The sequence below is a fragment of the Lemur catta genome, chromosome X (assembly GCF_020740605.2).
Source record: "Lemur catta isolate mLemCat1 chromosome X, mLemCat1.pri, whole genome shotgun sequence".
In the NCBI taxonomy this organism is placed as follows: domain Eukaryota; kingdom Metazoa; phylum Chordata; class Mammalia; order Primates; family Lemuridae; genus Lemur; species Lemur catta.
The window spans coordinates 72,330,792-72,452,687 of record NC_059155.1 but is presented as its reverse complement, the minus strand read 5'-3'; the positions used below and the strand labels follow the sequence as shown (position 1 = coordinate 72,452,687).

Below are 121,896 nucleotides of genomic sequence, written 5' to 3'. Positions count from 1 at the left end.
GTTGTAGAGACCGTGCGAATCTGCCCCCAACACCCGCACCTCCTCCCGCCTTCCTGTGAACATTGTGGTACGTCCCCCCGAAGTCCAGTCGTGACAATCAGGGAACCTACATCGGTGTCTTAGGACACGGTCAGCACTTCCCAGACTGGGCTGGAACTTCACCGCTTCCCCAACTCCTGCAGCACCCAGGGGATAATTGTCTCATTTCCACGAGAAGTTTCCGCTTCCTTCTGTCCTCGGAATTGCTGAGGAGCTGGGGAACGCATGGGTCGGCTGGAGTTTTAATCTCATTTTTCCTTACACTCTATCTGGGAAGATCTTTATGACAGTAAAATGACTCAGAAAGGTGAATCACAAAAGCAGGAAATGGGCTGGGTGGGTCCGGATAACCCTCAAGTTAGCAATTCATCCTCTGACTTTTGGTTCTTTGGGTAAGAATTGACTATACAGCCGCACCGCGTTCCTGCAGGCATTGGGACTGGGTTCTAGGACCGGCCTGGTTATCCTACTGCCTGGCTCCGGGACCCTGGATAAATTGCGTGACCTCTCTTTGAGAGGCCTCAGTTTCTTGCTCTGTAAAATGGGCCCAATACCTACAGCACTGGGTTGGGATAAACAAGCTCATTCTTGGGAGAGGCTGGGATTTGTCCCACATAGAGCAGGACTGCAAGAGTTCCAGAGACTTCTACTTAAACACAACCTCCTATGGACAACTATTATGTATGCAAAATAATTAAAAAGAAAAACATTTACAAAATAAAAATAAAAACAGCCTCACTGTCTTCATTCAACATCTGCTCCTCTTTAGAGACCTCCCTCCACACCACTTATCTTACATCCATGCCTCCCCGAGAGGTATTTTAAACAGCACTAAAGAATCCGTTTGGCCTTGCGGAACAGCGTGGATTTCCAAACACAGAGCAGACGTCACCAAGCCGAGCACAGAAGGGGAAGAGTTTTCACAGCAATCCCGACCCGGGTGGCATCTGTGTTTGGTTGAGTAACAGCAAAATTCTCAAGTCGTCTTGGTGGATCTTTGAAGGGCTTTCCCTGAGTCATCCTCTCCGGAAAAAGAAGACGGGTGTTCACGGCCCCATGCGACCCAAATGCAGACTATTTCAGCCCGTTTTGGGGATCATTTGACCAAAATCTGGCTTCCTATGGGGTAATTTTAATCCTGTCTATAGTTTTTTTTTTTTTTTTTTTTTTTTTTCACGTAAAACCAGCAGAATGATTATAGGATTAAGAGTCACAGGTGAGTGTTTGACAGAAGATGGTCACTGCCAGGTTGCAAATCCGCCCGGCGGTGACAAGGCTCAGAACCCGATGGACGCTCCCACACGGATCCCACAAAGGCACCACCTGCACCGCACCCTTGAAATGGGCACATGTTACAATATGGAGATGACACTTCAGTGCAGCTGTTAAAAAAGAATAAATGAGGCCGGGCGCGGTGGCTCACGCCTATAATCCCAGCACTCTGGAGGCCGAGGCAGGTGGATCGCTCGAGGTCAGGAGTTCGAGACCAGCCTGAGCAAGAGCGAGACCCCGTCTCTAATAAAAATAGAAAGAAATGATCTGGCCAACTAAAAATATATAGAGAAAAAATTAGCCGGGCATGGTGGCGCATGCCTGTAGTCCCAGCTACTCGGGAGGCTGAGGCAGGAGGATCACTTAAGCCCAGGAGTCTGAGGTTGCTATGAGCTAGGCTGATGCCACGGCACTCACTCTAGACCAGGCAACAGAGCGAGACTCTGTCTCAAAAAAAAAAAAAAAAGAAAAGAATAAATGAGCAACAGCGTGATTGGGAACCTGTGCTCCCTCCCTACTCAACAATTCTGAGGCAACAGGGTTTGCAGCATCCAGGAACTCATCTTGCACAGAGCAATGTCTTCCCGGGGCATTTGCCAATAGAACACATTTTTCCCCCTTATATTTGCAGATATGGCAAAAGTGTTATAAACAGACTGATGTGCTGAAACCTTGTGTTCTCCTCATCTAGCTTCTACCATCCTCTGTAATCAATATTCTGCAACTTTTTTCATCCAGTGCCCCGAAGTATGCATGTCTGTATGTATATGTGCAAGCACACATGTACATATGTGTGTGCATGCATGATTTTGGTGAGTACTTTAAAGCAAGCATCAGACATAGTAACATTTCGCCTGCGAAGACTTGCATATATATATATATATTTCACAGATAAAGATTTCTTGTTAACAAAAAACCTACAGCATCTCTTCCCACCCAACAAAATTAACAACAAGTCTTTAATTTCACCCACCCGTGGTCTGTGGCCCCCACACCTAGAAGCAAACTAGTTCTGCTAAGGATTGAAAGTTTTGTCATCTAAGTTCTAGGGGTGCTGTGGTCTGAATGTGTCATCCTCAAATTCCTATGTTGCAACCCTCACCCCCCCAAGGTGATGGTGGTAGGAGGTGGGGTCTTGGGGAGGGGATGAGGTCGTGAGGGTGGAGCCTCATGGGTGGGACCAGTGTCCTTATAAAAGGGACCCCAGAGAGCTCCCTCGCCCCTTCCACCATGTGAGGACACAGCGAGAAGGCGCCATCTATGAACCAGGAAGTGAGTCCCCACCAGACACAGCCTCTGCCACGCCGGGATCCTGGACTTCCAGCCTCCAGAGCTGGGAGCAATGCATGTCTGTTGTTTATCAGCTGCCTGTCTGGAGTGACTTTTATTGCAGCCTGGATGGATTAAGACAAGAGGCCAGTGAGGAGGATGAGGTGTCAGATCCACCATGAAATGGGCTGCGTCTGTGGAAAGCAGGTATCTCAGAAATCAGAGAGAGAGAGACAGAGAGAGAGACAGAGAGAGAGAGACATCTTTGCCCTCCTCCCTGGGAAAATCAGAGGTGGCATCAAGGCTCTTGCTTTGCTGGGCTCCTCCCTCTCTCCACACTCTGCCAAGACCAGAACTATAGTTTCCCATCGTTTTTTTTTTTAAAAAAAACAAATTTGTGTGAGTAAATAGAAATGTGTTCTCCTTTTACTCGAAGCCGGACAGGGGAAGAGCCCGGAGGAGCGTCTGGGAACTTGCTAACACATACACAGAACGGACAGGGCTGCGGGCAGCTCTCAACGGCCGGGAGGCTGCGCAGGGCAATAATCACCCTAATGTTGGCAAAAACGGGGCGCTCTGCCCGCTCCGGCTGCAGGGCTGCGGGGCTGCCGCGTGCCTTCGGGGAAGGATATCACCAAGACAGGCTTCCTCTGATTTGGGACACCAGGCGGTTACGGTGTTTCGTGCGTTGCCGGGAGACGGTGCTTTGAGGTTTTTCACAGCTTTTTTTTTTTTTGCCTCAGACACCCCCAGGCCCACGCAGAGAACTCACAGTGAGCTCGGTGGGGCCCCTTCTGGCTCGGGCTTTTTCAGCCTGGATGTTGCTGCATCAGCAGGGCTTTCTAGGCTTCCCCGTGGGGACAGCCAGGGCAAGGCGACAGTGGCGTCACCCTTTCCTTTCATGGAAATTCCGGGTGTCGTATATCAGCTGTGTTTGGGAATCATCCCTGCCCGCCGGAGGAGAGCTTTCTCCGGGGAGTCTGCAGTGCAGCTTGGAAGGCTGCAAAGGCGGCTCCTGGTTCCCCGGAGACACATAGACATTTGGGATGGACTGGGTGACACGCCAGCCCTGCGGTGCCCGCTGTCCTCCTGCAACTGTCACCATCCACAGAGGCCATGCGCTGCCAGAGGCAAAGGTGGGAACATCAGTTTGATTTTCAGGACCACACGGGGGAAGGCAGGGAGCCTTTTAAAGACGGGTGTGGGGTGCGCAGTCTATAAGCCGACCGGTGCCGTCCACTGTAGGGTAACCTCCGTCCTCCCGTGAAGGAACAAGGAGCATCAGAAACGTTGGGGTCTCTTGCATCGGGGCACCGGACACCTTCACGACACACTCACCTGTGCATCTTCAGGCAGATGGTGGACAGAACAGGCCACCAGGCTTTGGGGCATTGAAGGAAAGACAGCCCGGGACATCCAGATGGGGGAAGAACATGACAGAGACATCGTCTGAAATCCAGCAGCTCACCGTGGACGTCTGAGCCTGCGTTTAAGGACGACGATGTTCCTTCTGCCACCGTCCATGGAGTTGGTTCCGAGGGGTGGGAGCTCTAGATGGGACACCGGTCACCTCCGTGCACATGGCCCCGAGGGACCTCAGGGTTCTGATGCGTAGAGTGAAGACAAGGACAGCACTTGTCATGTGTGCTCGACGGGGTGGTCGCACAATTAAAACCCACGTGATGGCGTGTCTGAAGCCATCGGCTTTGGGACTCTTTGGTGTTGGCAGATGGGACGTGATCGGGGATTGTCCCGAGTTCGGCATTTACTCTGTGAATGACCGATGGCTGACCCCATGGACATCTGTGTTTCTCGTTGTCACCTGACTCACGTGGCCACATTGGAGAGACTGGGTTCCGGGCAGCAGCTCCCTGGGACCCAGCGTGGGGCATGTTCAGCCTTCCGGACCCACCCACGGAGCCACCAGCACGTGGTACCCGAAGCCGTGTCAGAACCACAGTATCTCAGAGCAGCTGAAATGTCCACATGCATTTTTCTGGGGCTGCTGAAATGAAGTTTCACAAACTGGGGGACCTAACACAATAGGAATGTGTCCCCTTCCAGCCCCGCAGCCCAGGAGTGTGAGACGCAGGGGTCTCGGGGCCGCGCTCCCTCCGCAGGCTCCAGGGGAGGCTCCTTCCTGCCTCTCCCAGCTCCTGGGGGCTCCAGGCGTCCCTGGGCTTGTGGCCGCGTCACTCCAGCCTCTGCCTCCGTCTCCACGTGGCTTCTCCTCTGCGTCTGTGTCTCCTCTTGAGGACAGCAGGCTTTGCATTACGGCCCACCCTAAATTCACAACGACTGCACCTTAATTAATTACATCTGCAAAGACCCTGTTTCCAAATAAGGTCCCATTCCGAGGTCTTTGGAGGACACCAAAGCAAACACATCTCTGTTTTTTTCCCCAGAGTACGCAGGGCAGGGGACAGGGCTCTCTTACAGTCAGCAACTTACAGCCCACATCCGCATCCCAGACCCAGGGCAGGGGGAGGCAGACTTCCCAAGCCGCCCCATCCTGGAGGTCCCAGATCCCCCGGCCGAGGGTCGGCCCTCCCCGTGCAGCCTCCAGAGTGGCCTCCAAGTCCCCACGTGATGTGCAAAATGCCGCAAACCTTGCGCCCTTCCAGCCAAATCCCAGCTCCTCAGAACCTGCCGTCTTGGCCTCACAGAGGCCTGGGGGGTGCGGGGGATGGGGGTCTCCTCTCGTCACCAAACCAGTACAGGCACATCCCAGGCACACAAACAGAGACCCCCACATGGCCCCCGTGGCACAGCGGGGCTGGGAGGCAGGCACTCCTGCAGGTTTGGGGGGTCCGCACCTTCACTGGGTGCCGGCCTGAAACGGTCTCCAGGGACAGGCCGTGTGCGGCTCCTGGTGAAGCAACCCCAGACCCTGGAAAGCCCCTGGGGGGACCTGCAGTGAGTTGGGGCCCTCGGTGCAGAAGACAAGCTGGAGAGGGGGCCGGAGGGACCCCCAGGCAGGTGCACCCCGACACATCTCATGCAGCGTCCTGTACACGGCTGGGCCTCCGGTTCTCCGTCAGGGGACGGGGGCGCTGGGCAGGTTCTGGGGTCCTTACCGGACATCCTTTCCAGCCGGGAGTCGCCGAGAGTGGCACTGAAGTAGAATAGGAATCCGCCACTAAGCGAGACCACAACAGCTGTGCTGCCAGAGGGCGCCAGGTGACTGTGCGGAGACCCCTTATGTCCCAGAGTCACTGACGACGAAATAGCTTGTCCTTGTTCCTCTGGGACAGTCGCAGCCACAGCGCGCAGAGTGACCCTGAGGAAAACACGGGCAAATTCCAGTATGCGCCCGGCCACGCGGCGGGGGGCGGAGCTGCTGGCACCCCCAGAGCTGGCTCCCTGGTGGCAACTCTGCATACGGAGAATGTCACCAGCGCGGAACTGGAAGGAAACAGGCGGCCGCCCACGGGGTGTATCCAGGAACCGAGTGGCGACAACCTGAGCCCTGGTGGAGCTGGGGTGGTGCGGGCCACACGGCAGGGCACCCCCACGCGAGGCTGCCACCATATCCGGGGAGACGAAGCGGTCTGTGCCGGCTCCTTGGCTTCCCTTCTTTCTCCGCCCAGGTGGAAGCCCCGGGCGCCCTCCCCAGCGCGCCCTCTCCAAAGGCGCGCGCGCTCCCGGGACTGCGCCCCGCAAACCTCCCGCGTGCGGCTGCCCGTCCGCGCGCTCGCGCGCGTGCCCGCGGCTCTCGAGGGACCTGCCCGCGCTCGGGCTCAGAACTCGCTCTCGCGCCGCCCCGGGCCGGGCCTGCCCGCCGCGTCCGGCCGGTCATCCGGGGCGCAGGACGCGGAGCGCGCCGACACGGTGCGCGCGGAGAAGAGGCTGTCACGGCGCGCGTCCTGGCTGTCGGTGGGCAGCCGGCCGTAGCCCAGGTAGTCCCGCAGGCGCAGCTGGAACTCGCGCGACGCGAAGTAGTACACGAAGGGGTCCAGGCAGTTGTTGACGCAGCTGAGGCACAGGGTGAGCTTGTACACGTGGTAGTAGCTGCCGCCGTAGAAGAGCCGGCTGACCATGTGCGCCAGCAGCACGAAGTTGTTGGGGGCGAAGCAGGTGACGAAGGCTAGCAGCACCACGGCGGCCAGGCACACGGAGCGCCGCCGCTGCCCGCGGGTGTGGCCCTCGGCGCTGCGCAGCAGTTTGAGGATGGTGGCCGTGTAGCAGGCCACGGTGACCACGAAGGGGATGAGGAAGAGGAGCACGAAGATGGTGAACAGGAACACGGCCCACATGGCCACGCTGGGCAGCATGGTCCGCTTGAGCACGTCGAAGCAGGTGACGATGCCCAGGTCGTCCACGGCGTAGGTGAGGTCGGTGCGCGCCAGCGGGGACAGCGCGGCCAGCAGCAGCAGCCAGGCGCCCGCGCACGCGGCCAGCGCGTACCGGCGGCGGCGCCAGCGCGCGGCGCTCAGCGGGTACACGACGCCCAGGAAGCGCTCCACGCTGATGCACGTCATGGTCAGGATGCTGGAGTACATGTTGGCGTAGAAAGCCACGGTGACCACGTTGCACAGCAGGACGCCGAACACCCAGTGGTTGCGGTTGAAGTGGTAGTAGATCTGGAACGGCAGCACGCTGGCCAGCATGAGGTCCGTGACGCTCAGGTTGATCATGAAGATGACGGACGGCGACTTGGGCCCGATGTGGCGGCACAGCACCCACAGCGAGAACAGGTTGCCCGGGATGCTGACGAGCGCCACCAGCGAGTACACCACGGGCAGCGCCACGGCGATCGCCGGGTTCCGCAGCATCTGCAGCGTCGCGTTGTCCGGGCCCGTCATGTTCATGTCCATGGTCGCGGCCGGCGGGGGGCCCCCGGGGGACCTGCAACGGAGGGGCGGTGAGGGGCCGGCAGGGGAGGGGGCGCCTCTGCTCGCCTCCCTCCTCCTCCTCCCCTCCTCTGTCCCTCGGTCTCTCTTCCTTCCTTCCCTCCTTCCTTCCCTCCCTCCTTCTTTTCTTCCTTCCTTCCCTCCTTCCCTCCTTCCTTCCCTCCTTCCCTCCTTCCTTCTTTCCTTCCTTCCTTCCCTCCTTCCTTCCCTCCTTCCTTCCTCCCTCCTTCCCTCCTTCCTTCCTCCCTCCTTCCCTCCTTCCTTCCCTCCTTCCTTCCCTCCTTCCCTCCTTCCTTCCCTCCTTCCTTCCCTCCTTCCTTCCCTCCTTCCTTCCCTCCTTCCTTCCCTCCTTCTTTCCCTCCTTCCCTCCTTCCTTCCTCCCTCCTTCCTTTTTTCCTTCCTTCCTTCCCTCCTTCCCTCCTTCCTTCTTTCCTTCCTTCCTTCCTTCCCTCCTTCCCCCCTTCCCTCCTTCCTTCCCTCCTTCCTCCCTCCTTCCCTCCTTCCTTCCCTCCTTCTTCCCTCCTTCCTTCCTTCCCTCCTTCCTTCCCTCCTTCCCTCCTTCCTTCTTTCCTTCCTTCCTTCCCTCCTTCCTTCCCTCCTTCCCTCCTTCCTTCCCTCCTTCCTCCCTCCTTCCCTCCTTCCTTCCCTCCTTCTTTCCCTCCTTCCTTCCTTCCCTCCTTCCTTCCCTCCTTCTTCCCTCCTTCCCTCCTTCCTTCCTCCCTCCTTCCCTCCTTCCCTCCTCCTTCCCTCCTTCCCTTCTTTCCTTCCTTCCCTCCTTCCTCCCTTCCCTCCCTCCTTCCCCTTCCTATGTCCCTTTTTCCCGCCTGTTATTCTCCCACCAGATCGCCACATTTCAATAAATGCTAAACCTCTGGCGCACACAGAAAAGCACACACAACACATAAGAACCACCCACAACTCAACCACCCAGAAACACGGCTGCACAGAGACAGAGGCTGCCCTGGGCCACAGGAGACGGCACAGCCATGGCTGGGCTGTCAGGAGCTCAGTGACATGGTCCCCTCCTGTGTGCCAGGACCGGGACCAGGGCCAGCAGACCCCTGGCCCTTCCTTTTCTCCTTCCTCATTTCCACGTGGAAGTGCAGGATGTGTGCTGCAAGGCCGGCGCAGGGGCTTCCCCGCGGGCCCATGAGGACGTCTGCAGCACAGCAGTTACAAAGTTGCACAGTGAGTAACCCTGAAAGCAGCCTTGTTTACAGCTGCACGATCATTGCTTTTGGTCGCCCTGCACCTGGGCAGAATCTTCCAGAGGTTGTTTTTGGCCGCTTTGAGCTGGTTCCTCATTTGCACTTGGCGAGGAAGTCAGGGGGCCCTGCTAAATCCTCTGGCCACAGCGGGGCGCTGTGCCTGCAGCATCAGGGACCCAGGTGACCATGGCCCCCCTAACTTTGGACTCCTGCCTTCTCCCTTGTACGCCAGGCTACCCGACCTCCAGGGGGCTGTGGAGACCACCGACCGCCACACTCCCTGCCCGGATGGGGTGGGAGGTCTGGGGCTGGGGTCCACCCAGACCATAGGGAAAACGCTCTGTCTTCTTCCACCAAGGGTTCACACAGGTGCCTCCCCTTGGCTTGTCGCAAGGCATTTGACAGACAGGACACTTCGTGTCATGTTATTTTAGCAAACTTATTTAAAAGGCGTTTACACGGATGCCCGTGGCTGCAGGGGCTGGTGTCTGTCTCCAGGCAGGACAGATCGGTACTTCCGCATGACTAAAACTCAAGGCACGTTTCCAAAATCCTAACAGCATGCCCACCCCCCAGGAGGGGCAAAGTGAGATAGGACCAGAGCGCCCAGCAGAAGGCTCGGGATGGGCCACGTTTCCTGCTAAACACCGGCTTGAGGCAGGACAGTGGCCGACACCTGAGCCCTGGCTGTTTTGTTTGCCGCAAACTGAGGCCATGCACAGCCAACTGCGTTAATCAAAGCGCCGTGTTTGCAGATGAAGCCGCGTTGCAGAAAAGCCAGGTCTGGGAGACGCGGGGTGCGGGTCTGGGGTGGGTGGAGAACTGGCTGTGACCCCTCCTTGCCCGAGAGCCCTCCTTGGAGACCCCTCTTCTGGCAAAGGCATCAGAAACAGGGGCTGGGAAGGGCCTGTCCGCAGACCGGGGCGACCCTACCTGGGAGAGGGACCGGGGCCGTCAGCGTCCTGTGTCCGCAGGGCTTGGCCGCGGCTCCAGGCGTGCGTGCAGTCGGACACAGGTGTGCTGCGCAGGCGTGGCAGAGGGGCGGTCAGAGCCCGCGGTCCGTCGAATGGTGGAGATCAGCCTCGTAATCTGGGTGGGCCTCACCCGGTCCAGTCGAAGACCTGAAGGACGGAAGCAGAGGTTTTCCTGAGAGGGAGGACGTGTTGGCTTCAAAACTGCAGAAGGAGCTTCTGCCTCAGTTTCCAGCCTTGTGGTCTCCACTGCAGGTCCGGGAGGTGCCAGCCCCACACGCTGTGTGGCTATGTGCATCCATCATCCACCCGTCATCGATCTACTTATCTATCAGTTAATCCATCCATCCATCTATTCTACCATTGTCTCTGACCATCTACCAATCTATCAATCAATCAATCTATCCATCGATTCTATCTATACACCCTTCCACCTATTCTACCATTGTATCTGACCATGCACCAATCTATCAATCAATCTACCCATTGATTCTATCTATACACCCATCCATCTATTCTACCATTGTATCTGACCATCTACCAATCAATCAATCAATCTATCCATCGATTCTATCAATCCATCCATCCATCTATTCTATCACTGTATCTGACCACCTACCAATCAATCAATCAATCTATCCATTGATTCTATCTATCCATCCATCCATCTATTCTACCATTGTATCTGACCGCAAGGACTAAAGCCCACGGACTGAGTTTCCTGGAGAAGGAGGAGGCTTCTGCGTCCAGCCCACAGCGTCAGCCCCTGCCTGAGTCTCCAGCCTACTCACATGCCCTGCAGATTTCAGACTCGATGGCCCGGACAATGACCTGAACTAATTTCCTAAAATAAATGTCCTTATGCACACACATGTATGTATATGGTTCCAGGACCCCCTGAGGATGCCACGGTGCACAGACGCTCAGAGCCCCGCTGTAAAGCAGGGCAGCGTGTGCGTATAACCCACTCGCGCCCTCCCACGTGCCTGCAATCCACTCTGCATGCCTGCAGCACCGGGTGCAGCCCATAGGCTGTGAACGTACGTGGCTGTGACACGGAATCTTTTCGTACTGTCTTTTACCGTGTTGACAGTTTACAAATTACTTTCAATTCTCGGTGGGTTGAATCCACAGACGCAGAGACTGAGGATGCAGAGGGCTGTGTGCGCATACATCATATTGCATGTGTGTGTGTCTGTGTGTGCACACACATGTCCTACTGCATGTATATCCCAGTGCACGTGTGTATATACACAGACATGCACATTCTACTGTATGTACATCTTGTTACACATGTGTGCGCATATGCACATATATAATCTATTGAATGTACACCCTGCTGCATTTGTGTATGTGCATATATTAACATACACACACAGACATATACATATTCTATTGTATGTATATCCTATTTCACATATGTGTGTATATATGCACATATATGTTCTAGTGAATGTATTCAATATATCCTAGTGCACATATATGTGTGTATAGCTATTCTATTGAATAGTGCACATGTATGTCTATATTTACTAGCTTAGTGCACATGTATGCATATGTTTACACATACACATATTCTATTGTATGTATATCCTATTACACATGTTTCTGTGTATATATGTGCACATATATATTGTATTGAATGTATCTTGCAGTGCACAATGTGTGTGTATATACACACATATTCTATTGCATGTCCATCTTCATGCACATGTGTGTTATATGCACATATATGCTCTTTTGAATGTACATGTTAGTGCACGTGTATGTGTGTATATATGCACACACACATTCTATTGAACGTTTATCCTACTGCACGTGTGTTTATCTTATTGTTTGTGTCAGCCCTTTCGTTTCTGTCCTCTGCGGGCTGGACCGGGGCTGTGACGACATCCTGCAAAGGGTCCCCCCGGGCTCTGGGGTCACCAAGACATGCACTGTGTTTAGACCGCAGCTCATCTTAGGAGCGCGGGTGGCGGCCGTGAGCGCCCCCCAGACTCCCGCGGTGCTTCCCGTCACCCGGACATTTTCTCTAATAAAATCCTCGCACAGTAACCCCGTTTCAACCCCTGCGCCTTGGAAGACCAAGGGACACGCAGATGGGAAAGAGAGAGACGCAGGGAGGACCTCTGTGGGGACAGCACCCCCCTCCCCAGGGGGAAAGTCGCCACCCGGGGGCAGATGTGTCTCTGAACGAGCCCACAGTGTCTGCCCGCGTCTCAGTGCCGTCGGCATTTGCAGGAGGGACCCGGCATGGCACGCTGGGGCGTGGCCACGTGGCCGCAGGGGAGGAGCCCCGACAGGGGTCTGCACACGTCACAGAGTGGCGCCCGCGCTGCTCCTTAGCGCTGAGGCACAGCATCTCGCTCTTTGCAAGCTCCAAGCGGGAAACAAGCATCCCCCTCCGCGATTGCAGCCTCGAGACCGGCGGGGCCTTGGACTTTCAGCTTGCACAAGTATGAGAAATAAATGCTGTCTCTGAGCCACTCGGTCTAAGGTGTCCCCACCCCCTGCAGCATCATCGAGGTGTCGCTGCCAGATGCAGGTTGCATATACTTCAGGTGCGCCAGGTGCTGATTGACACAGGACGTGGTATCTCTCGTGATATGAGCGCCACAGTTATGGGGTTAACACATCCATCACCTCACGTACCTCCCAGGCTGTGGCATTTGGTTAAGGCCCCCCCCACAACCGAGGTGACTTAGACAAGCATTACACTGACGGCCCAGGCTGCCCACTGTGCCACCTGCTGGTGCTGTGACAGGGACGCTGGCACCTTTTGCATGCCCTGCCCACGGTCCCGGAGCCACCTGCACCGCCCTGTGAGTTTTGCCGAGATGCGCGAGGTGGTGGGGCAGCTCTCACGCCGAGCGCATGTTTCGCACACCCGGCTTGCGAGCTTCCACGATGCGCAGTGACTCGTCCGGGCTCGTGCATTCGAATGTAGCCCCCAAGTCTGGGTCACCTCGCCCTAGCCACTGTCCCGGCAGCCATCCTAACGGCAATTCTACTCCATGCAGCAGTGGCTACCCGCGGAGCTGGCACTTCCGTCCCGGGCACGTGTCTCCCGGTGAACTTATCAGCAGGAAACATGTGGTCCCCGTGCCGGGAGCGCCGCCCGCTGCCTTCAAAGCGTTTCTGGATTTCAACTCCCGCTTCAGTCCCCGACTCTGACCTGCTGTTTTCCTCCTCCAGAGAGGAGCTGCCATCTGTCGCAAGCCGCTGCACACACAGCTTCCCCAAACTAATTTTAACGAGGCCCGGAGTTTCGGTTTGAGACTGGAACTTTCTGCCCCGCGCCGGCACGCGCAGGTGTGAATCCTACGGTTTTCGTGTGGGCCGGCCCTGCCCCACCCCCACCCCCAGCCACCGCCTGCCCCCCGTGGCTTTGGGAGGAAAAGCGGTCACCTGTTTCTCGGGGAGGGTGTCCCCAGAGGGGCACACCCGGAGGGAGAGACGCACTGGCTGTGAACGGGCGTAAAAAGCGTGTCCGTCCTGGGGAGGCTTGCAGTGCACAGAGCTGAAACAGTTGTTTTGCAGCGGACGGGGCTGTGGGTTTCCGAGGTCGGTGTTGTTGGGGGGACGCTCGCCCCACCTCTGCTGGGAGCAAGCTGGCATGTGTCGCTGTGACTCCCTAGGTGGGTCCCCTGTGCCATCCTGCACATTTAGATGCCGTGCGCCCTTGAAAGTCTGGCTACGTCTGCATCTCTGTTATTTTGGGGTCCACACCCCGGTCTCCTGCAAAGCCCGGTCTGCACACAGCTGTCCCCAGCGCCGGCGCGCGGCCTCCCGCTGTCGGCCCGCCAGAGAGCCGCCGCCTGAGAGCCACAGGTGATTAATCAAGAAATCACCTCTAACCGCCGCAGGCTTCCCTGAAATACCAGGCGCTTGTGGTTTGGGCCCCGCCGAGGCCCCCAGGGTGGCAGGATGGAAATTGTACCAAACCAGCACAACGGTTGTTCGCGCTGGCGTGTGGTGAGCAGAGGTGGCTTTCGGGAAGCGCCCGGGCACCGAGCTGCCCGGAGCAAGGGACCGAGCACAGGCGGGCACTTGGGGCTGCAGACGGTCTCTGCACGGGAAAGCTCACGCAGGCCTGGGGGCCACCCGTTCAGGGACGTTTCTCACCTGTTGACGGCTGCTGGTGTCTCCCCCACCTCCTCATTTAAAAAAAACCCAGCTTTATTGAGATATTATTTACATACCATAAAGTTTCACCCATTGCTACGATTCATTGCTTTTTCTTATATTCACAGATGTGCAACCATCAGCATAATGCAATTTTGGAGCATTGTCCTTGCCCCTGGCGGGACCCTGACCCTAGAACCATCCCTCCACACTCCCTCCTCTCCCAGCCCCAGCAACCACGGGTCCACGCCCTGTCCCTGTGGATTTACCGGTTCTGCACACTTCCTATAAATGGAATCACACGCCACATGGCCTGTTGGGTCTGGCTTCTGTCCCTGGGCACCAGCTTTCAAGGCTCATGCACGTCGTAGCAGGTGTGAGAGCTTTGTTCCTTTTTACGGCTGAGTAATATTCCGATGTGCGCACAGACCGTGTTGTGTTTATCCGACCACCTGTTGCTGGGCACGTGGGCTGTTCCTGGTTGGGGACTGTTATTGATAAAGCTGCTTCTCTTAACACGCAGCCCTGGGAACCCCGCTCCGAAGGCTTGAGATAGGGGACATAGTGACCCTTCTGGCTAGGGTGGGGTGGACCTTGCTGGGTGGGGCGAGCAGAAGGTGACAGCCAGCCCTTTCCCACCAGCAGCAGGGTGTGCACACTGGCGCCTGCACCTTTTGTGCCCTTGTCTTCTCCTAACGGCAATCTGTGCTTCCGGAGTGTGGGGGGCTGAGCACACAGGGGACCAAGGGGGTCCCTGAACCAGAAAGCCACGCACCAACCTCCTGCTTGTGGTCTGGTGTCTTTCCTGGGTTTCGTGGATGTTTGGACCATGCAGTTTGGGGCGCTTGGATAGGGCAGACGGAGAGCCTCCTGCAACCACAGAGCCGGAACACACGCTGCTCTGGAGAGGTGGGGGGGAGGGGAGCCAGACAGATGGCAGCTGTGATTACTACGTAGGACGTTATCGGTGGACACACACCGGTGAGCCCGGAGGCTCTGCAGAGGGGAGCCGGGCACAGGGGCAGCTCCGTTCCTCTTGCACCCGGGAGGGCTCATGTCCCACGGAAGCTGCTCAGTGGACCCTCAGTGGTGGAGCTCACGGCTACCGCTGGGGGGAAAGGCTGGTGACTCGGAGCCCTGGGAAACCACGGATGCAGGGCCAGGTGCCAGCGCTGCCCCTGGCCAGTGGTGAGGCCCTCCTCTATGTCTTGGTCCCTCAGTTTCCCTGTCTTTCAAATCTGGATTATCCTTGGAGGGTTGCCGTGAGTGCAGAGTGACCTGTGAAGGTGACATGCTTTGTAAGCTCTGTGTGCTCTACAAATAGTAATGAGATCAGCAACTGGATGAGTTTTCTGTAGTTGTCATAACAAAAGGCCACACACTGGCAGCCTTAGACAACAGGACTCTGTCCTCTCCCAGGCCCGGAGCCCAGGAGTGTGAGACGCAGGGGTCTCGGGGCCGCGCTCCCTCCGCAGGCTCCAGGGGAGGCTCCTTCCTGCCTCTCCCAGCTCCTGGGGGCTCCAGGCATCCCTGGGCTTGTGGCCGCGTCACTCCAGCCTCTGCCTCCGTCTCCACGTGGCTTCTCCTCTGCGTCTGTGTCTCCTCTGCTGTCTCTTACGAGGACACTGTCATTGGGTTTAGGGCCCTCCCTACTCTAGGATGGTCTCATCTTGTGATCATTCACTTGTTACATCTGCAAAGACCCCATTTCCAAACAAGGTCCCATTCTCAGATTCTGGGAGTTGGGACATGGATGTATCTTTTGAGTAACAGTGTTCAGCCCACTAGAGTTGTCAAAGGAGGGAAAAGAGTTGTTTAGAGAGTTTTGCAGCCCACTAAACTTCAATCTGCAGATGGAAGAGCTGTGTTCAGTGCAAGCACCCTCAGGGGTGACTTCTCCTTGGACCACCCACCATCACCCACCAGCACAATAGCGACTGCCCCGAGACCCTCCCTCCAGCCAGGCGATGCCAACTTTCCACACCTCTCAGGTGAGGCTCCCAGCCTCGGCCCCCACCCCAGCAGTGCCAAGGGGCACTCGTGCATAGAAGACTGCCCAGGGCCCAGCCTGTGCAGGTGGAGTGTGCTGACCGCACCTCAGAATCTGAGAACCACATCCTGAAATTCTGGCCATAGGTGTTTGAATCTCGGCTCTGGGGAAGCTGTGAGCCCTGAGCGCCAGCCACGCCTGGGAGACCCCCGTCTGCCCGTGGCTCAAGGAGGCAGGGAGGTGACCGATGCTGTCCAGGTGAGGAAGCTGTGTTGGGTTTGCTGGGAAACTGTAGGCAACTCACAAAAGCACAGGAGACTCTCTGGTTGTGATGAGCTGGATTGTGTGTTTCCCCCAAACCCACATGTGGAGGTCTTAACTCCCAGTACCTCAGATGAGACTTTATTTGGAAATAGGGTCTTTGAAGATGTAATTAGCTAAAATGAGATCATCATGGAATGTGGTGGGCCCCTCATCCAATAGGACTGTAGTGCTTATAAGAAAGGAATATTTGGGCACAGACACACAGAGGAGAAGGCCATGTGGGGATGAAGGCAGAGATGGGAGTGGGTGGATGGATAGGTGAGTGGATGGATGGATGGATAGGTAGGTGGATGGGTGAGTGTGTGTGTGGGTGGGTGGATGGATGGATGGGTGGGTGGGTAGATGGGTGGATGGGTGGGTGGGTGAATGGATGGATGGATGGATGGATAGGTGGATGGATGGATGAGAAGGTGGATGGATGGGTGGAAGGACTGATAGGTGGATGGGTGGATGGGTGGATGGATGCGTGGATGGGTGGATGGATGGGTGGGTGGGTGGATGGATGGGTGGATGGGTGGATGGGTGGGTGGATGGGTGGGTAGATGAGTGGATGGGTGGATGGATGGATGGGTGGATAAATGGGTGGATGGGTGGATGGATGGGTGGGTGGGTGGATAAATGGGTGGATGGGTGGGTGGGTACATGGGTGAATGGGTGGGTGGATGGGTGGGTGGGTAGATGAGTGGATGGGTGGGTGGATGGCTGGATGGGTGGATGGGTGGGTGGGTGGATGAGTGGATGGGTGGGTGGATGGGTGGATGAGTGGATGGGTGAGTGGATGGGTGGATGGGTGGATGGGTGGGTGGGTGGATGAGTGGATGGGTGAGTGGATGGGTGGGTGGATGGGTGGATGAGTGGATGGGTGGGTGGGTAGATGGGTGGATGGGTGGGTGGGTGGATATGTGTATAGGTAGGTGAGTGAATGGTTGGGTGGGTGGCTGGCAGGATGGGTGATTAGATGGCAGGATGGGTGGATGGATGGTGGGTTGGTGAATGTATGGATGAGTGGATGTGTGGGTAAATGGATGAATGTGTGGGTGGATGGGAAAGTGGGTGAGTGTACGGGTGGGTGGATGCTTCTATCAGCCACAGAAAGCCAATAGTTGCCGAAAGGCCGTCAAAGGCTGGAGAGAGGCATGGAAGACATCCTCCCTCGGAGCCCTCAGTAGGAACACCCCCCCCCCCCCCGCTGACACCTTGATCTCAGACTTCTGGCCTCCAGTACTGTGAGAAGGCGCCTCTCTTTTATTCAAGCTGCCACGTTGGTGGTGATTAGCTATGGCAGCCCCAGCGAACTAATACACCAAGGAAAGGGAGGAAGCATTTTAGCCAATGGACGCTAAAGAAATTTAGAGACAGCCTGATCGTGCTACATAAAAGAGAGGAAGAACCTCACAGAAAAGGCAAAGCGTGCACAGACTGAGGTTGTGGGATAGGGCTGAGGACTGAGCCAGTGTGCTCAGGAGCTCAGTGGAAGAGGAGGGGAGCAATACCTAAAGGCATAAAAACGCCATTGCAAGCAACAGCTACAGTGAGTACTCATGCAACCTCCCTTTTCTGTGACTTACTGATGCCACATGCCCAGTGCTAGGAGGGGTGGAGTGTGTAGATGATGACGCCCCTTGCAGAAGCCGAGGAGACATGGCTGCCCGAGACCCTGTCCTCGTCCGCAGGCCGGGGCTGAGCCACTGCAGTGGGGACCCAAGACAGGCTCGGAGCTCCCTGCTCACACCCCTTGTTGCAGGGGGCAAAGCTTCCCATTGCCCTTGTCATGCAGATCCACAGCTCGGGGGCCTCCCAGAGCCCCCCACTACCCAGACATCGGACCCCATCCAGCCCCAGCTGGACACCTCGAGGCTGACCCACATGGGCAGTGGGGAGAGTCCAGCTTTGGCGATCGCATTGGGCAGGATTTTGCAACACGGTCCCATAGTCTCCATTTGTGCACTCAGGCTTGTTGGAGCAAGAGTCCTGGTTACTGATTCAGAAACTGGACAGGTCACGTAGATGTTTGAGAGGTCCCCGAGGGTGACAGATGCCAGGTCTAGCTCAGGGGTCACCCAGAAAACTCTCCCCCAGCCCCAAGGATATTTGGCAATGTGTGGAGACATCTCTGGTTGTCACAACTGAGTGGGTGAGAGGGTGCTGCTGGCATCTCGTGGGCGGGGCCCAGAGACGCTGCTCAATACTCTACAATGCACAGGACGCCCCCACCACGGAGTCACCCAGCCCCAAACGTCGGCAGTGCTGAGGTTGACAGCCCTGCCTGTGCGTGAGAGATTGTCTATGTCTATCCCTCCATCTACCTGTCAATCATCCATCAAGCAGTTATTAATCAATTACCTATCTACGGATCATCTATCCACATTAACCCTCTGGCAATGGCTGTTAAAGGTATCGATTATTCTTGTGTGGCTCTACCTCTGGGCTCTCTGCTCTGTTCCCTTGATCGAGGAGTCTGCTCTTCAGCCAGAACCGCACCGTCTTGGTTTCTGAAGCTTCATAGAAGATCCGGAAGTCAGGCAGCGTCAGGTCTCTGACTTTGTCCTTCTCCTTCCGTATTGTGCTGGTGACCAGGGTGACATAACCCTGTCTGCCACCGAGAAGTTGTGAACTTCTCGCTCAGCCTGCCGTTCAGCTTTTGGTTTATTGCTGATGTTTCCTATTTCATTGCAATTTTATGTTCTTATCTTTTACGCTGCCTTCTGTCTCTCATGCCTTGCTTAGGAGTAGCTTTCCCACACCGTAACTACGCAATGTCCCCCACCCTCTTCGTGGAGGGCTTTCCTGGTTGTTATCCTCTGATTTTCATTCTCAAGCTGTTGCCCTTGCTGGGTCGTGCTGGTTTCTCATCAAACACTGGGGCTCAGTGTTTGCTCAGTGATTGCATGATTGGATCCCAGAAAACACAATGCAAAGTCACAAGCTCACAAACTGGTGGCACCGGAGAGACTCGTGAGCTTGTCTGTGCACCTGAGCCTGACTGTTTGTTCCTCCACCAGGGCTGGGAGCCCTCGCCCTAATGCGCTCTGGGGTGTGTGGGGTGCAGGAGAGACACCTCCATTCTCAAGACCTCCTTGCAAGGTGTGGATGTCGACAACCTGGTTCTGAGCTTTGTAGAGAGCACTCAGAATCACAGACTACCCTGCCTGAGAAGAATAGAGTTGAAGCACTGATGTTACCGGACTTCAAGACTTACTACAAAGCCTCAGTAATCCAGACAGTGTGGTATCGGTGAAAGAATAGAGAAACAGATCAATGGAACGGAACAGAGATCCTAGAAATAGATCCTTGTGAATACAGTTAACTGATCTTTGACATAGGAGCCCAGGCAATGCAGTGGGGCAAAGACAGTCTTTCTGACAAACAGGGCTGGCACAACTGGACATCCTCATGCAAAAAAAAAAAAAAAAAATGCACCTAGACACAAACCTTACATCTTTCACAAAAATTAACTCCCAGTGGATCACGGACCTAAATATAAAATGCAAAAGTATAAACCTTCCAGAAGATAACACAGAATAAAATCTAGACGACTTTTTGGCAATGGCTTTTTAGATATGACATCCAAGGCACAGTCCATAAAAGAAATAACTGATACGTTGGACTTTGTTCAGATTCAAAACTTCTGCTCTGCAAAGGACGTAGGTAGGAGAATGAGCATGTGAGCCAAGGACTGGGGGAAGATATTTGCAAAACACACACCGGATAAGGGACAGGTCTCCAAAAGGCACAAAGAACAATGGGAAAACAAACAACCCCACTTAGAAATGGGCCAGTGAGAATGGCTTTTATCAAAAAGTCCCAAAACAATAAATGGTGGTGAGAATGTGCAGAGATAGGAACACTCGTACACTGCTGGTATGACTGCAAACTAGTGCAACCTCTGTGGAAAGCAATATGGAGATACCTTAAACAGATACAAGTAGACTACCATTTGATCCAGCAATCCCACTACTGGGCATTTACCCAAAAGAACAAAAGACATTCTATAGAAAAGACACCTGCACTCGAATGTTTATAGCAGCACAATTCACAACTGCAAAGATGTGGAAACAACCCAAGTGCCCATCCATGCATGAGTGGATTAATAAAATGTGGTCTATGTACACCATGGAGTTCTACTCAGTCACAAAAAACAGTGGTGATCTGGCACCTCTTGTATTATCCTGGATGGAGCTGGAGCCCATTCTACTAAGTGAAGTATCGCAAGAATGGAAAAACAAGCACCACATGGACTCACCATCAAACTGGTATTAACTGATCAACACTTAAGTGCACATATAATAATAACATTCGTCGGGTGTCAGGCAGGTGGGGAAGGGTATATTCACACCTAATGGGTGCAGTGCGCATCGTCTGGGGATGGACACACTTTTAGCTCTGAATCAGGTGGGGCAAATGCAATATATGTAACCTAAACATTTGTACCCCCCATAATATGTTGAAATAAAAAACAGAAAGAGAAACAATGGGCCAAAGACCCTCACGGTCACCCCAGCAGAACAGATACCCAGGTAGGAAGCGAGTAGGTGAAGATAAGCCCCACATCGCGCGCCATCAGGGAACTGCAAATTAATACCACGACCAGACGCGACCAGACACCTATGGGGATGACTAAGACGTGACAACACTGACGGCAGCTCATGCCGCTGAGGACGTGAAACCGCGGGGACGCTGCGTCAGGGCTGGCCACTGCGTCCTGGGGCCTCCTGGTCACGTTGGAGGCTGTCACCACACTGTGCTCCAGCGCACTGGTGCATCCGACCCTCCATCGCTCCGGCCCTCCGTGTTCCCCCGCTTCGCAGGCGCTGCGACTCCGGTCGCCGTGGCAACGCCGCTGAGCGCTCTGTTCCGCTGACTTCAAAGGGAAGGAACAGCGCGCAGCTGGGCAGCAGCGGCCCGGGGCTTAGGCTTGGGGACGGGGGACCGTCTGCCCGCCTCGGATCAGAGGGCAAGAATTCTCCTTGCTAAGCGCAAATGCAGACGAAACCCTCTCACCTCTCCCCCTCTGTTTATTCTCTCTCTGTTGCGTAACCCAGCGCACGGGACACTCGGGGACATTTGCGCGCACCGCCTGCAGATTTTGATCTCTGGCTCCTGAGACAAAGGAGCCGGGTGCAGTTTGCTCCGATTTCTTTATCTTATTCTCAGAGCGCGGCACCCTCAGTATGGGCTTCGTAACTGGCCAGAGAGCAGATTCTGCAAAGACCAAGACACGTTTTTTTTTTTTTTTTGTAAAAAAAAAAAACTAAACAACAACAAAAAAATTTTTTTTTTCTTTTTTGCATTATGGTTGTTTTTCGCTTTCCAAGCTACACCTCGCTGTGCATGTCTCTCTCGCTGTTGTCTCAACAGCAGCTGCAAAATCAGCCTCGGTCTGTCAGGCAGGAAGCCGCTCTGACTGCGCGTGGACACGCTGATTAACATGAGATGCCGTTTTGTGGAAAAAAAAAAAAAAAAAAAAAAAAAAAAAAAATCCCCTAGCCGGCGGGGGTCACCAGCCTCCCCTGCCGGGAAATAGGAGCCCACAAGTTGCAAGTGTTGTGAAATCCAAGCACGTCTGGCCACAGCGAAGCAGCCAGCGCTCCAACGCTTTGGGGAGGTGATGCTGGAGAGGTTTGTTTAGCAGATGAATGGGGAGGAGGGGAGACGTCTCTGGGGCAGGTTCACAGCCTTAATTTGCTAATAGCTGTTCTCCGTTTAAAGATAAGCGCTCAAACTTTTCCTCTAGGTGAATAGATCGTATAATTGACTTGCCTAGTCATAATTAGGTTGATTTTACTCATGCAATTTCCAATAACATCCCCTGCAAACTGCCAGAGAGAAAAGCAACTCAAAGAACCCTGTGAAGGAGCCCGGACGGTCTCAGCAGTCTTGCTCCTGCCTAAACCCCAAGTTGGGCTGCCTTAAACCCAGGGTGGTCTTCCTCCTTCAACCCAGAGGGGCCCTCCTCCCTTGCTCCCACCCAAACCCCGGTGACTAAAGCCCCTCAGCTATGACAACCACTCGGAATCTGCCTTTTCCCGCTGAGGAGAAAGTTTAAACCTCTCTCCTGTTTAAAGTGAAAACCTCCCCAGTATAATATTCTCCTTGTGATATGCTAGGCAGTTCCGAGGCAGACAGAGAAGGGTAGTTTGAAAGGAGGTGCAATTGCTAACAGCATTGCTAACCCTCAGCGTGAGATGTCAGCTTTGCAAATGTACGCGTGTCACTGCCCCTGTCCATCTCCTGTCTGCAGACACAGATGGAACAGGTCAGAGATGGGGCTGTGCTGTGCTGGGCAGGCCACATGCCGAGACACGGGAGGGTCCCTGGCTAATCAGAGGTGGTCTAGAACAAGGGTCTCTGACATGAGACCCTGTCTCCATGCTGAGTGCAAGGCAACTCCCAGACACATGGGAGAAAAACTTTACAACTTGCATATATATATATATAGATATATATAGATATATATTTTTTTCCCCATCAAAACCATAGGCAAGCCTGGCCACAGTGGCTCATACCTGTAATCTTTTGGGAAACCAAGACAGGACAATCCCTTGGGGCCAGGCGTTCAAGACTAGCTTGGACAATATAGTGAGACCCCATCTCTCTTAAAAATAGAAAACTTAGCCAGGCGTGGTGGTGCACCTGTAGTCCCAGCTCCTTGGGAGGCTGAGGCAGGAGGATCATTTGAGCCCAGGAGTTGGAGGCTGCAGTGAGCTGTGATTGTGCCACTGCACTCTAGCCTGGGTGACAGAGAGAGAACTTGCCTCAAAAAACAAAAACGGAAACAAAAACAACCTCCCCAAGTAGGAACAATATCCAGCTTACTAACATAGTACCAGGATTGACTGACAAGCTTGTGTATGGTTTATGGACCAACAAAACACATGCACTTTGGGGTGTGAGCTCAGACATTTACCCCCAATGGGGGGGCCAGATCTGCAGGTGAGGGACTCAAAAGGCAGAGAGTTAAAAACCTTTATGTGAGAAGACATGAGGTGCGTGCAGGAAGGCACAAATCAAGGAAACTGAGATAAAACTTCTCCAAATCCGCGAGAGTCTGTTTTTGCTGCACCATTGGGCAGCTTCTGCATCCTTCAAGCAGGTGAAAGTCCTGCAGGAGGGCGGCCCCGTGGTTTCGGCGCTGAAAGCAGAACTAGCTTCCTCACTAACAGGCAAGGTCTGGGTCTCCAGAAGTCCCCGGGCAGGAGCTGGGGTGCTACACCATCACCCTGGTGTCAGACACCCCAAGCAGGTGGATGACTGGACATCGCATCCCCTGACATCCTTCACAAACGGAGCTTTCTGAGCTCTCGGTCCCCTGCATCCTGTGAGCCCAGAGGCCTGTGGAGGGATGTGCATGTGCTTGCTGCTCAGAGTCTGGGGCCAGCCGTGTCGTGCCTGGGGCCGCGGCTGCAAGCGGGCTGCCTTCTGCTGTCTCAGATGCTCAAGGGAACCTTGTCCATCTCCTCCCTTCTCTGCACCCTCAGCCCCGCTCCCCAGCAGCTGCCTCTGTCCAGGGCAGATTCCCCACTCCCTGCTGGAAATGGGGATTTGGGAACACAGGGAAACAACTGAAGGTAGGGTCAGAGAAGTGGCCGATGTCGGGGCCGGGATGAAGGGAGTTACGTGAGCCCGGGGGCTCTTGCTGGCCCGGAATGTCAGGATGGAATGTGCACATCCCAGCGACGCCAGGGCCAGTGGAAGGGGCTCCCACGGGCCAAATCTGGGCAATACGAGCTCCAGGGTAATTAGAAAACAGCCATGCACGATAAACCATTGGAAAAAATCGGGATTCGTGAGTGCATACGGATAAGCAACAGAGAAAGCAGTTCGTGCAAAGGCTCAGGCTCAAAGCAGAAGGGAAAGTGTCAGCTGGGGACTGAGGGACTAGCACTGTCAGGATGGGACCTTGTCAGTGTGCATAACAGTCTCCAGGGGCTGCTACAACCACTCACCCCAAACTGAAGGGCTTAAAACAACAGAGATTCACCCTCCCCCAGTCCTGGAGCCCAGGAGTGTGAGACGCAGGGGTCTCGGGGCCGCGCTCCCTCCGCAGGCTCCAGGGGAGGCTCCTTCCTGCCTCTCCCAGCCCCTGGGGGCTCCAGGCGTCCCTGGGCTTGTGGCCGCGTCACTCCAGCCTCTGCCTCCGTCTCCACGTGGCTTCTCCTCTGCGTCTGTGTCTCCTCTGCTGTCTCTTAGGGGGACACCTGTCACTGGATTTAGGACACATCCACTATGACCTCGTCTCAAGACCCTTCTCTTAATTGTATCTGGAAAGACCCTGTTGCCAAATAAGACCCCATTCTGAGGTTCCAGGTGGACGTGGATTTTTGGAGGATGTTATTCAACCCAAGATGGGGGTGGTGACATCTCAAAGGACTGTTCTGAGTCTGGAAGGATCGTCCTCACGGGTCACCTCGTGTGCTCCCTGCAGGAGAAAGTGCTTTGCAATTGTCACGTCCTGATAGAACCTTGAGATCTGGGGCCGAGAGCCAGGCTGGACCTGGGTTGGTTCCACCACTGCACGCTTGAGGCGGTAGGTCCACAGGAACGTGTGGAAATTCGCTGGTTCTCAAAATGACCTGGACGTGGAAGCCAGGGGTAGTTTCAGAGCATGGACCAGGGGCCTCCCTGTTCCCTTCAGCTTCTCACCAGTCACAGATTGCCCACTGAAAACCGAGTGGTGCCTCTTCGAGAACTTTAACATGTGACCCAACAATCCTACTTGAGGCACAAGCCCAAGAGAAATGAAGACGGGTGAAGAATTCGTTAAGCCAACGTCTGATCCCTTCAGATTGCCTTAATGGGGTTTACAGCCACGTGCGCACATATCAAATTCAATATTACTTTATTAACATTCATTGACTTTTGTTTCTGTTTCATATTGTAATTAGGCCTACATAGATACAGAAATTTAATTATATTTAAATTATATATGTAATGTATTATGTGTATATCATAATATATGTATAACATCATACATATATTATGTATATGTAATTGTATGTATAGCATGTTATCTCTGCATCTCATTTCAGAGGGGAGCGTTACAAAATATTTGATATAAAAGCTGGTGAGAATCTAACAGCTGGACAGAACAAGCATGCAGGGGTACTTCACACCCACTGAGGCAGCTATACCCAGAAAGCCAGATAATAACAAGGGGAGAAGCCGGATCCCCGACATTGCTGGGGGGAATGTGCAATGGTGCAGCCACTTTGGAGAGCCGTCTGGCCACCCCTCAAAATGTTAAGCACGGTGTCACCATATGACCCCGCAATTCCACTCCTAGGTGTGCACCCAGGAGAACAAGTCTTGAAATAAAAACTTGTATGTGAATGTTCACAGCAGCATTATTTGCAAGAGCTGAAAGGTGGAACAAGCCCAGTGTCCATTCACAGATGAGCAGAGAAACAGAACCTGGTCCATCTACACAGTGGAATATTACTCAGCCATGAAAAGGAATGACGCACTGAAACAGGCTACAACGTGGATGACCTTGAGAACATTGTAAGCTAAAAATAAGATTCTAAGCCCCCGGTCGACTAGTCAGATCCCCTCTTGGCCAGGGGGACCCCAGAGAAACCTGAAAAAGTGAGTTCCAGGACATGATGGGACAGGAGGCTGGACACACCCCTTAACATCCCCTCACTTTTGGGGTCTAGACACAACAACTGACCAGCAGTAACGTCAAAACAGAGATCACGAGACTGACTCAACAGACTCTTTGTAGCAATAAGGAGACAAATTACAAACAGGACCTAAGGCCACTCCAGACGAGGGGTAAGTCGTGCACCCCTACGCTTAAAGAATAAGCTATTTTCCAACTGCCACGAGATTTTTCTTTTTCTCTGAAAGTTCAACAAGCGGTGGCTTTGAGATAAACAATATTGAAACAATTGCAGCTCATCCACCAGGTGCTAAGCGGCCCCCTTGTTTCCACAGCTGTGACTGGACAAGAGACTGATTTCTCCTGATAAGAGACCACTGACCACGGGCTGGTTCTGGCCAGTTTTACAAAGGCTGTGCAACTGAGTACCTCTGTGTCCTGAAAAGACCTTTTGACATATAAGGACTAATTTTGATACATTTCGACGTTTCGTCTCCACCCCAAGGAGAACATGGGGCCATATGCTGCATACATGTTTATTCGATACGCATGCGTTAGGACCCCCTTCATGAATATTCATAGCTCCCCCTGATAACCTGTTGAACATGTACCCAACCTGCTCGGCTTCAATTCCTGTCTTACTCCTGCTGCCTGGAAGTGCCTGTCTCTGGTGTGTGGCCCGAGGCCGCACCCCATAGGTAGTAGTACCCATTTATGAGGAATAAAACTCCCTTTTTCTAAATGCATAGATTGAAGTCAAGCTTGGGAAGAAGCCAGTCGCAAAAGACCACGCCGTGCATGACTCTATTTACATGAAATGTCTAGAAGAGACAAATCCAGAGAGACAGAAAACGGATCAGTGGCTGCCGGGAGTGAGGGAGGGGGTTGGGGCGTGACTGCTGATGGGGATGGGGGGGGTTTCCTTTTAGGGGGCTGAGAATGTTCTGGAACTAGACAGAGGTGGGGGTTGCATGACATTCTGAACCTATTCAATGCCCCTGAATTGTTCTCTTTGAAATGGTGAATCTGATGGTTTGCAAATTAGACCTCAATAAAAACAGTTGTCTCCCGGAGGCTGGGGGAGCCGCTGCCTTTCTGTTTCACTTCCTGTGTCTCTGCTGACCTTCCTGTGCCCTCCAGGTCCTGCTCACCTGACATCCTGAATCCTCCGTCCTTCCCCCCCTTGTCTCCTGCTCTTTCTGCACACTCACCCCCGCCAGGAGCTCCGGCCAGGACGGGGACCCTGCTCCCTGGGGCCGGGCTGCACCCCAGCCGGGCTCTTGCATTTTGGGGGACACAGGTGGTTTCCCTCCAGCCTTGGACCAGGCAGCTGCCCTTGGGCTGTGGTCCACCTGGCGTCCTCCCTGGCCTCTGGGGTCACTGCGGGGTGTCACCTGGCCCATGCCACACCTTCCTGCCTGTGGTCACCACGGCTGATTGAACCTGGCTGGGCCTGAGCAGAGGGGGAGGGGCGGCCCCGGCCATGTGAAGTGATTATGTCACACTGTCGGCCAGGAAGCCACAGTGGACGGGCTCCGGGTCCCCAAAGGGGCTACCACTGTCCTGGTGTCCTTGTCACCTTCCTAGCGTCCTGGAGACGGCCTGGGGGGTGGGGCTGAGTGTCCTGGAGTCCTCAGACAGCATGTCACATTCCTTACGTTTGTTCAATGTCCACAGCCCCGTTGCCAGGGGCCCCTCCAGGGACGGCGATGCTCTTACCACCTTCCCTGTATATATGGGGAAACCGAGGCACAGAAGCCATAAGGAACCCGCACACTGAGCAAGAGGCACACCCGGGACCCAATCCCAAGGATTTCTGACCAGAGATGGAAGATGTCACGTTGCCTTTTGCAATAATCTCTCTGAGCATGAAGCACGCCTGCCTCTCTGAGCTGCAAAATGTGCACCCTCTGGGACCTATGCTTTGGCCTCCCTGCCCCCCAGGGGGGATTCTGGGGGCTGCACTGTGTCCTGAGAGTTCCCCCGGGAGAGAAAGAGCCCCGCTTTTTGCGTCCCTTGGACAGGGTCCCGGGTTGCAGCCGGTTATCTTGGTGGGTAGGTACGTTTGCACCTGCTCTGTGGAGGCTGTTCTCAGGGGCGGGCGTGGAACGCGTCAAAATGCAGGGGAGGAAGAGAGAAGGGTCGCTGCACGGCCCCCAGGTCCACATGCAAGCCCCCAGGACCCCGCAGCCGGCCAGGGGCCCGACCGAGGGAAACAAGGCGCCGCAGAGCTCCCGCCCCGCTCTGCTCCAAACCAGCTGGGAGGAGGAGTCTGAGCCACAAGGTGACTGCAGAGAAGAGGCTGGGGCGGACTGTGGCTCGGTCCCAGGCACGGATGCCATGCTCTTGTCACCTCCCTTGGCACAGCAGGGGGTCGCCTGTCCCTGCGGCAGGCCCTGTCCCCACAGCTGCAGGGACCGGCTCACAGATATCTCCTCCCACGTGTGCCGAGGAATGAATGAGCTCCAGGACAGCTAGAGGAACGCGGAGTGAAGGGATGACTGCATGGGGGCACACAGGCCTTGCTTGATGGAGGAATGCATGCATGAATGAAGGAAGCACAGCAGGTCCCCATAAACGTGGGGTGAGTGAACACAGGGGCCAGGGAAGGCCGCCTCGTGGCTCTCAACAAGTATGGAGGGAATGAGGAAAGGAGGGAATGAATGAGGGACCCCGGGGGTGGGCTCCACGCACAGGAGGGAATGAATGAGTGACAGGCGTGTGAAGACCTGGCAGAGGTGGTGGGCTGGGCAGCCCCAGGCTCACTGCCGGCTCTGACTTGTCCCCTGAGGCCGCAGGACCCCGGTGTTCCCGCAGGGTGGATCCCTCTCTGGGCCATGTGGCTCCGTGGGACTGTCCACCACAGGGAGTGGGACATCCCCAAGTCTGGCTGGCTATGGGGCCGCATCACCCTGTGCATAGAGATTGTCCCAGGGACATCACCTATGTCTGGCGTGTGTGACTCACAGGTACCGGGGCAGACAGGCGTCTCTTTTCCCCTTGGGGTCTGCTCTGGAAGGATGGGGCCCGGGGCTACCAGAAACCCCTTTCCCTGCCCGCCAACAGGGTAGTCTTCCTGCAGAGCTAGCACAGTCTGCAGCTAAGGGACGCCGAGAAAGGTGAGGCTGAAATACGGGAAAAGGGAGAGCCCTCTAAGTTCCTGGATCCAGCCATGCCTGAAGCCATCTGGAATTCCTGATTACCCAGTTTGACCATTTCCACATGGACCTGGCTAGCTTGAGTCACGTTTCTACGCTTGTCACCGAAGGAGTTACACCTCCAGCACCAAGGTGGGCCTGCTGGGCTCCCAGTTGCGGCAACAGGGTGGTCCCAATACCAGAGGTAGGTCCCAATTCCAGAGGCAAGTCCCACGGAGCCCGGGCCACCTGCCATCGGCCAACACACGGCCCTGACCACGGCACCACGCCCTCACTGATTCCGCAGTGGTCCAGAGTCAACACGCGGCACCCGGCACCCATGTCCGCCCCTGCCTGGATACAGATATTGGACACATCCCTTACTTTCGTGCCTCAGTTTCCTCCTCCGTCAAACAGGGGCGATCACAGAAGCACCACCTCACTGAGTTTTGAACAGCCGGGAGACAAAGCCCTCAGGGAAGTGGTGCTTTCTCAGCATGCCATCGGTGCCAACTGTTTGCATTTGTGCACATCAAAAACAACCGCGCCCCGGCCCCCAACAAAAACAGAAAGCAAAAGTCGGGCCTAATAAAAATTAAAAATATTTAAAAAATAAAAATAATGTAAGTAAAAAAAAGAGAAAAAGAGAGAGAATTCCCCCGGGAGAGAACACTTGGAGGGGGGCACACTGGCATTGTTGGAGGGACCAAGCTCCCCGAAGCTGCCGGAACATTCCGGAACAGGAGCCAGCAGCAGGCCTTCGGGGACCCGCGTCACTCCCGACCAGACGGTTTTGCTGTGTCCTTATGTCTCAGGACATGCAAGGACGGGTGTGCTCCATGGCAACCTCAGCCCTGTGCGCTTTCTCCCCGACCCCGTTCCTGTCCTGAGTCCAGGTGACAGGACTCGAGTGTGCCCCAAAGGTGAGCTCCGTTGGGCTCTTTCTCTGCAATCAAACAGCGTCTTTGCAGTGCACACGTGGCTCTGGTTTGCTGGCCGGGATCTGCCCTGCTTATGGGGGAATCTCTGCAGCGGGGGCTCCCTTATCCGAACCCTCCCCCCCAGGTCCCGGGGACTTACGGCAGCCGGGACGTCCAGGTGAGCTGGCTCCTTGGCGCTAGTCTGAGTGGACCCCTCAGTGGACCCCCCTCACTGAGCGGGGCAGTGGGTCCTCGGGGACCGTCCCCCTGGTGCAGAGGAGGCTGCCCTGCTGCGTGAGCTCTGCACAGGGACAGGGGCAGGGTCCCCACTCTCCGGGCAAAGCTCGCTGGCCGTCCCCACACCCGTCAAACTCATGGACCCGACCTCCTGAGACCCAGCAGTCGGGCGGGGCGGGGGCCGCTCTCAGCAGCAACCTGCCACCTGCAGCTTCGATTACGTGCACAAAGGTTATGAAACCCGGAGCCCAGAGCAGAGCAACAATAGATGGAGAAGCTTCCTCTTTTTCACGCCGGGCGGCGACGGGAGCACATCGCGGGAGGGAGGGTTTTACATACGTTTTTCATGATGCATTTTTATTCCCCCGGACGCGTTTTCAAAAACATAATTAGTTTCACCTCGGTATATTCAGGGCATCGCTTGGAAAGGGTCGGTGTATGATTGGCAGATGTATTCAGTGTAAGCACAGCTTCCTTTCACTCTATTTCATGTTGGTTTCTTTTTTTTTTTTAATGCTAAAAATGTTCGTTTGAAATACATCTAGGTCTGTGTTCAGCACCTAAAAGCTATCCTCACTGGACTTTGATAAGAGTGCTTTTTATTCTTGTGTAAGTAGCGGCTGGGTCGGTTTATATTCTCTGAGGGTTCCCCCTGTTATAAGTGGAACTGTGTCCCCCCAAATTTATAGGTTGGAGCCCTGAGCCCCAGGACCTCAGACTGGGGCTGTGTTTGGAGATTGCTCTTTAAAGAGGTGGTTAAGGTAAACTGAGGTCACCAGGGTGGGCCCTGATCCGACAGGACTGGTGTCCCTATAAGCAGAGGGGATGGGGACACAGACACGCATAGAGGGACGACCCCGTGAGGACACAGGGAGAAGACGGCATCTACACGCCCAGGAGAGAGGCCTCGGGAGGGACCAGCCCTGAGACCCCTGGATCTGGGACTTCCAGGCCCCAGGATGCGAGAGGATAAGCATGTGTCATCCCCCGAGCAGAGTCCCCCGCTACCAGGAAGCCGGTACGGGGATGTGGTCAGACTGCGTGTTCTCGGGAGAAGCTCGCCCGAATTGAAAAGAGTCCCCGAAGCCACACGGCTGTACGAGGAATCAAAGTGAAGTTCCTTGCAGTCTGTCCGGTCCCTGCTGAGCAAGCCGAGTGCGTAGTGAGGCCGCCTCGGGCCCCGCCCCCCGCTCTGGCTGTCGGTGGGCGCCGTGGCACGCTGTGGGTGCCAGCAGTTAAAAGCACCACCCCGGCTCGGTTTGGGGGGAGCCACATGAGAGGGCCCACAGCCGCAGCCCCCAGCCTGTGACACGTTGGGACGCCGCCCTGTGACTCAGAGAGCAGTTCCCCCTGCTCTGCTCAGCGCTCCTGAAGGCACCACCTCCCAGCGCCCAAAACGACAGCCCGGGGCCCCGGCTGGTGGCACGCACCCTCCACGCGGGGACAGAGATTGAATATGTCACCCGGATCTCAGGATCTGTAGCTTAATCTGACCCCACGGGTCAGTCTGAATGTGCGACTGGCAGTTGGAGGGATGAAGGATGGACGGGGAAGGACGTGGGAAGGATGGAGGGAGAGACAAAGGGAGGAAGGAAGGAACAAGGTTGGATGGACAGAGGGAGGCAGGAGGGGCCACGATAGTATGCGGGAAACATGGATGATCTTCCGCAGGGCGTAAGCCGGGGTCGGGAACGAGCTGTGAGGCTGTCATCCTGTGAACCCTCCCGTGTCTGTCCTGGTTTTTGAGGCCCCAGGAGGAGGATGAAGAGCGATCGTCCTGGTGGGGCCCCGGACGTGTGGCTGGGGCCTCGCGCTGACGGGGTCGGGACGGGGGTCGGGAGGCAGCAGGGAAGTTGAGGCAGCCGTGAGGGCCTCCCTTGGGCTGCGAGAGCCACTTGCTGTTTCCCACGACCCCGGGTGCCGTCCAGCCTCCGGCTTTCCTTACACACTCACAGGGCTGAAGACGGGATTCTGCGTCTACACTGGAGCCCAGAACATTCCGGGGGGGGGGGTGGCGCCTGCAGCCTCCGCAGCTGCCCCCAGAGCTCGGTAGACGGAGAATGTCTCCATCCATCCTCGCGCCATGCACCCCTCGGCCGACCCCGCGCCTTGGCTGTTGGGAATAACCCCGCAGCAATCTCGGGGTGCAGGTGTGTCTGCAGCACCCCGGTTTCTCTTCCTTTGCATAAGTGCCCCAAAGTGGGAATGTCACATCATGCGGAAGTTCTGTTTCCAATCTTTGGCTGAATGGGTGAACCAAGTGCAGCACAATCACAGACTGGAATATTATCTTCAGCCTTAGCGAGAAAGGAAATTTTGCCACTTACGGCCACCGGGCTGAACCCGCAGGACGTCGTGCGGTGGGACAGGACCGAGACTGGGCTTGAGGGGGCTAAAACAGCTCGACGCGTAGACACAGAGGGTGGAATGGCGGTGTCCGGGGGCCGGGGACAAGTCGGCAATGTTGGGTGTAAAGTTTCCCTTATGGAAGGTGGATAAGTCCTAGAGATGTGCCACGTGGAGTCACGGTGACAGCTGGCAATAGTGCACTGGGTGCTTCAGAGTTTGTCAAGAGGGTGGACCCCGTGTTTAAGGGGTCTTACCCAAATAGAGATATGCAAAATGAAGCTATTTATTTTCCTCGGTGGGGGGGGAGAATTCCTGCAGGGATCCGATTGCAGTCGTTCGGTTTGCCCACGACAGCCTGGCGAGAGGCGTGGGGGGTGTTTTCTGGCTCAGGGCTTGTTCTTGAGATGGGAGACAATCTTGGGTTGTCTGGGGCAGGGGTCTGACCTCATTCCCCGCAACTCCCTTTGCTGTTTCCGTGCCAGACTCAGTTTCCCTCCCTAAACGCCCACAGCTGCCCACGTGGCGAGCATGTCCGACACCCTCGGGTCCCCGAGCCCGACCCACCGAGCCTCTCACGCCTGCCCACCCGGCCTGTGCCGCGGCCCTGTCCCCAAAACACCCCATCGCTCCACACTTCGGCAAGTCCCCTGCATTCTTGGAGGTGCCAGACACAAAAACAGATGCAAAACCCCATATTTTCCAGCCTGCCTGCTTCTGTGACAAAGTACAGCTCTCCAAAAAGGAAAAAACAAAAGCTTTTAAAGACAATCGACGAGTTAAAACACACAGCTCCCTACGTCTTGTGCCTGAGATGCCACATTGGCTCTAGCGGAAGTGACCGTGGCCCCTGCATTTTCTGAGATGTCCGAGGACGCCTGCAAAAGTTAGCAATTATGCCCCGAAAACCCTCACCAGATGTGCTCTCACGCCCAGACTGTAGTGTGACGTCACACGCCCCAAATCTTCACCACCTATATAGAAACTGCAAACCCAAGCACTGTATCCAAACAGTCGGACAAAGCTGTCTCAAAGACACTCCCATACTCAGGGTTATAATTCTCAGTAAGACCCCGAATAAAACCAACTTCAGTTCTTTAAAAGTTCACAGTAGCCCTCACAGTTCTCAGCCTGGCCTGGTTCAGGGGAACTGAGGAGTTTCTGGGGACAGGAGACTTTTAGCGCAGAAACCGGGGCTGTCCCCAGCAGCAGAGGGGACAAGTTGGTCGCCTGTTTGTGGCCAGGCCCTGGGGCTCCGGGAGACGGGACAGAGGGAGGGAAGTGATCCGTCTGCAGTCCCGGGGGCTGGTTTCCCAGGCGAGGCCACCCGTCCAGAGCGGGTGCCCTGAATCTCAGTTCTGTCCTGTGTGTGGTGGGGATTTTTAAACTTGACCTATTAACTTCGCCACGAGGTGGTTGTGCGTGTCCAAGTGTTAGATTGTGCAACCGCCGTCTTCTAAATGTCACAGAGCCGTCCCCAGAGTCTGAGGCCTTTCCCTGGGTTACATCCTACAGGACGGGGGCTGCACCCTCTCAGATACCTTGTCCAGGCTTGGGTCCCCGTCCCTGTGACCAGACTCCGGGAAGAACACGTGTCAGCCCCTGGGAAGATGTGGCCGCCTCCCCGGGAGGGAGCTTTGCAGAACTTTGCCCTACCAGGGAGTTTCTGATTAGTTTTCTTTCTCTTTTTTTTTTTTTTTTTTTTTGAGACAGAGTCTTGCTCTGTCACCTGGGCTAGAGTGAGTGCCGTGGCATCAGCCTAGCTCACAGCAACCTCAAACTCCTGGGCTCAAGTGATCCTCCTGTCTCAGCCTCCCAAGTAGCTGGGACTACAGGCATGCACCACCATGCCCGGCTAATTTTTTTCTGTATATATTTTTAGCTGTCCATATAATTTCTTTCTATTTTTAGTAGAGACGGGGTCTCGCTCTTGCTCAGGCTGGTCTCGAACTCCTGACCTCGAGCGATCCTCCCGCCTTGGCCTCCCAGAGTGCTAGGATTACAGGCGTGAGCCACCGCGCCTGCCCTCTCTTTTTTTTTTTTTTTTTTAACTTTAATTTCAATAGATTTAGGAATACAAATAGTTTTTGGTTACCTGGAGGAATCGTATACGGGTGAAGTCTGGGCTTTTAGAGTCTCTGTCAACATTTTATTTTCAGCAGTAAAGTCCTGGTGTGGTTTGTTAGGGGCGGAATGACATCACCAAGTGAACAGATTTGCTTGTCTTTCCCTCTGCGTGGCCCCAAATGTCCCCTCCCGCCCCCACATTGAACATGGAGTCACCGTTAGTCACAGCCAGCCAGGAACGGGGCCTCGCTGGGGACCCGGTTCCTGTTTCTACTCAGCCTCTAGGGACCCTGCCTGCTTCTCCCAATGCACACGCTACAGGAGGGCTGGGTGCCGGGGCTGTGCGACCTAGGTGAGCCTAGGTGCCACAGGCTGGGGGACACAGTTCTTTCTCCCCCCAGCTGGCCCTGCTGGGACGAGGCCACTCTGAGCAGCCTCCACCCAGCAAACCTCAATGTGTGGCCTCCACTGTTCCATTGGAAGGTGGCCCCCATCCAAAAGATGCACCCATGTCCCGAGCTCTGGTATCTGGGGCTGGGGCCTCATTTGGAAACAGGGTCTCTGCAGATGTGATTAGGGAAGCATCTTGAGGTGAGACCATCCTGGATGAGGTGAGCCCTAAACCCAGTGACAGTGTCCCCCTAAGAGACAGCAGAGGAGACACAGACACAGAGGAGAAGCCATGTGGAGACGGAGGCAGAGGCTGGAGTGTCGCGGCCACAAGCCCAGGGACGCCTGGAGCCCCCAGGAACTGGGAGAGCCAGGAAGGAGCCTCCCCTGGAGCCTGCGGAGGGAGCGCGGCCCCGAGACCCCTGCGTCTCACACTCCTGGGCTCCGGGCCTGGGACAGGACACATTCCTGTTATAAACCGTCTGGTGCAGGGTCATTTGTTATGGCAGCCTGCAAATGGCTGTCTCTGTACCTGAAATGAATTTAAATGTTGGCAGCTAATATCTTAAGTTTCAAAAGATGTGGCCATTTCCAGCACACCGTGAGCATTGCTATTGCAAAACACAAGTGCTTTGTCAGTGTTTTAAAGGAAGACAGTAGGCGAGAATGATGTTGGTTTTACGTACGGCGTCATCCACTTAAATAACCTACGAAGGAACTCTCCTTAAAGATTTGGGGATTTAATAGGACTCCCTTCTCTCACTGAACTTGTGTTTCCTTTTTTTTTTTGACTGTAACAAAAATTTTAATGCATGCCCATGTACTCTATGAAAATAGTGGAATTCTGATCCAAAAAGCCAGATTTTGCAGACTGAGGAATTAATTGGAATATGAAATGAGGGGAATCATGATCAACCTTAATGCACCTATCACACAGCTTCAAAACTTATCAACACAAGGGAATTATTGTTCTGTAGATTTTCACAAATCTCTGCTCACTGTACATTTATTAAAATGTACATTTTTAACCCTCTCCCAGTGCCATGCAGACCCACGTCTGATAGCCTTTCATGCAACTCAGGACAACAAAACCAGGGTCATGCGTTGAAATGTAACCATTTGTTTCACTTCCTGGTACTGTAAGACCCTACGTGCTAAAAAGTTTCTTAAGTGCTCAGTGTGGTCAAAATTTGCTCAAAGCAATGTAAGTGTATCACACCCGTGGATACATAATTGCAACACCGGAAAGTCAGGTGAGCGAGGGAATCTTGCTGAGGATCTCCCTGTGCATTTCATGCAGAACATGTATGTGGCGAAAACCACCCCGGCCCCGTGGTGAGCGGGAAAGCATCGCACGTTTTACAAGGCTATTTGGGGACAGCCCTCAACCGGAACGAGCGAGTCATGTTATGATCTGCGGCAGTGGCAAAGTTGGAGGAAACAGTGCAAAAGTTTCACCTCGGGATGGATCAGTGACTCTTGGGGAAAAAAAAAATAAATCAGGAGTCCCTGAAAACAAATGTTTGGGTTGAAAATGTTAGCGTCTCTGAGCTCTGTGGCGGTGCTTGGGGGCAGAGGAGGCGGGTGACAATTGAGCCTGTTGATATTCCTCGCTGGGCGCAGGACCTGAGCTCAGAGCTTTCCCTGCACGGACTCCAAGGACCTGCTGTCTGAGTCTGTCCCCAACCCTCAGAGGGACACGGAACCTTCTGGGCTTGAGTGCCTGGGTTGAATCTTGAGGAGGCAAGTGTCCCCTCTGTTTGGGGCTCTCAGTCTCTCCCACCTGGGGACACGCACCACGGTTGGATTTATCCCGAGAGAGTGCTTGTTTTGGCCATGTTCACTGAAAATTCTAGAACATTCTGAGGCTAATTAACTGCGGAGGACCTCAACCTTGTTCTAAAATTATTACTGTATAATATTAATATGTAATTTATAAATATTTGATACATATTTATTAAAATTTATATCTTATTAACATTAATATTTAATGTAATCATAAACAATAATATTAGATATAATTGAATTAGGTTGCTATAAAACATGATATTTAATATATTAATTGTGAATATTACTGTCATAAAATATTCTGAAAGCAAGAATGCCCTGGTATCCCTGGGTGGTCTCTGAAGCCCGGAGGACCCCGGTTTGAAGACCCTACCCAATAAGGAATATGGGTGGGATGGAAGTGTGTAAGGCAGTTCCAACTGAAATCATTTTGATTTGTGCACGATTGGGAATTGGTTTTGGATTTTTTTTTCTTTTTGAGACAGGGTCTTGCTATGTCGCCCAGGCTGGAGTGCGTGGCATCATCGTAGCTCACTGTAGCCTCCAACTCCTGGGCTCAAGCAATCCTCCTGCCTCAGCTTCTCAACTAGCTGGGACTACAGGTGCAGTACCACTACGCCTGGCTAATTTTTTAATTTTTTTGAGAGATGGAGGGTCTCGCTATATTGCCCAGCCTGGTCTCAAACTCCTGGCCTCAAGCGATCCTCCTGCCTCAGCCTCCCAAAGTACTCAGATTACAGGCATGAGCCACCGTGCCTGGGCCTGGTTTTGGGATTTTAAGCAGCCTCCTGTGTGAGCATGAAAATTCTACATTTTTTTCTGCAAAGGTTGTGGACCCTTCCTTACTCGAAGACTCAGAAGTTCAGCTCCTATAGGACTGTCCTTCTGTAGGGACAGGTCACCTCATCTGAGAGACAGGAGATTAGAGCAGGAAGAGAGAAGAAATCTGCAGTGACTGGTGTCTTAATGCTGTGTCGAAACCGATCCAATGTGTAGGAGTCAGTTTGGGCTGCCTTAACTGAGTCCCACAGACCAGGTGGCTTAAACCACATTTATCCTCTCACATCCTGGAGGCTGGAAGTCCCAGATCCAGCTGTGTCAGGGCTGGTCCCTCCCGAGGCCTCTCTCCTGGGCGTGTAGACGCCGTCTTCTCCCTGTGTCCTCACGGGGTCGTCCCTCTGTGTGTGTCTGTGTCCTCGTCTCCTCTGCTTATAGGGACACCAGTCCTGTTGGATCAGGACCCGCCCTAGTGCCTCAATTTACCTTAATCAACGTCTTTAAAGACCCGTCTCCAAACACAGCCCCAGTCTGAGGTCCTGGGGGTCAGGGCTTCAACCTCTCAATTTGAGGGGACACCACTCAGCTCCTATCAGAACCCCATAGCCAAATTGCCAGTGCTGAGGCACGCACTCCTCTATCTAGTGCCTCTCTGCCCAGGTATCTTCTTAATCTCTTGGTTTTATTCCTGCGGTAATGAGCTATCAATACATAAAACCTCCCCACATATGCGATCGCTGTTTATCTAGACGTGGGGCTGGTGGCTTCCTGAGACTTGTGCCTCTTCTGACAGCCACTCTCCCGTTCAGCCTCACAGCACGAGCCAGCCGGGGCGTCTCAGAGGGTCCGAGCTGCGCTTCCACGGCCGGCATGGAGGCGGGTGGGTTGTCTACTGCTGAACCAACCCGCTCGGGCAACGTGGATCTTTCTCTTTCTGGGAAGTGAGCCTCAAAGGGCCTGTCACCTGCCTTCCTGGTGACCCTGGCATCCTAGTGACCACGCACGGGGTCCCTTTGCTGAGTTTCCTGCTGTTCACGAGGCTGAGGCTGAAAAGTGAGCCACTGCACGCTTAATTTTCTAGGAGAAGTTGCTATGTAAAATTTCTTAAATATTGCATTCTTTCATCTTTTCCCGTTTCTAAACTTTATAACACAAGAGTATGTCGATATCAAACAAAGCATCTTAATTTCGTTCTTAAAATATGTTCCTGGCCGGGCGCGGTGGCTCACGACTGTAATCCCAGCACTCTGGAGGCCGAGGGGGGACGATTGCTTGAGGCCGGGGGTTCAAGACCAGGCTGGGCAAGACTGAGACCCCGTCTCTACTAAAAATTGAAAAAATTAGCTGGGCACGGTGGAATGCACCTGTAGTCCCAGCTACTGGGGAGGCTGAGGCAGGAGGATCGCTTGAACCCAGGAGGTGGAGGTTGCAGTGAGCTGTGATGATGCCACTGCACTCCAGCCTGGGTGACTGAGTGACACTCTGTCTCAAAAAAACAAAAAGAAAACAAAAACAGGTTCCCCTGTGTCTCTGTCCCCTATAAAATGACCCAGGAGGTTTATTGGGTGTGCAGAAGAAAGAAGCTCAGCTCCTCCTTGCTGGAGAAGGTGGGGTCCCCGGGGCTGTACGTGGAGGTTCCCCCTCAGGGAGAAGACCCTCCGCGGCCCCTTCCCCCCTGGGCCTGAGCCGGGGGGTGAGGAGCACCATGCGGTGGAACAGAAGGTGGAGAACACACAGGTGTCAGGATGTGTCCAGATTCCGCTGTCCCCGTGCCAGGGCTTATTGGGCAGCCGGGCGGCCACCTGTCCCAGATGGTGAGGGCCCAGCCCCAGAATCCCTGCGTGGACCCCCAGGCGGGGACGGAGGGAGGACACAGCTGAGACTTGGGGACCAACAGAAGCCCAGGGTCTGGGCAAGGCTCAGAGACCAGGTGTGGACCAGGCCGGTTCCTACCAAAGGGTGAGGGTTAATTTTACGAGTCAGATGTCTGGACTGGATCACAGCACCTGCACATGGCCAAACATGAGTCTAAGTGTCGCTGTGAGGGTATTTTCCAGGTGAGAGGAACGTTGAAATCGGCAGACTTTGAATAAACCAAATGTCCCTTTGCAACGTGGGTGGGCCTCGTCTAATCAGTCGAAGGCCTGCGTGGCTAAAAGACTGGGGTCTCCCGAGGAGGAGGAGGTTCTGCCTCCAGGTGACATTCAGATCTGAGATGTGGCATCAGCCCTTCCCGGGGGCTGCCGCCTGCTGCTCTGCCCTGCAGACTTCGCACGGAACGGCCTCTGCAGCCCCGTGTGAGGCAATTTATAAATACGTCTCTCTCTCTCACACACACGCACAATCTAATTGTTCTTGTATCAGTCAGAGTTTTCCAGTGAAACAGAACCAATAGAGCAGATAAACGGATGGATGGATGGGTACAGAGATAGATTGGTGGATGCCAGCCAGGTATGGGGCGTAACTAAGTTGCAGTTTAGCCAGAAATAGCTGGGACTGGGTGGTCCCGGGAGCTGGGCCGGGTTGCTGAGAGGGGCCGCTTGATCCTGGCCAGGTGTGGAGGAACCAGGTCTGTCTGTGCTCAAGTCAGAGGCCTTGGGGGCCCCAAGGACCCCCTGTTGTACCAGCAGGAGGCTGCTGGAGGCCTCTTTCCACATGTACCCCCACTGCCTCTGAGCTGATCAAGACAGTTTGTAATGAGGACAGACAGGGCAGCGTCCCCAGATGGGTGCTGGGTGTGTCCTGGTGGCACCGTGTCCCCGCTGGAGTGTGCTGGGCTCAACTTACAGGACGGAGCCTTAAACCCCACCTTGTCCCTGGGGACCTATGAGCGCCACCCCCCTCCTGAGTCCACGAGAAAGTAAACCCCGTCGGTCACAGATTGAATTGTCACGCAAGACACGTTGGGGCCCCACCAAGCGTTAACATCACACAACAGCCACTAGTTCCCCGCGTGAGCCCTGAGGGACACACGGAGCCGAGTGAGCTCACTGGCCCCCGCGGCGGCCGCGATACGCCCATTCCGTGGATGGCTAGACTGAGGCCGGAGGGCGGCACAGCGCTTCGTTGGTACAGCCCTGTGGTGAGGGGAGGAAAGGTAGTATTTGCCTCGCTCGTCAGAAGAGGAAATTGAGGTTAGCCATTGGGTCACGGCGTGGTCGTGGTCACATTCACAGCTGATAATGGTAAAAGCCCCGCCGGGCACACGACACACGCCCCCCTCCCCCGTGGGCTGTGCCTCCTCCTCCTCCTCCTCACGGAGCCCCCGTGGGTTTGGGGGACGAGCCGAGGGTCAGCCTGGGCCGGGACACGTCCGATTCCGTACAACAGACTCTCATTTTCTGGGCGATGTGTTTGGGTGTTTCCTAAAACTGTACGAAGCTCCAGGGTCCCCCGCAAAGCCGTGGGCTGCCGGCCGGTGAGGTGTTCAAGCCGGGCGTTGGACAAGGGTTTCCAAATAGGCGTCATTCTGCCCCCTCCAAGGGACCCTTGGCAATGTCTGGGGATGTTTCTAGTCAACGGCCCGGCCACCCTGAGAGGCAGGGTAGGGGTGGCCCGTGGTCCACAGCTTGGTCTCAGCCCCCAGATGGCACGGGGTTCCCCGGGGTCAGTCTGTGGCCGCGTCCTCAGGGCCAGCACAGAAGCAGGGTGGTGTCGCCTGGCTCCCGCTCCACTGACACGCTTGAAGACCATGTCCGTGTCTGGGACGCAGGGCAGGACAGGGCAGGCCTGGGGGACCTGCCGCCACAGCGGACAGACCCGGAGACCAGGCCCCACGTGCGGCATCTGAGGTTCCTTCCGTGGGGAAACCAAGGCACAGAGAGACGGTGACATTCCCGAGGTCCCCCTGCATGTCAGTGGTGGGGAAGACGGGCATACCCAGGCCTGCCTACCCTTAAGGGTTGAAGTCGAAACCCATTTTGGGGAAGGAGCATGAGGACGATGCAGACAGGGGTGCTGCTTGCAGAACGCGGGGCATTTTGTCCTGGTCGACTCCCACCTCAATAAAAACGGTGCAGGGAGAGCGCTGTTTCCGGGCCCGGTTCCCTGGGGCTGCAAGGGGAAGAGGACCTGCAGCCCACGCCACCCTCGGGGGGCGGCTGGGGTCTCAGCAGGTGACGACCGCGGGTGCTCAGGAGCTGGCCACGACCAGCAGAGGGACCCTGCCCCAAGGCCACGTGCTGTGGTCAGCCCCCATCCCTCGGTGACGCCACGGCCCACTGGCCCCTCTGTCCTGTCCCCTGTGGGAGTGTCCTGGGGCTGTCATGATCAATGACCTGAAACTGGGGGTTTGCACCACAGGACTGTGTCCCCTCCCGGTCCCGGAGCCCAGGAGTGTGAGACGCAGGGGTCTCAGGGCCGCGCTCCCTCCTCAGGCTCCAGGGGAGGCTCCTTCCTGCCTCTCCCAGCTCCTGGGGGCTCCAGGCATCCCTGGGCTTGTGGCTGCGTCACTCCAGCCTCTGCCTCCGTCTTCATGTGGCTTCTCCTCTGCGTCTGTGTCTCCTCTGCTGTCTCTTAGGGGGACACTGTCATTGGATTTAGGGCCCTCCCTGATCCAGGATGGTCTCTTGAGACCCTTCCCTAATGACATCTGCAAAGACGCTTTTGCCAAATAAGGTCCCATTTCCAGGTTCCCGGGGCTGGGACTTATCTTTTAGGGGGGACTGGTCGGATCCACCTAGGGTGACAACTAGTGTGCATTGCCCCAGAGCTGTCCCCTCTCGAGCCCCGAAAGTCCTGTGTCTCAAGAACTCCCTACATCCAGGGCAAGATGAGACGGCTGGTGTCTCTCTACCCCCAGCACCTGGGCAGGTAAGTCCGATTCAGTTCAATCCACATGTCCGGTCAGGCTGGCTGTTCCCTCTGCCCACGACGGCCGGGTTCTGTGCTTGGGATGAGCATCTGCCTTTTCCTTTTCCTTTCTTTTTTTTTAAACAATTTCATCCAGAGCTAATTCGCACAGTGTGCAGTCTACCCATGGCTTTAGTGCATTCAGAGAATGGAGCAGACATTTCCACTATGCATTTCAGGACGTTTGCATCACCCAGAAAGAAACCTTGTACCCTTTGGGGAACGATGTTCCCCTGAGACCCATATGTTGAAGCCCCAACCCACAGTGGGAGAGGCTTAGAAGGGGGGTCTTTGGGAGGTGATTGGGGTTAGATGAGGTCACGAGGGCGGGACCCCCATGGTGGCGATAGTGTCTTTATAAGTAGAGGCATGGAGAGATCTCTCCCTCTCTGCCCTGTCTGCCTGTCTTTGTGTCTGTATGTACAGACACGCACAGAGGGACGACCCCGTGAGGACACAGGGAGAAGACGGCGTCTACACCCCCAGGAGAGAGGCCTCAGGGGGAACCAGCCCTGAGACACCTGGATCTGGGACTTCCAGCCTCCAGGACGGGAGAGAATAAATGTCTGTAGTTTAACCCGCCTGCTCTGTAGTCACCCGAGCTGATGAACCCACCCCACCAGCCTCCCTAAGCAACCACGGATCCACTTTCTGTCCCTATAGATTTTCTACTCCGGACCTTTCATACAAGTGGGATTGGACAGCAGCTGTCCTTTTGGGACCGGCGTCTCTCACAGAGCACGATGTCTTCGAGGTTCATCCACGTTGTAGCAGGTGTCAGAGTCTCCTTCCTTTTCCTGGCTGAGTAATATTCCAGCAGGCAGATGGACCAGGCCCAGTCCCCGTTTGATGGTCGCTTGGGTTGTTTCCGCCTCTGGGCTGCTGTGAACGCCGCTGTCCTGAGCACAGGTGTGCTGATATCCGTGTCGGCCCAGGTGTCGGTTCCCCCGGGGGTGGCGTTGCCAGGTTAGCCCGCAGCGCGGTGTTTAAACAGGGACTTGTCCTGAGCGTCACCGTCCGTGGGTATCCGAGCTTCTGCCAGAGACGGAGCCCAGCGTGGGACCCAGAAACGCTCCGCCCTGGGAAGTGCTCGGAGGCCCGGCGGGTGGGAGGAGACCCTGGGCCAGCGGGAGGTGGTCGCGGAGGATGCATGTGGCGGATGAGTGAGGATGTCAAGGTCGGGGCTGGGCCTGGGTTGTGTTTTGTGCATGTGAGGCTGGACATTCACTGCGGGGGGAGCTCCTAGGGCCAGTGCTGAGCATATAGCAGCCCTCCCATGAATCGGGGGGCCGGGCAGGGGTCCGGGGGGCGCCGCCCTGCTCCTTCCCCGGCTGCAAACACGCCCAGTTTCTGTCCCCGCCCGGGCACCCAGCGGGAAGCCCCAGCACGTGGGCTGCGCCCCCCACGGCCCGCCTCCCGGAGTCTGAGGATGAACTCTCGGGTATTAAGGAAGTTGTCTGAACGCTCTGAGCAAAATGGAAACTAATTTCAGTGGGAAAAGAGGATGTGCCGCGCGTTCGTGTGTGGAGTACAGAGCCGCCCCGAGGTCCGGGTCTTTCTGCCTGGGCGCACGGGGGCCGCCGGTTCGTGTTCTCGGGGAAAATCCAGCTCAACCCTCCCTGGGACGCAAGTGAGATCTCGGAAGAGGAGAAACGGAGGCAGAGCCTTGGGCACGTGTGTGCAGTCATCTCTCCGCTGGAATTCGCGCCACGTGGACAGAATCTGACTTTATCACCCGAGTGACCGACGTGGAACGCAGATTGTAAGGAAATGTCACCCCAGCCCGGGCGTGGACCCCCAATGGAAGCCACGAGCCACAGGACTCTCTGCAGGCGTCAGGAGCAGGGGGGGCCCCCCTAGTGCGGAAATCTGGCCCATCTGTCCGTCATTTGCATGAGTGTTTAGAAAAGGCAGGGGAGGGTTTATTTAGAAGCGCGTCCTGTGGGGCGAAGGAAACCAACAGTTGCACCCTGAGGTGGGCGCTGGGCGGCGGGGCTTTCAGAAACGCCCCTTCCTGCGTTTCCGGTGTGCGTGACTCAGAACCTGCCCACGGAGCGCGCCCTGCAAGGGGTGTTTCTAGCCCAGCAGGAGGAAGTAAGGGAAGGGACACCAGATAGTTATTTTTTTCCCCTCTCTGTTAAAAAAAAAAGAAAGAAAAAAAAAGACGGAGGTGAAGTTTACATGATGAAATTAACCATGTTGAAGTGAGCGACTCAGGGGCATCTAGTGCATTGAACATGCGGTGGGACCGTCACCTCCGTTTGGTTTCAGAACTTTTCCCCCGCCGCCCCCCCCCGACGGATGGGTGGGTGTTTCACCTTCAAACGCAGAGTCACTCCCTGCCCAAGGCGGTGTGACAACCGCATCGCTGGCGTAATAATTGCGGGCGGTTTGGGGTAGCGGGGACAGGCGTGACCCCTGGGGCTGGCGCACCTGGATGTATGTGACCCTCTGGCTGGGTGATCCTGGGAGAGCGACTTCGCTTCCCCGTGCCTCAGTTTCCCCCGTGCAACATGGGGACGCCAAAAGAACTTTCTCAGCAGCTGTCACCGAGCTTCTAAAGACTTGACGATTCTTTTACTTGGCATAGTATTTTTGAGGTGCGTCCACGCCGTAGCACATACCAGGATTTCCTTCCTTCCGATGCTGCAAAATACTGCAGATAGGTGGCTCCCAGGGGCTGGGGGAGGGGAGAAGGGGGGGTGACTGCTCGTGGGGACGGGGCCTCCCTTTGGGGGGTGAGGAAGATGTCTGGGAAGCAGATAGAAATCGCGGTTCTATAGCGTGAATGCACTAAATGCATTCGGTTGTATTTAAGACAGAGAACTTTTTATGTTCTGTGGACCTCACTTCAGTAAATTAAAAAAATATATAAAGCAACAGCACGTATTTTGGTTTTGGGGTTTTTGGGCATTTGAGGGCCTGGCCCTTCTCACCCTAAGCCCAGCCCTGGTTGGTGTCCTCATCTGCAGGGCAACGGGGATACAGAGGTGGGTGCCGCAGGGTTGATGACATTTTGGGGGGCATTCAGAGTGTCCCATTGCATACAGCAGGCTTGCCACAAACACCTGCCAGCTGTGTACCCTGCTAATTCTGCAAACCAGGGAAGGGCTGTGCCCCGCCCTGGGGCTCCGGAAGGCAGTGGAGCTGGCGTGGGGGCCGCTTCGCCCTGCCCCAGCCCAGCAGCCGGGCTCTGCAACCCAGCAGGGTCTGGGGTGCACCGTGGTGGGGGGACCCCACGGCTCGGCGTTTTGTGACGAGTTTGCTTGGGGGGTGCTGGGGGTTGAATTGTATCCCCTCAAATGACATATCTTCAGTAGCTGTGAATAGGACCTTATTTGGAAATACGATCTTTGCAGGTGTGATTAGGATGGAAACTAGGGTGAAATTAGGTGAGACCCCCCCTGTGGGAGGGTCTTAATCCAATAGGACTGGCGTCCTTCTAAGAAGAGATAAGGACACAGACACGCACAAAGGGAAGACTGCTGGTGAAGACAGAGGTGGAGATTGCGGGGATGTGGCCATGAGCCAAGAGACACTAAAGACTGCCAACTGTCAGAAGCTGGAGGGAGGCAGGAATGATCCTCCCCAGGGTCTCAGAGAAAGCACCGCACTGATTCAGGGGGAGGCCAGCCTCCTTTCTTGTTCATTTGTCTGTTCACCCACCCACTCATTCATTGGTCCATCCATCCACCCATCCACCCATCCACTCATCTAACCATCCATCCATCCATCCATGCAGTAATCCATCCATCCATCCATCAATTCATCCATTTATCCATTCATCCAACAATGTATCCACCCATCCATCCACCTATCCATTCATTTATCCACTCATTCATCCATCCATCCATCTATCCATCCATTCATTCATCCATCCATCCACCCATCCACTCATCTAACCATCCATCCATCCATCCATCCATCCATCCTTCCAGCCATCCACTCATCTAACCATCCATTCATCCATCCAGTTATCCATCCATCCATCCATCCATCCATCCAATTCATCCATTTATCTATTCATCCAACAATCCATCCACCCAGCCATCCACTCATGCATCCATCCATCCATCCATCCATCCATCCATCTATTCATTTATCCACTCATCCATCCACCCATTCATCCACCCACCTATCCATCCATCCATTCATCCATCCACTCATCCATGCATTCATCCATCCACTCATCCATCCATCCACCCTCCATTCACTCATTCATTCATTCATCCAGTTATTCATCCATTCACTCATTCATTCCTTATCCACATCCATCCATCTATCCATCCATTTATCCATATTTCTGCCCACTCATTCATTCATCCATCCACTCATTTAGTCATCACTCATTCATTCATTATCCACTCATTCATTTACTCATCCATCCATCCATGATGCAACCCTCCATCTAACCACCCAGCAAAGAGTACTGAGCCCATAACAATTTCTTGTGGTCTCTCTTCTACAAAGACACAGCCCAGGCAGGGACCCTGCTCCTACACTCCCTGTGGCCGAGACTGAGGGGTTATCTCCTGTTCCTATTCCACACACCTACATGGTGGTCTGCCCCTGTCCTGAGTGCAGGGGTGGGCTCATCCTGCTCCACCCCCAGCACACATGGGTCTTGAATTAATCCCTGGTTCCAATGCCTCCAATCCCAGGTAGGAGCCTATATATTCTGGAGATTGCACTGTGCTAGCAGGAGGAGTTGGTGACAAACATCAGGGTGTCCCAGGTGGACAACAGCCCCTTCACTGACCAGTCAGCCCCGGGAAGCCTCTGACCTCAGTGAGCCTCAGTTTCCTTGTCTGGCATCTCACAGAGGGGCTGTCTGCAACTTGCCCTCTTAAGCAGTAACTGAGAGGCCCCCAAAGCTCTGCACATGACCATGCTCCTCACTGGGGACTCTGTGGGTGTCTGCAGGACCCGTCAGAGCTGCCACTGCACGGGTGCACCATGGAGAGCCCTTCGCAGCCCCGAGGACCAGGGCCTGCCCATCAGCACTTCCACTCCCAGTCTCACATTTTCCCTCCCAGAATGTCTCTGAGAAAACTTTAAATGGCCCAGAGAAGCCCGAGGAGCCAACACCCCTCAGGGCCGCTCCAGTCTTTGGCCTAGAACGAGTGTCAATGTCAGTCTCCTAATCCGTGCAAGTAAAACCGTCATGTGCTCAGGGCGCTATGTAGTTCTCGGGCAGAGCAGTGTGTTCAAAAAGAACATCACCTACACACAGTGGGGCCCTTGGTCCTGGGAAGGTGGACAATAAATCCTGGCCCCTTCCCGCAGACCTCACCTGTGCAGGGGACACCTGCTTATTCTACACACCTGTCCTCTGTAACGACCGCATCTCTTAAATTCTAATCACGTTATTACAGACACAAGAGCACGCGACGTGCCAGGAGTTTGACAAATGGGGGAAGTTACCTGGAACCCCACGGCCCGGCCGGTTCTCTCCCTGAGATCTGGGGGAAGGTGACACGGTCCTGCTTCTCCTCAAGGCTCTCTGGCAGGACTGTCCTTCGTGCTTCTCTTCCTTTCCCCGGGGATTTTTGAACGGGAGGGTCCTGTCCCAGCAGGGATGCCTGGCTGTGTCGGGGGCAGTTTGGGTGCCACAGCTGGGGGGCTGGTGGGTGCTGCTGGCACGTGGTGGTGGAGCCCAGAGACGCTGCTCCACATCCCAGGGTGCACAGGATGGCCCCCTCACCCCGCAGAGGACCACCCGTCCCCAATGCCACTGCACCCACAGCAGACAGGTCTTGTCCTTTGTGTGTCACGCTGCGTCCTGCCCCGAGGTCCGCGCCTGCCCCCATCTTCCCACACGCCCTTCCCCATCAGCAGGGACCGCACTGCTCGTGTGGGGGCCCCATATGCAACCCCCAGGCCCCCCCCACCAGCTTGCCTGCTTGCAGCCCGAGGGGCCGGTCCTCTCGGCCCACCCCTGGCTCAGGGCCCAGTCGCACCAGCCGCCCCATAATGGCGCCATGTTGAACAAACACCTGGGCCTCTGGCGCCTCCCTCCGTCCCTTCCCAGCCATGGGGACTCACGCCGGACCCCTCCCCTCACAAGCAGACCCCGCTGTCTGCAAACCACAGACCCCATCTCTGCTCAGGGCAACCGTGTGTTCAACGCTCCCAGCCCCTGCCCAGTCCCCTTCCAAAGCACGGCTCCAGCAGCAGCTGCTTCCTTCTAGAACCTTCCACAGCTTTTCCAGGCCTGCTGAGGAGGTCGCACCCTCCTATCTGGGGACACCCCCAGCCCCTACGAAATGCTTGGTCTGCCTGGAACACACACACACCCCTTCTCTGACCCTCCCCATTTCCTATGTGGCCCCAGCAAGTGCCACCGCCTCCAGGAAGCCCTCCTGGAGCCTCATAACCTAAAGCCTGCAGCTGTGTCTCCTTCTCGCTCATTTTTCTCTTTCCGAAGCGCTCTCAGCACCAAGGGGCGCACGGGAGGGTTTGTCTGACACGCACATCAAGGGATGAGGCCAGCGGCAGCCCCCGTTTGGCCAAACAGGAGGGTTGTGGGAACCAGACGCCTGCTTTTAGACACCCCCACTCCCGGCCGATTTCCCTCAGCCCCTCCAGCCTCAGTTTCCCCACTTGGAAAGCGAGGTTAGGATTGAACAAGATCATCCCAAATTAAGTGCGCAAAAAGCGTGGGCTCGCAGCGTCGGTTCCACCCAATTCTCCTCCTTCGGGACTCCGTCCTCCTTTTCCAGAGGAGAGGGTCCAATCCTGGGTTGTCGTGGCCAATTGGACCCCGTCCTCCCGTCCCCGGCCCTGGCCGTTTCCCCTGCGGCAGAACAACGTGCCCAAAAGGGCCAATGCAGCCTCCAGGACCCGCGCCCGGTTCGGGGGCACGCGCGGTCGCCAGCTGCCCTTGGAACCCGCTCCGTGGAACGCAGAGCCCGCGCGGGGGGCGGCGAGGACGTGGGCCCCGCTGCCCACGCAGAACTGTCGCTGGGGTTCCCTGCGCTCAGCCGGGCCCGCCCACTGCGCCGCGCTCTGCGCTCTGATACGGCGTCCTTCCGCGGAATCCGCCCTCCTCACTGCCTCGGGGGACAGAAAAGGGGATGTGGGAGGTGGGAGGTTGGGGAGGGAACGGCCCTGAACTTGCGGGGGCCACGCCCGACGGGGCAGCGCTGCGCGGGGGCGAGAGGGGACCCGCCCCCTGCCAGCCAGGGGCGTCTCCAGACGGGGCAGGCGGGCAGGTGGGTGTTGAGCGCCGTCTCCAGTCATCCTGGCACTAACCCGTTGCTTCCAATCCGCAGCCCCTCCCCGGCGCTAAGGCGAAAGCACAGACCTCGGTCTGGGCATGGCCCGGTGGCGGTGGGGCCCTCGCCAGATGGGGACGTCCCGGGACACGTCAGAAACCACGACGGCGCGCGCTTTGACAAAACGGCGTCCTGACGGGCATGCGCGCGCCCGGTGGCCTGTGTCCTATTTAGTCTCCTCCTCGGGGGTGGGGCTGGGGGTGGGGGGACGCCAACCTTGGCGACGCGGTGGGGGGGACATCCTGGGCGCACACCGCCGGGTCTCCATGAGTGCCCGTCCGGCAGGGCAGTGCCCAGATGGAAATGCCATTCTTCCAACATGGAAAGGTTTTAAGAGACGTGTCTGGGCCTGTTTGTCAAAGTCGCGTGGGAAACGCACGTTCCGTTTACGACCACGGGCTCTTAACGGGACCGGAGACACGGGGTAAGCGCCAGGGGTGTCCGTGTATCCGCGTCCCCCGCCCCAGTCCCCCAAGGTGTTGACTTAGGGCCCTGCTGACACAGACTAGGCCCTGCTCACATTGAATAAGCATGACGGCGACAGAAAGAAAAAAAAAAAAAGCAAAAACAACAACAACAAAAAACCCTTAATGTTTTGGTTACAGAGACTCGCAACTTGTGGTTCCTCTTTTCACAATGTGACCCAGACCACAGCAGCCAGCCCAGTTTGCGTGGCCGGGAATTTCCAGGTCGGCTCCCCCTGCCAAGGGGACAGTGTGGGGGGCTCTTTGCTCAGTTCTCTGGGGACGGATTGGAAGCCCTGTGTATGCAGAACCCGGGATGCTAAGTGAACTGGTGCAAATGCCCTGGGTCTGATGTCTCTCTCGGCACCAAGGGGACACCTCACTCGTCCCAGCCACCCCTCCCAATACAATATTTTATTTTATTTTAGAGACAGACCCTTACTCTGTCACCCTGGGCTAGAGTGCAGTGGCATCATCATAGCTCACTGCAACCTCCAACTCCTGGGCTCAAGCCATCCTCCTGCCTCAGCCTCCCGAGTAGCTGGGACTACAGGTGCCACCACGCCCGGCTAATTTTTCTACTTCCTTATAGAGATGGGGGGTCTCTCTCTGCTGCCCAGGCTGGTCTTGAACTCCTGGCCTCCAGCGATCCTCCCCCCCTCAGCCTCCCAAAGTGCTGGGACCACAGGCGTGGGCCACCGCGCCCGGCCCCACAATGCTTTACATGTGGCGGCTTTCTCTCTGCCCAGCCTCTTTGGGGTTAACCTCCAGGGAGGTGCATTTTGCCGAATGAGTTTTTAAAGACAGGTGTCTTGCAGAGCTGGGGCATTCGAGCATTTCTCGGCTAAGTGATTGAGTAGCTCCGTAAGGTTCTTTCTGGGGGGGTTGCACTCACGGTGTCGGCCGACCAAGAGGAGAACGTATCCCATGTAGTTTGCACACCCCGTGTCTCTGGAGCACGCCACACGCACCCTCCCTTAGTCCCTGACAGCGCACACACAGTGGGAAAGTTCAGTTAGCTCACCTGTGGCAGCGGCGGCAGTCACAGCCCCGTGGACGGCCTTCAGGCGGTGTGATCAGAAGTCTAAGCCAACAGCTGTGCCTCAGAGCCCGGGACGCAGGAAGCCGGCTGTCACTTTGCACGCCCTGGTCGCCCCGAGTGCTGCTTTCTGCAAGTGTCCCTGCGAGCAAACGGCTCTCCTTGCAGGGGCCAACCCAGCTCCCCAGCAGGTATCGAAGGGGGCATTCTGCTAGCTGGCCACGCAGGCCACCGGCCGCGCCGTCCCCAGATGCAAATTCTGCAAACTCCACCTCCGGGCGGGCCACCACGGTGCGGACCCGGGCTTAGGTAGAAAGGAAGCCCGTTTTGAAATTTCCTGTCTAACTGTCTGCTTGCTCTTGTGAACAGCCAGACCCGTTGGAACAACGTCTGTCTGCGAGTGGCGCCGCTAACCGCCCGTGGCAGCCCCCGCCTCCCTCCCGCTCGCCGCTCACGGGGCGGGGCGGGGCCGGGTCCGAGAACCGCGGACCTCCGGACGCGTTTCAGCGGGATGCGCGCCCGCCGCTCCTCTGTGCGTTTTCTGCAGAAAGAAAACCTCTCAAATGAGGCAGAAAGAGGAATCATTGTCCTAGCGTTGTAGCAGGCAGGGAACTGAAATTTCGTTCCCGGACAGAGCAAATTTCTGCGTTATTATATTTAATTAAAAAAAAATGTAGGCCGGGCGCGGTGACTCACGCCTGTAATCCCAGCACTCTGGGAGGCCGAGGCGGGAGGATCGCTTGAGCTCAGGAGTTCGAGACCAGCCTGAGCAAGAGCGAGACCCCGTCTCTACTAAAAATAGAAAGAAATGAGCTGGACAGCTAAAAATATATACAGAAAAATACTAGCCGGGCGTGGTGGCACATGCCTGTAGTCCCAGCTACTCAGGAGGCTGAGGCAGGAGGATCGCTTGAGCCCAGGAGTTTGAGGTTGCTGTGAGCGGGCTGATGCCACGGCACTCACTCTAGCCCGGGCAACACAGCGAGACTCTGTCTCAAAAAAAAAAAAAAAATGTAAAGAAAAAGTATGCCAACAGCACCTATTTCCTCTTACATTGTAAAGCCATAGTCACTGTGACATCTCTTGGTACGCAGCCAGAATGCGTGACAAGCCACACAGACCATGGGTGCTGATAAACCAGGCTCCCAGAGCTGGTCACGGGTCCCCCAGGATCGGTTGGTCACTCGGCATCCCACGCTCGAGGTCCTGTGAGGGCTGAGGAGGGTCAGCAGTGTCCCTGCATGTGTGAGTGCATGTGACAAATTCACAAAAACACGTGCTTCAGGAAAGCAGAGCTCCAGCTCCCAGAAAGGTGTGTCTGAGAAGCAGGTTTCTACGCTCCGGCATCCTTGGCCGTGCGGAACAGCAGCTGGTTCCCGTGACTCAAGGTAGGAGGCTGGAGAGATTCCCGGGCCTCCCTGAGTCAGTAAAGACCACACTGTTGCTCAAAGGGAATGCAGGGTGGGCTGGCTCAAGGCTCCGGTGGCGATGTTTTCATCAGCCAATCAATACTTCACCTTATTTTATGTGTTCTTCTGTTTAGACACACGTTATTGAATCGATACTGTTGACTCTTTCATATTGAACTCACGCCCAACACTGCAACTCTTGTCTGAACGAAGCTTCTCTAACACTTGTGTTTTCTCCGAGAAGCACATCACAACATTCTAGCACTAGGAAGGCTACGCAGCCGTTCAACACTGCGCCTGGGCAGGGAGGCATTGAGAACAGCGAAATCACCAATGAAAAGAATCAAAATGCAAAAAACGTGGCACTCAGCCGGGCGCGGTGGCTCAGGCCTGTGATCCCAGCACTCTGGGAGGCCGAGGCCGGAGGATCACTTGAGATCAGGAGTTCGAGACCAGCCTGAGCAAGAGCGAGACCTGTCTCTGCTACAAATAAAAAAATTAGTTGGGCATCATGGTGCGTGCTTGTTGTCCCAGCTACTCAGGAGGCTGAGGCAGGAGGATCGCTTGAGCCCAGGAGTTGGAGGCTGCAGTGAGCTATGATGGCACCACTGCTCTCTGCTGGGGCAGTGAAGCAAGACTCTGTCTGAGGGGAAAAACACACACACACAATAAACAAAGCAAAACAAAACAAAGCATGGCATTCAGCAGACCTCAAAAAGAGCCCTTGCTTAAAATACGAGCTGAAGAAAGAAGGCGGAGTGTCGCTTTGTTCAAACTCAGCTGGCCACGTGCTCATGGTGACCCCAATTTTTCACTGCTCTGTGCATGTCCAAGGATGTCTGCAAAATTGTCAGAAGTGTTGGTTTGGAGGATCCCAGGTGTGAACCTCCGTCTGAGGCTCTGAGGCCCGGGAAAGCCGGAGGTGTGAGCTCCATTCCGAGGGTAGAAGAGGAGATGGGATAATTCAGCTGGATTATGGATATAGGAAACGGTGGTAAATATTTTTTATTCATCTTTTTATTGTCGTCCTACTCTCGGTGAATGCAGTGAGGCCCAGCCACACGGGTCAGGTCAGTCTGCGTCAGGCAGCCTATTGGTCCATTTGTTAACCCCATTGGTGACACTGTCAGACACAGCCAGATGGAATGTCTAATGTGGGCACCCCAAAAGCCAGACCAGTTGACACTAACCCTAACCTCACACCCCAGTCCCGTGCTAGACTGGGCACCACTGCAGCTCCTGAATGCAATTCGTGCTTGCAAATTGCGTAACCCACGTGAATAGCCAACCGCACTTGGACGTCAGTGAATCCCGCCACCCGTCGTTCCTGAGCTACCACACTGATGTCCACGGGACATGCATAGAAAATGATCTTATAGGGGCTGTGTTGGCATTCCAGGGCGGCCCTAGCACAGTCCCATAGAGCGAGCATGTGTTGAACCACATACATTTATCCTTTTATCCTCTCACGTCCTGGGGGCTGGAAGTCCCAGATCCAGGGGTCTCAGGGCTGGTCCCTCCTGAGGCCTCTCTCCTGGGCGTGTAGACGCCGTCTTCTCCCTGTGTCCTCACGGGGTCGTCCCTCTGTGAGTGTCTGTGTCCCCGTCTCCTCTGGTTATAAGGACACCAGTCCTGTTGGGTCAGGGCCCACCCTAGTGCCTCAGTTTACCTTAATCACCTCTTTAAAGACTCATCTCCAAACACAGCACAGTCTGAGGTCCTGGGGGTCAGGGCTCCAACACAGGAATTCTGGAGAGAGACACCATGTAACCTGTCACAGGGATAACTTATTCATCTGAACAGAAAGCTCTGAGGTCTGACTACCCTGGCCCGGTGTGAACCATGAACTGATGTCTGAGAGCTGATTTTAAAAGAACCTCACGTGGTTCCCAGGAGGGTCATGCAGGGTTGAGCCCCGAGTGCCAGGGTTTCTTGCAGAGAAATGTATCATCAGCCACCTCCAAGGGACAGGATGTGGGAGAGGGAAGTTTTGCACATCACAGGGGTGGCTGTGATGGCTCAGAGGTGCCCAGGTGAGGGCCAGAGGGTCTCTGAGAAGGAACAGAGAGGGACCAAGATGGCCCTGGGTCTAGCGGATTCAGGATGCACATATTTGGCTGTGGGTTTCTGCGTCCTGTTAGATATAGGAGGTTTTGTACTTAGGTATAGGATGCTGCCTCTTAGTAGATATAAAATGCTCTATTAGGTATAGGATGCTGCCTCTTATTAGACATAAAATGTTCTATTAGGTATAGGACGCTGTATCTTATTAGATATACAATGTTCTGTTAGTTATAGGATGCTGCCTCTTAGTAGATATAAAATGCTCTACCATTAGGTACAGGATGCTGTATCTCGTTAGATATAGTATGCAGCGTTATTAGCTATAGGATGTTGGGTCTTACTAGATACAGGATGCTATGCTATTAGCTGCAGGACTCTGTGTCTTATTAGATGTAGGATACTGCATTATTAGCTATAGGATGTTGGGCCTCATTGGATGGAGGATTCTGTGTGATTGGTTGTGGGATCTCGGGCTTATCAGACGTACCGTAGGATGCTCTGTTACCGGGGACAGGATGCCGGATCCAGCCCTGAGGCAGCCCAGGCTGTGGCTTCCGTTCTTCCTACACCGCTCACGTCTGGGCTCCTTGTTCCACACGGGAAAGCCCTTCCCTTCTCCTCTCAGTCTTGCGGGATGCAACAGAGGGCGCAGGGACAAGCCGATGGCACCGCAGGGGCGGAGGACGCTTGCGGGAGGCAGGAGCCCGGTGTGTGTCAGGGGCCGCGGCCGCGGGAGCTTCCCGCTCTGAGGGCGGAGGTAGCGATGCCCGAGTCACCAGGCTCCGAGGCCGCACCGGGAGGCTGCGCGTATTTAGTGCATTCGAACGCGGGGACCCTCAGGGACCAAGGCGCAGAGACCTGCCGGATTCCGAAGGCTGAGTGCGGACGTCGAGGTTACCTTCTCGCAGCGAGCCCCTCTCTGACGGCCGCGAGCCCCAGCCTGGCATTCCACAACCCCGTTCTGTAATGCTGTCTTCGCTCCACGGGTCTGTGACCAGCTGACAGCCGCTAATATCATTTACTTAAGGATAGCTGTCCCGGTCCCCACCGCCCCCGGCTTGCAGGTGCTGTATCCATCCTCCCCGAGGCTCCGCGGAGGCGCCTGTAGGCGGGGTTGGAAAGGAGGGAATGGAGACGGAGCGGCTTCTACTCCCCCGACCCCTGGGGCAGTCAGGGGACACCCAAGGAGGGTGAGCACCCAAAAAAGTTGGGGCTCTGCAGCCCGGGGAAGGAGAGGGCTGGGCTGGGGGCGTGGCTGCCCGGCCTGGCTGTCTGCGTGGAGAGACGTGGCACCCCCAGGACGGACGGCGGCAGGCTCTAGCTCAGCCTGGCCACAGCCCCAGCCGTGACTCCAGCGGGTTTCGCAGGTAACCTGAGTTAGTGCAGAGGGACCGCTGCTTGCTGCTGCGGGGACAGGTCTTGCTTGGATGCTGTAGCAGCGTCCTCTGAAGGATGGGATTGCCACGGCTGTCGGGGTCTGAGGGTCTCCGCTGAGCATCTGGGATAATCCTGTAGGACCCAGCGCTCCTGCAGACGGAGTGCTGCCCCCTAAGGGGCCCGACGGGGCCGTGGGGAACAGCACAGGGTCTGCCGTCTCGGCTGCACGTAGAGTCTGGTGCACAAAGAGAGCAGCTTCATGGAGGCTGCTGCAGTGACACGCCCAGACACGGGGCCACACACCGACACTAGCACGGACCCTCACCACACCCTCACACACACCAGCACAGGTCACCTGATGTAGTCACAGATTCTGTGGGTTAGGACGCAGACATCTTTGGGGACACTATTCTGTCGACCACATGGGATTAAGACGTGGACAGTGGTTCCACCCTGGAGATTTTCCTTTTCCTTTATGCAATAAGAAGTCTGGCGATGAGCCCGTCAGCGTGGGGCTGACAGATGCATGGTGCCATTGAGGCACCCATGTCATCTTGTCTGCCTTCACCGCTCTCCTTCGTGTCTGAGGATCCTCATCGTTGCTGCCTCATGGCCCAAAGTGGCTGCCAAGGCACCAGGCATCACGTCTGCATGGGGGGAAGGGACAAGGAGAGGACCTATGCCAGCCTGCTCTCCTCAGTGTCTGTCCTCTTAAGCTGGAAGATGCATCTTTCTTGGCATCCCTGCAGCCAGCAGACTTCCTCTCACACGATATAGTTAGAGCCCAGGGGCCACGGCCAGGGTAGCTGGGAATCCACGGGGTCTTCCATGGACCAGACAGAGAGGACCGACTCTCCAGAATGCAGTCGCCTCCTGCCTTCCCACGTGAAGAACCTGCATTGGCTTGTTTTCCTCACACCCCTGCAAGACTGCAGCCCCATAATCAACTGTCTTGGGGCAAGCTGTGGGGTGGGTGGGGTGAAACCCCACAGCAATAGCACCTGTGGCCACCGTGGCTGTGAAAGCGTTTCCTGGACACTTTTGCAGCTGCCATGCGGTCCCAGAGCCTGCGAAGGGGACCTCACTTGGAAATAGGGTCTTTGCAGTTGCAATTAAGTGTCTCAAGATGAGGCCATCCTGGATCAGGGAGGGCCCTAAACCCAATGACAGTGTCCTCCTGAGATACAGCAGAGGGGACACAGACGCAGAGGAGAAGCCACGTGGAGACGGAGGCAGAGGCTGGAGGGACGCGGCCACAAGCCCAGGGACGCCTGGAGGCCCCAGGAGCTGGGAGAGGCGGGAAGGAGCCTCCCCTGGAGCCTGCGGAGGGAGCGCGGCCCCGAGACCCCTGCGTGTCGCACTCCTGGGCTCCGGGCCTGGGAGAGGGATGCATGACTGTTGTTTGAGGCCCCCCGGACATTTGTGGGCATTTGTTGCTGCAGCCCCGGAAGCGCCTGCAGGAGGAGGCGGTCCAGGTCGGGGTGCCAATGTGTTTGGAGGTTTTCTCACCCTTTTCTGTGTTCGCATCCCCTCCCCTTCCTGCCGCCCTGGTGTTTATTTTTATTTTTTATTTTTTTTGAGACAGAGTCTCGCTCTGTTGCTCGGGCTAGAGTGAGTGCCGTGGCATCAGCCTCGCTCACAGCAACCTCCAACTCCTGGGCTTAAGTGATCCTCCTGCCTCAGCCTCCCGAGTAGCTGGGACTACAGGCATGCGCCACCATGCCCGGCTAATTTTTTCTATATATTTTTAGTTGTCCAGCTATTTTTTTTTTTCTATTTTTAGTAGAGACGGGGTCTCACTCTTGCTCAGGCTGGTCTCGACCTCCTAAGCTCAAGCGATCCTCCTGCCTCGGCCTCCCAGAGTGCTAGGATCACAGGTGTGAGCCACCGCGCCCGGCCCCGCCCTGGTGATAAACGCATTCTTCCTTGGTGACTTCTAAGTCTGAGAGACAGACGTGGGCCCGGGCAATGGTGGGTGGGCCGTGGGGTGAGCAGAGGGTCCCCAGGTCTTCCTTCCCGCTCCGGCCTCCGGGCGAGGAGAGGTGCGTGGACGATGGCAGAGATGTATGTCCCGGCGAATCTTCCCTCACCTCCTTGGCCCTGGCTTCGGGGAGCGCAGTGTATGGGGGACCCTTCGCAGCAGGGGTGGGACCACCCAGCCCTGCAGCTGGGGGTCTGCCTGGGCTTTCTCGAGAGTTGGGCTGGAGGACCAGGAAGGCAGGGACAGAGCCACCCAGAGTCCTGGGACCCAGGAGCTGAGGACAGACCCAGGGTGCACGGTGTGTGTGCATGTGTGTACCAAGGGAGACTCACACGACATAAAATTCACCAGCGGGAAGTGAACAAGTCAGGAATAGTGAGTGCACTCAGCACATTGAGCAACCATCACCCCTACTGAGTTTTGCAACATTTTTATTCCCTGTTCCCCATAAAAAAGACCCTGTACCCATTAGGTGGTCACTATCTATCATCCTTCCCCAGTCCCTGGCACTGTCCATCTTTTCTGTCTCTATGGGTGTGCCTGCCCCGGACCTTTCTTAGGAATGGAATCCTACAATACCTGCCCTTTGGGGTCTGCCTTCTGTCACCGAGCACCCCGTCTTCATGATCCATGCACATTGCAGGAGTTATCAGAGCCTTGTTCCTTTTTCATGGCTGTGTAATATTCCACCATGTGGACGGACCACACTCTCTTTATCCACTTACCCACCCACAGGCATTTGGGTTGTTTCCACCTTTTGGTGTCTGAGAATCATAGTACTGGGAACATGGGTGCGCTGGGTTTTCCAGTTTTTTTTTTTTCTTTTTCTTTTTCTTTTTTTTCCCCCAGAGTCTGTGCTTTCAATTCTCTTGTTTATACACCCAGAAGTGAAATGCCTGGGTCATGGGATAGCCCGTGACTGACTCTGAGGTGTCGCCAAGTTATTTTTCAGGGTAGTTGCGGCGTTTTACGCTCTCACCAGCCACACGCGAGGGTCCGATTACTCCAGTCCTGGCCGGCTTGTCCCGGGCTGGGTTGGACGCAGGTGGGCGGGACCCGGGGACCCGGTGCAGTGCGCACGAACTTCGGGTTTGGGGCAGAGCACGGAGGAAGGTCTCCGCCCGTGGCTGCCCTGGAGTGCATTGGTTTTTCGGAGGACAGGAGGGAGGTGACGAAACGGCACCAGCTCCACGGGAATCACCCGCACATCCCCTGCGGTGATGGACTCTTACAGCCCTCGCTCCTGCCTGCAGAGTGTCCATTTCCTGCGATCAGCTCACTTCGGGGGGGCCCCCTGGGGTGCAAACTCCCTGCAGCTCTTGGGCAGCAAAGGCCTGATGTCACCCACTTTCGCCCCAAGAGAGGGGCCCTCACGTCCGACGTGCAGCCTGCCTCTCTCCGTGCGGCCGACGCAGTCCCGGCTGAGACCGGAGCAGACCACTCCGCCCCGCCCGCGGACCCTCCCAGGGCCTCGGGGCAGGTACAGTCCCCGATGACGTGCTTGAGAATTTGTCTACCTGCCCAGGTTTATTTGCAACCCCAAAATCAGTAACTCGAGGGTCTTGACATGGAGTGACCCTGCGTTCCGGAACTTGGAGATCTGTGTGTGACCCCAGGAGAGGTTGAACCACGTGGCGCTCCGCCTTCCCGCATCTGCGCATCCCGGAAGCAAGCAGCCGCTTCTATTTCTGTGCAGCGCCCTGTCGTTGGCGTGTTTGCGCTGTTTGCGGGTGGTTTTGCTGTGCAAATGCCCCCCACGCCAGCGCTGGAGTGTGGTCTGATGTTTCTAAGCACAAAAAGGCTGCGAGGCGCCTGACGGAGAAGATGCGTGCAGTCGTGCGTGCCGGGCGGCGCTGGCTGTTGGCCGTGACTTCAGCGTGAACCAGTCCGTGATAGCAATTCAATAAAACGTCTTTAAACAGCAACACACACAAAACAACGACCAGGTGATGAAGATCCAACAGAGGCTTGAGGGACGCCAACCCTACATTTCTCCTGGAGCAACGGTTCCGTATTTGCACGTCCAGCCTTTGACGTTGGCGGACACACGTACCTTGAATTAGGGACGTCGGCTGCAGGTGAGGTCTGCTCAGACCTGGGCCAGCTCGGGCGCGCCCTGAGGAACCCAGAGGTGCCACCGACATAACCTGACGCATTTTGGACAGATGTCACCTGTGCGCATCACCCCTTCCTGGTGCCCTCCCCAAGGAGCATTTGCTCTGTTGGGTGAATGCAGGAATTGGAGGCGGTTTCGTTTGTGGAAAACGTGGACTGCAAGAAACCGTCCATTCCGAGAGCTTCTTCCTGGGGTTTGTGGGGGAAGGGGTGACGTGGCTGAGAAGTGATACGGAAAAAGAGTCGTGCCTGGTTGTCGCAGCTCACGTGACTCCGGAGACTTCCCTGCACGTCTAGTCGCTGGAAGACTGAAGTCAGTTCTCCCAGCGGTGTGGGCCCACCCAGCTGTTGAAGGCAAGTTTAGGATGACGGATGGTGACACAGCAATGAGCCCTGTCCCCACTCACCTGAACCCTGAGCCTCCTCCACTTAGGCGTTTGCTGTGAGTGGAGGGTCTGCTCTCAGTCTGCTGGGGTCTGCGTGTGTGTGTCCCCCCAAATTCCTATGCTGAAATCCTCACCCCCAAGGTGGTGGGATCAGGAGGTGGGATTGGGGAGGGGATGAGGTCCTGAGGGTGGAGCCTCATGGATGGGACCAGTGTCCTTATAAAAGGGACCCCAGAGAGCTCCCTCGCCCCGTCCACCACGTGAGGACACAGCGAGAAGGCGCCATCTATGAACCAGGAAGTGAGTCCCCACCAGACACAGCCTCTGCCACGCCGGGATCCTGGACTTCCAGCCTCCAGGGCTGTAAGCAATGCATGTCTGCTGTGTACACATGGCCCAGGCTGCGGTGCTTTGTTCTAGCAGCCCAAATGGTCTACACCACCACCCTGAAACACGAGGGGTGCAGCCCCAGCACAAGAGAGCAAACTCACTTCAAAGTCACCTTTCAGAGAAATCCTGACCCAAGAGACGGCAACCCCAGCCCCAAGCTTGAGCTTGGCAGCCCCGTGTTTGACTTTGCACGAAGCCTTCCCGGTGACCCGGTTTCCTCCTTTCCTCTCTGCAGGGCTGGGCGGGCCTGTTGTTGACTGCAAAACCGGCAAGGGCAGGGGGAAAAGGAAACGCCACACCCTCCGCCACCCTGTGCCAGGCACCCTCCTTGGCCCTCTTCACCTGGGGGTGCCGGCTTTCTGCAGAGCTTGGCAGCGACAAAAACCTCAAGAAAAAAAAAAAAAATAAGAAAAACAAGAGGCCCCGGCAGGCGATGTCACCTCCCTGCAGACCTGGCCGTGGGGTCTCCTCGGGGGCCCGATGCTCCAGTGTCAGGAGGGGATCCAAAAAGGCAGGCGTCCCCGTTACCTGCTGCTCAGAGGTAAAGGCTTTGTGGCTGTTTTTCCTCCTCCTTAAATCGGTCAGGAAGGGGAACCGCAGAGAAATATCCTCGGGAGCACACAACAGCCCGAAGGTGGAAACAACCCCAGCGTTCATCAGAAGTAAGTGGATAAACAGAGCACGGTCCGTGCACAGAGTAGAATATTACGCAGCCAGGAAAAGGGATGGAGCCCTGACACCTGCTGTAGTGGGACACGGGCCATCCGCACAGTGGAATATTATGCAGCCAGCAAAAGGGACGAGGCTCTGACACCTGCTCCAACATACATGAACCTCGAAGGCATCATGCTCAGTGACAGAAGCCAGACACCAAAGGCCCCATGCTGTAGGATGCTGTTTATATGAAATGTCCAGAACAGGCGAACCCACAGAGACAGTAGATTAGTGGTTGCCGGGGGCTGGGAGCGGGGTGGGGAGTGACTACATGAAGGATACAGGGTCTCCTTTTGGGGTGGTGAAAAATTCTAGAACTAGACAGAAGTGAAGGCTGCACAACATGGTGAATCTGCTAAATGCCCGTGAGCCGTACATTTTGGAAAGATAAATTGTATGGTATGTGAATGTTGCCTCCATTAAAAAAATGAAAAAGGGCCAGACAGCCTTGCCTCCGTTCCTGGGGACGTCAGCGCCCCGCTAGGGCTGCCGTCTTCCCGGCGGGGTCCCCACGCATGCTGTGTGCCGGGGGCCCAGACCTTGGCGGACTCGCCCTCGTAACTCAGGCTACGTCTGATTTGGGGCTAAACTTGCTGTGTCATCACTGCTCCCCGGTGAGGAAGACCAGGGTGGCCGATGAAAGAAATCAGACTCCAGAGATCAGAAGCCAAGAGGCTAAACGGACTCGCAGGGTTTACAACAAACACGGCACAGCTGCTGCTGCTCAGGAAACGCATGAACGGCGTATTTTTGTCTCTTTCTCACCCCCGGGGTTTGGTTTCTAAGGTGCCGCGGGGCCGGCTGTCTGAAATGACAAGTGGGTCTTCAAACAGAAAGCGAACCCGGGGCCAGTGTGGACGTGGCCGGGGCCAGCGGGGTCTCTCTGGGCTCCCCGCCAAGGACGCGGACCCCCCCATGAGAAGAGACCCCCACGGCTGGGCCGTCCATCCCCTCTCTGCCTCCCGGCCCGGGGCCCCCAGAGCCCAAATTCTCCACTCACAAGGGACATGGCAGTTTATACTTTTTCAACACCCGCGAGGACTGGTTTCCTGTGGCTGGTGACATAAATCACTACAGAGTCCATGGCTTAAAACAACGGAAATTTGTTCTCTCATGGCCTCTGGAGGCCAGACCTTCCGCGGCAAGGTGTCGGTGGGGGTCTCGCTCCCTCCGAAGGCTCTAGGGGAGCGTCCCCCCTCGTTAGGGACTGAATGCTTCTTTCCACACCTCTGTGGATTCCCCTGTTCTGGACATTTCGTATAAACAGAATCCTACAACATGTGGCCTTTGGTGTCTGGCTTCTGTCACCGAGCACGATGCCTACGAGGTTCACGTATGTTGTAGCAGGTGTCAGAGCCCCGTCCCTTTTCCTGGCTGTGTAATATTCCACAGCCCCAGTTCTTACGCTGAGGCCCTATAATGATGGTATTCTATTAGCAGGTGGGGGTGTGGGGAGGTGATTGGGTTTAGATGAGGGATGAGGTAAAGATGGTGGGGTCCCCGTGATGGTATTAGGGTCCTTATAAGAAGAGGTCATTCTCTCTTTGTCTCTCTCTGTCTCCACCGTGTGAGGACACAGTGAGGAGGTGACAGTCTGCACACCAGGAAGGTGCGAATCTGCCAACACCTCGATCTGGGACTTCCGGCCTCCAGAACGGTGACAAGTAAGTGCTATTAAAGTCCCCAGGCTGTGAGACTTTGTGAGAACTGTCTGAGCTCACGGACAGATTCCCGCCTCTCCCAGCTCCTGGGGACTCCAGGCGTCCCTGGGCTTGTGGCCGCGTCACTCCAGCCTCCGCCTCCATCTCCACGTGGCTTCTCCTCTGCGTCTGTATCCCCTCTGCTGTCTCTTAGGGGGACGCCTGTCATTGCGTTTAGGGCCCTCCCTGATCCGGGATGGCCTCATCTCGAGGTCTCTAACTTAATTCCATCTGCAAAGACCCTGTTTCCAAATAAGACCCCTTCACAGGTACGGGGTTTAGGGTTTCAACGTACATTTATTGGGGAATGCTTCAAACCCCAAGAGAGGGGTTGTGGTTGCCCTAAACTCAGCTGGCGTCAGCCCATCTTGGCCACCAAGCCCTCCCTCGGTTGCTGGCCTGCCCCAAGTGACGACACGTGTGGATTGTGGTCTGGACACGCTCAACACAGGACCCAGCTGCTCAGCTCGGAAACGACTGCCTGATGCTTTTACAAAATGACGTGGGACATTGGGCCCGGGATGGGAACCGTGTGCACCAAGACCAAGTTCTCCCATCCCGCAGGCAGCCGCCTCTGCCCTGCGGCGGCCGGTCCCACTGTGAACTGGCCACCAACCGGTTTTCTCCCCAGGTCTTGGCTGGTGAGGCCTTGAGCAAGGAAGACATCTGTCACCTCACTTTCCTCGTCTCCACAATCAAAAATAATAATAATAATAAATCTCCTCCCAGGGTTCAATGGATGGATGTGTCATTAGCCAGCTATGAAGCCCCGACTCGGCACGATGCCTCATTTAACGGAAAAGGGGCCGGGCATGATGGCTCACGCCTCTAATCCCAGCACTCTGGGAGGCCGAGGCAGGAGGATCGCTGGAGGTCAGGAGTTTGAGACCAGCCTGAGCAAGAGCAAGACACCACCTCTACTAAAAATAAAAAGAAATTATCTGGCCAACTAAAAATATATATAGAAAAAATTAGCCGGGCACAGTGGCGCATGCCTGTGGTCCCAGCTACTCAGGAGGCTGAGGCAGGAGGATCACTTGAGCCCAGGAGTCTGAGGTTGCTGTGAGGCAGGATGATGCCACGGGACTCTAGCCCAGGTGACAGAGCAAGACTCTGTCTCAAAAAAAAAATAAAAAATAAAAAATAAACCAGAAAATGGAAGTGGACCCAGACAGGTCAGTATCTTGTTCTGGGAGGTCAGCGGGGCTGGGACCACCCGGGCAGGTTGACACTGAATGTACCAGCAGCATGTTTTTATTTGCAGCAGAGACGCATGCAAACTGTTTAGGATGTAGAAATCTCCAATCTCTGCAAACTTTAGGGCAGATGTACAGCAGGCCATGGATAAACAGCAAGGATTCCTCTCTGCTATGTACCCTTCCTTCCCTACGCTGAGACGCTTGGAGCGTGGTACTGAGGTCGGCTACCTCCCGCCCTCCCAGGAGCCGAGACCTGCCTCGCCGGCTGTGTCGGTAAACCCAGTGAGGTGACATCTGGAACCCGCTAGAAACCCACCCGCTCACCTTTCCCTGAAAGCCACCGCATGGCTTGAGTTTTCGTATGATGATACCGAATTTTAAATATTCTGGGCCCACGCCGAGATGACACATCAGATACTCTGCTATGTGCTCACCAAATAAAATCTATTTAACCCGTGAATACGTACAAATATTATGTGCCATCTAAAAAAAAAATACGTTTAGTAAATAAAAAAATAGACTAGGTGCAGTGGCTCACGCCTGTCATCCCTGGACTCTGGAAGGCCGAGGTGGGAGGATGGCTTGAGCTCAGGATTTGGAGACCAGCCTGAGCAAGAGCGAGACCCCGTCTCTACTAAAAACAGAAAAAAAATTAGTTGGGCAACTAAAAATAGAAAAAAAAATTAGCCAGGTGTGGTGGCACGTGCCTGTCATCCCAGCTACTCGGCAGGCTGAGGCAGGAGGATCCCTTGAGCCCAGGAGTTGGAGGTTGCAGTGAGCGAGGCTGACGCCACGGCACTCTAGCAGTGACCCTTTGTCTCAAAAATAAATAAATAAATAAATACATACATACATAAGAACTTTATTTAGTAACAATGTATCACTATGGGTCTGTTCACTGTAACACATGTATCGTGCTCATACGAAATGTCAATAGTAAAAATAAAAGCTGGGTGTGAGGGGTTTTATGAGAAGCCTCTACACTAACTTCCCAATTTTTCCGTAAATGTGAAACACTTGTAAAAAAACAAAGTCTATTAATAGTAATAAAAGAAGGAAACCGCCCCCCAGCACGGGGTACAACATAGTGTTTTGAAATATGTACCCACTGGGGAGTGGCTGCATTGAGCTAGTTAACCCTTGCGTGACCTCACATGCTTATGTTTTTGTGGGGAGGCCACGTAGCATAGACTGTCTTGGAGATTTTCGAGTACACGATATAGCTTTATTTTCATTTGCAGGGTAGTCTATATAAATATCGTACATTCATTGAAATGGAGTACTATGCAGCTACAAAAAAGGAAATACATCTATCGCAGGCTGGAAGTTCTCAAAGCGTGGTCTGAGGACCTGGGGGTGTCTCAGGGACCCCCACACAAGGTCAAAATTATTTCATAATAATAATACAATGTTCCTGATTTTCTTCCTAGCGTTGCTAAGATAAGATGAGTAGCATGATGGATGGACGGCAGAGCTTGTTCCTTCTGTCCAACTGAGACGTCCTGTCCTTAGAGAAACATCTTTCCCATTTTAGCCATTTTTAGGTGGTCAGTTCAGTGGCATTAAGTACGTTCACAATGTAGCGCAACCATCACCAACATCCATCCCCAGAGTTCTGTCATCTTCCCAAACTGGAACTCTGTCCCCAGGAAACACTAACTTCCCATCCCATCTCTCCCCAGCCCCTGGCACCCACAGTCCTACTTCCTGTCTCTGTGAGCCTGACGACCCTGGGGACCTCCCGTGCGTGGGGTCATGCGATATTTATCTTTTTGTGTCTGGCTTCTCCCACGGAGCAGCACGTCAAGTTTCACCCACGTTGTAGCAGGTGTCAGAGCCTCATTCCTTTTCATGGCTGCATAATATTCCACTGTGTGGATAGGCCACATTATGTTCATCCATTTACCCGTCCAAGGACACTTGTGCTGTTTCCACATTCTGGCTCTTGTGAATAAGACTATTCTGACCCAAGCTGTGCAAATATCTCTTCAAAACCCTGCTTTGAATTCCTCCGGGGCACATACCTAAGAAGTCGAATTGCTGCATCATGTCGTAATTTTACGTTTATTTTTGGAGGAACCGCTGGGCTGTTTTCTGCAGGGGCTGCCCCAATGCATATTCCCACTGTTCCTCAAGGGTCCCCGTTTCTCCACCTCCTCACCAACACTTGTTATTGTCTGCTCTGGCTTTGTCGTTGCTGTTGTTTAAATAGCTTTATTGAGGTATAACTGACAAATAAAAATTGTGCATATTTAAGGGTGCTTTGGTGTATGTATACAGTGGGAGCCAATGACCACAGTCAAGCCAATTAACACATCCATCATCTCACATAGTTACCATTTTCTTTTTATTATTATTATTCTTGTATTGTTTATTTATTTATTTTTGAGACAGAGTCTCACTCTGTCACCCGGGCTAGAGTGAGTGCCGTGGCATCAGCCTAGCTCACAGCAACCTCACACTCCTGGGCTCGAGCGATCCTCCTGCCTCAGCCTCCCGAGTAGCTGGGACTACAGGCATGCACCACCACGCCTGGCTAATTTTTCTATATATATTTCTAGCTGTCCATATAATTTTCTTTCTATTTTTAGTAGAGACAGGGTCTCGCTCTTGCTCAGGCTGGTCTCGAACTCCTGAGCTCAAACCATCCGCCCGCCTTGGCTTCCCAGAGTGCTAGGATTACAGGCGTGAGCCACCGTGCCCAGCCTCTGTGATTATTATTATTATTATTATTATTTTTATAGCGGCCATCCTAATGGGTGTGATGTGGACCAACCCATTTCCTATGACACTTGTCTGCTGACAGCAGCAGTTTAGCCCCTAACGCTCCTCCTGGGCCCATTACCCTCTTGGCCGGGGGGCAGTGGTCCCTGGGGGTCTGGGCCCCATGCTCCTGGGAGCCCCTAAGTCCCAGCTCCCAGGGGGTCATGCACAGGGGAGGAGGTGCCGGGGGCTCAGCCCCGTGGGTGGCCCCGGATCCAGCCCATCACGCACGTTGTGGTGCTGAACGGGTTAATCCCGAGGGTGCCCCGCAGAAAGCACCGTCCCCTGTGGTTTGGGGGTTTCCTCTGGGGCAGGAACTGGGGCACCCACCCGGCGTCTGATCCCCTCTCTGTGGAGTGAGGCGGGACAGCTCTGAGCGCTCAGGGCCGGGGGTCCCTGCTTCACCGCTCCGCGGCCCCCCGAGCTCCCGGCCCCCTTTCCCAGCCCCGAGAGTGAGCAGGACCCACGCGCGGCTGCTCCGGCCTCCTGCCCCCAGAGAGGCGGTTTCTCCACCCCGGAGGTCCGCACAGGGGGGGCAGCTTTGCTCCCCTGGGACACTTGGCAATGTCTGGGGACAGTTTTGGGGTATCAGCTCTGGATGCTGCTGGCAGGTGGAACCCCGGGACGCTGCTGCACAGCCCCAGTGCACAGGACGCCCCCACAGAGTCCCCCAGCCCCGTGTGATCAGTGGGCAACCTGAGCAACCTGCCCTGGAAGCAGGCGCTTTGCCACTCTGGCCCTCTAAGTCCTGCTCTAGGAGGTCCCTGTGCGGGGACATCCTTGCGGGGATGCTCCGTTGCCGTTGGTGAAGTCGTCTTTGCAATCAGGGAACGAACGAGTCAAGACCCCGGAGTCCTGCTAGGTGAGGCGAGTCCAGCTCTGAGCCTTCGGTCCTGGAACCCGGCGCACATCTCACGGGACCTGCACTCCCGCCTCGCCCCGGGGACCGTCACCGTTCCCTCGCTCCCCGCACGCCCGTCTGGGGAGCGGGCGGTACTACGCCCTGGAGGGGGCTGTGCCGCCCGTGCGCGGCAGGTGCGAGCAGCCTGCCCAGGCCCCCAGGTGCTGCCCGGGCGGGGACCCCGGGCCACAGACAGTGCCTGCGGTTTAGGAATCGGTGCCTCGATTGGCCCTTGTGCTCCGGGGAAGCGCTTTTGCGCAGCGGCATTATTGAAAAGGTGCACGCCTTTTAGTTTCTCTTACAATGATGGGGTGCGGTTTTCAGGATACTGCAGTGGTATGGAAATGAGGGTACCCCAAAAGTGTGCGGTTGAGGGGCGGGAGAGCTGCATGGGACATGCGCGCACGGCAGAGCGCGGTCCCGTAGCTGTGTCCACAGAGGGGCGGCTGCGGAGACCACCGCTGGGGCCTATTCTCTGATCAGGATGTCAATGCGTGAGGCTTTTGGGGTCCCTTCTGAGGCTGGATCTGCTCTTGCCGTTAGAGGAAGTGACTGAGCTCCAGGGATTCTACGGGGAGATGCGGGGCTGTCTGGACCTTGGGCCGCATAGCTTGGCATCCGCAAGACAATATACATTTTTATATGTATTTATTTTTGTTTTTATTTTTATTTATTCATTTATTTATTTTTTGAGACGGAGTCTCCCTCTGTTGCCCGGACTTGAGTGCCGTGGCGTCAGCCTAGCTCACAGCAACCTCAGACTCCTGGGCTCAAGCGATCCTCCTGCCTCAGCCTCCCGAGTAGCTGGGACTACAGGCGTGCGCCACCATGCCCGGCTAATTTTTTCTCTGTATATAATTTGAGCTGTCCAGATCATTTCTTTATGTATTTTTTAGTAGAGACGGGGTCTCGCTCTTGCTCAGGCTGGTCTCGAACTCCTGAGCTCAAACAATCTGCCCACCTCGGCCTCCCAGAGTGCTAGGATTACAGGCATGAGCCACCGCGCCTGGCCCATTTTTATATTTAAAGTTAAGACATACTCCAGTAATAGCAGGATGTGGGGTGCATTCCTCCTTGCCACAGGGCAAAGAGAGTTTTCGAAGGTCATTGCAGACTGGTTTTGTTTTTTCTTCACAGAGCCTTTCTGAATTCTGAAAGGTCAGTAGGAATATCTTTATTATTTAAAAAAAAGTGATTAGGACTTATGTATTCTTTTATTGCAAAAAAAATGAAACGAGGGCAGCTATATTGATTTAATATAATAAAGCTACAATCAAAGAGCTAAGTTAGTTTACACCGGAAGTTGTGTAAAGTTTTGATATATTGTATTTTCTTTTTCTTTTTTTTTTTTTTAAGAGGCAGAGTCTCACTCTGTCACCCAAGCTAGAATGCAGTGACATCATCATAGCTCACTGCAGCTTCAAACTCCTGGGCTCAAGCGATCCTCTTGCTGCAGCCTCCCAAGTAGCTGGGACTACAGGTGTGCACCACCACACCCAGCTAATTTTTCTATTTTTTGTGGAGATGGGGTCTCACTGCATTGCCCAGGCTGGTCTCAAACTCCTGGCCTCAAGTAATCCTGCAGCCTCGGCCTCCCAAAGGGCTGGGAGTACAGGCTTGAGCCACCATGCCCAGACAGATTTATGACATTTTCAATGTACATTTTGGAGGAATGGGTAAAAAGAATAAATGTTTAAAGGAATATTTGCCATTGTATAAGGCTTAGATATTAACTCTGCTTCTCCAACATCATTTTCTTTGTCTCAGCATCCTCCTGTGTGTTTCCTTGTCTTTCCCTCTGCCTCTTATTTTCTTAAGAATCTTTTCTTTGGATTCTAGAGAGAAAGCACACAGGAGAAAATGGGGACTGAGGTTTTGGGGGTGGGGATGCTAAAAATAACCTCAGATCCTGGAGTTGAACCTTGCTGTGGTCTGAATGTCTGTGTCCCCCTCAAATTCCTATGTTGAAACCTTATCCCCGAGGTGATGGCGTTGGGAGGTGGGGGCTTTGGGAGGGGATGAGGTCCTGAGGGTGGAGCCTCATGGGTGGGACCAGTGTCCTTATAAAAGGGACCCCAGAGAGCTCCCTTGCCCCTTCCACCATGTGAGGACACAGCGAGAAGGTGCCATCCATGAACCAGGAAGTGAGTCCCCACCAGACACAACCTCTGCCACGCCGGGATCCTGGACTTCCAGCCTCCAGAGCTGTGAGCAATGAATCTCTGGGTTTATTTTTTTATTTATTTATTTATTTTTTCTTTTCTTTATCTTAATCCTATCCAAATGTATGAGGCCCCTACATTTAAGTGCCTTATCACTAATCAGTCAAAATGGAAAATGTGTTCATTTCCTGTTTTTACTACTTTAGAAATATCTTTTATCAGCTTTATGTTTTCCAGATTATGCTACTTTTGTTTCTCTCTCTTTCTGGAGAACAAGTCAAATTAATACAATGTAGCTAGATAATAAGAAATCAAAGAAAAATAAATTTTAGAGTTTTTTTCATTTTTTTATTTTTGTATCAGCATATTGCGGGGGTACAAATGTTTAGGTTACGTATATTGCCTTTGCCCCACCCAAGTCAAACATGCAAGTGTGTCCATCCCCCAGATAGTGCATTCTGCACCCATTAGCTGTGAATATACCCATTCCCTCCTCTCCCCTCCTACCCACTCCACACCCGATGAATATTACTTTCATATGTGCACATAGGTGTTGATCAGTTAACACCAATTTGATGGTGAGTCCATGTGGTGCTTGTTTCTCCATTCTTGGGATACTTCACTTAGTAGAATGGGCTCCAGCTCCATCCAGGATAATACAACAGGTGCTAGATCACCATTGTTTTTTTGTGGCTGAGTAGTAGTCCATGGTATACATATACCACGTTTTATTAATCCACTCATGAATTATGGGCACTTGGGTTGTTTCCACATCTTTGCAATTGTGAATTGTGCTGCTATAAACATTTGAGTGCAGGTGTCTTTTTTAGGGAATGTCTTTTTTTTTGCGGGGGGGTAGATACCCAGTGATGGGATTGCTGGACCAAATGGTAGTTCTACTTGTAGCTCTTTGAGGAATCTCCATACTACCTTCCACAGAGGTTACACTAGTTTGCAGTTCCATCAGCACAGTATGAGTGTTCCTATCTCTCCACAACCTTTTTTGGGACTTTTTGTTAAAGACCATTGTCACTGGAATTAAGTGGTATCTCATTGTGGTTTTGATTTGCATTTCCCTGAAGACTAGAGATGTTGAGCAAACATGTTGAGAAAACATTTTCATGCTACACATCTGATAAAGGGCTGATAACTAGAATCTACACAGAACTCAGCAAAATCAGCAAGAACAAAATCAAACAGCTCTATCAAAAAGTGGGCAAAGGACATGAACAGAAACTTCTCAAAAGAAGACAGACTGATGGCCAACAAACATCTGAAAAAATGCTCAATGTGACAATTCTGTCCATTGTAAACAAGGTAAGCAAAGGAGAGTTGGAGGATATTTTTCTTGAATGTGCTTCCAACAAAGCCAGGAAAGAATTAAAAATATATATATGATTTTGATATAAATTAAAGAATTAAAGTTAAAAGAATACTCTGAATTTTTATACGCCTGTGTTTCAATATTATTTCCTAACTACTTTAATGTTCTAGAAAAGAATGAATCACTAAACACAAATACATGAGACATGTATGAAGGGGCATGCATTTTTCCTTTCGCACACTTCTCTGCAGAATGGCCGGATCCCATTTTTATTTACAGTATGGGTGTTTGGTTCACTGTAGGTTTTTTGTCTTTGTTGCATTAATTTTGATTTTTAAAACAGCGCATTCAGATATTACTTATCTTGGTTACTGAAGTTGCTGGTGCCCCTTAACTTCTGATCCCAGGCGAGAATCCCACCTGTCTTAACCTAGTCCCAGCACAAACGCATGTGGAGTGCTCTGAGTTCCAAGCAGGACAAGCTCTTGAGTGTCCTGCACACAGAGCGGGGGAGGAAGCATCTGGGGAGGGGCCGGGGTGCTGGAGGGAAGCTGGCCTGGCTGGGAGAGCCCCCTTCCCTCCTCGGTGCCCTGGGCGGCAGTGGGCAAGCATGCCACCCCCATGGTGAGATGGGCACTGCAGTTCCTGCCTGTTGGAGCTGCTGGGATGGAGGGGTTGGTATTGGAAGTGTGTGCAGGACAGTGTCTGCACATGGTAGAGAAGGAGCCTACAGCGTCTGTCACCCTGTGGCCCGGGTTCATGTGCAGTGCCCTGGTGGTAGCTGGGGCACCATGATAAGCTCTGCAGTGGTGATGAGAATGAAAATAGGCTGTGTCTCCATTTTCCTATATTCTGGGTAGGTGCATGGATGGATGGATGGATGGATGGGTGGATGGGTAGGTGGGTGGATGGATGGATGGGTGGATAGGTGGATGGATGGGTGGATAGGTGGATGGATGGGTGCATGGATAGATGGATGAATGAATGAATGGATGGATGGGTGGATGGATGAATGAATGAATGGTTGGATGGTTGGATGGATGGAGGGATGGGTGGGTGGGTGGATGGATGGATAGATGGATGGATGAATGAATGAATGGATGGGTGGATGGATGGATGGATTGATGGGTGGGTGGGTGTGTACATGTATGAATAGGTGGGTGCATGGATGGATGGATAGATGGATGGATGAATGAATGAATGGATGGGTGGATGGATGGATGGATTGATGGGTGGGTGGGTGTGTACATGTATGAATAGGTGGGTGGGTGGATGGATGGATAGATGGATGGATGGATAGATGGATGGATGAATGAATGAATGGATGGGTGGATGGATGGATGGATTGATGGGTGGGTGGGTGTGAAAATGTATGAATAGGCGGATGGGTGGGTGGACGGATGGGTGAATGGGTGGATGGGTGGATCAGTGGCTGGGTGGATGGGTGAATACATGGATGGATGAACGAACTGACAGAGAGATGGATGGATGGATGGATGGAGATGACAAAGTTAGCAGGTTGGGATCTCTGACATTGGAGCTAGTGGAGTTATCTAGTCACTGGGACCCTCAATCCTTGTTAAGCCCTTCCCTCTTACCTCAGAGCCCCAGTCCTTGTGGGTCGGGCCTTTTCTCACTGCCCTCTCAGGACTGGGCCCTGCCTGAGTCTCTGCAGCTCACTCCTCACTCCTTGGAGGCCCCAGATGGACACTACTGTCCTGGGCCTCTCTCCCTGTCACCTGCCCCAGAACCTTCTGGATGGTCCATTCCCTGCTCAGTCTGCTGTGGAGGCTGCATTTCTGCCTGGGTGTGGCTCTCTGTGGCCGAGCACCTTATACTGTTGTCTGAATTAGATCCCAATTACCCTGAAGAGAAAAAGGAAGGCCATTGCATTGGTGAGAAATACGAGGATGTCATTTCCCTCAAGGGGAGGCACGCATCTGTATCTCAGTTTGGTGTCTTTATGTTCTCTTCTGATGCTGCTGTTTTATCTTTACAACGTCTGATTTTCTACTCTCCACATAGGAAAGCAATGCCGTGACCCCCAGTGGCATATCTGCTGGAAACATCACCTGCCTGTCGGCATGTAATTAATTCCCAGAAACCACATCACACACAGGGCAGTGTATTTTTATCAGGCTATACTTTCAATGAAATTCTCTGCCCGATCAGTTAATATCAACCTCGTTGGTTCTCATGGATACACCATGAATGTAGCCTCTGTTCTTCCTTCTGGTGTGTATCTGATTCCTGTGATCTTATCGCGAGTTGGGGTGGACATAGACTCCATTTCTGTCATTTTAATCCACCCCGTTTGTGGCACTTTGTTGTGGCAGCCACTCCAGTGCCTGGTGGCTTCTCTGTCCTTAGGACTGTGTACCTCCAAGCCAGAGCTCTGCTCTTGGTTTTGACGTCTTCCATTAAGGTCCACTCTGTTCTTTAACTTGCTCACATAGTCTCCAGTTACTCCCTGTGGACAGTTGAATTGTGTTCCCCAAAAAGATTAGCCCAAGTCCTACTCTCTGGTTAATGGGACCTCATTTGGAAATAGGGTCTTTCCAGATGTGTTAACGATCTCGAGATGAGGTCATGCTGGATCAGGGAGGGCCCTAAACCCAATGACAGTGTCCTTCTAGGAGACAGAAGAGGAGACAAAGATGCAGAGGAGAAGCCACGTGGAGACGGAGGCAGAGGCTGGAGTGACGCGGCCACAAGCCCAGGGACGCCTGGAGCCCCCAGGAGCTGGAAGAGGCAGGAAGGAGCCTCCCCTGGAGCCTGCGGAGGGAGCGCAGCCCTGAGACACCGGCGTCTCAGACTTCTCATCTCTAGAACCATGAAAGAATAAATTTCTGTCATTTTAATTCACCCAGTTTGCAGCACTTTGTTGTGGCAGCCACAGGAAACACATGCTCCACTGAATGGATCATTATGTATCTGATATCTGCAGGTTTTGTTCTCTGCCTTCTACTGGGCAGTAGGGACAGATGCCACGCTTATAAGTAAATACAGCCAATAATAGCTACATCACTCAAATGTTCAGTGCCTTGAATTTATATTTTCTGTGTTACTGACTTGCTACACATTTTATGTGTATTTTTATTTCACTGCCTGGAGCCCTTATTTTTTTTTCTTTTTTGATTTATTTCATTGGTTTTGAATGACTACTTAACTCAATTTTTGCCTATTTCATTATTTCATCCAAATGCAATGTAATTTCTACTATAACCAGTGAGTCCCAAGATAAAAAAACAAAACAAAAGGAAACAAAAAAACACAATGTAATTTTCTGAGAATAACACATCGATCCGGGAAGTCAGTAGGTGCATAATATCAAGGCAAATTCTAGGCCCATCCACCCACCCACCCATCCATCCATCAACCCCACCCATCCATCATCCATCCATCCACCCATCTACCTATGCATGTACCCACTCATCCATCCACCCACCCATCTATCCATCCATCCATCCATCCACCCATCCATATATCCATCTATCCACCCACCCATATATCCATCTATCCACCCATCCATATATTCATCTATCCACCCACCCATCCACCAATCCACCTATCCATCCATCCATCCATCCATCCACCCACCCACCCATCCACCCATCCATCCATCCATCCATCCATCCACCCACCCATATATCCATCTATCCACTCATCCATATACCCATCCACCCACCCATCCATCCATCCATCCATCCATCCATCCGCCCATGCATATATCCTTCTATCCACCCATCTATCCATCCAACTACCCACCCATCCATCTACCCATCCATCCATGCATCCACTCATCATCCATCCCTATGGACTCACGAATGGTATTACCTCCTCCCACATTGATGTGTGACAATATGAGGGAAACTCCCCTGAGCCTCAATGTCCGGTTTTTATTGTGGGCCCCATCGTATACTGAGCTTTAGATTCCAGCCCCTCCTGGAGGTTGAAACTGCTACCACATGTCCCAAAGTCCCCACCCTAAATCACGTGGTTAGCCTGTCTAGCAGCCAAAGGCCCTAGGCCAACAAAGACACTCATCCTGGTGAGAACCCTCCAGGTGTCTCAGAAGCACCTGCCAGCACCCAAGGGCAAAGGCAGACCTCCGTTTGGGAATAGTTAAATCTTCACGGCACAAAACCAAGCACAGAATTGCTTCAACCGATGAGAAGTACTTTGAAGAAAGATGCAAAGCAGCGATATAAGGAAGAACTTGGGCAAGAGTGGGCTGTCTTCTGGAAGAAGATAGAGGGGGACACTACAGGTAGAACACGGAGGGCTTGCGGAAGGAAGAAGTGGAGGGGAGGCTGGCCTCTTGCTGCAGAGTAACCGTGCCCTACACTAGCCAGGGCTGAACGTGCTTGATGTGTCACCCACAGGGGAGATCAGAGAAACCGCCCGCACGGTGCCCTAGGAGAATGGAAACCCTGACAGCTCTACGCGAGCCTCTGAACCACACACCACCTCTCAGCGTCCAGGTGGGGCCTGTGGGTGCATCTCGCTGAGCGAAGATCGCTTTGATGTCCCACTTCCCCTCGCCTGCATCGCCTGTCACACGGCCGTGGAGAGAAATACGGTGTTTCCTGGCGCTGAATGTTTGTTTGTGGGGTGCCCTCATGTGGTTCAACGGTGGACTCTGTGTTTTCAGCGGGGCTGCCTTGTAAACGTGGGTCAAGTGTTTCAGCGTTTTTGGCGCCCTGTCCATGACGTCTCGGTGATGTTCCTCACATCTCTACATGTCTTCCCCCAAATTCAGCATCATTAGCGGGGATTCTCTTTTTGAGTGTGCCAGCCCCACCTCTGTAGGACTTGGGAGGGAAATGCATCATGGATGGAGGGTGTAGACACAGATGTCCCTGGCTGTCTCTGGGTCTCCACTCCTCCTTCCTTCCTGTTTTCCTCCACTGCGCTGTACAACAACGGTGATCCCATTGCTTCCTTCACGGATGGAGTCAGAAGCAAGCAGTCGAACCGTGAAGGAAGGGGTTTGCACCTGTTCCCTTCTTCCTACTTCTACATGTGTGGAGTTAGTCAGAAATGGACTGTCCAGCACCACCACCCACCTCAGAAGCACCGTGAAAAAACCCTGCCCGCTCAAACTTCCTGGTCAACCGAGCATCGCTTGACACAGTGGTTCCCAACCTTTTTGGCAACAGGGACCGGAATCATAGAAGACAATTTTTCTATGGACAGGGGGAAGGGGGAGGTAAAGGATGATTTATTGTGCAGCCAAACATCTCTGCTAACGATACTCTGTATTTGCAGCCGCTCCCCAGCACTGGCATCACCACCTCAGCTCCACCTCAGACCATCAGGCATTGGATTCTCATAAGGAGCAGCAACCTAGATCCCTCACATGTGCAGTTCACAGTAGGGTTCAAGCTCCCGTGAGAATCTGATGTCCCCGCTGATGTGACAGGGGGCCGAGCTCAGGCAGTGATGCGAGTGATGGGGAGCGGCCGTGAATACAGGTTAAACTTTGCTCCCTCGCCCACCGCTCACCTCCTGCTGTGGGCCCCGTTCCTAACAGGTCACCGACTGGTACCAGTCCACGACCGGGGGCTTAGGGACCACAGGTTTGAAACACTTGCCTCTGTTTTTTGGTAAAGAAATACAGGGCCTCAAAGGGGATTCCCCCAAAGCTCCCATCAACCAGCTCCTAAAATATCAAATCACCCGAGAATGGACAACCTGGGTATATCTGGACCCTTGAGATGCTCCGGAGAAAAGGTGGAGAAGAGGAGACGAAGCTGGGGGTCAGAGAGACACTCTGTGCTCTCCTCCCTCCCTGTGCATTTTGTCCCGGCCGAGAGCGAGAGCGTAGCCTTTGGCACCTGCTGGGTCTCAACTGCCAGTGAGTGAGTGACATCCCCGACTCTTCTGTGCTAGGGGTCCCTGCCTATGGAGTCCATGGACCTTCCTGAGCAGTGGCTGAGTGGCCCCCAGACAGGGGACACAGCTGGCATCTCCTGCACCCTGGGGGTTGCTGGGCACGGTTGGCATTGGAGGTCATGCCTCACTCTTGATATATTCTAGTGAGACCTCGTGCCCTGAGCTACCTGCGTTTCTCCCCATTTTGCAGCAAGCGATTGAATTATGTCAGGAGGAAAGAGGAAGCAGGCAGACAGAAAGAGAAAGGACACTGTTGGTGGTGGGTCAATGTCCTAAATCTCTCGACTCAAACCACCAGACACTGGGGGACTTAATGACAGGGATCTATCCTCCCCCAGTCCCGGGGCCCAGGAGTGTGAGACGCAGGGGTCTCGGGGCCGCGCTCCCTCCGCAGGCTCCAGGGGAGGCTCCTTCCTGCCTCTCCCAGCTCCTGGGGGCTCCAGGCATCCCTGGGCTTGTGGCCGCATCACTCCAGCCTCTGCCTCCGTCTCCACGTGGCTTCTCCTCTGCGTCTGCGTCCCCTCTGCTGTCTCTTAGGAGGACACTGTCATTGGGTTTAGGGCCGTCCCTGATCCAGGATGGTCTCATCTCGAGACCCTTCACTAATGACATCTGCAAAGCAAAGACCCTATTTCCAAGTGAGGTCGCACCCTGAGCTTCCCGGTGGATGAAGCTGGGGGTGGGGGGACACGGTTCAACCCACTACAGGTGGTCGGTGGAGAACTGGCTCTGCATCCTGTCTAGGAGACAAGTGCCTTTCAGAGCAGCCCATGGGGGGAGACCACTTTTGTGCCCCGTGCTGGGCAGCTGTCTCCCCTGCTGTCTGCAGAGCCTGAGCCTCCAGGGACAGACAGACGCTGGCCCCCTGCCCCGTCCTGACTACTTTCATCCTGCCTACATCCCAAGAGTGCCCTGCACCTCTGTGACAAGGGCTTACAGGGCATCAGAGTTGCGCTTCTGGGCAGTTCAACGAGGACAGCACACATGCTCTTGTTCCGTTTCACAGAAGAACAAATAGAGGGCCAGGGAGGCGGGTTCCTCTCCCGCTAAACAACAGAGCAGGGATCCCCACTGTTAGCCGGAAAAAACAAACAAAAAAAAACCCCAAACTTTGTAAAGTAATTTTAAAGAGATTTACTTTTAGCCAAATTTGAGGACCACAACCCGGAGCCAGGCCCAGGAAGCCTTGAGCAAGTGGACTCGCTACCGTTGGGTCACAGTTTGGTTTTATACATTTCAGGGAGACAGGGGTTACAGGGAAAGTCATAAATCAATACATGGAAGGTGGACATTGGTTTGGCTTGAAAAGGTGGAGCATGTCGAAGTGGGGGAGGTTACAGGTTATAGGTAGGTTTAAAAATTCTTTGACCTGTAATTAAAGACATGAAGCTTTGTCTAGAGGCTTGGAATGTTTTAAGATAAGAAGCTATTAATCAGAGATTAGCCACCCGGACATAGATTTGTTGTGTAAATTGAGGACCTGCAGGTGTGTCTTGCATACCCTTAGGCCTGTTAATGGGTTACAAAGGACGTCCCCAGGAAGGGAGGGGGGCTTGATGAGGCAGGTCTGACCTCCCTCCTCTTGGCAGGTGATTTAGTTTTAGGATACCCCTTTGGCTACAAGGGGGATGTCCATTCAGATCCAAGTCCCATCTTGTGCCACCACCCTGCCTGGCCTTCAGGCCACACTACCTGAGGCTGCCTGTTGAGAAAGATGACATCATAGTGGACTTGGGTGTGGACCCCAATGCAATGTGACAATTGTCCTCACAAGAAGAGGAGAAAGGGCCAGGCGGTGGCTCACGCCTGTAATCCCAGCACTCTGGGAGGCCGAGGCGGGTGGATCGTTTGAGCTCAGGAGTTCGAGACCAGCCTGAGCAAGAGCGGGACCCCATCTCTACTAAAAAAATAGAAAGAAATTAGCTGGACAACTAAAAATATATAGAAAAAAATTAGCTGGGCATGGTGACACATGCCTGTAGTCCCAGCTACTCAGGAGGCTTAGGCAGCAGGATCGCTTGAGCCCAGGAGTTTGAGGTTGCTGTGAGCTAGGCTGACGCCACAGCACTCTAGCCCGGGCAACAGAGTGACACTCTGTCTCAAAAAAAAAAAAAAAAAAAAAGAGGAGAAAGGACACAGAGACACACACAGAGAATAGATGCCAAGGAAAGACACACACACAGAGGGAGGACAGACAGCCACGAGCCGACAGAGGCAGAGGTCGGGGTGGTGCGTGTGCAGGGCAAGGGTTGCTAAGCATTGCTGGTGGCCACGGGAGACAGGCGTGGACGAGACTGTTCTCAGAGCCTCCACAAGGGGCCAGCTCTGCTGATAGCTGATTTTGGATCTCCGGTCTCCAGAACTGTGAGAGGGCAGAGTTGTGCTACATAAGCCACCCAGTTCGTGGCACCTTGTTGAGGCAGCCCTGGGAAACTAGCACAGTGACGATGATAAAAAGTGTTGCTTATTGAAGCGTAGAAAGGAAAAGCTTTTCTGCATCCATAAAGGGGCGTTGTATTCTGTGATTGATGACCGTGGAGGACGCATATGTTTCTGGCAGGTGTATTCGTTACACACTGCTGGGTAACAAAGTGCTACAAACATAGTGGCTATAAACTATTTGATACACAATTGCATGACCTCGCAGTGTCGGTACGTTGGGAGTGCAGATACAAGTTAGCTGGGTTTCGTGGGTTCACCGGGAATGACTCAACGTGTTTGCTGAGGCTGCAATCTTGTCTGAAGCTTGGAGATGTCTTTGAAGCTCCCCAGTTGTTGGAAGAAGAATTCAGTCCCTTGTGGCTGCAGAATTCAGTCCAGCCCAGCCCGGCAAAGTGGCCTTCTCCACAACAAGGCCGTTTGCTTTTTCTAGGCAAAGAGAAAGTGTCTGTGCGGCTTCGAACCTCTCTGACGTCTAAGCCGTCTCCTGATTAGGCCAGGCCCACCCAGAATCATCTGTTTGATTGGCTTGAAGTCAGCCGATGAGAAACTTTGATTGCACCTGTGTCATAGAATCATTGTAGTGACATTTCATCATAGTCACACTTTCCTTCCACGCTCCACGGGAGGGAATTTGTACTGGCCGTGCACACACCAAAGCATTATGCCAGCCTCACCAAGACAGAGGATTTCGGCTGCGGATGCCAGAGAACTTCGTTTTCCTATCTCTGAGATGCATCCAGGACAGAAATACTTTCCTCAAAAATTTTAAAGAATGTTCTTTGATCATTTTCCCAATTATTTTAATCATCTCTCGGTGCTCGCCGGCTCCGAAGGGGTGCACATCTCATTTCTTAATTTGCTTTGCAAATACTTCAGGGAGCAGAGTGGAAAAGCAGTTTCCAAATTTAGCAGCTCCCCAGGGAAACATGTTACACACCCATGACATGCAAAGCAGCATCTGGGGGAACGATTTTAAAGGGAACCCCAAACACCTCTACGAAAAATAAGAAGATACCTGAAGACAGCAAAGATATATGTCCAACTGAGAAGGTGGCCAGGGTTCAAACAATGGTTTGCTTCCTGGGGGGGGCTGGTGTCTCTCTTTCGTCTGTTGTCACGTAGAGATTCCTCATTCTATTTGTCTTTCGGGACAACAAAACTCCCGCATAGCAAACACCTAGAAAATACCCACAACCCCCTTTCTGTTCACAAATCCACTTGACGTCAGGGTCTGTGTCTTAGTCCATTTATGCTGGTATAACAAAACACCCTAGACTGTGTGGTTTATAAATAAAATAAATTCATTTCTCGCAGTGCTTGAGGCTGGGAAGTCCAAGGTCAAGGCCAGCTCTTCACTTCATAGAAGGTGGCTTCTTGCTGGGTCGTCCCATGGGCAAAGGGTAAAATGGGAAATTTAGATTCCCTGTGTACCTTTCCAAGGGCGTTAATCCCATTCCTGACCTCACCGTCTCCCGAAAGCCCCCTCTTTTAATGCTCCTGCATTGGGAATTCAGTTTCAGCATGAGTCCCGGAGGGACACAAACCTTCAAACCACAGCCACCCCCCACCCATGCCAGCCCCCTGCAAAGCTAATGCTGTGGCTCTCCTATGTGAGGGACCACGGAAGGTGCGTGTCCTTGTTCTCTGACCCTGGGTTTCCAGTCTGGGCACTTGGGACACATTTGGGGCATCCGGAGCACATGCCTCACACCGAGTCTGGCACACCGGTGAAGGTTAATTTATTTCATAACTACACTATGTAACAAATAGTGTGCAATTAGTAATTAATGACTTATGATATTACGTAATTCTATTATTACATCATAGGATTATTGTCATATGTAATTTATGTAATTACATTGTGTAAGTGTAGTGCTTATACTTATAGTGATAAATATGCTTACAATTTACAAGTGTATTACAGAATTCTATTATTATATCATAGGATTATTCTTATATGTAATTTATATGTCATTACATTGTGACAGTATAGTGCATATTTGTAATTATAAATTATAAACATAGTTTGTAAGTGTATCACAGAATTCTATTATGTTACGGGATCTATTACATTTCAGAATTACATTGTAATTTATAATTTTGTGTGTAGAATGATAATTGAGACCCCAGCAACAGGCCCGTCTCCTGTCCCAGGCCGCCTGGGGGCAGAGGAAGCCGCACCTCTGGCTCCAGGTGTGGCCTCCGGGCACCTGCGCACAGGTAGCAGCGTGGGGGAGGGGCGGGCGCGGGTCGCGCACGCGCACTGCAGAGCCCGGGCTCCCGGAAGTCCCGCCTCTCCGGGGGCGGGCCCAGGGCCCCGAGGAGAAACCCGGAGCCGCCGCGCGGCGGCTTCCGCGGGCCCGCGCGCCGGAAGCGGAAATGCGTCACACGGGCCGGGCCTCGGCGGCGACGGCGGCAGCGGCGGCGACGGGCGGCGTCGGGGGCGCCTCCGGGGGTCGGCGGTGGCGCCGGGCGGGGAGGCCGCGCCTGCCCGGGGGTCGGCGGGGCGCGGCGGGAGCGCGGGCCAGCGGCGGCGCGGGCCTGGGACGCAGGCGGAGCCCCGCGCCGGTGAGCGCCGCCCCCGCCCGGCCTGGCTGCGCCCGCGGCCGCCTCCCTCCGCCGGGCCGGGCCGGGGGCCGTGCGGGGGCCCGGGGTGGCGCTCGGGGCGGGGCCCGGGAGCCGTGTGGGGGTCCGGGGGCAGAGGATGGCCGGCGGGGGGCGGCCCGGAGCCGGGGAGCTGGGGCTCTGCGGTAGCAGGCCACGGGGGTCCCGGGGGGCTGGTGTCCGGGGTGCGGGGCGGCTGGGGATGCCAGGGGTGGAGGGGCTGGGGCAGCCGGGTGTCCCCGGGTGGGGGTGGGGGCAGCCGGCCAGGACAGGGTTACCGGGGTGCTGGGGTCGCTGGGGGCAGCCTGGGGTGCCCGGCAGGTGGCGAGGCTTCCTGGGGTCTGCGTCCTGCTCCCTGTGTGGTCCGGGGGGGGGTGGGATTCACTGGTCAAGGTTTGGCCCCTTCGGACCCTCCCACCTTGGGCTTAGGGCCGCCCTCTGGGCCTAGCGGGAAGCCTCCGAGTGGCGGAGGTGGCGGTGGGTGGCAAGGCTCAGCGGGGCCACCTGTTGGGTTTCTGCGGGTCAAGCTTACCCACCTGGAACTTGGCCCTAGGGAAGTACCAACCTGTCAGACCAGTAGGGAAGCGTTGGGTTAAAGAAGGTAGGTGGAGAGAGAGGGCACAGACCTAGGTTCCAGGCCCCAGGTTTTTTGTTTGTGTTTTTTTTTTTTTTTTTTTTTTGAAAAGGCCCTTGCGCTTTTTGCCTGAAAGTGGGTTGGAGAGAGGATACATCTGTCCGTAGTAGTGGAGATTATTAAAGTCCATGGTTTGCGGTAGTGTTTTTAGCTTGAGACTTCCTTCCTGTTTTGTCAATGCAAATACGAGGGCTCCTCCTCCACAGACCTTTCCAGATGCCTGCGGCTGAGCTCTCCTGGCCCCTGCCCTCCCGGGGAGGCGTCTCTAGCTTCCTTGTGCTGACCCACTGCCCGGCCACGGGCCTGGGAGGGCTCCTGGTGCTGGGCGTGGGGCCACGGTGACAGGGGCTTTTGGACTCTCTTAAAAGCTTTTTGTGAACCTGGTTTTTTCCCCTTTAGTGCACTCTTCGGTTTTCTTTTCTGAAGCCCACCTGAGATGGCTTTTAACGAGGTAGAGCGGTTCCCCTGACCCCGCAGAGAGACACTTGTTGCCCGTCATGCCCGGGCCGCTCCCTGACCGTCTCTGTCCTGTGTTCTAGGCCCAAGGTCCTGGCTATGGCAGCGGCTACCATCGTGCACGACACGTCTGAGGCCGTGGAGCTGTGCCCCCCGTACGGCCTGTACCTGAAGCCCATCACCAAGATGACCATCAGCGTGGCCCTGCCGCAGCTGAAGCAGCCGGGCAAGTCCATCTCCAACTGGGAGGTGATGGAGCGGCTGAAGGGCATGGTGCACAACCACCAGTTCTCCACGCTGCGCATTTCCAAAAGCACCATGGACTTCATCCGCTTCGAGGGGGAGGTGGAGAACAAGAGCCTGGTCAAGTCGTTCCTGGCCTGCTTGGACGGCAAAACCATCAAGCTGAGCGGCTTCTCCGACATCCTGAAGGTGCGTGCCGCCGAGTTCAAGATAGACTTTCCCACGCGCCACGACTGGGACTCCTTCTTCCGCGACGCCAAGGACATGAACGAGACCCTGCCGGGGGAGAGGCCGGACACCATCCACCTGGAGGGCCTGCCCTGCAAGTGGTTCGCCCTGAAGGAGTCGGGCTCGGAGAAGCCCAGCGAGGAGGTCCTGGTGAAGGTGTTCGAGAAGTTCGGGGAGATCCGGAACGTGGACATCCCCATGCTGGACCCCTACCGGGAGGAGATGACCGGCCGGAACTTCCACACGTTCAGTTTCGGGGGACACTTGAACTTCGAGGCGTACGTGCAGTACCGCGAGTACGTGGGCTTCATCCAGGCCATGAGCGCCCTGCGCGGCATGAAGCTCATGTTCAAGGGCGAGGACGGCAAGGCCGTGGCCTGCAACATCAAGGTGAGCCCCGGGCGGGAGGGGCGTGGGGCCGGGGGAGCTCTGCGGCCACACCCCCGGGCTGCAGGGGACGCCCCCCAGTAAATAAAATCACAACTGCAGCCCTGTGCTCAGTAGGGCTTCAGATCTGAGAAGGAGGGATGGCCCACGCTTTTGGCTTTTGTAAATTGTGTGTATTAAGGGAAATGGAAGAGCCGAGAGTTTTAAAGTAGCTGAGGTGTTGGCTGTCGGGGGCACTTGGAGAGGGATTTTAGCCATGACCCGGAATGTTCCTTTAAACTGGTGCTCAGGGTTTCTTTCATAGTCAAGGGCTCTAACTTCAGATGGATTTTTAGCACAATTAAGCCAGCCTCATGGAGGAGGGTTTTGGTGGCCATGAGACAGCTTGGGCATCCTGTCACTGTGGGCTCAGGCTCGGTGGCCTGCATGGAGGCAGTGGGCGGCCCCTGGTAGCAGGAGGAGAACACGTCTGGCCATGGTAGCCATTAACTTCTTTTTGTTCGGTGGTGAAGGCCGGTTACGTCGCGGTGATAGTTTGTGTGCCCTGTGAGTCCTGCCTTTGTGGGGTGAGCCGGGTCTCGAGCCCCTGCAGTGGCTGTGACTCCAGGCGGGTTGCTGTGACTCCCCGGCCCCCCGCCCCGGCGTGTGCCGCCCCTGGGGGTGAGCGGGAGCTCAGGTTCTCCGAGCGACCCGCCCGGGAGAGCGTGTCTGGCGTAGGTGGGTGCTGCCCTGTGTCCAGAGGGCTTTGGGGGACGCCACTTCATGCCGTCTTTTGCTTTTAAAGGTTTCTTTTGATTCGACCAAGCACCTGAGTGATGCCTCCATTAAAAAGCGGCAGCTCGAGAGGCAGAAGCTTCAGGAACTGGAGCAGCAGAGAGAGGAACAAAAGCGCAGAGAGAAGGAGGCGGAGGAGAGGCAGCGGGCAGAGGAAAGGTATCTTCCGCAGCAGCCGGCCCTCAGCGCCGGCGCCTGACACCTGGGTGTGTGCGTGCGCTTGTCTCTGCGTGTGTTTGGCGTGTGCATGCGTGTGTGTACACACATGTGTATGCACGTGCCTTTGTGTACATGTGTGTACTTTTGCATGTTCTTTCATGTATGCGGGCAGGTGTGCATAGGTGTGCACGTGCGTGCGTGCACTTGTCAATGTGTGCATGTGTGTGTGTTGTGTACGTGTGTGCGTGCATACCTGTGCGTGCATTTTTGAGTGTGTGCAAATGTGCCTATGCGCGTGCACCTGTGGGGCGGCTTGAGGTGCCGCAGGAAGCGTGTGCTGCTCTTCCTTTTTGCTCACCCCGTGTCGTGGCTCTGACACGGAGTCTGAGCGCGGGCCAGGCCTTGCCTCTGGAGCCGCCTCCTTTCCGTGTGCAGTTCACGTTTCCTGCTGCTGTGAGCAGAACGTCTGAGGGTTTGCAGTTTCGCATTGAGGGCGAAGGGCCACGGACAGCATGAGGGAGAGAAGTGATGATGTCGGCCACATGTCAAGACAGAAAAAGGAACAAAAAGCCCTTAACGAGGTGGCCTCTGTCTTTCACCGCGGATTAGCTGTCAGAGGCAGACCCGGGTTCCGCTTTTTCCTCCTGGTGGGTCTTTTGCTTTGAGCCTTGTGAAAGTCATCAGCTCTCGGGCGTGGATTTTGTGAGGAGAAATCCTCCCCGTCCCATCACTGCGGCTGTTTCTTTCTAGCGTTTTCCTGTGCGTGTCTGTCTGGCACGGTTTCTGTTCTGCGTCAGTGTGCTGGATGGTGGGTGTGAGGCAGGCCTGACGTGTTTGACAGCCCCGGCGGGGCTCTCAGTTGGCCTCAACAAGGTGGGTGCTTGTTCTCTCCCCATCTTTCCCCGCTGTGGACAGCGCTGGTGCCAATACGTGTGTGCGTCTTGCCGTTTGATCTCTGCTCGGGAGCCTCAGCTGAGTTCCCGGGTACCAGGTGCAAACGGCGTGTGGTGGTCTTGCCGCAGCCCACGTGGCATTCCCACAGACGAGACAGGCGTGCCCACCGCGCGAGTGAGCGTGTGGCTCTGGACTGCAGTAGGACAGTCTCCCATGGGCCGGCAGTTCAGAGAGGAAGACGTCCGGGACGGTGGAATGTGCCCGTTGCGTAACCGTCCTCGGCAGGTGGCTTTGGAGGGGCCGTTTGGGTTTTGTATTGAGCAGAGTCCTTGTTGTCAGCCACCTGCAGGCAGAGCCAGGAAAGCAGTGGCCGGTGGTCAGTGGCAGGGAGGTGTTCCAGCTTCGGTGTGGGACACAGCCCTGGCCTTGCTGCGTGTGCTCAGACCGGGCCGGATGCTCTGGGGAGGGACGCAGGACTGGTGCTGGGACAGGAGGGCGGGTCTCTGCCATGCTCTGGAGCGGCAGGGGTGGGGACAGGCCTGTGCCAGGCGGAGCTGGTGGGGAGGGCTCCAGGGTGCCCCAGGGAGCTGCCACCCACTTCCCTGGGTGGGGCCCACGTCTGAGGCCCAGGGCAGCTTCTTGGTGGGAGGTTTTTCTCTGCTGTCTGGAATGCTGGTGCCAGTACCTGCGTGCATCTTGCCGTTTTGATCTTTGCTGGCGATGGCATGCGTTGGGGCTGCTCAGGTGTAACAGGGAACGGAGCATCGTGGGCGGCCACCGTGTTCTAAAGGTGACCAGGCCGGGGGCTTCAGCGCGAGTCCTCCCAGAGGGTGGCCACCTGCAGGGGCCCCGGCAGCTGCCGTGACAGCCGCACTTGGAGCCCATGGGGCGTGGACGCCTCATAGTGCAGTGAGACCGTGGCTGGCGCCCCAGGTGGAACCTGCGCCCGCTCACTGGTGTTGCTTTTCAGTGCCATCCCCAGCCTGGGGGCCTGTCATCCGGAGCGTGTGTGCGCGGTGGCTGTCCTCCCAGCCGTGATGCCACCTGCCTGGGCTGCAGAGTCTCAGCTTCTGTGTCCTGGCCGACCGAGAGTGGCTTTGACTTTTTTACTGTGTCCGTCTGTCGTTTGAGTAAGTCCTATAGCCAGAGGGCGGGGAGGGTGAGCTGGGCAAGCTGCTGTCTCACTCCGGAGCTCTCCAGGGGGCTGCGCCCCTCCGGTGGTCCTCGGGCCTCCAGTCCAGGCCTCCCCTGCCAGGACAAGTGTGGTTGGGATCTGAGCTGTTGGGCGTGGCGTGCCGTGGTTTTAAAGAGAAGTCCCCATCTGCCCGGAGTCTGGGGACCTCACAGGATCCTCACGGGATGGCGGGTGCCGCCGGGAACCCTTTGATGCCAGAGCAGAGCCGGCCCAAACCACCCTGGGCGAAGCGGCTTCCCTGGCATATCTGTGCCTTCGGTGGGGACCCATTGGGCCCTGGCGGTGTCTCGGTGCCCCGCAGGGATGACGGCAGGGCCTCCCGGGTGCTGCCTCTGAGGCGCTGGCGTGTGGACGTCAGGGGGCCGGGCCGGGGTGCTCCGTAGGGCGGCTGTGTGCGCTGCGGTACTGCTCCTGTCCCAGAGGTCGCGGTGCAGCGTGCTGGCGGTCGGCATGCAGCTTGGCGGAGTTTGTCCCTCTCTAAACCCACGTGTCCAGCGGCATGGTCAGGACGCCCGGGAGAGCCCTGGTGCCCGCACCGTCGGCCTCCCCTCCCCCCCCTCCCCGCCCCCGGGGGGGCTGGGCACCTGGGCCGTTGGTTTCCTCATTGCGGCTTTGCCTTTTCTAGAATTTCACAGAAAAGGGGTCACATAGGGTACGTCGTCTTTTGTGTTTGATGTTCCAGTTAGTGGAAGGCTTCTGGAATCTTCCGCCTGGCTGTGCACATCTGCGTTCATTCCTTCCTCCCTCCCGTGGTGCCGCGGCCTCTGTGACCGCCCAGGGGGACCTTGTTCTGGCTGTCACTTGTAACTTCAAGAATCCTCCTTTTTGAGTCGAAACTGTCTCCCGACAGCCCTGCCCTCTGCTTGGCGTTGCCTGTGGAGCACGGGCGGGCTGGGCCCGCGTCTGGGCAGTGCCGCAGCGCTGTGTGTCCTGCCGAGCTGTACTGCGTCCCCGTCGGGCCTTTGCCTCCCCGCTGGGGCAGCGCATGCGCCGCAGGGAGAGGGGAGCGAGTCTTGTGTTGTCGCAGGTGCTTCTGGACCCACTGTTTGCGTTTCCGCCTGCTGCGTGTCTTGCTCAGCATCCAACTTCTGGTGTGGCCAGAGCTGTTGGTCATTTTCTCTGTGGTTTCAGGGTCGTGGTCACACTCCGCCAGAGTCCCCTGCAGGGTTGGGACGTCCTTGCCTTGCCCGCTCCCTGGGTTCCTTTGATCCACCGGACATTTATGTTTGGATAAGGAGTTAAAATGCATAGTTGTTCTGTCGCCATCCCGTCCCCGCTGGCTCGGAGTGCCCTTTCCTTGCGTGTGGGGCGTGCGCGGCGCCCGCGGTGACCAGCCCGGTGTCCGCGCAGGAAGCAGAAGGAGCTGGAGGAGCTGGAGCGCGAGCGCAAGAGGGAGGAGAAGCTGCGCAGGCGCGAGCAGAAGCAGCGGGACCGCGAGCTGCGCCGCAGTCAGAAGAGGCTGGAGAAGCTGCAGGCGGAGGAGCAGCGGCAGCTGCAGGAGAAGATCCGGCTGGAGGAGCGCAAGCTGCTGCTGGCGCAGCGGAACCTGCAGTCCATCCGGCTCGTCGCCGAGCTGCTCGCCAGGGCCAAGGTACCCGCGGGGGCCCTGCAGCGGGGGGTTGGGGGGGGCCCTGCCGCCGGGCATGCCAAGGTACCTACGGGGTGTCTGGGGGCCTCTGCAGCCGGCGTGCCAAGGTACCCGAGTGGGGTCAGGGGGCCCCTGCAGCCGGGCGCCAAGGTACCCACGGGGGGGGGGGTTGGGGGCGTCTGCAGCCGGGTGCGCCAAGGTTCTTGAGTGGGTTCGGGGGATCCTCTGCAACTTGGGCGCGCCAGGGTACCCACAGGAGGTCTGTGGGCCTTCCCCCCCGCGGCCCCCCCTCCCCCGCGCCTGTGGGAGCAGCATCATGGCCCCTGAGCCCAGCTGGTTGCAGCCATGCCACAGAGCAGTGAGCCTTAGGGCGGAGGATGCATCCTTGTCCTTCCAGCTTTGAGCGCTGTGCTTTCCTTGCACACAGCTGGTGAAACTGAGTCAGCGTCGTGGGCACTCAGGCCCGCCAAATGCGGGGCGGCCCGGCAGAGGCTTGCGGTTCCCCGGGGGAGGGGCAGTAGCAGAGAGTGCAAAGGGCACGCGGCCCCGTCTGGCTGGAGACGCGCTGCCTGCGCCCCGTCTGGGCAGCTGGCCTTGCTCCGACCTCACCAGCAGCCGGTGCGGGACGAGACGAGGGCCGGGCTCACTTTGTGCAGAGGGTCCCTCGCAGCTGTGAGCCTGGAGGTCTGTCTCCCTGGCGCTCGTGGCCCTGGCAGCACCCCCGCAGGCGCCACTGGTAACGCCCGAGAGCCCAGGGCGAGCGCTGGCGCACGAACGCCCCGCAGGCTCCTTGTGCTCAGGAGGGCCCGTCCCCCCTGGGGCCCGGGCGGGCGACCCCATAACCTGTTGTCTAATTACAGTTGTGATAAGTCTCCGGGAAGGAGCAAGGCAAGAGGCTGAGACATGTGGCCGCTCAGTTCTCATTTCATGGTGAATATTGAAGACACTAACCCAGGCTAGGCCGAGCTCGCCCGCGGTGGCAGCGGCGCCGTGTGTCTGCCGTCATCTCGGCCCCCCGTTGCTGGCGCCGCTTGTGACCTAACAGCGGGCCCCTGTGTGCCGATGTGGCGCGGCCAGGCCCTGTCCGAGACGGCCACCCCAGGGCTCAGCCTTTGCCAAGGGGTCTCCTCGCTCGGGCGCATGGTGGCCCCGGGCGTGGCCGACGGAGCCCAGGGATGGACGGGCCGGACCTCGCCCGCGAGGGCCAGGCCACAGGAGCCTCCGCCCTGGGCTGGAGCCGGCCGGGCCGTTTCTGCAGCACCCCGGGCTGGCCACAGGCCGTTCAGACACCTGCCCAGCTCGTCCCGCGCTGCGCCGGCGGGCCTGGGTGCGGGTCTCAGTGGCCTGTCCTCTCTGGCGCAGGCGGCGAAGCTGCAGGAGCAGGAGCGGAAGGAGGAGCGGCGGCGGCTGCAGGAGGCGGAGCTGCGGCGCGTGGAGGAGGAGAAGGAGCGCGCGCTGGGCCTGCAGCGCAAGGAGCAGGAGCTGCGCGAGCGCCTGCTGAGCCTCCTGCTGAACAAGCGGCCGGACGGCGGCGCCGCGCATGCGGAGCTGGGCGCCGCGCACGCAGACCTGCTGCAGCCCATGCTGGACATCCTGCAGACTGTGTCCTCGGGCTGCGCCGCCGCGCTGCACCCGCTCATGGGCCAGCCCTCCGCGGGCGCCCCCAAGGAGCCCCCGGCCCGCCCGGAGGCCGACTGCCCGCCCCAGAGCGTGAACGGCAGCGTGACCAAGGAGGCCCCGGGCAAGGAGGGCGCGGCCGTGCGCTGCGGCGCCCCGGGGGACGGCTCTCCCGAGAAGCGGTGTCCGGGCGTCCTCGCCTGCATCCCGGACAACAACCAGCAGCCCAAGGGCGTCCCCACCTGCGACCAGGGCCCGCCCAGGAAGGACGCGCGGTCGGAGCAGGACAAGTGCAACCGCGAGCCCAGCGCGGGTCGGGGCCAGGCGGGCGGAGACGGGGAGGAGCTGGAGCGCAGCGGGGCCGGGCGGGCCGGCAGCGGGGACGACGCGCGGCCCCGGAAGGAGCGGCGGCCCCACAAGAAGCACGACAGGGACGACAGCCCGCACCGGCGCAGCGCCAGCCCGGACCACGCGCGCTCCCGCAGGTCGCACAGCAAGGACAGGCGGCACCGCAGCCGGGGCCGCAGGGGCAGCGCCGGCCGGAAGCACAGCCGCCACCGCCGCAGGGCCGAGCGCTCGCGCTCCCGGTCCCCGAGCAAGCACCGCAGCACCTGGAATAGGTAATGAAGGGCCGGCCCCCACGGCCCGCCCCGGGAGGCCCGGTCGGCGCCAGCGTCCTGGCCTCCGCGCCCCTCCGTCCACCCGCAAGGCCCAGTCTCTTCCGCAGCCGTGAATGTCACAGGAGCCCCCCGCCCGCCCGAGGACGGCGCGGCGCCAACGCCCAGACACCTCCCTTCCCGACGGCGACCCTGGCGCTGCGGTTCGAGCGCGTAGTCGTCGGCGCAGCTTTCGTGTCCCTTCCAGACTGCGATCTGATAGCTTTCACGCGCCGGTCCCCGCCAGCCGGAAACTCGCCCAGGCCCGCGGTGGTGAGGACGGCGGCGTGTCGCCTCTGCAGGCGCAGGGCGCGGTCCCACCTGTGCTCGGTGACCTCCTCATGTGCACGGTGACTAACGCGCGGCAGGGTGAATTGTCAAAGGCGTGGACACCACATTAAGGGCGCTGAAAAGAAAAACGCTTTGCTGTCGCCTTTGTAGTCTTAACCGACGGGCCGTGCGGTCCCGGTGGTTTGCCAAAAAGCTCGGTGAGGGAGGGGTCCGTCCGGTCAGGTGAGGAAGGTACGCGTCCTCGGAGATGGGAAAGTCGGGCCTGCCGTTCTTTGCCAGCTGTCGGCGTGTGGGCACGCCTGGTCAGATGCTCCTTCCAAAACATTCACTTTTTACATTTCCAAGTAATTAAGCATAAACAAGGTTGCTTAAAAGCTTTGGTTTCTAGTAAAGGTTAGCGTGTGTGGTTTTTTTAAGAAGCCGTTTTGCTAAATTATTTTTACTTGGAATGTTTCAAACAGATCTGAGGCTGCAAACTTGTTAAATTTTATAATCATTTGCTTCTCCAAGTTGAAGCTCAGAAATACTTCAACATAGCTGTGCCGTCCGCGTTAGGGAAGATGGTGTTTATTCCAGTTTGCATTTTTACGGTGAAATAAAATCCTTTTCCAATGAACTGACATTTTTCATGCGTCCGTTTTCTTGTGTGTGTCTGTGTTCTTTGGGCTGTGTCGTGCACGAGGCCCAGCTCAGCGCAGTCTCCCTGAAGGGGACCCTTTGCACAGTGGGACTTCTCAGATCTCTGTGGATGGTCACCCCAGTCCTCTGAGGCCGTGAATTTGGTTGCTGAGAACAAAGTCAGTGAATTCAGAAAAGAAATCTTTTTGTCCCTTTGCCGGTGTTTAATTAAAATGAATTAATTGGTGGGCTGGCCCCCGTCAGCCCTCCGATAGGCATATCACTGTCACCTGCTGAGCCGGGCACAACAGACACACATCTGTGTCCCAGGTGGCTTTTTGCCTTGTCACCAGCTGAAATCGTGGGGGCAGGAAGTGCTCAGACGCCGGGTATTTGCGCCGTGGGACCCTCCAGCCCAGCGCTGGTCGTTTGCCGGTTCAGCTGCAATGAGAACACTCCCAGGACTGCGCTGTCCCCGGGGGCACCTGGGGTGTGGCACCAGGTGGGACCCAGCTCCCTGGGACCGTGGGATGGAGGGTGAGCAGGTGCAGGAGGGAGAGAGGAGGCCCCCTGGGGCTGAGTGTGCCCAGTGGAGGAGCAGACGAGGGTCTGAGGACCAGGAGGGAATGTGGCCGGGGGGCTTCAGCGGGGACGGAGGGCTTCAGCAGGGACAGGCACAGCCGGTGGAGAAGCAGGTCGGCACAGGCCGGGTCAGGTGCCTCAGGCTCCATTGCCACCCTGGTGAGACACTGGAGGGCTTCCAGCTGGCCGTGGGGGGTGGGGGGCGGCGTGCCTTGTCCCCTTGCCACGTGCCCGTGGCTTGGGCTGGGGATGATGGGGAGAGGGGAGAAGCTGGCACACTGGGGTGCGTGTGGCCCTATGGGGGCGTCGGATGTGGGGGTGTCTAGCAAGGCTAGAGCTCACCCCTGCCCCAGGCCCACAGAATCGGGGGTCCCTGCAGAAGAGATCCGGGCATGTGAGTTTTGCACACCCCTTCTGTAGATTTGCGCGTGCACTTGACCTTGAGAACCACCCGGCTGCAAACCCAAAGTCAGGTGGTGACCCTGCCCCGTGGGCTGAGCTGCCCGTGCTGAGAGGGGACTGTCACCATCTCCAGGCGTCACAGTGGCAGCCTGGGTGGCGCCTGGCGCTCCTCAGTCTTTGCCTTTTCATGTGTTGACGCTGTGTTGTTGGGTGTGTGCAAGGGAAGGGCTGCCACGTGCTCTTGTCACCTGCGATGCCACTTCTATTGGTGACTTTGCTTCTAAGTCTCCATGGAAAATGGGACGGGAAGGAATCTGGTACAGAGAGGCGTCCACGGTGGCTGTGCATGCTACTCCCAACGTGGAAGGGTTGTGGCACGTGGCCTGAGTGTGCCCTCCAGACCGGGCTCTGAGGGACAGGGATCAAGGGCTGGCACTGTTGGGGACATTGCTGTCACCTTTAGGGGCACAGGGGCAGAAGGACAGAGCCTGTGGGTTCGGGAGCTGGAGCCCTCGAGGCTGAACCATTCCCCCGGCAGCCCACCTTCTGGGGTCCAAGCGAGGGCCTGGCGCCGCTGCTCCGGGACCCCAGCCCCTTGCTGTCCTCCCCCAGGCCTGAGACACTGGGGACATTTACGAGCGAGGGCGAGATTTCCCGCATGGCCAGTGCTGGCACTTAGCTTTCAGAAGTTCTCTTGCTTCTCCAGGGCACGTTCATGCATTAGCACTAAGTAATGGTGAGTGGCTCAGATGGAAATTACCTGAAATACATGAATTAACGATTAGATTTCGTCTTCACCGTGAACCTGGGAGGAAGAAATGGTGTGAGCCCCGTGAGCACGTCCCACAGACGGCCGGGGTGGAACAGGGGACAGCTCCATCCCTGCTGTCTCCCACCTCTCTCCCCCTCCCTCCCCACTGCGCACCCCACTTCCTGTCCCCCTTGTTTTTTTTTTTTTGCACCCCTCCCCCCCCACCAGCAAACCTCCCGGTCCAGTGGGCTCCCGCTTGGGCACAGTGTGTCTGTCCCAGACAGGATGTGCACCTATCGGGCATCTCAGCCGCCCCTGCCCTGACCCCAGCCCCCGGCCAAGCCGCCACACCCTCCTTGCAGCCCCCGGGGCCCTCCTGCCCACCGCTGTGTCCCTGACGTTGTCTTCCCAGCTGCGGACCACGGCCAGACCCTGCACAACCCTCCTGGAGACGGTCTGCTGGCCCCGTCTCAAGATGGACAGGGGGTCCCTGCAAGGTCGCTCAGGACTTGGAGCCCCCCACCTCCCCTATCCAGCAGCCCCTTCCTTCCCTCCCTCTCTCCAGACGTCTGGCTGCTCTTTGCTGTTCTTTTGAGCAGGCAGAGGCGTGGCTGCCCCAGGGCCTTTGCACCTGCTATGCCCTATGCCCAGCCTGGTCCTTCCTGGGAGCACCTGCCTAATCCCCTCCTGCCCCGGATGCCCAGGGCTCCCAGACCACCCGCCCCCTGAGTCCAGCACCCCCTGCACGCCACAAATCACCCCCTGCTACCTTCGTGTGGGCGTCTGTATCTGCCCCGTGCTTGGTTTCTCTTGGTGAAAATACGCATTTCGAGGGGCAGGGGTTCAGTCTCTGCCCACCGCCCGGCGATCTGCAGCTCCTCAGACTGTGCCGGGCTCCTGGCGACGCCTCCATTGGTATTTTTCAGTGAGGCGTAAGAAGAAAAAATAGAGGCAAATTCTCCAGTCAGATGTCAGCCTTAGTGCAACTTTATAATAACCATAGTAAATAATAAATAACGTTGAAATAAATAACTTCTAAACAGCAACAGATGACTTTGAAACTTGATCTAGTGCAAGCAGTGTTAAAATTAAGTTTACAGCACACACGCACCAGAATGGCAGTAATAACAGTAATAATAGTAAAAGAAGTGTCGGTGAGGATGTGGGGAAACCGGAAGCCTCGCGCTCAGCTGCTGGGAACGTAAAACGGTGCAGCCGCTGCGGCCAACAGCCTGCAGGTTCGTGGGAAAGGTGGACTTAGAGCCGTCACCATGTGACTTGGCAATTCTGTTCTGACATACATGCAACAAAGCACAGACACGCGTGTCCACAGCCATGTTCTCAGTAGCCCACGGGTGGAAACAGCCCAATGCCCATCAACAGTTACATGGATAAGCAGCGTGGTCCATCCACACAGTGGAATGTTATGCAGCCATGAAAACGACCAAGGCTCTGACACCTGCTGTGATGTGGAGGGACCTTGGGGACATCGTGCTCAGCGAGAGAAGCCGGACACAGAAGGACACACGGTGTGTGAGTCCGTTTATATGAAGCGTCCGGAACAGGTAAATCCACAGAGACAGGACGTGGCTTTGTGGTCACCAGGGGCTGGGGAGCGGATGGGGCATGACTGCTGATGGGGACGGGGTCGCTTTTGGGGGCTGAGCATGTTCTGGAACTAGACAGGTGGGGTTGCACAACATTGCAAATGTGCTCGTTGCCTCTGATTGATACGTTTCAGAGTGGTTAACGGTCACTCTTACATTGTCTGCATTTTAGCAAAGTAACAACGTAAGTCTGCAGAGTTCTGCCCTTTTTCTCTCATCTCCCTTTTCCCGGGTGCCTGGGGTTACAAGGTCTAGTTCCCTGGACGGCTCGGTCTTCAGGAAGGTTCCGGAGTCTTGTTGGCTCAGGGGACTGGAGTATGTGAAGGCCATTGCCCCGGGTGTCTGGCTGTAGGCTGAGCTGAGGACATCGGTGCCCTGGGTCTCACTCTAGAGCCTTCCACGGCTCAGGGAAACACGGCCGGGTCGGCGTCCACTTCTGCCCCCTTGGCGTTTCTCACTGAGCTCTCTTCCAGGCACCAGCCCTGGGTTCCATCATCCTCAGATCTGTCCACGGCGGGATGCAGCCTCACACACATACAACACGGAGAAGGCAGAACACGCCACCCATCCGTCACTCACCGTTCATGGTAAGAAACCTGCATCTATGTCCCAGAGTTGCTGTGACAATGACCTCAAACTGGGGGCTGAAACAACAGAGATTCACCCTCCCCCAGCCCCGGAGCCCAGGAGTGTGAGACGCAGGGGTCTCGGGGCCGCGCTCCCTCCGCAGGCTCCAGGGGAGGCTCCTTCCTGCCTCTCCCAGCTCCTGGGGGCTCCAGGCGTCCCTGGGCTCGTGGCCGCGTCACTCCAGCCTGTGCCTCCGTCTCCACGTGGCTTCTCCTCTGCGTCTGTGTGTCCTCTGCTGTCTCTTAGGGGGACACCTGTCACTGGCTCACCCTAATCCAGGATAATCTCATCTTGAGGTCATGAAGTAATTGCATCTACAAAGACCCTATTTCCAAATGAGGTCACAGATTGCAGTTCTAGGAATTTGGGACACTGTTTAACGTAGTACAACATCCCGATTTCAGACATCTTATAGTATTAAAAAAATAAAAAAACAGTGCATTTTGGAATCGCCGCCGTAGAGCCTCTTCTAATTCCTCGATGATGTTCATTCCCTCCCCCGAGAGCTGTGATTCTCAATCTCGTTTGCCCTCTGGGGTCACCCGGGGAGCAGTTAAAAAGCCCGAAGCCCACGCGTCTGGTCCAGGCAGTCAGGGGCCTCGTGTGGGTCGTGGGATGATGCCCCCTTCAGCCAGGTGGTCAAGTCTCAACAATCAACTAATCTAATTTACAACCCCCTGTCCCCAAATTCCTTTTTCCCCCGTGAGAAGTGCAGATTGACCTTGGCAGGTCCAACATTGCTGCCCCTGGAGCTGAGAGACGGTCACAGTGGGAATTTGTCTGTCCAGGAACGGACACACCTGTCTGTGGATGCAACTTTCCTCTGCCGCTCAGACAACAACGATGGTATCCTTCACGGAGACTGTATCCGTTTGCGTGCTGTGGATTTTGTAGGTTTGTTGAAATGCAAACGGTTGCTCCTAACGAATGCAGAATAACGGGGTGTATCCTAGTTCCTTGAACTTCAATGTGGGAGAGGAACTGGGGTCCGGTCTGTGTCCCCTGAGTGTGGCTTTAGGTCCTTGGTGAGTGCAGGGGCCCAGGAAGTACAGGCAGGTGTGTTGCAGGGTGCGTCTGGATCGAGCCGGACCTGTGGTCATCGCGGGCCACTTTCACCTGGTTATTATTCCTAAGTTTCCATATTTGCTCTTTTCTTTAAAACCAGCCTCATGGGGATGCAATCCTCACACCGCAAAATTCACCCACTGAAGGGTGTTTTCCAAGTCACGGTTTTTAAAAATATATTCAAGGCTCTGAGGCATTGCCTCAATCTCATTCCACATCATTTCTTCCACCCGCCAAAAGAAACCCTGTACTCGTTAGTGGGGTTCATTTTTTTTTTTTTTGAGACAGAGTCTCACTCTGTCACCCGGGCTAGAGTGCCATGGCATCAGCCTAGCTCACAGCAATGTCAAACTCCTGGGCTCAAGTGATCCTCCTGCCTCAGCCTCCCGAGTAGCTGGGACTACAGGCATGAGCCACCACGCCCTGCTAATTTTTTCCGTATATATTTTTAGCTGTCCAGCTAATTTCTTTCTATTTTTAGTAGAGACGGGGTCTCGCTCTTGCTCAGGCTGGTCTCGAACTCCTGACCTCGAGCGATCCACCTGCCTCGGCCTCCCAGAGTGCTAGGATTACAGGCGTGAGCCACCACGCCCGGCCTTGGAACTCTCTCTTCACCCAAACGGCCCCCAGGATGGGGCAGAGATGTTGTTTTAATTATATGCAGGCATTTTGATGGTCCAAATAGAGACTGCAAGTCACCTAGAAATTATACGCTATGTTGGCAAGAATGAGAACAACATATAAGCATTAGCAGTGTTTTCATACATCAGCACTGACCACATGGAAAATGTCATCAACGTTTTGTTTCCACTTGTGGAGGCTGGAGGTCCAAGATCCCGGCATGGCAGAGGCTGTGTCTGGTGGGGACTCACTTCCTGGTTCACAGATGGCGCCTTCTTGCTCTGTCCTCACATGGTGGAAGGGGCGAGGGAGCTCTCTGGGGTCCCTTTTATAAGGACACCGATCCCATCTGTGAGGCTCCACCCTCAGGACCTCATCCCCTCCCCAAGCATCACCTCCTGACACCATCACCTTGGGGGTGAGGGTTTCAACATGTGAGTTTTTGGGGTCACAGATGTGCAGATCACAGTATCCTGCCTCTAAGCCCCACCGGCCCCACCTGCATGCACTTCCCTTCCTTCCTGACTTTGACTGTAAGTAACGTGCTTGTGTCTGCCCTGAAGGTCCCGCTCAGCTGACCTCCCACTTCCCCACTGGTGGGCACAGCTGTTCCACCCTGCGCGGCTCTCCCCAAGCCAGTCCCGGACTCTCAGAGCTGCCGGCTAGGTTGGCCCCTCCACCCCCACCCAACGCCCCCTCGAAGTCCGACCGCTGCCTAATTCTCCTTGGACATCCCGGGATCGGACACACGGCTTCCTGGACAGCTCGTTCTGTCTCCACGCAGCTAAGATGTCCTCTCTAGAATCCTCTCTGGATCTGAATCTCTCTCTCGGAAACCTTGACTTCCTGGCCGGGCTGTTCTGTCCCGTGTCCCCACAGAGCCACTTGGATCAATAACCAAACAGCCCACACGCAGGCTTTGGCAGCACAGTGATTCTCATTGGGTGACAGCCAGAGGACAGCTGTGTGTGGACGAATCCTGCCGGCCAAGAGAGGGAACAGCAGGGACTCTGCTGCCCACCCCCGGAAGCCCAGTTCCAAGACACTCCTGTCCCCACCTGGGCTGCTTCTGACGTTCCTACAAGAGAAGGAAAAATTGCAGACGGGAAAATGAGTAACGTGACCACGTTTGAGAGGCAAGTCTTCAGCATCCCCTCCTGCCGGCGTTCTTCCTGCGTGGATTTAGTTGCAGCAGAAAAAAATGCAGTGGGAAACGATTTCAACGTCTAAATAAAGAGAGGGATTTGGGACACGATTTGTTGGCTGCTGAAAGCCAGGAAGGGCCATGTTTCGGATCGTGTTTCAAGGAACCTTTAAGCCGGCCGGGCGCGGTGGCTCACGCCTGTAATCCTGGCACTCTGGGAGGCTGAGGCAGGAGGATCGCTCGAGGTCAGGAGTTTGAGACCAGCCTGAGCAAGAGCGAGACCCCGTCTCTACTAAAAAGAGAAAAGTTAACGTGGTGTGGTGGCGCACACCTGTAGTCCCAGCTACTCGGGAAGCTCAGGCAGGAGGGTCGCTTGAGCCCAGGAACTGGAGGTTCCAGTGAGCTGTGATGATGCCACTGCACTCCAGCCCGGGTGACAGAGCGAGACTCTGTCTCAACAACAACAATGAAAATTCTGCAAGCTGTGAACATGATACGCCTGGCTCTCTCTCCTGTTGCGGGTTGGGCTGTGTGCTCCACAAAGGTGTGTTGAGGTCCTAATCCCTAGTACTGGTGAACAGAGTGATTGGGAAACAGGGTCTTTGTCAATGCAGCTAAGATACAACCCAGCTGCCATCTTGATGGTGGACAAGCCTCCAGAACTGGGAGAGAACTGTTGTGTGAGCCCCATGGTTTGTGCCCATTTGTCACGACAGCCCAGAAACAGATACACCCCATTCGGTCCCCGTTTGAAGGAGACCAGACCGTGTTCCCGTCATGCAATGATGAATCAATGCCGGTGATCGGCGAGCGTATTGGTTTGGGGTCAGTCCTGCAGCGGATGTTGCCAGAGCGCAGGGTGGGCTAATTCAGGGCTGTGCACAGTCCAAGGACAGAGAGGGCCAGGGGAGGGGAGGGGAGGGCCCAGACGCTTGCGATCCCTTAATAAGGTTACTGTAATCTTTCTAGAATGATCTGGCTCGGTCGTGTTCAGACGCAGAAGGTGGGGAGCTCCAGGGAGCAGCGGGACCGGTAGCCACCGCCACTTGCTAGCACGCTCCAGGCTCTCCGAAGCAGGGACGTCATCGGGGGTCTCTCAGAACCACAGCTGGTTTGGGAAGACAATGGGTTCCCCGCAGGACCACGCCTACCGGCTCCTGAACGAGTATGCAAATGGCTTCATGGTGTCCCAGGTACGGGGGCCATGGCAGGGGGACGCAGGGGAGAGAGATGCGGTGACTGCACCACAGCTGGGCGTTTCCACAGCTGTGGACCGTGTTAGGGGTCTGTCCACACCCGCAGAGCCGGTCTCAGAAGGAGGTTTTGCAAAGCTTGAAACACAGCGTGCAGGATTACAAAGCAGACGCCTTGGGCGGAACTGCGACTTCTGACGCAGCTGGGGCATGTTGAGATCGAGCAATGGACGTGTTTGTTTGTGAGCACACTAGGTAGCAGAATATATTTATGACAGAGGTGAGGTTTGGAGGGGCGTCCACCCTGCGTCTGCATGTCACGCCTTCTCCTGGCTGAGTGACAGCATGCTCAGTGACAAAAGCCAGACGCAAAAGGGCACATATTGCACAAGTCTGTTTACGTGAAATGTCCACAGCAGGCCGATCCTTAGAAGGTGGATTCGTGATTGCCCGGGGCTGCGGAGGGGGCGTGGAGAGTGACTGGTAATGAGGACGGGGTCTGCTTTTGGGGGGATGAGAATGTTCCGGAACTAGACAGAGGTGGACGTGGCACAATGTTGTGTTCACTGAATCGTTCACTTTAGAATGGTTAACGGTGAGTTTCATGTTACGTGAGTTTTACCTTGAAGCCGTGGAGACGAGTCAGAGTTAGATTTTATTTTTTTATTTTAATTTTCATTTTTTTAATTTTTTTGAGACAGAGTCTCACTCTCTCACCCGGGCTAGAGTGCCATGGTGTCAGCCTAGCTCACAGCAACCTCAAACTCCTGGGCTCAAGCCATCCTCCTGCCTCAGCCCCCCAAGTAGCTGGACTACAGGCATGCGCCACCATGCCCGGCCAATTTTTTCTGTATACATTTTTAGTTGTCCAGCTAATTTCTTTCTATTTTTTTAGTAGAGACGGGGTCTCGCTCTTGCTCAGGCTGGTCTCGAACTCCTGAGCTCAAACGATCCTCCCACCTCGGCCTCCCAGAGTGCTAGGATGACAGGCGTGAGCCATCACACCCAGCCAGAGTTAGATTTTATTTTTCCAAGACCCAGTGGTGTGAGGTCTGTTGAACGAGGGCATTGAACAGCGGGCTGGTCCCCAACCAGCCACCAGGGTATGTGTGGACGGCAGCAGACTGGGGTCTCGGTCTGGTGGTCCAGGGGTTCAGCCTCTCCGTGGACCAAGTATGCAAACGTGCGGGTGGAATTAAAGCATGCGGAGCTCACTCTATTGGGCGAGACTGGGCTTTTTTCATGCAATAGGGGTTTTTCCCCCCTGAGGCTTTTGTTTGTTTGTTTGTTTTTGAGTGAAACTTCAATTTTGAGAACACAGGTCTTGACCGTTTCGGGGCCAAACAGCCTCTAGGCAGAGAGATGCCGGGGGCTTCGCCACCGTGAGCGAGACCGAGCTTGTGGGCATCTGTGGGGTCTCTCGCTCACCCCATCACCGGCTCCTCTGGCACTGCTGTGGTTTCCATGCCCTTTCATAGCTGAGGGCAGTGCTGAGTTTCGGGTAGAGGCTGGTGAAAAGTAAAGTGAGATTTCTTCCCCGTCCAAGTTCATGGATCCTCTGAATTCTATCCGTAGGCTCCCAGGGGTTAAGAATAAACTATTTTAGAGCCGCTGAATTACAGACAGCGAGCGTTTGCACGCAGCACACACACTGATTTCTCTCCTTCCCCTCGTCTGAATGTGTCTGGCCAGTGGGGCTGCCCGATGGCCGCTCAGTGCCCAGAGCTGGGTCACAGTGGTGGCAGCGGGTGGATCCTGGGGTCACAGATCTTGAGAGAAAAACCACTTCGGTACACTTGAGACCACGTTATGTGAGTTTCCACAAGTTTAACAGAACAACAGTTAAAGCAACCTAAAGAGAACAAGAGTTGGTACAACCTTAAGAAGATAAAACTTAATACAACCTTAATAAGATAAAACTTAATACAACCTTAATAGGATAAAACTTAATACAACCTTAATAGGATAAAACTTAATACAGCCTTAATAGAGCAACAGTTAATACAGCCTTAACCTAGCAGGGCTAATACAACTTTAATAGAATAAACTGAAAACAACCTTAACAGAACAAGAATTAATACAACCTTGATAGAATAGAACCTAATACAATCTAACAGAATAGAGTTAATACAACCTTAACAATGCAAGAGTTAATACAAACTTAACAGAATAAAATGTGATACAACTTTAATGGAACAAGAGCTACTATAACCTTAATAGGATACATTTTAACACAAGTCTAATAGAACAAGAACTAATGCAACTTTAATAGGATAAAACGTAATTCCCCCTTAGCAGAACAACTAGTTAATGCACTATTAATAGAACAAGAATTGATGCAACCTTAACAGAATAAGGGTTAATATGACCTTAACAGGATAAAACCTAATGCCCCCTTAGCAATTAGTTAATGCAGTATTTTAATAGAACAAAAATTGATACAACCTTAATAGAATAAGAGTTAATACAACCTTAGTAGGATGAAACTTAATACACCTTTAACAAAACAATTAGTTAATGCAAACTTAATAGAGTAAGAATTCATACAACCTTAATAGAACAGGAGTTAATACAACCTGAACAGCATAAAACTTAATGCAACCTTAAGAGAAAAATTAGTTAATGCAAACTCAATAGAACAAGAATTAATATAACCTTGATAGAACAAGAATTAATATAACCTTAATAGAACAAGAATTAATCTGACCTTGATAGAACAAGAATTAATATAACCTTAATAGAACAAGCGTTAATACAAACTTAATAGAATGAAAGCTAATACAACTTTAACGACACTTAGCTTAACCTTAACAGAATAAGAGTTAGTAGTACTTTAATGCAGCGTTTCCCTCTCGGGGACTTTGCACAGATTTGGTCGTCACCCCTGGGAGGAAGGATGCCATGTCCTTTAGGCATTTGTCCCCAACCGTTTTGGCACCAGGGACCGGTTTCTTGTATGGAAGACAGTTTTTCCAGGGACTGGTGGGGGAGGATGGTTTGGGGATGATTCAAGTGCATTCCATTTTCTGTGCACTTTATTTGTATTATTATTACACTGCAATATCTAGTGAAATAATCACACAACTCACCATAGGCTGGGGACCCCTGCACTAGCGGGTGAGGACCAGGGTTGCTGCTTGACACCCCACGGTACACGGCACGGCCTCCCGCAGCGAGGAATTACCGGCCCCTAATGTCAGTCAGATGTCTGAGGGATGGACACGCTTGTAGCTCTGACTCAGGTGGGGCAAAGGCAATTTATGGAACCAAAGCGTTTGTACTCCCGTAATATGCTGAAATAATAAAAACAAAACAAAAGAAAACAGCGTGATCACTCTGGCCGGCTGTGGTTCCTGGGAGACCGACAACCACCCTCCGTCTCTGCTGCTGCTCCCAGGTCCTCTTCGCTGCCTGTGAGCTGGGCGTGTTCGACATCCTCGCCGAGGCCCGGGAGGCGCTGGACTCGGCGGCGGTTGTGGCGCATCTGGGCACCAGCTCCCGCGGGACACAGCTGCTGCTGGACACCTGTGTGTCCCTGAAGCTGCTTAAGGTAGAAGTGAGAGGAGGAAAAGGTAAGGACTCATGGCATTTGGGAATGTGCACTCATTTCTTTTGTCCAGGGCGAGATAAGAAATATTTTCCACTTGGTGGGCCGTGTGGTCTCTGTGGCAGCTGCTTAAACCCGCCCTTGCAACCTCAGAGCTGCCAGAGAGGTTGTGACAATGAATGGGCGTGGCCACGTTCCAATAAAACTTTATTTATAACAGCAAGTGGGGGGCCGTATTCAACAGCACATGGGCTGTAGCTGTCTGACCACCACTCAGAGGTTGCAAAGCTGGTGTGTGCATCTGTATCCCGACGAAGTCTCCAACGAGTGAGACAAAAGTGTGAGGGGAAATACCATAAATGAGCAATTTTCCATCCATGTACACGTATTCAGTTACAGGGCTGTATTCATGCTGAGATGACATTTTTCTTGTGTTGGTTTCAGCGTGTCTTTTCTCCTATGGATCACGATGAAGGATAAGAGGTGCTCAGTTTGGGGGTTTGTTTTCTATGTTCTCACTTCACAAAATTCAAAAGCACGAAGGCGGTGTCTGTGGCTACATTGTTTCTGCATCTTGTAGATCCATGAAATTGCAATGTCTAGAAACCGTTATTTGGGTCGATGCATGAAAGAACAGGGACATGTGGTCTGTTCTGAAGTAGAACTCCCTACGTATTTACGTCCTTATTTAAAATCTTCCATAGAGTATAACATGGGTTTCCGCTTGTGCTCTGCCCAAACTCCCAACAGGATTTACAAAAACTGACCTAAGAGGGGCAGGTGGGGGCCTCTTTGCTGGCAGCGGGGGCCTCGGACTGGTTGGATTCTGCGGTACAAACATCGGGGATGCGGTAACCTGACCAGGAAGTAGCACCAGAGCATCTTGCACCTGCTTGGAAACCAGGCAGGGGGCGAGCTGGCTAAAGCCACCACAGCCAGCGTCTGCAGACATCCCCCACTGTCACCCACCCAGTGCACCTCGGCCCTGAGACACGGGTGACTTAGTATAAAGGACAGACATTTATTTGTCTGAGATCAAGGTGCCTGTAGATGTGTTGTCTGATTTCAAGGTGGTGCCTTGTTGCCACGTCCTTGTGAGGGGACCAACGCTGTGTCCTCATGCAGCGGAAGGCAGAGAGGAAAAGAGACGATGGGGGCCTCCTTCAGGCCCGTATATAAGGGCACTAATCCCATGTGCAAGAACGGAGCCCTCGTGGCCTCATCACCTCTTACAAGCCCCATTTCTTAGCACAGTGAGATGGGCAACTCGTGGCTTTTGCAGGGGACACACTCAAACCCTAGCAGAGCCCTTGTCTGGAGAGGAGGAAGGGGACTGATTCTGCGGGGTAGGTGGCTCTCGGCTGCTCAGCTCGGGGACAAAGTGACAGGAGACTCTGTTCCCACTTATCCTCTGGGCTCTGCCTCGGGGCTCCACGTGAGTGACCCACAGGCGTCATTCGGCAGGTGGAGAACTTAGCCCCTGGGCTGGAGTTCAAGGTGAAGACCTTCTCCTTCAGGAACAGGGAAAGCCATTCTCCCTGTTCCGAGAGAGACACAGAGGGGACAGCACCAGGAACAGGGCCAGGTAGAGCCCCACGCAGAACAACGGGGCCACGTGGGCTCCTGGTCCCAGGAGGAAGAGAAAAGCATGTGAGTCAGACTCAGAACTAGCAAAAGCGCAAATTTACATGCGAATATGCTCTGTCCGAACTTCCAGTGGGATTTGCAAAAACCATCCACAGGATTAGGGTGAGGCTTAAGGTTAGGTGACCACCTGCCCCAGGGACACCTTTACTCCTTGTGTAAGAGCCCCCAGCTGTAGGGACATCTGCGTTCCCAGGTAGGACTCACACTGAGGTCTACATGCTGCCAATGCCGGTGATGACCTGGAGTCTGACTGCCTTTTTCTGTTCTTTCTGTGTGTTTTCAGCGTTCTATCAGAACACAGAGCTCTCCAGCACCTACCTGGCCAGGGGCAGCCCCACGTCCCAGTGCAACATGCTGCTCTACCTGGCCAGGACGACCTACCGCTGCTGGGGCCACCTGGCGGAGGCCGTGAGGTGGGCGTGGGGCAGGCGATGCCCGCTGAGTCTCAGCGCCCCGGGGCTGGTTGAATAGAGGGCGTTGGAGGGTCGAGATGTCAGGTCTTTTGTAGAAACACACGCAACACTGCTAGGATCTGAAGCCAGAGCAGGTGTTGGACTCACCTGGTGCTGAACGACAGAACTCACTCAGTTCTGCAGCGACGTGTCACTGGGGAAGGCAGGCTGTGCTGCTCTGCCAGGGGAGGAGGAGAAGGAAGACGGATGTTCACAACAGTGGTGGAAAAACTCAAGAGAGGGGCTCTGACTGCCATGGTTTGCTCCATGTCAGCCTGTTTCAACCCTGGAAGTCTTGACATGGGGTGGATGACTCTAGGGGGCTGTCCTGTGCACTGTGGGGTACAGAGCAGCGTTCCTGGGCTCCGCCCACCAGATGCCAATGAGACCACCCAACTGTGACAACTAAAAGGTCCCCAGACATTGCCCAATGTCCCCTCAGTGTAAAATGGCCTTTAGTTGGAAACCACTGTGATAGATTGATAGCTAGACAGATAGATAGATAGACAGATGGATAGATAGATAGGTGGGTGGATGGATGGATGGTTGGATGGATGGATGGTTGGATGGATGGATAGTTGGATGGATAGATGGATGGATGGTTGGTTGGATGGATGGATAGATGGATGGATGGATAGATGGATGGATAGATGGATGAATGTATGGATAGAGGGATAGATGGATGGATAGAGGGATAGATGGATGGATAGATGCATGCATGCATGGATGGGTGGATAGATGGATGGATGGATGGATGGCTAGATCGATGGATGGATGGGAAGATGGATGGATGGAGGGATAGATGGTGGATGGATGGATGGAGGGATAGATGGATGGATGGATGCATGCATGGATGGATGGATAGATGGATGGATTGATGGATCAGTGGATAGATAGATGGATGGATGGATGGATGGCTAGATCGATGGATGGATGGGTAGATGGATGGATGGATGCATGCATGCATGGATGGATGGATAGATGGATGGATGGATGGATGGATGGGTAGATGGATGGATTGATGGATCAGTGGATAGATAGATGGATGATAGATGGATGGATGGATAGATGGATGGGTGCATAGAGGAATGGATGGATAGGTTGATAGATAGATAGATAGATAGATAGAAAGAGAGGATGTCCATCCACCTGCGAGGCGTTTCCTGTTTGTAGACTCCAGCCAGCGAGGCTTTCTGGACCCAACTGTGTGTCCTTTCCATGGTCTCTGCAGATGGTCGCTAAAGTCCGTTTCTCCCTTGCTCACCTTAGCCCTTGGCTCTGCACAGGGACCCACTGTGCACTGGTTAGGACTTTGTGTGTGCAGGTGACTTGTTTATGTTTCCTGCTTGTTCCATAGAGGATTTAAAGTGAGGGTCTGTGACCCCCTATTTGCACTCCGCGATATTCAGTACCTGTCTAAGTTTTCCTTTCTCTTTTGCCAGAGAAGGGAAGAACCAGTACCTGCAGGCGTTCGGCGTTCCCTCGGAAGAGCTCTTCAGCGCCATCTACAGGTAACACTAACCTCTTTGAAACCACCAAGAATAAGATGATGCTAATTTTTAACACATGGACTGCCCTACTAGAAAAAAAACTTTGTTTTCCCTGGGGCCACAGTGTTTTATTAGGAAGATAGAATAAAAATTTAGAAAACAAAATGATCCTTTCAAATTAGAAGGGATAGTATGACATGAAAAATTTGTTATTTTTGATTGTTTTCCATGCGTGAGTTACATGCATTTTAAGAACAGTTATAGTGGCTCCCAAGGGGAAGAGACCTGTGAGTTGCAAACGCTCCCCAAGGCCCCAGGCTCAAAACGAGCGTGAGTTAAATACAACTCGCACGGCAATTAATATGTTAAAGTACTTACAAGGATTGATTGGTGTGTCCAAAATGGGACAACCAAGAAGGATGCTGGTATTCAGGTTAAAATAATAACCTCCCTTTGCCCCCCCCCCCCCAATTTTGCCATTCTGATGTTCGTGTTGAGCAGACTCCTAAGTAGATGCTAATTAATTGGCACCATGTTTAAGTAGGGAAGGGAGGCGCTGTTTTCTGTTTGGCCGGAGGTGCCCCGGCGGGGCTGCAGTTCTTTGCTTTGCTTTGCACATGGCTTTGGAGTTTGGGTGAAGCCGTAGCATCAACATTTCTAGCTGGCGGTGAGCTACGGACACTTCCTGAGTTGCCGGCTGGCTGAGGCGTAGAATAGGACAGGGACACATCCTTCCTTCTCCTTCCTTCCTCCTCCAGGTTTCCCAGCGCTGGGTGTGCATTGGTGGCCGACCTGGGCACCCCCTAATCCCAAATCACGTCCTCCTAGGGTAGCACAGGTCCCGAGGCTCACATGCAAGGCTGTCACACGCACCTGCGGGACATGGCTCTGTCCCCCGCAGAGGGTCCCCGTGCCGCTGCCCACGGTGGCCACACCGGATGTCGCATGATCGTCACCAGCGTGCTTTTGCGTCCCAGGTCGGAGGGGGAGCGGCTGCGGTTCATGCGGGGTCTGCAGGAGGTCTGGAGCGTCGCCGGTCGCGGAGTGCTGGCTGCCTTCGACCTGTCCCAGTTCCCTGTCATCTGCGACCTCGGGGGTGAGTGTCAAAAGTGGGAGGAGCCAGTTCTAAGCCTGCTCACTCTGCCTCACCTGCTCTTTCCCTTGGAATGCACAAGAAAGTCCCTGCCCACTTTTTCTTCCCTATTCCCTCTGCCTCCTGAGCCCGCCTGGGCCCCGCTGTGCCCTCCAGGCCATGCCTGGCACCCTGCGCCTCTGGGGGTCTGTGGGGAACAGACCTCCTCCCCGACGGCCTCACTGAACCTCAAATGTTCTCTGAATGCCCGAGCCGCGCACTCAGGCTAAGCATGGATGCTTTAGACCACGGCGTCCTTCTCTCCTCCACGCAGCTGGGACTGGGTTTCCGCTGCTGGAAAAGCATTAGCGGAGCCCTCGCGTTCACACTTAGGGCTTTTCGTGCTGCCTTCCTGGCGGAGGCAGCCTCTAGCCCAAGCCTGCAGGGAGCAGGCGGGCTTTCTGGGGTTCTGGGGGGCAGATGCCCCCCTCAGCCTGGGGCACCTCGTGTTCTGACTGTTGGCGGATGACAGGGGCACCTGGGCGTCGCAGGAGCATCTCCGGTGGGTTCGATGCCGGCGCAGCAGGTTCCAGAGGGATCTCAGGTTAGGAACATATAGCTCCGTGGAGGCAGAAGTGGCGCAGTTGGGGTCTAACGGCTGGGCTGCTTCAAGCAAATCCTCTGACCGTCTGCACCGCCCGTGCACCTTCCCGTGGGGGAGACGCCAGAAACGTGAGCTCGCGGGAGGTTAAATGCGAGTGCGAGATACCGTCTCGGGCAGGTGCATCTGCGAGGGTGGTGCCGGCCGGACGTGGCCCTCCCACGCTGGGGGAGGCGCGGCTCCGAACAAAGCTGAGGTTTGGGGCGTTTAGCTGAGCTGCTCGTGATGAAGTCAGGTTTCAAGGCAGTACTCAAGGTGCCTGGATCTGAGGGGTCCCCGGAAACCTGTAGGGCAGCAACGGGGGGAAACTGAGGAAGGTCTCCAAGCTGGGTCTCTAGAACTGACGTCGGGGCAGCTTCCCTCTGCAGAGGGCGGGCGCCGTGCTTGGGGGATTGAACTCGGAACAAGCTGGCCGGGTTGCAAAGTGGCTGCCGCCTCTCCCTTGCTGCATAACTTTGGACAGGTGCTCCTTGTGCCTCAGTTTCCTTAGATGTGCATGGGAGCTGGAATGATCCTGGTGGGAGGCTGGTGGTGACGGTTAAGCGCGTGTGTGTGCGGGGGTCACGCAGCCAGCGCCTGGGTCACAGCAGGTTCCTGGCGGAAGGGGGAGCTGGTCTGGGGTCGTTATTACGATGGGTTATTGCGAGTTATTTGAAGTTATTACGAGATATTGCGAGGAAGAGGGGGTTTCGGAGCCGCGCGGTCTGGGAGCAGCGCGGGATGGAACCGCCGGGCGGGCAGTGCGGGGCGGAGGTCTCCCGGACGCAGGGTAACTGGAGTGTGTGGCTTGCTGGGGTTGGATTCTGTCTCCTTCGCTGGCCCGTTGTCCGCCCTGGGCTGGACAGGTGCGCCGGCCTCGGGGGGACGCGGACAGGTAAGTCGAGGCCGTGTGGGAGCCTGGAGCGTGCGGAAGACCACCTGAACTCGGGGGCGTGGCGACAGTGACGGAGCCTTCCGCCGCAGACGCGGGGGGGACCACGCGCGCAGCCCGGACCCCGCCGGGGCGCAGAGGTGACAGGGCGCGGCGGCTTGCTGTCGCTCCAACGCGCGGCGTCCACTTGCAGGCGGTCCCGGGGCCCTGGCCAAGGAGTGCGTCTCTCTGTACCCCGGGTGCAAGGTCACCGTCTTCGACCTTCCAGAAGTGGTGCGGACGGCAAAGGAACTCTGCTCGGTCCTAGAGGAAGGACGGATTGGCTTCCGTGAAGGTGGGCTCCCCTGCGCTGGTTCTGTCCCCAAGGAGACGCAGCCCTGCTCCAGGGGCAGTGCTCACGGGAGATGGCGGGCGTTTGGCGTGGCTTCCCGGACCCCCGAGATAACCCCCCAACTTAAAACTGTGTGTTAGGCCTGACGGCTGGCTGCGTGAACGTGTGCGGTTTTCTCATAGTTCATTCTTGAGTGTCGTGTTCAGTTGAATGGTGGTCCCCCCTTTGCCAAATTCATGTCTACCTGGCATGTGCGAAGGGGACCTTATTTGGAAATAAGGTCTCTGCAGATGCTGTTAGTTAAGATGAGACCATCCTGGATTAGGGTGGTCCCCAAACCCAGTGACAGGCGTCCCCCTAAGAGACAGCAAAGGGGACACAGACGCAGAGGAGAAGCCACGTGGAGACGGAGGCAGAGACTGGAGTGACGCGGCCACAAGCCCAGGGACGCCTGGAGCCCCCAGGAGCTGGGAGAGGCAGGAAGGAGCCTCCCCTGGAGCCTGCGGAGGGAGCGCGGCCCCGAGACCCCTGCGTCTCACACCCCTGGGCTCCGGGGCTAGGGGAGGGTGAATCTCTGTTGTTTAAGCCCCAGTTTGTGGGGTGCCGCTATGCCCAGCTAATTTTTATTATTTTATTTTTTATGTAGTCTATTTTTTAAATTTACGTTTTTGGTGATGGGGTCTTTCTCTGTAACCCGGGCTAGAGTGCTGTGGCGTCAGCCTAGCTCACTGCAACCTCAGACTCCTGGGCTCAAGCGATCCTCCTGCCTCAGCCTCCTGAGTAGCTGGGACTACAAGCACGTGCCACCAAGCTCAACTAATTTTTCTATTTTTAGTAGAGACAGGATCTCACTCTTGGTCAGGCTGGTCTCGAATCCCTGAGCTCAAGCCATCCTCCTGTCTTGGCCTCCCAGAGGGCTGGGATTACAGCTTTGACCCACCAGCACACATGGCCTGAAATTGTTAGTTTTTGATTTTGCAGAAAATTATTACGGGAGCTGAGCATTTGACACCACACACAGAAAACGAGTGTCTCTTAGGTGTTTCTTTCCAATCCAGACAACAGATCCTGATTGTGGGTTCAGTCCAACTCATCCGACAGGAGCTGGTGAGGCAATGCCCGGGGTGAAACCCACAGTGTCGGGCTGTGTCAGGAGCTGTGCTTTGGCCTGGGGACATCAGGAAGTCAGATAAATAGCACAACCACGTTCCAGGTGGGAAGGAAAACAGGAATTCATCCACGTCACTAGGCTGTTCCAGTCTGAATGCTGAGTCTTCTCATCATTCAGGGTTAGGTCTTCAGGACACTACCTGAGCACACCTGGGTGTGGTTCACCCCGGGGCCATTTCGTGCCGGAGCAGGGTTAGTCAAATGGGACTGCACTGCGTGCTGACCCCACGGTGCCTGCCCTGTGTTGCAGGAGATTTCTTTCAAGACCCCCTTCCCGAGGCGGATCTGTACATCCTGGCCAGGGTCCTCCATGACTGGACGGATGAAAAGTGCTCACAGCTGCTGCAGAGAATCCAGCGCACCTGCAGGCCAGGTGGGTTGTGGGGCCGCGGGTCGGCAAGTGCTTGAGACTCAGGGCAGGACGGCAGGCGTCTCCCTGGACGGCAGCTGCTGAATTCATCCCACGGGTAGGTGCACACATCCTGCCCACTGGCGCCTCTTCCAGGTAAGGATTTGCAATGGAATGGTACCAATTTCCACTCCGTAACTAAAACCACGTAACGAAGGAAAGAGTCAAATCTCCTCGGCAGCTTTGGTGGCCTCTCCTTGGCCAAATTCTGTCATGATTGGGCTGAGCTCTGAGTGTCTGATGGGGACTGTGCCCTGCTGTCCTGTGAGGTCCATCCCTCCTGGTGGCCCATAGGGACAGGGACACAGCTCTGTGTGTTTGATGGGGACAGTCCCCTGCTGTCCTGTGAGGTCCATCCCTCCTGGACGTCCATGGGGACAGGAACACAGGTTGTGTGTGTGATGGGGACAGCGCCCTGCTATCCTGTGAGGTCCATCCCTCCTGGTGACCCATGGGGACAGGGACACAGCTCTGTGTGTGATGGGGACAGTGTCCTGCTGTCCTGTGAGGTCCATCCGTCCTGGTGGCCCATGGGGACAGGGACACAGCTCTGTGTGTGATGGGGACAGTCCCCTGCTGTTCTGTGGGGTCCATCCCTCCTGGTGGCCCATGGGGACAGGGACACAGCTCTATGTGTGTGATGGGGACAGTCCCCTGCTGTCCTGTGAGGTCCATCCCTCCTGGTGGCCCATGGGGACAGGGACACAGCTCTGTGTGTGTGATGGGGACAGTCCCTTGCTGTCCCGTGAGGTCCATCCCTCCTGGTGGCCCATGGGGACAGGAACACAGGTTGTGTGTGTGATGGGGACAGTCCCCTGCTGTCCTGTGGGGTCCATCCCTCCTGGTGGCCCATGGGGACGTGGACACAGCTCTATGTGTGTGATGGGGACAGTCCCCTGCTATCCTGTGAGGTCCATCCCTCCTGGTGGCCCATGGGGACAGGGACACAGCTCTGTGTGTGTGATGGGGACAGTCCCCTGCTGTCCTGTGGGGTCCATCCCTCCTGGTCGTCCAGGGGACGTGGGCACAGCGTCCGTCTGTGACATGCGAAATGCCCTACTCCCTTCGCAGGCGGTGGCATCCTGGTGGTGGAGAGCCTGCTGGCCGAGGACGGGCGAGGCCCCGTGGCCACGCAGCTCTTCTCCCTGAACATGCTGCTGCAGACGGAGGGCCAGGAGCGGACCCCCGCCCAGTACCCGCGCGCTCCTCTCCTCCGCTGGTTTCCACGGCTTCCAGGTCAAGAAAACGGGGGGCATTTACGATGCCATTTTAGCCAGGAATTAACTCCCCTGGTGGACCGTGCTTGTGGAACTACCAGCAAAATGCAAGAACAATAATAAAAACAATAAAACGATGGGTCTTCAATACCTTTCTTATTCTTGGTGCTCACATGGCAAGTGACAGGAGGTTTCTGCCCCTCACTTTGTGGATTTTTTTCACGAGGCCCACTCAGGGCTGTGGCACTGGGGTGGGGTCCAGCTCTGTCCCTACTGTGGACGTGGTCCGGTCCTCCCTGTGCATTAGGCGGGCTCAGGTGTTCGCCGTGAGCTGTGTCTCTTAGAAGCTGCCCCCTGCACAGAGCTTTGGCACCAGTGTCGGACAGGGTAGAACCGGGTGCTTGGGAACCATGGGGCCCCCTTGTAGGCCATGTCATTTGAGCTCTGTGACTTATTAGTGATGCCATGTTAGCAGTGAGAAAACTCTGGCTGGGACAGTCCTGTCTGTCTCTCCTGTTTGGATCCCTGCTCCTGTCTCTCCACGTAGCCACTGAGATGCCACCCAAGCACTTGCTGTCTGATGAGACCTCGCCCCTTCTCTGGGGACTGAGAAATCAGGAGATGCTACAGAGCAGGGAAGGGTCACACCCCTGCCAACCCCATGCCCATTTCTCTCTGGGACTTGTCCACCACAACAGTGATGGTTCCTACTTCTTGTCTTCCTTTTGGGTACATTTTAGAAAAATTATTGTGGCATTGGCTTTTCTTGCAGTCTAATCACTTGTTTTCAACTTCAAGTTGAGGGGAAAAAAGCAAAATGGAAGAATTGTTAAAGCGAGTTGTTGAATTCTGTCCCCCAAAAGATATGTCCATGTTATGACCCCTAATACCTGTGAGTGGGGCTTTATTTGGAAGGAGGGTCTTTGCTGATGGACTCAAGTTAAGACGAAGCCATTAGGGTGAGCCCTGAATCCAGTAGGACTGGTGTCTTTAAAAAGAGAAGAGACACAGAAACACACACAAAGAGGGAGGAGAATGTCATGTGGGGACAGAGACACAGAGGAGAAGCCACGTGGAGACGGAGGCAGAGGCTGGAGTGACGCGGCCACAAGCCCAGGGACGCCTGGAGCCCCCAGGAGCTGGGAGAGGCAGGAAGGAGCCTCCCCTGGAGCCTGCGGAGGGAGCGTGGCCCCGAGACCCCTGCACCTCACACTCCTGGCAGAGAACAGATTCTTGTTGTAAACCCACTGGTTCGGGGTCATTTGTTATGGCAGCCCTAGCACACTCACACACAAAGAAAGTAAGGAATGGGGCACGGATTTCAAATTTTAAATTTGAAAAAGTATCAAAAAATCTTTGCTTAATTTTTTTTTTTTTTTGCCAAGTGTGGTCTGTTTAAGAGGAATCCTCCACAGACGGGGGAGAGGGTGATTCGGAAATACGTGCAGAGCTGCAGGACACCCTTTCAAATCAGCTTACACAGGGAGAAAGAGCCGAGGACATCTCAATTGTCTATGAGGGTCTCACCAACGAGACCCTCTACTTTCAAACTGTTGTAGCTAAAGTCGGGAAACAAACTCCCGCCAAAATTCGGCTCGCGTCAGTTGCAGGGAGGGGCCGGGTGGGCTCGCCCCAGTAGATGTCAGAATCAGGACAGCCCAGAGCGTTGGGGACCACTCTTGTTGCCATGGTGATGTGTGGACCACTTGGGGGAAGCGCGGAATCCGCGTCTGCCAGTAGGTTGCGCTGTGGGGCGGCTGATGGTTCCCGGCTGCGTCTGCTTTGAGCCCAGGTAACCGCACCTGCGGGCTGGGGTGCACCTGCGGGCTGCGGTGCGCCTGCGGGCTGGGGTGCACCTGCCGGCTGGGGTGCACCTGCCGGCTGGGGTGCACCTGCGGGCTGGGGTGCGCCTGCGGGCTGGGGTGCACCTGCCGGCTGGGGTGCGCCTGCGGGCTGGGGTGCACCTGCGGGCTGGGGTGCACCTGCCGGCTGGGGTGCGCCTGCCGGCTGGGGTGCATCCGCCGGCTGGGGTGCGCCTGCGGGCTGGGGTGCGCCTGCGGGCTGGGGTGCGCCTGCCGGCTGGGGTGCGCCTGCGGGCTGGGGTGCGCCTGCCGGCTGGGGTGCGCCTGCGGGGTGGGGTGCGCCTGCCGGCTGGGGTGCGCCTGCCGGCTGGGGTGCGCCTGCGGGCTGGGGTGCGCCTGCGGGCTGGGGTGCGCCTGCCGGCTGGGGTGCGCCTGCGGGCTGGGGTGCGCCTGCCGGCTGGGGTGCGCCTGCGGGCTGGGGTGCGCCTGCCGGCTGGGGTGCGCGTGCACCCCACCTCGTTCCTTTCCCCCGTGAATGTTAGCCTCCCAAAACAATTGCGAAGCCCCCAAATATCTTTTTGTCATTTTCCCCTGTTCCAGGGGCACACACAGATTCAACCTGAGAGTCCTAAATCTTCCCTGTTTGGAAATTAGGGGAGACATGTCCCCCCCCAACTCCGTCCCCGCCCCCCAATTTTCTGTTCCTTGAGCCTCTATGTTAACAAGCGGTAAATGCAAGGTCTTGCTCAGTCTTTTTTCAGATGTATGCAAATCTTTTTGAGCAAGCCCCAGGCGGGTCTGCCAGCTCCGGAATGTTCCTTCCATTGCCTGGGAGGCATCGCTTTGAAATATGATCCTCAAGGAAGGAAAAAAAAAAAAAGCCAGTGACCTGGGAGGGGAAAGGACTTAGCTTCTGCTGGCTGCGACTCCAAATTGCTAAAACCCTCCTGCAGCCAGGGCCGTAAAGACACCAGATAGCGCCATGGTTTGTCCCCAGACAGTGAATGAATGGGACAGGTTGTCTCCACGTGGCTATGTACAACAGTTCTTGCTTGTTCCAGAACAAAGGCCGGGCGTGGCAGCTCATGCCTGTAGTCCTAGCACTCTGGGAAGCCAAGGAGGAAGGATCAGTCGAGGTCAGGAGTTCGAGACCAGGCTGAGCAAGAGTGAGACCCCGTCTCTACTAATAGAAAGAAATTATCTGGCCAACTAAAATATATATAGAAAAAATTAGCCAGGCATGGTGGCGCATGCCTGTAGTCCCAGCTACTCGGGAGGCTGAGGCAGGAGGATCGCTTGAGCCCAGGAGTTTGAGGTTGCTGTGAGCTAGGCTGATGCCATGGCACTCACTCTAGCCCGGGTGACAGAGTGAGACTCTGTCTCAAAAAAAAAAAAAAAAAAAAAAAAAAGAATAAAGAAGGGTTTTCTTTCTCTTCTAGCCTTGAGGAGGGGTTTTCTGGGTTGGGAGCAGATTTTTGACTTTAATTCTATATCCCCAACACCCTGAACATGCACAGCTCGGGCTATATAAAATTTCTGTGGCCTGTGTTTTGATGGGGTGCCTTCAAATGATCACCTTATTATTCAAATAAAGATCCAGGTAAGAACCTGTCCAGACACGGGTTTTGTTTCTCTGGAAGAACTTTGCCGGGGATGGAAGCGGCTGTGTTTGTGGCCACTAGGGGTAGCCGGCATCCTGCTCTCCTTGGGTGTCTCTGTGTGTCCAATACCCCCAAAACTCCACTGAGCCACAGTTCAAACATATGCAGAGTCTGGAGCCCGTGCTTGGGAGGGGTGGGGGGAAAGGATGATTCATGCCTGCTGGGCACGGCCTTGCTGGGGACGCAGGGGCTGAAGCACAGACCTGCAAAGGTGTGTGATGTCTCCCAACAGCCTGGTGTCACCTTCCGATCCCGACTGGCTTCCAGCAGAGCAGGTGCTGCTCCTCATCTGAGTGACCTTTACAGTTGGTGACCAGTGTGTGAGTCTCCTGGGCTGACGTAACACAGGGTGCTTTGAAAACCGCGGAAATTCACTGGCTCATGGTTCTGGAGCTGCAAGTCCCAGATCGAGGTGCGGGTGGGTTTGGCTCCGTCTGGGGGCTCCAGGGAGGAACCTGTTGAACGCCTGTCTCCGGTTGCTGGCGTTTGCAAGCAATCCGTGGCGTCCCTTGGCTTGTGGCTGTGTCCCTCCAATGCCTGCCCTGTGTCCATGTGACGTGTGTGTGTCTCCTCAGTGTGTGAGAGCAAGTCTCCTTCTGCCTCTTACAAGGACAAGTGCGGTTGCATTTAGAGCCCCCCTAGGATAAACCAGGGTGATCTCCCCATCGAGAGACCCTTAATCACCTGTGCAAAATCCTCCGAACTGTACCCCTACGTTTGGGTATAATGCAACTTTCAGAGATTGCGTGGATTAGGCTGGAACGTGGACATCTTTTGGTGGGCAGAGGCCGTTTGTCAGTTTCCTGCCCCACACTAATGCAATTTTCACTGTGGTTTCCTGAAAATGGGGAGGAATCCCAAGACCCTGGCACAGCCATCTGAGAGAGGCAGGGGCTGCCGTTTTCACGATTCTCCCCGCCCACCGTGTTTGAGGGTCCTCTCACCTGCATGTAATTCCAGGGCCATGTTTTTGGGTGACTTACGTTTCCTCAACCTTCCCAAAGCACCCAAGGTGTTCTCCTTAGACGTGACAATATTGTAAACTCCTGCTTAAAATTGCAAAATGTCTAACTTGATGACGGGGCTTAGCGTGACAGGTTGGCCGGCTCGAATGGTGAGGAGTAAAAAGAGGATCTTGAGCCTGGGTTGGAATCTGGTGCACCTGGCCCCCACGGGCATTTGCTGGAGACTTGGATGGCACAGAACCGCTGTGACACGTGGGCAGGCTGGGGACCCCCGGGGACGGCTAGGGAGCCACGGTGCCCGTCGGGGACTTGAAGGAGAAAGGGGGTGTGGAATTGCCGTGGGGGCAGGTGAGGTAAGGTCAGGTGAAGAGGGCGTTGATGTGTACACATGTGTGTGTTCTAGGAATATTCATGGTGCTTTGCTCGTGTATTCATGTGTGCAACAGATATGCAGTTTAACCCAGAACCACACGGATGGCTTCTCTTACTCATAGCCACACCCTGGGGGTTTTGTCCCTGGAGCTTGTGCAGCAGAGACGATGCCGCTGTATCAGCCAGCCCGTGCTGCGTAACAAACCCCACCCACGTGGCAGCTAGAGCAGCACCCATTCATCCACCCACCGTTCTGTAGATCACATGTCTGGGCCTGGCATCCTGGGCTCATCCCAGAATCCTACTAATGAGGAACAGTCCCCAAAGTGGTTAGATTCAGTGAGGTGTTTGCAAAGCTCAGGAATGACAGCCGTGGCAGGTGCTCACGAGGGTGGGAGAACGTTTCTGCCAGTCTCGTAGGCTCCGTCCCGTGGTGGATAGGATTCAGGAACCCGGTCTCCTCTTTCTCCAGCATTCTGGGCACAGGCTGAAACTAGAGTTTCCAACTGCTGACAGAGAGATAGGACTGAGGTCTCCAAGAAGCCACAAGGAAAAAAAAAATCTGCCTTTCTCAGATCCAATGGGGGAGTTAAAGTAGCTGGAGGATTTTATTGCATTTAATTTTAACACACATGCTCTTGAACAGATACCTGATGGCATCACGTGGGGACTGTAGACACAGGACAGGGACACACACCTTCAGGACAGGGCAGGGCTGGTCAGTGACCCAGGACAGGACAGACACCTCCGAGACAGCACAGCTGACAGACAGCACTGAGTTCTTTAATAGCAACTTCATCCCAGGGTTGTTTAAACCCTCTGGCGCAGAGCATGGCACACTGAGTGGTCACCTCCCTTTTCTACAAATCAGAGCTGTCAGCGGGGTGGTAACGCCCATCCTGGTTAGACGGCTGGACCCCCAGAGAGCTGCTGTCCATAAGCCCGAGCTCCCCGGAGCCCAGCGTCTTGGACGGGGGGCGCTGGCTCTCTGCTGACGGCCCATCCTCTCCGAAGCCACACTGTCCCCCCGGGGTTAAGCAAGATGAGCGCCCACCCCACACCCGCACAGAATTATATATTTCCCCGAAGGACATGCCCCCAAACCTGGATGTGAGAGGACGATGTCAAAACTAGTCAGGAAGATGGATACAAACCCATCGTATTTTTTTCTCAAACACCCTGAACTTGGCTAAACTCAGCCCTCTTCTAACTCACATAACTCAGGGTCTGTGTTTCCTGTTGTCAAACTCACGGAGCGAATTTGACATGAGGGATCTCAGAAATTCGTCCCGATCTGCCGAGGGTGACAGCCTCCTGCGCTGGCTCACATTTCTTGCTGTGGCTTCGACACTGAGGGCTGAGGATGCCTCCCGCGGGCTGGGACAGATGCTTTGCATGATGTCCGTGGGCTTCTCAGAGATTTGTTGTAGGAACACAGGAGTGGGGACGCTAGTGTTATTTTAAGGACAGCGTGGTGGTTTCCAGTTATAGTTTATTTTGCTTGCCTTCAAATAAGTCTTCGGAACATCCTAGAGGCAGACGGTTTGCTTTCTGTACGCTCAGATGCCGACCTTCCTTTAGAGAGATTTATGTTCAGTTTTAATGCGTGTCCACAGGGTAAGGTGCACTTAAAAGGAATTTGATTTTCTTAGCAAGATTTTATGAAAGTCATGAGTTTAATGAAGCAGCAATTGCGACAGCTGTACTTTTGAACCTCATCTAAGACAAGACTTAGATAATGAAAGTGCTAATAAAAAGGCTAAATACTGGGACATAAAGCAAATCTGATCGGTGACTATTTCTTGGGATAAACCACGTAGGATAAATTTCTTAGGATGAATTAGGTCGTATTTGCTTAGAAAGAAAAGTTGCTGAAAAACACAGTAGGGCATGGCACCTTTGGGTTGAAAAAAAGAAAAAGGAAAACACTGTTCTTTTAAAAGGTTGCCATGGCAAACTAAAAACGACTTACATCTTGTTTCTCCAAGTGTATAAACTTCCATGTGGGGATTACAAAGTATGCTGAATGGGACATTTTCCAGGGGAAATATTTTCAGCTGCTAGATTATTTAAATTCCTTGTAGAAATTTAATTATTTTTCCTTTTCCTCCTCGAGAGCTATTTGACCATATGAAAATAATTGTTAAAGCATAAAAATTTTTTTTCTTTTATTTCAGAGTATTATGGGGGTACAAATGTTTTGGTTACATAAATTGCTTTTGTACCATTTGAGTCAAAGTTGTAAGTGTGCCCATCCCCCAGACAGTGAGCATTGTACCGTTAGGTGTGAATTTACCCATCCCCTCCTCCCCCTCCCACCTGCTTGATTTCCAGTGAGTGTTATTTCCATACATGCACATAAGTGTTGATCAGTTAATATCCATTTGCTGGTGAGTCCATGTGGTGCTTGTTTTTCCATTCTTGGGATACTTCACTTAGTAGAATGGGCTCCAGCTCCATCCAGGATAATACGAGAGGTGCTAGATCACCATTGTTTTTTGTGGCTGAGTAGAACTCCATGGTGTACATAGACCACATTGTATTAATCCACTCATGGATTGATGGGCACTTGGGTTGCTTCCACATCTTTGCAATTGTGAATTGTGCTGCTACAAACATTCGAGTGCAGCTGTCTTTTTGACAGAGTATCTTCTTTCCCTTTGGGTAGATGCCCAGTCATGGGATTGCCGGATCCAATGGTAGTTCTACTTGTAGCTCTTTGAGGCATCTCCATACTGCTTTCCATAGAGGTTGTGCTACTTTGCAGTCCCACCATTAATGCTAGCCAGGAGGAATGTGTCCTAGTGTTCTATAGCATCGTAGGGGCACTGCAGGTAATTGTTAATTAAAAAAATTAAGGAGGTTTATACGTTGGAGAAAGGAGACCTTTATTTCTGGTCCAGGGCAGCACCTTGCCGGCGGCCACTCCAGCAGGTTGGGAATCGCAGCCCCAGCCGGAAGCCAGACCCACTGCACAGGACTGAGCGGGGTTGTGCAATGCACGCATTCAACAGGCTGTAGGAGGAGCCATGAGTATTTATGAAGGAAAATCATGCCATGTGTCACTGCGCTTTCTCTCTCCCCTTCCCCTCACAGCTGGGAACTCAGTTTCAATGTGTTTCTCAGTCCTGTTGGCCAACAAGAGTCCATTCAGTTAGCAGAAGGCTTAGGGGTTTAGTTTTAGTTCACCTAATATTAATATATTACATAGTTTCCAATGGCTAGAAGCAGAATATTGAATGTTCCCAACGCAGAGAAATGCTACATGTTTAAGACGATGGACACGCTAATTACCCTGATCTGACACATTGTGTATATAGAAACATCGCTAGGGACCCCGAGAATATGTATAATTATCCTTTGTCAATTAAGAAAATAAAATTAAAAAATAAGCATAGCATTTCTATCACCCATGAAGCCAAATAAACATCACTTATAATATTTTTGAGCAAAAAAAAAAAAAAAGAAAAGAAAAGAAAAGAAAAAGGAATGCACAACGGAAGAGAATGGCAGTGATCCACACAGCTTGGCTGTTCTTACAAAGCTGCCCCGCCCACCTGGTATTTTGTGGGATCCCTGGGGGTGGATTTTGCACCAAAATGCCCCTGCAGGATTTGTTCCCGTATATGCAGGCTGGAGCAAGGCCACCGAGGAGCCGAGCTTGTTCTGTTCCTTTGCATCCAGGCATGGTTGAAATTTTGCCATTACATGCCCGGGTAGGTAGACTGTCACCCCTTTCCTGCAAGACTGACCCACGCAGGGAGAGTTCAATTAGCCACCCACACGCCGAGCTGCAGAGGTGGGTATTATTTTGCAGTGAGAACTTCAAAGGGCTGTCATCAGCTAGATGTTATCTTGGCACAGTCTGGTTTTTATTTCCTGATGGGATTGTTTAGCTCGACAGGTATAAAGTCAATTAGGAGGTTTAAAAAAAAATAAATAAGTGATCTTCACATAAGTTAATAGGTGGAAATGGCAACAAAAATAGCCAGTTCTGGAAAAACAGAAACTCTAATCACTTTTTAAAAATGTGTCAGTCATCGTAAAACAATCTCCCAGCTATGTGACACCCCCTCTCTTCCTCCAGGTCGTTGGGTTGCCAGTACAACGACAGCTAATGCAT

The 121,896-nt window shown here is 54.9% G+C and overlaps 3 protein-coding genes across 5 annotated transcripts; 2 read left to right on the top strand and 1 right to left on the bottom strand.

Moving 5' to 3' along the window:
* Window positions 1-6,320: 6,320 nt before the first annotated feature.
* Window positions 6,321-51,231, bottom strand: P2RY8 (P2Y receptor family member 8). Its single transcript, XM_045537898.1, has 3 exons — window positions 50,931-51,231; window positions 9,575-9,762; window positions 6,321-7,428 (listed from the first exon to the last, which is right to left on the bottom strand). The coding sequence occupies exon 3, from the start codon at window positions 7,395-7,397 to the stop codon at window positions 6,321-6,323; it is 1,077 nt and encodes a 358-aa protein (XP_045393854.1). The 5' UTR covers window positions 7,398-7,428; window positions 9,575-9,762; window positions 50,931-51,231.
* Window positions 51,232-82,133: 30,902 nt separating this feature from the next.
* Window positions 82,134-92,116, top strand: AKAP17A (A-kinase anchoring protein 17A). Of its 3 annotated transcripts, none has more exons than XM_045537692.1 (5): window positions 82,134-82,338; window positions 83,548-84,325; window positions 85,107-85,255; window positions 88,695-88,935; window positions 90,295-92,116. In XM_045537692.1, exons 2-5 carry the CDS (start codon window positions 83,564-83,566, stop codon window positions 91,171-91,173), a joined length of 2,031 nt encoding a protein of 676 aa, XP_045393648.1. In that variant the 5' UTR covers window positions 82,134-82,338; window positions 83,548-83,563; the 3' UTR covers window positions 91,174-92,116. The 3 variants fall into 3 exon arrangements, with proteins under 3 accessions (XP_045393648.1, XP_045393650.1, XP_045393649.1); XM_045537694.1 differs by lacking the exon at window positions 82,134-82,338 and adding an exon at window positions 82,668-82,975; XM_045537693.1 differs by lacking the exon at window positions 82,134-82,338 and adding an exon at window positions 82,668-83,459.
* Window positions 92,117-99,878: 7,762 nt separating this feature from the next.
* Window positions 99,879-113,101, top strand: ASMT (acetylserotonin O-methyltransferase). The gene is given in 9 exon segments (XM_045537691.1): window positions 99,879-100,106; window positions 103,504-103,678; window positions 105,584-105,713; window positions 107,195-107,263; window positions 108,220-108,338; window positions 110,040-110,180; window positions 111,598-111,720; window positions 112,828-112,952; window positions 112,954-113,101. Coding segments are annotated over 9 exon segments (1,038 nt in total). The 5' UTR covers window positions 99,879-100,037; the 3' UTR covers window positions 113,041-113,101.
* Window positions 113,102-121,896: the final 8,795 nt, after the last annotated feature.

Bases quoted from the DNA above. Each gene is read 5' to 3' on its own strand.
- P2RY8 (XM_045537898.1), bottom strand. From the start codon at position 7,397: ATGGACATGAACATGACGGGCCCGGACAACGCGACGCTGCAGATGCTG.
- AKAP17A (XM_045537692.1), top strand. From the start codon at position 83,564: ATGGCAGCGGCTACCATCGTGCACGACACGTCTGAGGCCGTGGAGCTG. The intron at 85,256-88,694 runs GTATCTTCCGCA...GTGTCCGCGCAG, and splicing joins AGGCAGCGGGCAGAGGAAAG to GAAGCAGAAGGAGCTGGAGG. The intron at 88,936-90,294 runs GTACCCGCGGGG...TCTCTGGCGCAG, and splicing joins AGCTGCTCGCCAGGGCCAAG to GCGGCGAAGCTGCAGGAGCA.